The 140,944-nt window shown below is 46.5% G+C and overlaps 7 protein-coding genes across 11 annotated transcripts; 4 read left to right on the top strand and 3 right to left on the bottom strand.

Moving 5' to 3' along the window:
* Positions 1–23,676: 23,676 nt before the first annotated feature.
* ADORA3 (adenosine A3 receptor) lies at positions 23,677–29,572 on the top strand. The gene is made up of 2 exons (XM_006118822.5): positions 23,677–24,525; positions 28,142–29,572. The coding sequence occupies exons 1-2, from the start codon at positions 24,176–24,178 to the stop codon at positions 28,770–28,772; spliced, it is 981 nt and encodes a 326-aa protein (XP_006118884.2). The 5' UTR covers positions 23,677–24,175; the 3' UTR covers positions 28,773–29,572.
* Positions 29,573–37,806: 8,234 nt separating this feature from the next.
* On the bottom strand, positions 37,807–54,031 carry LOC102461537 (uncharacterized). The gene is made up of 6 exons (XM_006118768.5): positions 51,885–54,031; positions 48,280–48,331; positions 47,721–47,850; positions 40,237–40,331; positions 39,049–39,128; positions 37,807–38,054 (listed from the first exon to the last, which is right to left on the bottom strand). Exons 2-6 carry the CDS (start codon positions 48,314–48,316, stop codon positions 38,004–38,006), a joined length of 393 nt encoding a protein of 130 aa, XP_006118830.3. The 5' UTR covers positions 48,317–48,331; positions 51,885–54,031; the 3' UTR covers positions 37,807–38,003.
* A 152-nt stretch (positions 54,032–54,183) lies between these two features.
* ATP5PB (ATP synthase peripheral stalk-membrane subunit b) lies at positions 54,184–61,589 on the bottom strand. The gene is made up of 7 exons (XM_075910306.2): positions 61,450–61,589; positions 61,324–61,366; positions 59,607–59,752; positions 58,553–58,716; positions 56,742–56,867; positions 55,044–55,223; positions 54,184–54,356 (listed from the first exon to the last, which is right to left on the bottom strand). Exons 1-7 carry the CDS (start codon positions 61,475–61,477, stop codon positions 54,285–54,287), a joined length of 759 nt encoding a protein of 252 aa, XP_075766421.1. The 5' UTR covers positions 61,478–61,589; the 3' UTR covers positions 54,184–54,284.
* A 78-nt stretch (positions 61,590–61,667) lies between these two features.
* On the top strand, positions 61,668–68,314 carry WDR77 (WD repeat domain 77). Its single transcript, XM_075910305.2, has 10 exons — positions 61,668–61,914; positions 62,608–62,793; positions 63,941–64,082; positions 64,170–64,219; positions 64,902–64,972; positions 66,126–66,180; positions 66,427–66,498; positions 66,613–66,721; positions 67,278–67,346; positions 67,857–68,314. The coding sequence occupies exons 1-10, from the start codon at positions 61,806–61,808 to the stop codon at positions 68,008–68,010; spliced, it is 1,017 nt and encodes a 338-aa protein (XP_075766420.1). The 5' UTR covers positions 61,668–61,805; the 3' UTR covers positions 68,011–68,314.
* A 4,124-nt stretch (positions 68,315–72,438) lies between these two features.
* C27H6orf132 (chromosome 27 C6orf132 homolog) lies at positions 72,439–100,352 on the bottom strand. 2 transcript variants are annotated; one of them, XM_014571377.4, is made up of 6 exons: positions 100,062–100,352; positions 91,970–92,085; positions 81,478–81,553; positions 77,366–80,534; positions 75,844–75,935; positions 72,439–75,720 (listed from the first exon to the last, which is right to left on the bottom strand). In XM_014571377.4, the coding sequence occupies exons 1-6, from the start codon at positions 100,195–100,197 to the stop codon at positions 75,710–75,712; spliced, it is 3,600 nt and encodes a 1,199-aa protein (XP_014426863.3). In that variant the 5' UTR covers positions 100,198–100,352; the 3' UTR covers positions 72,439–75,709. The 2 variants fall into 2 exon arrangements, with proteins under 2 accessions (XP_014426863.3, XP_014426862.3); XM_014571376.4 differs by having other exon boundaries at positions 72,439–75,935.
* A 6,894-nt stretch (positions 100,353–107,246) lies between these two features.
* Positions 107,247–117,873, top strand: CIMIP3 (ciliary microtubule inner protein 3). The gene is made up of 2 exons (XM_075910058.2): positions 107,247–107,419; positions 117,452–117,873. The coding sequence occupies exons 1-2, from the start codon at positions 107,378–107,380 to the stop codon at positions 117,866–117,868; spliced, it is 459 nt and encodes a 152-aa protein (XP_075766173.2). The 5' UTR covers positions 107,247–107,377; the 3' UTR covers positions 117,869–117,873.
* A 154-nt stretch (positions 117,874–118,027) lies between these two features.
* GUCA1A (guanylate cyclase activator 1A) lies at positions 118,028–133,365 on the top strand. 4 transcript variants are annotated; one of them, XM_025182451.3, is made up of 5 exons: positions 118,028–118,214; positions 122,788–123,335; positions 128,300–128,449; positions 129,131–129,221; positions 129,780–133,365. In XM_025182451.3, the coding sequence occupies exons 2-5, from the start codon at positions 123,138–123,140 to the stop codon at positions 129,938–129,940; spliced, it is 600 nt and encodes a 199-aa protein (XP_025038236.1). In that variant the 5' UTR covers positions 118,028–118,214; positions 122,788–123,137; the 3' UTR covers positions 129,941–133,365. The 4 variants fall into 4 exon arrangements, with proteins under 4 accessions (XP_025038236.1, XP_025038237.1, XP_075766172.1 ...); XM_025182452.3 differs by having other exon boundaries at positions 122,982–123,335; XM_075910057.2 differs by having other exon boundaries at positions 123,021–123,335.
* The last annotated feature ends 7,579 nt before the right edge of the window (positions 133,366–140,944 follow it).

Raw genomic sequence — 140,944 nt, forward strand, 5'->3', positions numbered from 1 at the left:
GGGGTTTCCCTCTGGTTCTCCCCCTTTGCATCTGAAGAGGGGTGGGGGTGGAGGCTTGTGTCCTCCTGCGGCCGACTCAGCAGACAGCTCTGACTCAGGTCCTGTGGACGGCAGAAACAGCTCCTGCCTCTTCACCGGTCAGCCCCAAACTGAGCCAGGTTCCCTCCTTTTATTCTCTCTCCAAGCCTGGCATTGGCTGCAGGTAAAACGGGTGGGGATAATTGGGCAAAAAGGCCTTGTTTAGTCCCTGAACTGCCAGGCGCTCCTCTCACGCCCTCACAGACACACACACACACAAAGAACAATGAATAAAGTACAATCTATATGTCAGGAGTGCAGAAAACTTCAGTCATCAGCTCGCCGTCACAAACAATGCCATGCACGGTGCTCGTTTACTTCTGCCAGCAGAAGGTGCTAATCAGAGAATAAAGAATCCAGGCTGAGACAATCCTTTAGCTTTTCCAGTCAACAATGGACTGGTTTTGGATTTGTAACTTGTGCTGGGATGCCTGGATAAATGCCCCTTTTTACTATAATGGTAGAACTCTGTCGTGGCTGTCACCAGAATGATCCTAGCAGCCACAGTCATGAGTATCAGACTCACCTCAGTGCCGGCAACTAATGAGTGAATAGACAAGTGCAAAGGGAAAGATACCTTTCTGTAAATAATTGCTATTATTCATAGGCATGATGCAACCAGCTGCAGAGTAAATGTGTCTTTCTAACATCAGTTGCCACGTCCAGCCTTCCCACTAAATGATTTATTCAGAAGGCTGGAAATGTCACAAGCCCATCCGGTCAGCGGTGAAAAAAGGTCTAAGAAATGAAAGTGCATATTGAAGAGAGGAAGCCGGGGAGGGGAAGGACACCACGGTGGGAGATCAAGTCCTGCAGACCGAATGCACTCTAAATGTTTTCAGAGAAAATTATAGAAGATGACATGCCCCTACTAGCTTTATTTTATTTTTATGCACTGGGAATCATTGCCCTTATGACATTGCTTGAAATATTCTCTCGTTTCCTTTTAATTGTTTACAACACTTTATGACCACACTGGTTGTGTTTCTCTACGGGCTGATGGGCTGGCAAGGTCTCATGAGGGTTTCTCTTTTATTTTACTACTTTGTTGATTAACTTAAATAGCACCGGTAGCCTGGTTAGGAATTGTGGTGGAATTTAGGTGGGTAAGGCTCGCCAGTCTGATCAGAGATTTTAAGTTCATCCTCCCTGACCCAAATTAATTACAAAAAAAGCAAAGAAGCATCAGAAATGGTAAACATCCTCTATTTTTTTAAAATGGGGGAAGGGCAGGACAGCATGTGTAGGGCAGTTTAGGTGTGTCCATACAAGGAGGGTTTCACCCTGTTCAGAGCAAAACCTGTGTCTTTGGCAAATTGTCTCTGACAACGCATCCCTGTTGTTTCAATGACATTCCCTCCCAAGAGGGAGGGAAATAAATATCATGGCCCATATTTCACAGGGGGTTCAGCAAAAACAAAATCAAATGATTTCCCCCAACATCTTAAAGGATTCCGGGTCAAGAACTCAGTCTTCAGAAAGCAGAGCCCCAGAGCAGTCGTCAGATCCTATTTTCTCTCCCTGAGGGAAGTGATCTTCTCTCTGAGGTTTTCTCCAGAAGGAGATGCATGTTTCAATCAGCAGCGATTTTGTGCCGCTTGGTTGGTGTTGCCGGGGCGTGCCGTATGAATGGGAGCGCCGATGACAAGACCTCACTAAACAGTGTGGAAGCACTGAACAAAACCCCAAGGAAACACTGTGCTGTCCACTGGCCTTCCCCATAGGATGGGATGCCATGTGACAAGGACTCATTTGTCTATGTGCGAGATGTCACAATGCAAAAGCACAGGACAAGGAAAACTCTGGCCTGAGAAATCGGAGAGGGTGTGTCAAGGCTGATTCCCCACTCTGGCACGATGAATGCAGCAGTGGGGGCCTGCAAACGTACCCCAAAACCTTCTCTTTCCAGGCTTTGGTATAAAACTCCCCCCCAGAATCCTAAACCCCTAGATTTTGGGGATAAAAATCTGCTGCCGCCATCAAATGCTTTTGACCCCACAAACAGGGGTGGGCACTTGAAACTAACCTCATGGTACCCCAATCTCTTTTCCCCAAAGAGCTTGAAAAAGAAAAGAGAAAATGCAAACTGCGGTCTGTGGCTGCTCTCCCCTAGTCAGAGGCAGGCAGATCCCACAGACAGATTTTCCAGGACACAGAACTCAACCAATACCAGGTTAATAAAAAAGAAAGAACTTTTATTATCAAAACAATACTCTTGTAACAAGCATAGTTGGATTGGGTAGATGGTAAGAGCCACCAATTAATGAACTCATGGGGAATTTTTCCATGGGAACAAAACTTAGTTCCAAAGGAGAGGAAACCCCATTTCTAAATGCACAGACATCAGATTCCTATTCCATAAAACAATAAACTGGATTTATCTAGACTTTGCCCTACTTACAGATGGTGAAGAGTCTTTTCTTGGAGAGGGACATGTTGTCTGTCCCCGTCAGTATCTGGAGAGTCAACTGCCTCAGAGACAAAGGAGGGAAAAACCCCAAATTCCTTTGTCTCAGTTTGAAATCCCTATCTGCATTTCTATTGGCTGACTGCTACCTGGCTAGGTACAGTTAACCCCTTAGTCCCAAGGCTGCTGCCCATCCCTCATGACCATGACAGGGTGTTAGATCCACGAAGAAATGGGAGTTAATTGCTTGCAATGACACCTGAGTCTTTTCAGCAAGTAACCATTGGGTCAGTAGGAAAACACAGCATAACTCGCCCCTCTGGGAGCCCAAGATGATTCAAGGGCATCAACTCCAGCTGAACAGAGAGAGATTGTCCCGGGGAGTCACCGACCAGCAGTCCCAGTGAGGTGCCCCTTCTCCTCCCTGCCCTTTAACATGGCCTGAATGGAAAACACCCCAGGCCAGGTTCCTGGGGGCTTATAATCGAGAACAGAAAGGCGCACCCAGGGAGAATGGGGGGAGGGGAGGGTGCATCGACCCCCCCCCCCCAGCCACTCAAGAAGCCCCTTGTGCACAGGGGTGGCAGGATGACAGGGATGCTGGCGGTGCCTGCACCCTACCCCTCCCCAAGCTCTCTCCCCGGCCCCCCCTGCCTAGGGCTCTGGGAGGGTGTTTGGCTGGGGGGAGAGGTGCAGGCTCCAGGAGGGAGTCTGGGTGCCGGGTGGAGGCTCTGGGCTGGACAGAGGGTGGGGATGCTGGAGGGGGTGCAGGCTCTGGGAGGGAGTTTGGGGACTGGAAGGGGCCTGGGTGATGGGAGTGCAGGGGCAGGTTGGGGGCAGAAGGAGGTTCAGACTCTGGGAGGAAGTGGGGTGCACAAGGGAGGCTGGGGGGGTGACTCTGCGAGCTGCTGCCTGCAGACAACACCCTCACTGCTTCCCATTGGCTGAAGGGAGGCTCGGTGTGGGGGCAGCACACAGACCCCCCTCCCCCAGGGCCGCCGAAATGTGCACACAGTGGCGCTGAGCTAGCTGACAGAAGCCACTGCAGGGCTGGTGGAGGCAGCAGCCACCCCGGGCAACTCGAATTGCCTAGAGTGCTGGGGGATGCACAGGAGGGTGTGGAGCATGTGGGCCAGCAATTGGACCGGGGGATACACCGGGGGAGAGCGTGCATGAGGGCACTAGGCAGGGTCAAAGGAGAGGGGCCGTGGGCCAGAAATATACCTGGTGCCCGGGTTCCACATCCTAACTCCGCATCCTAGATCCCTAACTCACCTCCTACGCTTCTGGAAACATTTTGCTTTTGGGTCAGTGGCTCCCTCGTCCCCAGTGTTGCAGCATTCCGCTCCCAAAGACATGCTGACTTGGGGCCAGCCCCCTCCATCAACAGCATGGTTTGGTGTCCCCCCCTCCCCCCCAACAGACCAGGGCTCTCGGTTTAGCGGAGCCCTCAGAGAGCTGTCTGAGCAGCCAGCCCTGGAACGGATGCTTCTCCTGGGCTTGAAAGGATGCCATCTCCATAAATGGAAGTGGCCATTACAGTGTGAGTTCCCCCAGGTCTTCTGGACTTAAAAGGAGTTAAGTTCTCTTTGCAGCCAGCATGGGGGCTGGCCCTGGCAGCCTGCTCTCTGGAGGTCCCAGTTCAAACTCACTTGTTATGAAACTTCAGTTCCAACCAGCCTCTTTCTGTGCACACCACAGAACTGCCAACAGCACGAAAGGTTGGGGCCTTTCTGAGGGTTGTCAAGTTGTCAAGCAATTAATCCAGCCTGGGGCGTCTCGTGAAGTCCCCGGGAGTGAGGCCGGAGGCTTTACCACTGTTTACATTGTCAAATTTTCCAGGGAGGAAGAGGCGATGCCAAGTTTGTGAACATTGTGTCTACGAACAAGTGGAGGGATCCCTTCAAGTTAAAGAAATAACCCAGAAGTGTCACCAGATCTGAGCTCACTAGGGCAAAGAGCCAGGCCCCAGGAGGGGGGAATCCTTTGCCACATACCTAACCAGGATCTTGCCTGAGGGAAACGGGGGAAGGATTTATTAGTAAATTGCTACTGAACCATCCCCAAAGAGATAGCTTTGACTGGATGGCATTTCCTGCTTCTGTCTGAGACTTTACCCACCATTGTTCACTGAACTGATTTGGATTGTGAGTGCTCTGAAAATTGGGTACCTTTCTGTCTCTGCAAATGTGGGATGAAGGTTGCTAGATCAGTTATGGGACTTAAGCCCCAATAAACTACTCCCCCTCCCCCCCCCCCCGCAGGACTTTTACATCCTTGGCAAATTCACAGATCAACTCCCACTTATCAGCTAAGTCATTTGCTGGCTGCTATGATATTTTTGGAATACATTATTTGTCTGCTAATATTTTTTCATTACTCACCTGGTTCAGTTCAGGTGTCCCTCTACATTCCCTCTGATGAATGAGTCACATCGTCTGTTTTCACTTGTTCCCCCGGTCCCAGTTCAGCAAGGCATTTAAGCACATGCTTAAGTTATACATGCAGCTTACAAGGGCAGTCAAAACATTTTTTCATGAAGGATTCTAACTACCCTACAAGCTGATTGAGAAACAGGCACAATACTCCTTGAAAAGTTTTGGGGGGAAAATGTGCCAAAAGTTTCAACCAGCTCCTCTGCTGAAGTGTTTTGCTAGGCAGGCCTTACACGTCTTCTAAGCTTTCACCTGCCACCTTCACTTCCTGGCATACGTGTCCTGGATCAGGCCTGGAACTTACTCAGAAGTTTAGGAGGCAAGTTCCTTAGGAAGCCAAATAATGACCAAAATAGAGGTATTTGAGAACCCCTTTTCTCAGTACTCCTGTTTGCTTTTCACGAGCTTGCTTTAATGCCCCAGGAAGTCAGTTAGGACAGTGTTTCTCAAACTTTTTTGTATAAAGTACCCCCTTTAAAAAAAATTATAAATACCCCCTTTTTAAAATATATATATTTTATAATATATATACAAGTACCTTCAGTATCTAGTTTTCAGACACACAATTTTTTTCTACCATTGCAACACATTTGTTTAAACAACTTAATCGTAGCCAGGCGGGCGATGACATTTTTGGGTGTAAAGAGTACAAAAATAATAAAGTGCTGTAAAACTTACAACAAAAATTCCATTTTCTTCAAATTTCAGTTGTGCTGACGTACTCCCCAGACTTCTCTCGAGTACCCCGAGGGTACTTGTAACCACTGGTAGAGAAACACTGCATTAGGACACAGGTCTTCTCTTGCCACAATCTCTCCAGCTCCCAGGATCTGACCTATTAAGAGAGAGCTAGAGATCACAGTAGTTCTGCCCTCTAATTGGACCCTTGAGGCATGAAGAGACCCATGAAAATGGGAGCACAATGAAGACAGGCACATTATTACCGTGATCACTGCTAGGCCTCAGTTTTGTTTATTTTTGATGTTTTTATGATTGTTTAGTTATCATTGTGCTTTAATTGCCTGTTGGGCATTCTGCTATACAGCAGGTTGTGAATAAAATGATTGATTCTATTCCTCTTTATTATTATTCCGATCTGTGCTTTGGTGAAATCCCAGGCTGTTAGCATATGCAAATGAAGCACAACAGACGATCCTATTATTCTGTAGTAGGGGTAGCTGAGGTGTGCCATGTAATTTAAAGAGACCAGGCCGGCCTTTCAGTAAGTGTAAACCCATATCGCTTCATCAAAGTCAGTGAAGGGAAAAAGAATTTACCCGATGGTGGATGACAGTAAGCTAGAGGGAGAGGTAGATACACTGGTGGACAGGGATAGGGTCCAGAGTGACCTACACAAATTGGAGGATTGGACCCAAAGAAATCTGATGCTGTTCAATAAGGACAAGTACAGAGTCCTGCACTTGGGACAGAAAACCCCCAAACACTGGTACAGGCTGGGGACCGACTGGCTAAGCAGCAGTTTGGCAGAAAAGGACCTGGGGATTGCAGTGGATGAGAAGCTGGATATGAGTCAACAGTGTGTCCTTGTAGCCAAGAAGGCTAATGGTATTTAAGGGTGCATTAGGAGGAACATGGCCAGCAGATCTAGGAAAGCGATTATTCCCTTTTATTCGGCACTGATGATGCCACATCTGGAGTATTGCATCCAGTTCTGGGCCCCCCGTTACAGAAAGGGTGTGGACGCATGGGAGAGGGTCCAATGGAGGACAACAAAAAAGATGAGGGAGCTGCAGCACATGACCTATGAGGCGAGGCTGATGGATTTGGGCTTAGTTAGTCTGCAGAAGAGAAGAGTAAAGGGAGATTTGATCACAGCCTTCAACTACCTGAAGGCGGGTTCCAAAGAGGCTGGAGAGAGGCTGTTCACAGTAGTGACAGATGGCAGAACAAGGAGCAGTGGTCTCAAGTTACAGTGGGGGAGGTCTAGGTTGGATATTAGGAAAAACTATTTCCCAAGGAGGGTGGGGAAGCGTTGGGATGGGTTCCCGAGGAAGGGGGTGGAATCTCCATCCCTAGAGGTGTTTAAGTCCCAGCTTGACAAAGCCCTGGCTGGGATGATTGAGTTGGGGTGGGTCCTGCGTTGGGCAGGGAGCTGGACTGAATGACTCGTGAGGTCTCTTCCAGCCCTAGGATTCTATGGAGTTAGTCAAGCTACAGCAATTAAAACCAGCTGAAGAGCCTTCCCTAAATATTCAAACAAAGCCCTTCTCTGCAGTGTATCGACTACCATGCAAAAATTACAAGCTGTCCCATTAAACGCTAAGGAGCTGCCCTGCCCAGTTTGCCAGCTAGTGTGCTGTGTAGGAAAATGCATGATCTGTGTCCTCAGCAGTCAGTCTGCAAAAAGCGCCATCCTATAGTAAGGAGGGGTGCGTTGTGGCTGTTTCAGGGCGAAGCTCTTTTGCACGTTATTGTTCCAGATTCTAAGAAATAAAGTAGTTCCATTGCAACATCCCTGCAAGAGCATTTTATGGGTTTATCTCACTGTTCTGGGTGGAGGCCAGGCCCATAACATTTTCTAACACTGAACAGGTCTCTGAGGTGGAAGTTACCTTCCCTCAGCCAACATATCTTATCGTCTTTCCTGTTAGTGTAGCTGACAGGGTGGATGTAAAACTACACGCCAGATGAAAAACCAACAGTTCATTTCTCACATTCGCCCAGCTGATGCTCCCCAGAGTCCAGAGAGGCTCTTGGCCTGACTCCGTTTTTTATTTTCATGACTGTTTTTCCATTGCGATTCAGCAAACTCGTGTAACCCCAACCAGTCTGTGCTCTAATAAAGTGCTCAGACAGACACGGAATGTTTAAAAGCAAAGTACAAAAGAAACAGGGAGTCCAGTCCTCACCAGGTTCAAATGAGTTCAGTTTTGTGGCCGTCTCAAGCTCTCTTTCTTCCTTCGCTTCCGTGGACATTCCGCTTCGCAGATGGACAGACGGACTGACGCGCATTTCTAACATATATAGAGCAAGAAGAGGATCAGGCCAGCGGAACTTAATGTCGGTGCAGGAACGAGATGGGAGAGCTGCGTAATTCTGGAACTCTTTGAAGCTAACGGAGCTCATTTCTGGCTCCAGGTCGGCAGGTTACAAGTGAGATTCCTCTCTCCTGTTGTTCCCCCTTGCCCGGTGGGAGCAGGTGTTGGGAGCTTTGCAGATTGTCTTCCTGCTGGAGGAAAAATCAGAGACGTGGAGCCTCCAATTCTGCCCTCATATTTGTGACAAGCCATCTTCTTCTTACTGTATAGTTTAGAAATGTGTGTCTGTCCGTCGGTCCAGCTATGAGTCCGTTTGTTGAGGAACTCCTAAATGGTAAGAACTGGGACCACATTTGGCATGCAGCTTCCTTAGAGCAAGGTCAGGGTTTGGCTGTGCCAGGACAATGGGATGTGCCTGGAATGGGATTGGTTCTCAGCCCACGGAAAGGTCGGGGTGTGATAGCAGGGACACTTATACTCACAAATGGCCACAGGGGAGCAGCAAGTGCCCCAGCCCTGAAGAGCAGGTGCTGGCCAGCAACACAGGCCCCGCCATCCAGGCCTGCGCAGGGGAGAAGATGCAGGCTGCTGTGCCACCCACACTGTCCTGGGCTGGTCCCAGGGAGCAGCCAGTGGGTGGCTGGCACAGCCTGCCCTCACCGTCCTGGGCCAGCCCCGGGGAGAAGTTGGTGAGCAGCTTGCACGTCCTGCCCCTACCGCCCACCAAGGCTGGCCTCAGGGAGTGTCCAGTGGGCAGGATGTGCAGCCCATCCCCTAATCCAGGCTGGCCCTGAGCAATGCTAGGTAGGTCTTCTAGTTTTCTGTATCATGAGCAAACATTTTCTATTGAGAGCGGTTCATTGCAAGGATCTGTGTGTGCGTGAATACCTGTGAATGTGTGGCACTGTGCATGTGAGCTGGTGTGATTGCAGGAAACTCGGCCTGTTTGCTTTGCAGCAAGGACTCGGTGAGATGCTCTGGAGAGATGAAAGGGGCCCAAAGTGTAGTCCAGTTGTCACTCTGGCCCTCGTGCTTTGCTGGGCTCGGTTCCTAAAGCAGACAGGAAATGCTCCAGAGAGTAGTTTCCTTTCCCACTGACCCTGAATGCTTTCCTGGCTGCACCTGCAGCATCCACTCTTCTCATTGCAAAGGCTCACCTTTAACCAGAGGTGACTCTTTTTCACTTCAGTGAGTGCAGGTCGCACGCAGGCCTGATGACTGGGGGCAGAGTATGAGGAAAGAGGGTGGTTCCCCGAGAGCCCGGCAATTCAAAGGAGACTGGGGCTCCGGCCACTGCCACAAAGCTTTATAAACACCTCACTAGACTAGAATGGGACACATACTGAACCATGGCAACAGGGTGCCCTTGTAGCCAACAAGGCTAACGGCATATTGGGATGCATTAGGAGGAGCATTGCCAACAGATCTAGAGAAGTGATTATTCCCCTTTATTCAGCTCTGGTGAGGCCACATCTGGAGTATTGTGTCCAATTTTGGGGCCCCCATTACAGAAAGGATGTGGACGCACTGGAGAGAGTCGAGCCGAGAGCAACCAAAATGATTAGGGGGCTGGAGCATATGACCAACGAGGAGCGGCTGAGGGATTTGAGTTTGTCTAGTCTGCAGAAGAGACGAGTGAGGGGGGATTTGAGAGCAGCCTTCAACTTCTTGAAGGGAGGTTCCGAAGAGGCTGGAGAAAGGCTGTTCACAGTGGTGGCAGATGACAGAACAAGGAGCAATGGTCTCAAATTGCAGTGGGGGAGGTCTAGGCTGGATATTAGGAAAAACTATTTCCCTAGGCGGGTAGGGAAGCGCTGGGATGGGTTCCCTAGGGAGGGGGTGGAATCTCCATCCATAGAGGTTGTTCGGTCCTGGCTTGACAAGCCCTGGCTGAGATGATTGAGTTGGGGCTGGTCCTGCTTTGGGCAGGGGGTTGGACTGGATGATTCCTGAGGGCTCTGCCAGCCCTGGGATTCTATGAGTCTATGAAAATCACCTGTTGTTGGGTGCCCAATGTGAGACATTTAAAATGGGCCTGAAGGTGAGAGGCTGGGAGTACTCAGTCTCCAGAAGGGACCGCGAGGACTCCGTATCCTAAGCCGCCTTTGGGGGAGATAACAGGTCTGTCTGGAAGAATGCCGTTTTCTTTCCCATGCAAGCGTGGAGTATCCTTGCCAGAACAAAGCGGGGGGAGGGGGGAGAAGGGGGTGTTGTGGCCATTCTTAAGTCACATGATCGCATCATTGTTACCGCAGGGTTTTTTGTTTTCATATCAGAGTGTGTCACTTTCAGAGAAATATTTTCCCGGAGAGCCGCAGCTCAGATTTAAGACGTATTGTTCCTTTCCCGATCCTTATCTGACCAGGATGTAGGAGGACCCCCGGCATGCAAATTGGAGAGGGGACCATGGTAGCCTATTGTTGGATCAGTAGAGCTGCCCGGCAAACAGAGTGGAGCTGGAAAATGGCTTGTCCAGCAAGCCCCAGCCGTTCACCCCTCGGACTAGCATGCAGAGGTGTGCCAGCCTAGCCTGCCCTCTAACTAGTCTAAGGAGCACATTCGAAGCAGCAGGCAAGGGCCAAGTTAAAGCCCTCAGGTGCCCCCTGTGCTTTCCCTCAGCCAGGCTGGCACACTGGAAAGCACAGCTTGCCTTGTCTGCATGGCAGTTTTGGAAGGTATGAAGGCGATTCCACTCGCTAACGTGATCTAAAAACGCCTCCAGGCAAGGCAAGACTTTTGTGGCAGGGCTAGTACGGCAGCGTAGATGCCCCTGGGCTCTGAAACCTGACTAGGAGGGGACAATCTCCCAGCCTTGAGCACGCAGGAACACCCAGCTGTTTATAGCACCATAGCCAGGCCTGCCCACAGGGAGTGCAAAGGGAGCAGTTGATTCAAAGGGGCCTGGGCATCCCAGTTACGGATGCTGCTTCTGCAGCAGCAGCCCCAGCTCTGGTCCCTTTAAATCTCCGCCAGAGCACTGCGCCACACACTCCCTGTGGCTCTGAGGGCTGGCTCACAGCATGCTGAGCGGCACACAGGGCTGGCTGCCCTTGCCCCACCCCTTCCACCCTAGGACCCGCTCCTTCCTAGGGCAAGAAGCCCTCCCCCTCCCTCTCGCCCAAGGCCTGTGCAGGCTGTCCACTCCCCTGACTGCAGCACACACCCCAAGAGCCCAAATCAGTTGATCCGGGCTCTGAGTGGGTTTGTTTTGGTTTTCGCTCAGTAGCCACCCTCCTACTCTGTGGCAATTAGGCCTCCTTGAAAGCTGCAGTGCTCCAGAGCCTTAAATTTGTGCCATGTACCCTTCTGGAAGCTGGACCACATACCAGGATAATAGCCTGATACTGCTGCTAGCTAATGGAGCAAGTCTTTTAGCTCAATCAGTAGAGATTTGCACATTGGCCCTGAGTTAGGCCTTGGGGATGACCCCCTCTCAGGGGTGGGAGTCATTGAATGATCCCTTACAAAAAAAGAAAAACAACCCCACAGTAATAATCTGTTAATTACACCACTGTGGGTGGGGGTGTTGACATCTTAGCTCCCAAAACTGATAATGCTTTGCACAAGGGTATCTGTGGCTTGAATGATGGACTCTAGAACTTGTCCAAAAAAGTTTCAAAGTTCTTTAAGGCTCATCCAGAGGTGATGAGTGCTCTCCACTTGCGCTGAAGTCCCTGGCCACTGAGCATGTCAGGCACGCTGTGTACCAGGGAGCATGGAGACGGTCAATTAGTGTTCCACAAGATCTCCTTTTGCCTGCTCGTCACAGCCGGCTCTGTGTGGTGCCAACAGCAGCTGCAGCCTGTGAGGCGGGGCTGTGGCTGTCGGGGCAGTTTTCCCACATTGGCTTGTGTTTCGTGAGCGGTTGCATAAGAGGAAGGAAGGAAATGCGCACTCCGTCCCATTCCCTGTGGATGGAGCCGCCAGCCCGGCCGCTTTCAGGAGCACGAGGCAGTCGGTGCTCCTGGCCCGTGTGCCAACTGCACAGCACTGCTGGGAGAGTGACAGGAAAAGTCACAGCGGCGCCGCCAGGTTAGTCTGTCACTTTAAAAACAAGGAGTGGTCCCGTGGCAGCTTAGAGACTAACAGCATGGCGCCTTCTAGTCAGGGGAGGAGCAAGAGCCGCAGTGAGAGCTGAGATCAGAGGCAAACCGGTGGCCCGCAGCACGTCGCAGTGGGCCCCACCGGGCTGGATCAGGCTGGAGGGCTTCTCCGGCTGGGCCTGGTGCTAGTTAACTGTTTACCGGTAAGCGTCACCCAAGTAACCGGTTAACCAGTTGCCCGTTTAATCCCTATTGCAGAGGGCATCACATTTTTCTAAAAGTTGGATGGAAAATTTTCCCTTTGAAACTTTTTTGGACAAGTTCTAGAGTCCATCATTCAAGCCACAGATACCCTTGTGCAAAGCATTATCAGTTTTGGCAGCTATGATGTCAACACTCCCATCCACAGTGGTGTAATTAACAGATTATTACTGTGGGGTTGTTTTTCTTTTTTTGTAAAGGATTATTCAATGACTCCCACCCCTGAGAGGGGGTCATCCCCAAGGCCTAACTCAGGGCCAATGTGCAAATCTCTACTGATTGAGCTAAAAGACTCGCTGCATTAGCTAGCAGCGGTATCAGGCTATTATCCTGGTATGTGGTCCAGCGTCCAGAAGGGTACATGGCACAAACTTAAGGCTCCAAGTCTGAGTTTAATTTTACTGAGAACTAGTAAAAGAGAAGGCCCTTCCTCAGATGTCTGACTCCTTGGCCTCATCCCATCTATTAACAGTGAGAAGGAAAAATACATACAGCATAGCTGAATGCCACAAGGAGCCGTCTTGCTAATCTCAGCCTTCTGCTTTGCTGCACAGAGCCGGGGGATTTTTAATCACTTCACAAGTTGTAAAATCCCTGGCTCGCTGTTTCCTGGAGCCGGTTTTGAAGAAGCTGGGTGGGAAGGGGAGGTGGGAGCCCAGCAAAACAGGAAGCCTGCAAGAGGAGAAATGTGACCTCTATTCGCCGTGGTTTCACTCTGGTGCAGGAAGCTGTCATGCGGAGGCCGTGTGTGTGTGTGTGTGTGTGTGTGTGTATTTCACTCTGATTCAGGAAGTTCATATGTGGAGGCCGTGTATGAGTGTGTGTGTGTTTCACTCGTGCATGAAGCTGACATGCGGAGGCCGTGTGTGTGTGTGTGTGTGTGTGTGTGTGTGTGTGTGTGTGTGTGTTTCACTCTGGTGCATGAAGCGGACATGCGGAGGCCGTGTGTGTGTGTGTGTGGTGGGTAGGGAGCTCTGCAGAAAGGAGAGTCTTATTTGCTCTATGGCAAAGGAGTCAAAATGTCATGCAACCTGATTGTTTAAATGTAGGGCAGGAAACAGACGCTGCATGGCTGAGGAAGCATCTGAAGCGAATGTGCGTATTTTGCAGTCCCCGTGCCAGGCATAATGTGAGACTACTGGGCGTATGACACTGACGGTGCTTGGGCAGGTGCAGCGCAGTGGAGTTGCAACCACATATGCCAGTGGTGTGATTGGCCACACACATTAATTGATTTTATTTCTTCTATGAATTGCAGGGTGGCTGATGCATAATAACTAAAGAAGGGCCTCCTCCTTTCATAGTTCTCAGTAACATTAAATTCAGCCTTGGAGCCTTACGTTTGTGCCATGTACCCTTCTGGAAGCTGCACATGGAATAATCCCTCACAAAACAGAAAAAACAACCCCACAGTAATAATTTGCTTCTTTTCTGGTCCCACGTGTGCGACTGATGTGTAGATTTTGAATCTCCCATTTGCACTGCCCTTCTTACAGCTTGTATTCTGGGAGCAACATCACCAGGTAGGCACTGCTTATGTACACAGGAAGTGAAAGCTCTGGTCCCAATGGGCTTCCACTCTAAGAAACCCTGTAGCTCTATCAAAAGTCTATTGAATTCTACAGACTGGTTCAAATAAAACCCTATAGAAAGTTTATCAGTCACTGTTACATACAGTGGGGCTTTTCCTTATGAGTAGGCACCACTGCAGTAAGAAATGTGCAGTACAAATACACCTGCGAGGCATCCTTGTGTAATTCGGACCAGCTAAGCCTCGTCCCAGTGTAACCCCAGCTTTTGAGCTCAGCTGCTGGACACTCATCGGCCTCCTTATTGCCTTTTAAACTCTGAAATGAGAACTCCGATAGGGCCAGGGTTTGGCTTTTGTAACATTCTCGGGTACCTCCATGCGTAGCACGGACGTTCGCTCTTTGGCGAAAGACCAGGACAACTCTTTGTAGGTTTTGTAGCTTAACTGCCTGGAGGAGCAGTTGCTGTCAATAGAACTGAGAAGACAAAAGAGAGCACTCTCAAAAGGAGGAGTAGTTTGGAGGCAGGGGAGACAACAGGCACCCAGGCGAGGGGCTGGAGGGGAGTCTCAGCTGCATGCCCCCGGAAGGGGCGGGGCCTCGGCCAGAAGGGGCGGGGCAGAGCAGCCAGCCAGCCATCAGTGCACGGAGCACAGCCCACACCCTAGCCCTCAGCGCTGCACCCAACACGTGATGCTCCAGCGGCGATTTAAAGTGTGCAGGTGGCTGAAAGCCCCAAGCCCTTTTGAATTGCTTAGCCCTGCCTTCTTTGGCCTGCCCCATTGGCGGGACTGTTTAGAGGGGGAAATGGTCAAACCAGGACTTCTATGCAAACACAGAACAAAACCACCACCTCTTCCCTAAAACACTTACAATCTCAGGGCAAGACGAGAGGAGGGGAGTGCAACAGACAGGCACAAAGAGATAGCACTGGTCACAGCCCACCACCCATCTAACCGTTGTCCAGTTTTTTAGGCAACACCCAAAGAGAACCTTTGAAAATGTACTTGTCACTTTATATACTGAACACCCAGGAAAGGTGAGGGCTAACTGAACAAAGTTAGACTAGGCTGATTTAGACTAGTCAGCCTGCTTCACACCTGCCAGGTGTGAGCTATAAGACTGGCCCAGCCTGCACCTTTCCCCCTTTGTTTTAAGGACTGACCTAAAGCAGACTCCCTGAGGAGTCTTTTCTTTTGCTAGTCCAGTGAAAACTGGATTCATTTGGCAGTCCAGCTGGTGGCTAAAGAGTTGAAATCACTGAGCGCTGAAATCACTGGTTTGGCTGAGAGCCAGACCTATTGCAGCCAGTGAAGTGGTGGCGACTAGCAGCGTGGCGTGGAGTGGCGGCAGGCGAGGAGTGGCGACCAGAGGCGTGGCATGGAACGGCGGCAGGTGAGGAGTGGCGACCAGAGGCGTGGCATGGAACGGCGGCAGGTGAGGAGCGGCGACCAGTGGTGGCAGCAGACAAGGAGTGGCAGCAGGCGCTCAGCGGAGCATCCAGTGGCGAGGGACGAGACAGCTGGTGGAGCGTGGCGGAGTTTTGTATAAGGTGCCCGCTATCTATTCCCCCACCCCCATTTCTACCCAGGTTGGGAGGTGAAACCCTGCGGGTGAACTTTGGGACTCTGGATGGCACAGACCAGGGACAGAGACTTTTGGGGTGTCGGACTCTTTGGACTTCAGGCGACTCTTGGCTGGGGGGCAGGGCTTGGCTCATGTTTGGGTTATGAACGCTGTTTGTGGTGTTTTCCCCAAGTTAATGCCGTATGACTTCTCTCTCTGTTTCATTAAATGTTTCTTTCCTACACTCAGACTCAGTGCTTGCGAGTGGGGAAGCACTGCCTCTCAGAGGTGCCCAGGGGTGCGTGTAGACTAACACGACTACATTTCTATCACTAGTTATACTATAGCTCCCTCTGCTAGCCTCCCTGTTAATCAGTTCGTGAAACTTTCTTCAGGTTGGTTTATTTCAGGAAAGTGCTGACATCTTGTGGCTATTTGTCAGAAAGATTCCCCATAGCTTTCTTTTGGTTTTGGTTTTAATTTTTAACTACAGATTAAACCTCTCTAGTCCAGTATCCTCGGGACCTGACCGGTGCCGAACCAGAGAATTTCCTGAACCATGGGAGGTCAGTATTCTCTAGCAGCATCACCAACACTTCCACTGCTTCTTGGGCTCTTAGAAGTCATGTAGGGGTACTTTAGAGCTAAATCACAGCACAGAACACTGGGAGCCAGGACTGGTGGCTGTAAACAGACTTTAGGGGATTATGGGAAACTTGGCCACAGCCATGATCAGTGAACATCCGGCTCACTAAAATCATGCCAGATCACAGATGTTACTGGGCCAGAGAGGTTCAACCTGTAGGGTTTTTTTTTTCCATCCCTTGATCAGCCATGACATTTGCAGCGTCATTGGATAGACTGGTATAAAGTAGCCTCATGCTGAGAGTTCATGTCTGAGATTTTTCAAAACTACCTAAGGGAGCTGGATGCCCAGTTCTGATTAAGTGTCCAAATCCTCTAAAAGCTCTGAAAACCTCAGCTCAGGTTAGCCGTGTAGAGTCATTCTGTGCTGGTCATGGATTAGCAAGTCTAAGCAATACAAAAGGTCTGGGATCTGGGACCAAACTTCCCGAAGTGCTGTCTACATTTTGAAGGACCAACTTGTGATAGCCAAGGACTGGCTAATAAGCTCTTGACAATAACTGAACTTTGGAATGTTTGGCTGTTTTCCAAATGGATCCTATCCTGGTGCTTTAGTGTCCAGTCACCAAAAAACAGAGGCACCCAAATCAGTGACTGCTTGTGAAAATGTAACCCTTAATGTAGCGAGCACGTGGTAAGAACTGGGGCTGAGCATTCAGACATGCCATCTTAGACCTTGCTCCTTCCGACACCTCCATCTGTCTGTGGTACTGGTGGAGGGCACAGGGCTTTTGGTAGGTGAGCACTGAACTGGATACAGGGTTTATAAATATGATGATTAAAAATAAAGAAACAATCTTTACTGTCTTGCAAACATTTTATATCAACCACACTGCCCATTATATTGAAACAAGGTGGATCAAAGTGAGTTACAGAATTAAAATTTTAAAAGAGCACACAGTTAAAACTTTCCCTAAAACTGTTCTTATTCCAGGCAAACCTTCCAGCCAGAGAAGATCTTTTACTCTGACTCAGGTTATTATTCTGTGTGTGTCATGCCAGCCAAAGACAAAGAGACTGAAGGCTTTCCATCTTAAATAGACTTCCTTCTTGGGCGGGAATCCTTTGGTCTACACCCTCACTTCCATGGAAAATTACCTGGTTAAACTGGTAGACCAGTATAAGTTGGTCTGATCACATGCTTTTCCAGAACCAACCACTGCTCAAATTTAGGAGACAAAACCAGGCTGTTTACAGGCCAATTAAATTGATTGTCCAGTTGTTAAGATTGCCAGATAATTGGAAACACCCTTCATGGCTTTCATTGGCACCTTTAAACCCACAAACCATTTCCTACCCCGTATTTCTAACTTTACATACAAGAAAGATACATACAAAATAAAATATAGAGATCCAGCATATTCTGACATTAAAATTGATAGGGCACATGATGTATTTTGTCCAAAGCATCTTCGAGTTAGGCATATTTCTATCCATCAGTCAATATCATACAGCACGGGGGGCAGGGAATTGTCACAGGCTGGAATTAGCACCGGCTTACACATGAGTTATGGTGTCAGCAAAAATAAATGAGTTTGAGGAAGCTTTGAAACTCCAGACGGAAAGTGAATGAGATTTATTCTTGTAGCTCATAAATCAACATTGCTTCAATTCAGGCATGGCTACGTGATAGCTCCTCCACTCAAAGACTAAACCTGACTCCAATCCACCAACCAGGCCCACTGAGGGTGGGTGGAGGGAGGGGCAGGGAAAGGGGGCAACTGCCCCGGGGCTGAAAGATTCAAAAAGGCCTGGGGTTCCTGGCAGCTGCCACTACTGCAGCAAGGCAGTAGCCGGAGCCTCGGGTCCTTTAAATTGCCGCTGGAGCCCCAGGCAGCTTGCTCCTGCTGGTGCTAAGGGCTGGCGGAGAGAAGGGCGTGGTGCAGTCCAGGCAGCGCTGAGGGCTGGCTGCCCCATCTCCGCCCCTTCTGCCTGAGGTCCCTCCCTTTCTGGGAGCAATGAAATGGGCCCTTCCCACCTTGCCCAGGGACCTGGCAATTCCGTCTGCCCTCTCTGCCCAACCTTCATTATCCATCGGAGTCTAAAATGCTTCTCTCTGCATCACAGCGAGATGCGTGTGAAAGTGACTTCCTTCCAGGTATCTGCTAGATTTGTAAGCACTCACAGGCCATCTGATAACATTATCTTGTAACCCCATCTAGCCGCAGAGCAGCTTCAGATGGGCTCGCACGATGGCATGGCCTCTCACTGATTGAATCTTGACACAGAAATGCCATGTTCCCACAAGATCCCAGAATGCCATCCGGGTTGGGCTGAGCTTGCGGGGAGCAAAGGAATTGGCTGACCGTGTCTATATGTTGTGCACATAACCTCCTACATACTCCCCACTAATGTCCCCTCTAATTTTTTCCATCCATGTGCAGAGTACATTTTGTGATGTGCGCTGAGGCATGTGCAGATGTGCACCACCAGTAAAAACACAGCTGCTAGCTGCTGCTGGCTGCGGGCGCTCTGCTAATCAGCTGGGCAGCATCTGACTCTCTCCAGGATGGCGGGGTAGCTAATGTGAAGAAACTGTGAGGCCTGGAGCAAACAGCCATTCAGCAGAGGGGAGAGAAAATGATGTCAGAACTGTAAATAGTTCTCTTGAGTGGCCAAAGGCTTTGGCTTGGCTAATTTTGCTGGAATCAGGATGGGGCTTCTCTCTGCAGTTCCTCTCTTCCCCTGACCCCATGGCAGAGAATAGGGGAGATGCCTCCTTGGTCCTAGTAGCCCCAGATTGAGGGTGGGGGCTTCCCTGAACAGTTCTGGATTCAGGAGGGTGTCTAAAGGATGGGGTGTCCCTAGCCCCTCTCTACTAATGCAGCAGTCCTTGTGGTTCTGCTCAGTGGGTGGGGGACTGTGGTCTGAGTGACATATGCTGGTGCGGGAGGGGTGTGTCATGCTCCAGTACTAAAACATCCTCACTGTTTCTAAACATTATCAATGGCAATGACTCAGGGAAGAATTGCACCCAGCATGGAGAAATTCTAGGCTAGATCTCATCTGGAGAGATAAAGAGGAGCTACACATTCCCAGGGATTGCTTGTGACTTGACCACATCTGTTGATTGCAAACAGAAATAAAGCCCATACAAGTAAGCAAATACTGGGTGCTTAAAAAGTTTCACAAAGCTGAAAACAGTTATGGGCCAAATCAACAGGGAGAGGGACTTGAACAAAAAAAAGTGAATGATAATTGGGAAATGTTTAAGAATATTTTACTAGATAACCCAAAGTACACAATCCCACAATAGAGAAAGGATGTAGGTTAATCAACCAACACCTCAAACACGACACACAACAAATTAAAAAAGGAGACGCTGATGCTCATGAATATAAACCAATTTGCACATATTAGAAGGTTGGAATGATAGAACATAGACAAGACAAACAGAAGGACACAGGGAGAAATCTAGGACTGCAGAGTAAAAGGCAATGAGGAGTCTTTCAAGTATACTAGGACACAAAGAATCCTAATAATGGGATTGGGCTGTTACCTGATAGAAATGCGAGAACTGTCAATAATAATGGGGAAACTGCAGAAGTGTTCAGTACATTTTCTGTTCCGTATTCAGGAAAAAGCTTGATAATGTATTCGTATCAGATGAGAATGGTGATGACAATACACTTTCCAGACCAACAGTAACTCGAGAGGATGTTACACAGCAGCTGCTATAAGCTTAGACTGATAGAAAATCAGTTGGTCTGGCTAACTTGTATCTGAGGAAAAGTCTCAGAGGGGTAGGCGTGTTAGTTTGCAACTTAAAAAACACTGAGTAGTCCTGTGGCATCTTAGGGTGTGTCTAAACTAGAGGGTTTTTTCGACAAAAGTTGGCTTTGGTCGAAAAAAACTATACCTGTGTCTACACTATCGCCGTGTTCTGGTGACAGTAAGTGGACAGAACGTGGCAGTTTTGTCAATGGCGGTAACCTCATTCTATGAGGAATAACACCTTTTTTCAAAAGTCATCTATTGCATGAAAACAGGGCTTTTTCAAAAGAGAGCGTCTACACTCTCTTTCGAAAAAGCAAGACACTTTTTTGAAAAATGTTCTTGTTGTCTAGACGCTCTTTTTCGACAGAGGCTTTTTCTAAAGATATTGTTGAAAAAGCCTCTGTCGAAAAAGGCATGCGGTGTAGACATAGCCTTAGAGACATAGATAGATAGATAGATAGAGAGAGAGAGAGAGAGAGAGAGAGAGAGAGAGAGAGAGAGAGAGAGAGAGATAGATAGATAGAATCATGAGCTCTCATGGGCAAAACCCACTTCTTTGTATCTGAGAGTTTTCAAAGAGCGGAGGGCACTGGACCATTAATGCTGATTTTCAATGAATCTTGAAAGACTGGGGCAGCTCCAGGAGACTAGAAGGAAGCTGATGTTGAGCAAATATTTAAAATATTTAAACGGGATGAATCAGGAAATTATTGGCCTGTCGGCTTCATTTCAGTCCTGGGCAAATTAATGGAACAGCTGCTACAGTGTTTGATTAATAAAAATTAAAGGAGGATTATATAATTAATGCCAATCAATGTGGGTTTATGGAGAATACATCCTGTTGGACTAACCTGATATATTTTTGGGTTGATGAGGGTAGTAGTGGAGCTTTAATAGATTCAGAGTTGCATGATGTTTTGATTAAAAAAAAAAACCTAGAAAGGTAAAAAATGAATGTGCCACTAATTAAATGGGTTAAAATTTGGCCAACGGACAGCTCTTGAAATGTAAATGGAATCATCATTGAATGGGTGTGGCTCTCATGGGGTCCTGTGCAGATCACTTCTTGACCCTATGACATTTCATTATTTTTAGCAGTGACCCGGAAGGAAATCAACAACCATCATTAGTAAAGCTTGCGGATGACGCAAATATTAATCATCGTTAGTCCTTTGGGCTCCTAATGGAGCATCGGGCCTCCACTGTCATTCTTCATCTCTTGCGATCCTTAGCGATAGTCTTGATTTGATCCCATGTTAAGCCAGCTGCTTTTACTTCGTCCAGGCAGCTTTGTCGCCATGTTCGTTTGGGACGTCCCCTTTTCCTCTTTCCCTTTGGATTCCATTCTAATGCTTGTCCCACGATACATTCCTCGCAGTCCATTCCACAGGATGTGTCCTGCCCATCACCAATTTCTCTTCTTAATCTGGACGCAAAGATTGGGGGCTTGGTAAATAATGAAGAGGGCAATTCATACAGATGCAGAACTGTCTGGATCACTCGTGCAAGCAAGCAGCATGCCTGTATATTAGGCCAGGTGAAAAGTAACACAGTTCAGTTGCCGGATGCACATATAGGTGAGAAGGCTATTTTAGGAAATAGTTCTTTGGAAAAGGATGTAAGGGGTCAGAGTGATGATAGTGGTCACAAGGGTGGTGTGGGGCTGTGCCGAAGGCAGGATGTGGTGATTACTCTTTTATTGTCGCAGGTGGTAGGAAAAGAAGACGATGTCGAATTGGAGGGTTTCCTCCCTCAGCTATGTTTTCAATCAAACTGCTCTAATTAATAGCACTAGCCCCGCTAGGGCCACACCTAGCTCAATTCAGCATGGCCAGGAAATGAATGTAGCAAATAACAAACAAGTATGGGTTTTACAGTCTCCGTCATGTACCCAACATGTGTCCACACCGCATGCCTTCAGGCACACCCTTCCGTCACCACCCTGGTTGGCTCACCACCTGTCCTATGTGTGCACACACACGCTTATCCATCTCTACCTGCTGCATGCCGCATCCGGCCACATAAAATAACATGAGATGAGGAGATGAGGTCATGCTTAGCAGGCAAAGAGGAGCGAGGGTTTGCCCAGACTTAGTTTTACCTATGGCTGGACAGGTGAGTGAAACCTAGATCTATGCTTGGGCTGGGGGGGAACTGTTCTATGGCTGAAATTGCTGCTTGTTCTGCAGACAGCTGGCCATGGGCATTTCTGCTGAATTGAATGCTTGTGGTGCTTACTTATTAGCTAATTCCTAGCATGCGCCCCTTGCCCTCGGCTTTCTCGTTGCCCATGCTCTAGGAGCACATGGGTGTAAGTGAATGGCATGTGCCTTGACTTCTTCTGCGTGCTCATTGCAAGTCAGAACTGAGTCTTTGACTAAGGCTTATTCTCTGCATCAGTAGCCTCGGCTATGGCACCACCATCTACAAAGGCCTCCTATCCCGATTGATGTCAATGGATTAGATATAACTGAGGTTCCCTAAGGATCTGCTCCCTTGGCTTTGGTGGACATTGGACCTAGCCCCTAAAGAACCTCAATCCCAGCCCAATGCAGCCAGATTAATGCCTATTCACTAGGCAGTTCTGCTCGGCATTACACCGGAGCGACACCACTGATTTCAGTGCATCTACACACAGGATGAAGGTGGCGCAGTATCTGTATTTCCTAAGCAGAAGTGTCTTGGCTTTTTCAGTGTATGTTTTCACCAGTTGTCTTACCACGGAAGAGGCTGGGTTGATTTCACTTCCACAGCACTGTTGCTGCTGTCAGGAACAATGTCAGCTCAGAGACAATGGATGCTTAAGAAAGTGACTGTTGGATGCATTGCCTTCCAATGATTATATCCCGGTCCGTTGTGTTTATCATAACATGGCTTGTTATTTACATTCGGAAGAGGAAAGCACTCCCCAGAGAAGCTAGCAATATAGACCATTACAAAGCTGGCAGTTAAAGGCCAGACATGTTACTGGGAGCAGACACCATTAGAAAGGACCTTGAAATATCAGTATCACTCAGGCTGGATTTCTGTGTTTTTACAAGACACTCTTGGGACCTGGATAAAAGTTTGGGATCAACAATAGTTTTCATCCCACCATTCCACTGTGGGTTATATTTGCCATCCCTAGGGTACCATGTGTCTATCTGTAGGTCTAAATGAAATGCAAATTTAAGGGTCATAGAAACGCTTTTCCCTAACAAACTCACATGCTTTCAGCTTTGTTTAGTTATTCTTACCAACATATCACTCTGTCTCTCCTAGTTCCCTGCTGCCTTCTTCTGTTACTTCTTTCCTTTTTCTTTCCTCTAGCCATGAACTCATTCTTTGCCAGTTTCATGGCAAGGAGACCTTTGTATCTGTCATCATATTATGTAGATGCAGAGACTAAGGCCAGATCTACACTAGACCTTGAAGATTGTATTAAGGTATGCAATCCTGGCTACATAAAACATGTAGCTGAAGTTGTCTTACCTTAAGACGAGCTTGGCACCATCTGCACAGAGGGAAGCTGAGGGGAGCAAACACTCCTGTTGGCTTCTCTTACTCTTCGCAACTGCCAGGAGTACCAGCATCAACTGAAGCTACCCTCAGTGTTTAATTTAGCGGGTCTTAACTAGACCCACTAAATCGAACACCAGAAGATCGATTCCCAGTGCGGCAAGTGGAGATGTGGCCTAAGAACGTGAAGAACCGACTAGAACCATGTGTTGCTCTCTGAACATGATTAGGGTTGAACTGATTCTGATGTCTAGTGCTAATAATTTCCACAGCCTAGGCTCTTCCACTGAGAAGGCCTTGCCTCTGCATTATGACAGGACCACCCTAGTCACAGCAGTGTCCCCTGGTGCATAGCTGTCTCAGAAGGTCATCACAAAGATAACTAGGCACCCCGCCTCTTCAGACTCTTAGTTGATGGTTAACACAGCAGGAGCTGAAAATGCATTCAAAGCCAAGTGGGAGGCTGAAATCAAACAGAATATCCTCATGACTTCCTCTTAACTACTTCACTTCCTAAGAAGAGTAGAAGTTGCTTATCTACAGTCAGATGTGGTTGACTGACATGGGTAATTCTTAAAATAAAAAAAAAAAACCTGCTTGCAGCTCTGAAATAGAGTAACTGAAAAGTGACAGCGCTAGACCAAGTGAAGAAGGCAGGTGGATTTTTGGCCAGGTCCCGACAAGATTTCTGACCCTCCCGAAGCACATTTCCCGAGTGCGTGAAGGATACTGACGGGGCTACAGAGAAGTCCTGGCACTGACCAAACGGATTGCACATCATGGAGATCTGGGTGCAATTTACTCCTGTGCGATGCTAAGGAGGGGTAACAGCCAGCTAGCTGCCTCATTCCATGGGGACATAAAGTTCTGCACAGGAAGTTATTGTAAAGGAAGTCACTGGGAGAGCTGAGGTTTGGTTTCATTTGGAGGGAAATCCCACTGGGGCTTGTTCCTCTTGGTTTCTTGAGCCAGCAAAGGAGACAGCTTGCTCTCCGCCATGACAAACAGCAGCGTGTCTCACAGCAGCCTGACTGCTGTTTACATCACCGTTGAGTGCATTATTGCGCTATCCGCCACCGTGGGCAATATCCTGGTGATCTGGGTGGTGAAGCTGAACCCAGCGTTTCAGACCAACACCTTCTACTTCATCGTCTCGCTGGCGCTGGCTGATATAGCTGTGGGGATCCTCGTCATGCCGCTGGCCATTGTGGTGAGCCTGGGAGTGGTCATCCACTTCTATTCCTGCCTCTTCATGTGCTGCCTGATGGTGGTTTTCACGAATGCCTCCATCCTGTCTCTCCTGGCTATTGCCATCGACAGGTACCTGCGAGTGAAGCTGCCCACCAGGTGAGTCACTCAGGTGATCGTACTAAATGGGGGTTCAATTAATGCTTCTCCTGGTCCCTGCACCCCAGCTCAGACCTGCCCTTCAATACCTAGGTTCTACTCCGTCCTGCCTCAGGGTTGGGAGGTGGAATAGGCAACCTCTTGCAAGCCCTTCTGGCCCGACATTTCGATGATTCTGCGATTACAGATGCTCTTTGCTTCTGCCCCCCCCCCCATCTATTTGAGGTGGCTTCAGATTGGGCAAGTTGCTCAAGCAGCAAACTCGCTTTGAACATCTGTTCCCAAAAGAGAAAGAGAATCTCTTTGTAAAAGCAGTTTAAAAGCAGATCAGTGGGGGAGAGAGACTGTGTCGTAGCTCAGTGCTAGCCCAGTAGCAAGCACAATGGAATCCTGGTACACATCTGAGGCCCCTAGATGCTACCTCAATATATATATAAAATAGCAATCATTTCAGAATTGCCTATAGGAATCAGACTGCTGCTGGAAAATCAGGGGCACCTGGTATTGGCCATTGTCGGAAGACTGGGCTACATGGACCTCTGATCTGACCCAGTCTGGCTGTTCTTATATTCATGGTTTCATCTGTTAGTCATTTTGTTGGGTGTATAGCCTGATTTTTATATTATCTGTGTCTTTATTTATTTTGGGGGTGGTCACGCAAACTCAACCAGCAATGCCAGCCCAGGGTCAAAATGAAACAGGGGCATAAAGTGAACAGCAACATCTAATAATAGTCATTTAGACAAATCTGCCTTTTTTTCTATAACTTACATGGGCCAAGCGCATGCATGAAAAATACCAAGATGGCACAAAGGCAGACAGTACTGAGTTCTGGTGGAGTAACTGGGCTTACACATTTCTTTGAATTGTGAGGTCAGCGGTAAGATGTGAGTGAACGCTCATAAAATACAAACCATCCCCTATCCTACAACAACATATTGGTGGGTAAAGGTGCAAAAGGGCCACAGAAAGACTGTGTTAGTCTAAGCAAAAGGCCTACCTATATAATTCAAGCACCATGTTAAGATTATGCACGGTTAACAAGAGAAGCGTGGGACCCATTCTCAAATCAAAACTGGTGGGCCAGAAATTCGGTGTAACTGATGGACAAAATAATGAGGGGATGGGGCTATTCCAGCCATGAGATCTTTAAAAGAAGAGATATCAGGGAGCAATCTGGCTGACTAAACAATAAAAGAAGGGTTAGAATGAGCTTCCTTATGATGACTGCGTGCGCTACCCTGTGGTCCCCAGACATCCTTCCTCCTCCTCCTTACAGATGTGATGACCAGATTGGGCCGAGAGAGAGGGATCCAGTAATGTCTTTATTTCCATTGTCACTGACTAAACCCCAAATGTCATCATGGATGTGGGACTGTGTCACCCCTTCCAACTCTCCAAGATGCCCGTCTCCTTCCACACTATATTTCTGCTCTTTCCCAGGTTTTTTCTTTTGTAATATGAGTCAAGCCTATTTTGCCACACTGAGACAAAGTTTCCAGGTCTCAGAGTGGCTGGTCAGACTATGTGCCGGGCCTGTGTTTTTCCAGCAGTATGACTGTCAGTGAGGGTATGTCTAGACTACACTGTTTTTTTCGAAAAAACTGCCCTTTTTTCGAAAAAAAGGTCACCTATCCACACTGCAATCATGTTTTTTTCAAAATTAAATCGAAAGAACATAGCGGTTTTCCTGACATTGGTAAATCTCAAATGATGAGGAAGAACACCTTTTCCAAAAGAGCTCTTTCGAAAAAAAGGTGCATGTGGATGCAGAACTGGGACATTTTTCAAAAGAAGAGCAATCGAAAAAAGCACAGGTGCCCTGGTGGCCATTCTGTGAAAAGCAATCAGGGCTTTTGAGAGCATGTCCATGCAGTCTGGATGCTCTCTTTTGAAAAATCAGATCACTTTTTCGATCTGGTTTTGAGATGTGGACGCTCCTTTTGAAAGAAGCTTGCAGTCTAAACGTACCCTGAGAGTCAGCACTAGAGACAGAAGCTGTGTTTTCTATCTTTGGCATTCTTCTCTTTCCCGCTTTGTCTAAGCTTGTCCTCTCGGAAGCAGGACGGATCTTTAACACCAACAGCATCCATGACAGTTCCAGCCCATCCTAGCTCACCTCTTCTATTTTCCTGAAAGGACCGTCTAAATACTGTCAAACCAGGAAATGGTGGAGGGTTTTTTTGACAACCAGCGAAAGGGGAAGGGAACAAGAGAGGAAGGCAAAATGAAAGCCTGACTTACCACTTTACTTTTCAAAGGCGTTCGCTGGTCTTGAGTTCTTTCCTGTATCTTTAATAAGAAGGTCTAAAAGAAGTTCAATGGTATGATTGTTGTGGTATTAAGCAGATGTGGGGAGGGAGGGGTCTACATGTTCCAAACCCAGACCCTTGTTTAACACGGTTTCATGTTGAGCAGGGCCTGGGTGAGTTGAACACCTTTAACTGTTGGAGTTCATTTTTCCCCCTATCTAAATTGAAACATCAGACCAGATTTCTGTGAGCAAATGCCCTGCAGCCAAACATGCCCAGGGCAGAGGAGCAGTGTGGTCTAGCGCAGCAGTTTTCAACCTTTTTTTTTCCTCACCACCCAGTTGAAGATGCCCGTGACCCAGCATAACTATATCTGCTGAGTACAGTGCAGGCTTCTGGGTGGGGCTGTGGGGTTTGAGGTGTGGGAGGGTGCGGAGGGGGAAGGCATTGCCTGGGGCCAGAGTTGAGGGATTCGGGGTACAGGCTGAGGTGTGGGGCAAATGGGTTTAGTATGTGGATAGAGACCCTGGCTGGGGCATGGGGGTGGGGTACATGGGGTGCAGGCTATGGGATGGGGCTGAAGTGTTTAGGGTGCAGGAGGGGTTTGGGGTGCTCAGGACTGGGACAGGAAATTGTTGGGGTTACCTCTGGAAGCTCCCGGTCCGTGATGCAGTGAAATGGTGAGGCTGGCTTCCTGCCTGTCCCAGCACAGGGCACCACACTGCACCCTGGAAGTGGCCAGCAGCAGGTCCAGCTCCACAGGCTGCTCTTGCCCCACACTCTGGCTCCACATCCCTGTTGGAGGGTTCCTGGTTTGTCACCAGGCACGTTGGGCTTGGTTTGCAACGGGACTGGCTTCATTTCAGGGCTTGTGTTGCTTTTTTATCTCGTGAGTTGGCACCTCGCTTCCACCTAGAAGCTGACCAGCTGCCGGCTGCTTCCTGAGGGCAATGCGGTCCGCAGTGCCAGGACAGGCAGGAAGCTGCCTTAGCCCCCCTGCTGGTCACCTGGTCCCCCTACCTGGTGACCCAGGGCCTGACTTTCCACAACCCAGTACAGGGCTGTGATCCAGCCTTTGAAACTCACTGGTCTAGAGGAATAGAGTAACGAATGGAGAGGTCGTTAAAGGAAAGTATCAGCTCTGCACCAGCCCAGAGAAAGCAGGCCCAATGGTAAGAGTGAGACTTGGTTACAACCAGGCAATCGTGACACATATGGCAAAAGCACCCGAGATATGATACCTCGCCCAAAAGAGAGCTGAGTGCTCACGTCAGCCACCAGGGAGCCTGCAGCCCTTGAAGGCGTCAGTTCTTGGCTGCTGATTCTTTCCATCTAACTGGGTTGGTGGTTTCTGCCCCCAACAGGTACAGGATAATCACCACGAAAAGAAGGATTTGGGTGGCCCTCGGCATTTGCTGGCTGCTGTCCTTGCTGACAGGGTTTATCCCCATGTTCGGATGGAACCAGAGGAGCACACAAAAAGACCCAGAGAGCCTCAATGAACTTCAGTGTCACTTCCCTTCTGTGATGAGAATGGACTACATGGTCTACTTCTCCTTCTTCGGCCTGATCCTCATCCCGCTGCTCCTCATGTGCGTTCTGTACATCGAGATCTTCCACATTATCCGGACAAAGCTGAGTCAAAATGCAACCCACGCGAAAGCCACGGGCGTGTTTTATGGGAAGGAGTTTAAGACAGCCAAATCTCTGGCCCTCGTCCTCTTCTTGTTCGCCGTCAGTTGGCTGCCTTTGGCCATTCTAAACAGTATCAAGCATTTCTGTGCCGAATGCCGAGTCCCGCAGATGCTGATGTATGTGAGCATTCTGTTGTCTCACTCCAATTCGGCCATGAACCCCATTGTCTATGCTTGTAAGATAAAGAAGTTCAAAGACACGTACACTCTTATTTTAAGAACCTATGTCCTGTGCATGGCTCCAAACCCAGATAGTCCTAATATGGAGCCTACATCCGAGTGTGAGCCCGAGACACCTTGATGTCACCTGGCAGAGGGCCCAGAGGACACCTAGGGTGGGTTTTACGGGGATTTGCTGGGTCACATATGTGCATAATAATTCATCAAAGGATGGCAAAACATTTCTCTACCGAGAGCCAGTGGCCTGCTAGTTGGGTCTCTTGCAATGTGTATGGATAGATAATATTTAAGGACTTATGTACAGGTTGGACCTCCCTGGTCTGGCACCCTTGGGACCAGACTGGTCCAGGATGAGGGATTTTGCTGGACATGGGGAAGTCATTTCTGGCCCCTCTGCCACCAGCCCCTCCAGCCCTGGCCCGGCCCAGCCCACTGGCATCCCAGCTGGCTCCCCACGTGCTGCCAGCTCCACCACCCTGCCGACCCCTCTGGGCAGCCGCTGCTGCTGAGGCTCCCAGCAATGTGTGTCTTGTAACGGGTACCGCACAATGGAGCCTATTTGCCTATTGAACCAGGTGCTAAATGAGAGACTGAAAATCGACACGGGAGGAAATCTACAGGAGGGAAGAAAGAGCAGGCTTGTGTTGGGTCTGTCGTGGTGTACAAAGGCACACAGTGAAGCCTTCACCAAGGAGGCAAACTAACCACACGCATCTCTCCTGCTGGGAGTGCAGCCCGGCAGGACAGTGCGGCAAGTCTAGATGAGAAATACTGTGCTAGCCAGGAGAGCGTTGTGTTAGCTAAGTCTGAGCTGTAGAATGCCATGCCCTGATTGCATTTTGTATGGAACCGTTTGTTTGCGGTGCTGCGACTTGCTTCTACTCACGTTGTTATGCTTTGTTAAATAAATTTGCATTTGATTTAAACAACGAAAAATTTCATTGCTTGCGTCCAATGGAGCGGGGCTCAGAAATAGATCCAGTAAGCTGGGCTGGACCTTTTCTTTGGCCACAGTAAACCTGAGAATACCAGGAGTGTCCAGTGCACGAGGGCTGGCCACCCCAGGAAGGCAGCACTCCGTTACTCCTTCTCTAGAGGGAGTGATTATGTTGCCCAGGGACAGCAGAGTTGGGGAGCTGACCCCAGCAGGCAGAGACAGGTTTATTCACGCTAAGGGCAGGGGGTAACAAGGTGCCCCACAGTCCTGCATACACCAGGAAGCACCACACAAAAGAGCTGTCCTAAATCAAGGACGGCTGCTGAAATATCAGGGCAAGTTATACCCCAATAACCTCAACAGAGTGATAACCCTGGTGCATTTACGGGAAAAATACATGCTCTCGGTGTTCTGTTCACTCATTCCACACGTGCTGGCGAGAAAGGCCTCACCAGAAATACAGAGGTAGCGGGATTAATAGACTCTCGTCCAAACTTGGCCATGTTTTTCTAAAGCACGTAGTCTGCAACAGCGATTATCTTACTTTTAAGGCCAAAGGAATGAGTATCTCGTCTGGCCTCCTGCATAACACAGACCACAGACTCTCACCCGGCGATTCCTGTATGTGCCTGTAACTTGTGGGTGAGCCAGAGTGTTTACTTGTTTTGTTTGTTCTTTAGAAAGATCTCCCATCTTGATTCAAAGAACGGAACGTTTCGTGGTGGGGTCATAGCTCTCACTGCAGACAAATGAGATAGAGATCTTTCACTCTAGTTCATTAGCTGAGATCTGTCCCAGGGTGATAATGAGAAGTAGTTGTGTTATTATTAACTGATGCTCACGGCTAGCCTGGGACAGATTTGAGCTGGTCAGCTCCATTGATTAGCTTCTGATCCTCAGGCCAAACACAGAGGGGTCGCCAGTGGAACACCCTTCCCACCCGGCTTTCTGCTATCCTCCTGGTTTCCCACCCAGCTCAGCTGCAGGTCTAGTGCTTTTCCCCAGCCTCACCTTCCAACTTTTTGCCGCCGTTACATCCATGCCTCCGATGACTTTTCAATGCCTCGTGAGAACTGAGTGCCAGCACGTTCACTAGAAGACAGGTGTCTGTATCGCAAAACCTCACTCACCTCTGGGCCCCTTGGTGGCAGGCAGCCTCCGCAGAAGACCAAAGGCTGAAGGGGCTATGGAGCTCCCTTAGCCCTACGAGGAGTGCCTGCCCAGGGTGGCTTTAATCAACAAGGAATTCACTTAACCCCACAGCCGTGGACATGTCCTGCTGAGTCGTATCACAGGCAGCACTGCGGGGGACAACCAAATAGGCCACGGGAGCACAATATCCCAGCTCTTTCCGGGGAATACCAGCGAGCTGGCATACCTGGAAGCGCAGCTTTTATCATTTCAGAAGCCAGCAAAGAGAGTCCAGGGGCATTTTGTCTTTGGCGTTTTCTCCTAGGGGTTGTTGATCAGGGTTAGTTGGAGAAAATGCAGCACAGTGGAACCTCATTGGTGTGGGACTCTCTGGATGTTGCTGGACCAGAGAACCCCAGCGGCAGAGGTGGCTGGGAGTGGGGTCAGTCAGCAGGACCCTAATGCCCTAAGAACTTAAATTCACACCTGGCTGTCTCTTCACACTGGAATCCATGTTACCACATGTGGTTGGAACAGACCGCTGACTGTCCCTCTCTCTCTCCTTTTCTGAAACAACACTGTGAAGCATCGTAAGTGTTTGTGGTAAATAGGATAAACTAGAGCAGAGAGGGTCGATCAGGGTGCGTCTACACTGCGGCACTATTTCTGGATATCCGGTATCCAGAAATAGCTATTCTGCGTCTTTTCAGCAAGACCACTATTTTGAAATGTAACAGGCATGCTATTCCAACGCCCCTGTAAACCTCGTTCCACAAGGAGTAAGGGAAATTTCGGAACAGCACCAAATTTCAAAATAAGCTATTTCGAAATTAACTCGAAATAAGCTTTGCAATTTGCATAGCTCAAATTTGCTGTGTAGACATACCCTTATTGTTTGTCAAAGCCCAGATTTCTTGGTTAAGTTATAGTCAAGGTTCAGATGCCAGAGAAAAGAAAAAAAAACAATAATCATATTAACAGGTAAATAAAATCATTTCAGGGTTTGGTGGTTTGGCCCATGGTCAGCCCATTGACTACTTCTGTACTGGAGAGAAGACAAAGGAATAGAGACCTGCAAATCAGCTGCACACACAGAAACCAGAGAGCTCACTAAAAAAATCTTGGACTAACCCCTGAGAAAGTGGAAGTCAGGGCAGTGACAAAAGAATGAGACTCACACTTCCTCTTATCTGAGCAGCAGATGGACAAGAAGCTTTAAGCATGAACTGAACTACACTGCTGCAGTTCAAACTAAAAAAAAGCAAGGAAAGCTCATTTTGTAAAAAAGCAAGGTGGCATGTGGTTAAAACACAAGTCTGGGAACTAGGTTCAATCCCTGCCTCTACTATCGATTCCTTGTGTAGCTAAGTTCCCCTTTTGAAAAACGGAAAATTTCCCCTCGTCTTTTTGGGCTGCAAACACATTCGAGCCCTGATCTCAGCTGGTGTCTGCAGGCGCTACTGTAATGCATAAAAGAACAATTCTTTTACACTGATCATTGGAGCAGGGAGCTTGTAGAATGATGAGCCAGCCGTGGCGAGGGTCTTTTCATTTTTCTAATGTCCTTTAGGAAAAAACCCAAGTGAAATGTATCAGGAGCAAAGAGTGTGTTCCATGCTGCGCTGTGGTGGTGCAGGAGAGGGTGACACGGCACACGCTGAAAGTTTCTGACCTCAGTTTGGAAGTCTTGCTACAGCTTCCACTGCTTTACAAACAAGAGGCTGTGCTGAGTCACTGCAGGCTGATGGGGTTCATGCCATTGTTAGAAAAGGATGTAGCGCTGGTGGGTAGAAATGTCACAGCGAATCACAACTTATCAGAGCAGCATCTACCTCGCGAGGTGCCCACATGCACATGCAGCATCCTCCCTATATCACGCTACCCTTCTCCAGAGGTCTGGCATTTACAGTAACATAAACTACACCCACTGTCCTACCCCACGGGGTCGGAGAAAGCAGCCTGAGCAGATTGCCAGTTCTTTGGGCTTTTTTTGTCCTGTCTCTGGGCAACACCTAGTACCACACGGTCCTGCTGCAGGAATACAAACACGAACAACAATAGTTTTGGGACCCTTTCATGCCACCTCTTGAATAGGAACAAGTGTCAGTTGATAAGACACGTTACATAGCAGGACAGATAGAACCTCTCTAGTCTGGCACCCTCGAGACCTGACCGGTGCAAGCCAGAGCATTTTCCAGACCATGGGAGGTGACTATTGTCTATCTCAGGGGTCTTCACACTTTTTAAGCATGCGATCACTTTTTGAATTTTAAGTGCAACCCAGGATCTACCTCAAACGCAAACACTCTTGCTGGGCCTTCTTTGTGCCCCTTCTCCAAGGCCCTGCCCCTGCTCACCCTACTCACTCCATCCTCCCCCATTCTCACTCCCTTTCCTCAGGCAGGGGCAGAGAGTTGGGACACAGGCTCTGCTCTGGGGCTATGGGATTTGCAGTGATGGTGGGGCTCTGAGCTGAGCCTGGGGCAGGGAGTTGGGGTGCAAAGGTGGGTTCAGGGTATAGGCTCTGAGAGTGAGTTTGAGTACAGGGGGCGCAGGGCTACGGCAGGGACTTGGGGTGCAACAGGGGGTTCATGACTGGGGCAGGGGGTTGGGATTCTGGCTCCAGCAGGGCACTGCTTACCTCAGGTGGCTCCTGGGTGGTGGTGCAGTGGGGCTAAGGCAGGCACCCCCTTGCCCTGGCCCTGCACCACTCCCAAAAGCAGCCAGCAAACTCCATCTCAAGCCCTGTTGTGCCCCCACCCCCATTCTGTGGAGTTAGGATACAGAGCAGAAGAGTGGGCATCCTGACATCAACCCCCGCTCCTTTCCCTTCCCTGCCCTGCACAGCAAGCAGGAGGCTCATGGGTGAGGGGGAGAGGTACACCTGCAAGTCAAAGGACAGGAGATGCATAACAGTTGGGTGGAGGGGCAGCTGAAGTTCTGGCAGTTGATAGCCTCTTGGCCAAACCCTTGGGATCCCCTGTCAGAGACTCCAAGATCTACCAGTAGATCCCGATCGACTGGTTGGTGACCATTGGTCTAGCAGCATCACCCACACTTCCACTGCCTGGTGGGCTCTTAGAAGACTTTTAGCGGTGAATTCGAGCTAAATCACAGCACAGAACAATGGGAGCCAGGGCTGGTGGCTGCAAACAGACTTTATGGGCCTGTGGGAAACTTGGCCACACCCATGATACGTGGACAGCCAGCTCACTAAAATGCTGGACAACAGAAGTTGCCACATCAAAGAGTGCCAGACTAGAGAGGTTCAGCCTATAGTTGATTGGTAGCATCTGTACTTTCTAATAAACACGTCTGAGAGAAGATAGAATGTAGGAACCAAGGTTTTTTCCCTGGTGAAGGCTGTTATAGGAAAGTTTAAAGGGAGCAGTTCGGTCCTGTTTGTCCAAGGAAATTACTGATAAAAACACTCTATTCCTTGGCCTGATGAAGTACAGAACCAGTAATTCCTGTCACAGCCTCTGACAGATGATTAAGTCTTCCCTGGTGTGCAGGTGAATGCAGTACATCAGTGGTCACTAACCAGTCAATCGGGATCGATGGGTAGATCTTGGAGCCTCTGACAGGTGATCCTGACTGGTTTGGCCAAGAGGCCTCAGGCTCCAACTGGGCCTTGCTTACCTCAATGGAGCTAAGGCGGGCTCACGCCTGCGTTGGCCCTGCACCACTCCCGAAAGCAGCCAGAAAACTCCCTCCATCCCAAGCCCTGTTGTGCCCCCTGCCCTACTGTGTGGAGATAGAAAACAGGGTGGGAGGGGGCACCTTGACATCAGCGGAAAAAGACTTGTGCCCGAACGGGAGCAGCATAGTATTTCCGGAAAATCACTGACGATCTTACATGAGATCATCAGTGCTTTTCCAGAAATTCAAGCAGCCAGTGTAGACAGCTGGCAAGTTTTTCCGGAAAAACGGCTCATTTTCCGGAAAAACTTGCTAGTCTAGACACAGCATAGGTTTCAGATTTTCAGGCCTTCCTGTTTATCTGTTGTTTAAACTGTCAGCTGCTGTCAGGCACCAAACGCCATTAATTATTATTAATTCTCAAACCAAGTGGTCAAGGGAATGTGTGTTTGAGAAACAAACAAACAAAAGTAAACTAATCAGAACCCACTGAGCAATTGGATAGTCTGAGAATCAATGTAGCCTGTTCCTTAGCTAGGAGGGGAAGCTATGGTTTTTCCGCTGTGTATGGGCAGGGCAACCAAAAGACAATGATTCAATTCTGAATTCTGTTTGTAATAAGCTATGGGACCTCCATGGTAAGTCACTTAAGGGTACGTCTACACAACAACATTATTTCAAAATAGTGTGAAAATACTGGCAAGCTGGAGGACTTCTTACTCCGACTCCTGTAGCCCTCATTGGACGAGGAGGAAGGGAAGTCAGAGGAAGAGTGCTCTATTTCAAAATAAGTGCTGTGGAGATGCTCCCAATTTCAAAATACGCTACGCAATTGACATAGACCAATTTGCGTAACATATTTCAAGTTAAGCCCTGCTTAGATGCACCCTAACAGCCTAGTTTTCAGAAATGGTCACTACGGGTGTGTCGAGACTACAGGTTTTTTTTTTTTAAAAAAAAACTTCCCCTGCGTCTAGAGTGCCACCTCCTTCTTTCAAAATTAAATTGAAAGAATGTGGCAGTTTTTTCGACTGCGGTAAACCTCATTTTACAAGGAAAAACGCCTTCTTTCGAAAGTGCTTTTTCGAAAAAAGGCGTTCTTGAATGCAAACTGCTTTTTCGAAAGAGAGCATCCAGACTGCCTGGGTGCTCTTTTGAAATAGTGGCTCGCTTTTTCTAAAGTACTGGTTGTGGTCTAGACGCTCTCTTTCGAAAGAGGCTTGTAGTCTAGACGTACCCTACGGGTACATCTACAAAGCAGTGTCAGTTATGCTACGCAATGACCACAAGGGGGCAGAGAGCACAGTTATACTGCAGAGTGACGGGGGGGGGGGGGGGCTGGGGCCCTGGCTCCCTTGCCCCAAAGCCTCAGCACAAACCACTCCCTGCCCCAGCCCTCGGCCCCTGCACCAGAGGCAGGAGCCCCGCTGACCAGCGGAACCCAGGAAGAGCATCCGGGGAACACCGCTGGCAGGGCCAGCCAGCAATGGGAACAGCCACCTCAGGGCAGCACAGTCCCAGTGACCTTCAGGCCTCCTCTGTGCACCCCCTGCCTTGACCTTCCACAGCCACGTCACTAAAAGCTGTGTAGCGCAGATGTACCCTCAGGCTCACAGGCAGGTGCAGGCAAAGGGGTCAAATGCTCCAGGGGCTGGTGAGAGCGGCAGCAGTTGGAACCCTGGGCCCTCTAAATTGCTGATGGAGCATGGCGTGGCATGCTCTGGGCGGCTCTGAGGGCTGGCTGCAGGGCTGGGGGTGCCACAGTGTGCTCTGGACAGTACCTTGGGCTGCCCAGTCCTGCCCCTTCCACCTGAAGCCCTGCCCCTTCCAGGAGCATGGAGCCAGCTCCCCCCATTTTGCCCAGGGGGCTGGCCAGTCTATTAGCCCCTCTGCGTCCCGATTGAGTGGATCTCAGGCTCGGTCATTCCGAAGCACAGCTGCTCATCCCTTATCGTTTGCTGTCATCCTGTGGCTGTTTAATCTCACTTCTCTCAACGCAGAGCAATGGGTGAGAATTTCCAGACACTTCAAAATCTGGCCTTATCTCCTGACCAAAGTACAGAAGGGTTCAGTGCCAGAGCCACAGGGCACAAGACCGGGTGTCAGGCCGCGTCATTTCCACTCCCCGCTCTACTGCTGCCACGTCCTGTGGCCTCTGGCGAGTCATTTCAGCCCTGAGCAGAGCAATTTGTATGTGCCTGACTCCGGGTCTGCCCACGGGGCAAGGGGGGTAGCTGCCCCGGATCCCAGTCATTCAAAAGGGCCCAGGGCTCCTAGTAGCCCCTTTAAATCACCTCTGGGCAGTGCTAAGGGCTGGCTGGGGATAGGGGGGGCACAGCGTGGTGTGACATGTGCGTCTGCTCCTTCTGCCTATGGCGCCGCCACTCGCGGAAGCATGGAAGCTGCCACCCCCCTCCCGCCCTGGCCCAGGGACCCAGCAATTCTGTTGCTCCCCCCTCCCCATCTGACTCCCATGGATTGTGGAACTGAAATGCCTTTCAAAATCAGGCAGTGGGGGAGAGGGGGAACTTCCTTGTAACTTTGCTGCTGTTCCCTCAGCCGTAAAATGGAGAGAACCATTCTTACCCGCTTTTGTAAAGTTCTTGAAAAGTTATGGATCAAAGTGCCATTATAATCTTTGGTGTTCCCCCACTTTGTGATGTGCCTTTGCTATTTATTTAATGGTCCGTTTTTTTTTAATGTCTCCACCGTGTTCAGGAATTTCATAAGCATAACAGCATTTCTTTGAATCTAAAATTTTACAGAGGACATGAACTCCAAAAAAACAATTCTAAAATACTCCTCTCAAGATCAACAGGAAGCATAGTTTTGTGTATTAAATCTACTACAGGTTGAACCTCTCTAGTCTGGCACTCTCTAGTCTGGCACCATCTGTGGTCCGGCATGATTTTAGTTAGCTGGCTGTCCACTTTCCCTGGGTGTGGCCAAGTTTCCCATGGTCCCATAAAGTTTGTTTACAGCCATCAGCCCTGGCTCCCAGTGTTCTGTGCTGTTCTTTAGCTCTAATTTACCCCTAAATAGTCCTCTAGGAGCCCAGCAAGCAGTGGAAGTGCTGGTAATGCTGCTAAACAATATTGACCTCCCATGGTTCGGCAAATTCTCTGGTTCTGCACCACCCAAATGCTGAGGGTGCTGGACTAAAGCGATTCAACCTGTATTGATCATTATTTCAGTTCACCAAAGCAAGAGACAATTCGAAAACGAGGTACAATGAAATTGACTCTTCTCGTAAATACATGTAAAACATGTGAGAAAGGGATGGAGACCATCTGACAGGATGGATCTGCAGAGATAAGAGAATTATTTCCTGCCCTTACTGTGTCACTTATCAACCCATGCAAAGACATTTCAGAAGCAGTCTGAAGGTCACCCAGCAGAATGAAAGGCGAGAAGGGCATCACAAGCAGTGTTGTTTGACGAATGAGGAAATGGAGACATAAAAGACGAGTGTTTTTTCTTCAAGGCCGCACCAGTAGGCAGTTGATGTTCTACACGGGACATTCGGCAACGTGAGTCCAAACAGAACTGAGGGCTCGTGACGGAACTTCCATCTGCATTTAAACTGCAGCACAAGAGGTCTTCATGTGACTGTAACTAGCACAAACTACAGAGCAGTTCCAATTATTTGAAAATCAGACTGGCGTAGGTGATCTCTTCAGGACACGTAGAAACCTGTAAACGTTATTGGAGAGTAAGGAACTGCTGGGAGTTCTGCCTGGATTTCCTACTCTTCCTTTTCACTTCTAGGATGCTCTCAAATGTAGTCTAGTGCAAGTAGCTCGTCCCTGTGCATGGGGAACACAGAGCTTGCCGTGTGACCCTAGTCGATACTACAGACTTCAGAGGAATCAGAATCATAAGAACAATTATGGAATAACTTATCTATAGGAAAAAGCTTCTTCCTAGTTTCTCAGGGTACATCTACACTGCAACACTATTTCAAAATAACTAGCGCTATTCCGAAATAACTTAGTTCCCGTCTGCACAGCAGGCAGTTATTTCAAAACAGTGTCAAAATACTGTCAAGCTGGAGGCCTTCTTACTCCGACTCCTGTAACCCTCATTGGATGAGGAGGAAGGGAAGTCGGAGGAAGAGTGTTCTATTTCAAAATAAGTGCTTTGTAGACGCTCCAAATTTCAAAATAAGCTATGCAATTGGCGTAACTCAATTTGCGTAGATTATTTCAAGTTAGGCCCTGCAATGTAGATGCACTCTCAGTGACTGGTTTATACTCTGAATCTTGAGGGCTTATATCTGTTACACAATTTCATCCTATTTAACATAGCTGGAGTCACATATCATCCAGGGCAGGATATCCCATTGCTAAGGAACTGCAGAGAGGACAGACTGAGTCCTGAGGGTAGTGGGGGCGTGCAGCATTAGAATCAGAGCAGATACCTCTTTCAGTCTCTGGCCTTCCTGCAAGCTATTAGGGACTGAGGATGCTGCAGAGATTGGAAAATGAGAACTTCGGTGGCATAGCAGGAGTGTTTCTAGCTTGCAAGGGAAAGCACTGGCTACAATTTAAGGCAAAAGGAACTTCTGAGTAATTATTGCATTCATATGAAAAAAAAACCAACCTTTTTTCAGTCCCAAATTCACATTTATAATAATGTAGCATTTTCGTACCATGAGACCCGCCAAGAAAACAGTTCCGACTTTTACCTGAGGGTTAACAGCAGGGGCCTGATGCACAGTATCTGTGACACGCTGCTCTTGAGACATCTTTAGGGGTCTATTGTGATCTGTAGTGGAGACAGAGGGATAGGTGCCAGTCACAGCAAAACTCCAGAAGAAATCCCTGCCCACTAGGGACATTCTAAGGCCAGGACGAACTGATCCAGATGATGGGGGGAGGGGAAGGGCAGAGGGCAGAGGAAAATTTGGAGCAAACTCTTCTAGCCTCCCCTGTGAATTAAAAACACAGCAAAGGGCTTGCAGCTCCCAGTCCTGTCGCTACCGCATTGCCTGGCAATTGCCCAGGGTTGCTGCAGCTATTTAAAAGGGCTCGTAGCTCTGGCTCCTGCCACGGTAGCACTGCGACTGGCAACCGTGAGCCATTTAAATAAGCTCCTGCTCCCTGAGCCACTGCCTGGAAATTCAGTGGCACAAGCAGCAGGGTTTAACTAGAAAGCAGCCAGATGCAGAGTCCACGGATCAGATCAAAGTGTTAGATGGACCGCATCTTGCCCAGCCCTGCTACAAACAGATAATTTTGACTCGTATATATTCTATATCAGTTTTTAGCATTGATAGACATGTGTGTCTGATTAAATTTGCATAATCACCATTTTCTCTCAATTTAATCCAGTCACTAGAAATGACACGTCATAGGCAGTATAAAGATGCTCACTCTGCAATACGGCAGCACCATGTCAGCAGAGAGATCTGATGATTTGCTAACCCAACGCCTCTTTTAACAAACGTTCACGGTTGTCATGATGTTTTTGTTTCATGCAGCCAGGGGGCGCAATCCGATGAACACTCCCCAAATACATAATTAGTAAAAAAGAAAAGTCCTTGCTGTTAATGTGGCATTCAAGGAGAGATCGTGTAACCATGCTTCTGAATGCGGTGTAAATGTAACATTCCCAACATTATGCTTCAAAAGAAAAGTGAGCACTCCTTGAAAAACCTGCACCCCTAGCAACATCATTTGAATGTGGAATACCTGAGGCACTCAGTCCCATGTCCTATGGTAGTTAGGCCTCTAAATCCAGTTCCTCTCCATGTGAATCAGGTGCCTACCTACCTTTTAGGACCTGCCCCTTGAGAACCAACTCTTTTCTGCCACAAGCTATGGCCGTCCAATATCCTGCAGTGAATCATCAGTCTCCATTGTGCACCCCTTACCTTTTCTTTTCCTGATCAAGTAGATGACGGTAAACACCAGCATGGTCAGCAGGACAGCAAGAATACAGGCCACCAGGATGTAGATGAACTTTGGGCTGTCAGTGCACAGAATGAAGCATGTCAGAAACAAACAGGTCCTTCTGTCCAGCTGTCTGTCTTGGCTACCACAGGGGCCAGGATTATCTCAGCATCTCGTGAATTTCTGCTGAGTCCCACGCTACCGTTACCAAGACTTCAAGAATAGCAGGTGCACTTCAATTGAATTAATTGAGACTGATGTTACTGGACACCAAAATCACAAGTCTCCAGTGGGCTGCTATTTAATGGGCCAAAATTCCAATCATGAGGGAAGAAGAAAGACTCTAAACAAAACCCCGTGTGATATGATGAGATGATTTCAACTAGTGTGTCATTGTTACTAGCATTACAAACCATTATCACAGGTGATGTAAGCTGTGATATGGACCCTCACGTTCCGTTGCCCAATGTTTAGATTGTGTATTAATTTTACAGATTACTTAGGAATTCCCAGTTATCACATTGAGGGTTGGTAGGTTCTTGTCCCATGACAGCAAACCATTGATCTCATCTTAATATCACATTCATCAGTTTGCTACCATGACCCTTTTGTGGTCAGTTCTCACATTTATTACTTCTGTCGTTTTTCCGATTTTTCCAAGTTGTGGTGTATCTATTAAGTTTAGAAGTGTATGAACTTAGGAAAATCCCAGTCTGCTTAAACATGTCATATGTGGACCCTATCTTTTAGCTCATCAACATCTATCTAAGAAAAGGACCCGAAAATATACGAGCTAACTTTACTATCTAGGGGTATGTCTACACTACAGCACTAATTCGAACTAACTTAGTTCGAATTAGTTAATTCGAACTAAACTAATTCAAACTAACGCATCCAGACTAAAAAACTAGTTCGAATTAGCGTTTTGCTAATTCGAACTAGCTTGTCCACACAGAGTGGACCCTGAACCGGGGTTAAGGATGGCTGGAAGCAGTGCCGGCAGGGCATCAGATGAGGACTTAGAGCATGGAGCTGCTGTCTCAGGCTAGCCGAGGGCTGTGCTTAAAGGGACCCGACCCCCACCCCAGACAGACAGTTCTCAGGGGTGCCCTGCTTGCAAAGCAGTCCTGGCTTGGATTGCCCGGAGTACCCACACGGGCACATCACTGCACTCGTCCATCAGACCGGCTGCACTTGCCGCAGGCTGCCATCTGGGGAGAGGGGGCAATTGGGGGGCTGCAGGAGAGGTTCCACCCCCAGAAGCCCGCAGAGCCAGCCCAGTCCTCCCCATCGGGGGATCGTACCCCAGTCCTCCCTCACCTCCTTCCACTTACCCCTCCCTAGCCCCCCTTCCTGATGTACAAAATAAAGGACAATTGTGTTCAAAAATAGAAACTCTCTTTATTGAGCAAAACTGGGGGAGACTGGGAAAAGGAGGGTGGGAGAGGAGAGGGCAACTACAATGATGAGGGGTTTGGAACAGGTCCCATATGAAGAGAGGCTAAAGAGACTGGGACTTTTCAGCTTAGAAAAGAGGAGACGGAGGGGGGATATGATAGAGGTCTATAAAAGCATAAATGAGGTGGAGAGGGTTCATACAGAAAAGTTCTTCATTAGTTCCCATAATAGAAGGACTAGAGGACACCAAAGGAAAGGAGTGGGTAGCAGGCTTCAAACTAATAACAGAAAGTTCTTCTCCACAAAGCAAATAGTCAACCTGTGGAACTCCATGCTGCAGGAGGCTGTGAAGGCTAGAACTAGAACAGAGTTTAAAGAGAAGTGAGATAAATTCATGGAGGCTGGGTCCATGGAGTGCTATTAGCCAGGGGGAAGAAATGGTGTCTCTGGCCTCTGTTTGTGGAAGGCTGGAGATGGATGGCACGAGACAAATCGCTTGGTCATTGTTTTGGTCCATCCCCTCCAGGGTCCCTAGTGTTGGCCGCTGTCGACAGAGAGGCTACTGGGCTAGATGGACCTTTGGTCTGACCCAGTACGGCCATTCTAAGCTCAGGGCTCAGGGTCGGGGGTCTCAGTGGACCACCTTGATTTTCATGCAAACCTGCTCCTGGGTGGCCAGGCTGGCAGCTCTCCTGCCCTAGACGGCCGCTTTCCTGAGCCTAGTGCGGAGGTTGTGGACGAGGTACACGATGTCTGGACTTGACCAGGCGGGTGCCCGCCTCTTGCGGTCCCGGGCAAGCTCCCGGGAGCCTCCAGGCTGGTCCCGGGAAGAGGGGGAGGGCTGGGGGGCATCGGGTGGCTGGCTCGAGCCGTGCCAGGTGCAGGGTCTGCTGGCTGGGTGCTGGCAGGCTTGCACCTGGCACGGGCACCATAGCCAGCCCGTGCTCCTTTAAGGGCTCCGGGGCCGGGAGGGGGGCAATAGAGTTTCCCTGGTGTTGGCCAGAGTGGCCACCAGGGAAAGCTGGGGAGGGCTAGCCTCCCACTAGTTTGAATTAAGGGGCTACATAGCCCTTAATTCGAACTAGTAAATTCGAACTAGGCTTAGTCCTCGTGGAATGAGGTTTACCTAGTTCGAACTAAGCGCTCTGCTAGTTCAAATTAAGTTCGAACTAGCGGAGCGCTAGTGTAGCGCCTATCAAAGTTAATTCGAACTAACGTCCGTTAGTTTGAATTAACTTTGTAGTGTAGACATACCCTAGGAAGGCCCCAGATATATATATATATATATATGCTAACTTTGGCTTAGCACAACATATAGGAGGTGACTTGTAAGTCCCTTGTGTTACAGCCAAGCTACTTCAAGATAAAACGTATTGTAACCTATTACAATAAACATATAAACAAGGCCATAAGGAAATACGAAAACTATCTATATTTTCTCTAGAATCTATATTCATGATTCTAAGGAATGGTAGAAGGAATAACAGCAAACTAAAGACGATGGATTTCAAGAAGGCAAACCTTAATAAACTCAGGTAACTGGTAGGTACGGTCCCATAGGAAACAAGATTAAGAAGTAAAAACAAATGAAGACATTTGGCAGTTTTTCAAAGGGGCATTATTAAGGGCACAAGACTAAATTATTCTACTGTGTAGAAAAGACAGGAAGTATGACAAGAGACCACCTTGGCTTAACCAGGAGATCTTGAATGATCTAAACATCAAAAAAGAGACCTATAAAAAGTAGAATCTAAGTCAAAATAGAAAGAATGAATATAAACAAAATGACATAAGTATGTAGGGGCAAAATTAGGAAAGTGAAGGCACAATACAAGCTCAAACTAGCTGGAGACATAAAGAGTAGCCAAAAAAAAAAATCTACAAATATATGAGAAGGAAGAGGAAGGACAGGATAGGTCCATTGCTCAATGAAGAGGAAAAACAACAGCAGAAAATGTGAAAATGTCAGAGTTGCTTAACAACTTCTTTGAGTCAGTTTTCACCAAGAAGGCTGGGATGCCTACACTAGCAAATGCTGGAGAAAAAGGAGGTAAATTAATTCAGAAGTTAAAATAGGAAAAGAACAAATTAAAAATTACTTTGAAAAGTTAGACTTCTTCATGTCACCAGGGCCTCATGAAATGCATTCTAGATAACACAAGGAGCAGACTGAGAAGGTATCTGAGCCATTAGCTATCATCTTTGAAAAGTCATGGAAGTCCAGAAAACTGGAAGGCTAATATAGTGCCCATCCATAAAAGGGAAATAAGGACAAACCAGAAAACTACAAGCTAGTCAGTTTAACTTCTGTGCCAGAGAAGATACTGGAGCAAATAACTAAGGAATCCATTTGCAAATATCCATTTGGAAGAAAATAAGGTGATAAATAACAGCCAGTATGGATTTGTACAGAACAAATCATGTCAAACCATGTCAATCTGACAGTGTTCTTTGATAGAATAACAAGCCTTACAGATAGGGGGCAAGCAGTAGACGTGGTATACCTAGACTTGAGTAAGCATTTGAGATAGGAAGGTCATGACCTTCCTATCAATAAATTAGGGAAATACAACCTAATATAAAGTGGGTGCAGGGGTGAAAATAACTTAAATTTCTTACTGTCCTATCGCAACCCGTCCCCCCTTTGGGAGGGGCATGAATATTCTTAGGAGGCTTTTTCCCCCACTTACTTTCTACTGCAAATTACGCACCTAACATGACAGACTCACCTAAAAAGGTTGAGGGAGGTTGTCCCAATCTCTGTTTAAACACTGAACATAAAACTGCTTCACTTCCGCAAGGAGAGCCACTTTTACCATCTATCTGAGTGAGGCCCAGACAGTACGGTGACATCACATCAGACCAGAAATGAACTTACGACACTTGACAAGAAGTCAAAGAAGTAAAAACTGAAACGTGAAGGGGATTTGTAAAGTAAAATATTGTGAATGTAAAATAGATGTAATTAAAGCAATATCTCTGATTTTCTGTTAATTAATGCAGTTTTATTCCTATTGGAGTGTGCGTGGGTATGGAGAGGCTCAGGGCAGGCGTCTTATGTCTATTCAACCTGAGCATCATCCAGGCACTATGGAATCAAGCCTGACTGGGAGGAGAAACCTGAAATAAAAAGGCAAGTTCTTACTGCCTGCCTGTGCAAAAGGGGTTTTGTATTGGGGAGAAATGTAATCTGCGTACAGCAGAATATTCAGAAAGCCCTACAACCATTTTTGAAAATAAAATAAAAATGGCACATGCAAACACTTGCTGGGAGTGAAGTGGAAGTTAGGGAACAGAGGAACATGTATGGGAGGGGTTAAGGCTGCAGTGAGGGAAGGAGGATAAATGGGGAGGAGACAGAAGGGAAGGGAGAACAGTTGTGGACGTAGGTTGGGGAAGGGAAACATGGAGGTCAGACGGGGGAAACATAGGATCAGATGGATTTGTCAGCCTCACATCCTACCTAGCTGGTGTCCCCTGGGGAGGAGAGCATGGGACGGGCCTTATCTGGCCACAAGGGGGTTAAAGGCTGTCTGTGTGGGGGCACTGCTAAAGGGAAAACAGTAGCAGTGAGACAGACCCTCTGTAAATAGCTCCCCGGCTCTTTAAATAGCACCCCAGCTGGCTCTTGCTGGAGGGGCATACCCCCTTATTTTCACCTCTGGATGGGTGCATAATGGGGATGTAATAGTATAACCACTTATATGGTAACCTGGTCTTATCAGTTACCATGAACGGTTACATGAAGGCTTCCGCCCCACTCCCAGGGAGCCAGCTGCAGCCCTGTGCTGCTGTCTCTGGTACTGAGGCAGCAGAGTGGGGGGGGGGGGGCATTAGGCGCATTACACAGTTACATGGTTACCCAATTATTCGCTTTTTAACATCCCTAGTGCATAACTAGTGGGATAACCATGCTCAGAGAGTAGCTAGCAATGGTTCACAGTCATGCTGGAAGCGCATAACAAGTGGGATTCTACAGGGATCAGTTTTGGGACTGGTTCTGTTTAATTAATCTTCATCAACAACTTAGATAATGGCTGAGAGAACATGCTTATAAAGTCTGAGAGGGGTTGTGAGTACTTTGGAGGATAGGGTCATAATTCAAAATGATCTGGATAAACTGGAGAAATGGTCTGAGGTAAATAGGGTAAAGTTCAATAGTCATGAATAGACATTATGCCACTTAAAGAGGAACAGCCAGTTTCACATATTCAAAACGAGAAGTGACTGCCTAGAAAAGAGTACTGCAGAAAGGAATCTAGGAGTCAGAGTGGAACACAAATTATATGTGAGTCAACAGTGTGATGCTGTTGCAAAAAAGCAAACATGATTCTGCATTGCATTAACACGAGTGCTGTAAGCGAGAAACGAGGAGTAATTCTTCCACTCTACTCAGTGCTGATTAGGCCTTAGCTGTAGTACTGTATCCAGTCCTGGGCACCACATTTCAGAAAAGATGTGGACAAATTGGAGAAGATCTGGAGAAGAACAACAAAACTGATTAAAAGTCTAGAAAACATGACCTATGAGGAAAGACTGAAAGAACTGATTGCTTCAGTCTGGAAAAGAGAAGACTGAGAGAGGGGATATGATAGCAGCTTGCAAGTACCTAAAAGGATGTTACAAGGAGGAGGCAGAAAAATTATTCTCCTTAACCTCTGATGATAGGACAAGAAGCAATGGTCTTAAGTTGCAGCAAGGGAGGTTTAGGTTGGACATTAGGGAAAACTTTCTACCTGTCAGGGTGGTTAAACACTGGAATAAATTGCCTAGGGAGGTTGTGGAATCTCCATCTCTGGAGATATTTAAGAGTAGGTTAGATAAATGCCTGTCAAGGATGATAGATGGTGCTTGGTTCTGCCATGGGAGCAGGGGACTGGACCTGATATCCTCTCAATGTCTCTTCCAGTTCTAGTATTCTATGATTTATAGGTAAGCAAGCAGGTTAGTCCTATGGGCTATAGTTCACAGGAATACATATTGGTAACAAGAACAGCAACTTAATTAATTCTAAGTAATGGTAAAAGACTTGATCTAAACACCCCAGATTCAGCCCTGCTATAACTTCACAGACTGCAGTGGAATTGCACCTGCTTACACCAGGGATGAGCCTGACCTAGCAATTGGAAAGCACTGTACTGGAGACCATGGAAGTTGATGTCTTGAAGGGGAACAGGATGAAGTGTTTTAAAACATTTTGGCTTTTCACAACTATTATGGAGCCTGAGTTTCAAAGACATAAAAACGGTGTATTTCAGGGAACCCCCCACCCCCATAAAACCTGACAACAAAGGCAAACCTGTGAGGGAAAACCCTTAAAACATATTCTCTCAGTTCAGATTTAAACTCAAATATATACAATCACCTGCCCATAGGGATATTTACTGAAGGGATTAATTTGGTGAAGGCAGATTATTCTATTCCGATGATGTAAGAAATGTATTGCAGGTTGCAACTTGCATCTTTTGTGGGTAGAGAATATCTCCGGGGGAGAAGACAACAATGGATGTTTTTATTCACAGTTTCTCTCTTTTACGAGGAGCCATGAGGTATATTTCTGCTCACTATACCTTTATAAATGACAAGATTTCACTCTCACTTGCTCCAGTGTAAATCAGGACTTATTCTGCTGTAGGCACTGGAGTTATTCCTGATTTACAACTGTGTCAATGAAAGTAGAATTTGGCTGAACATTTTCATTTCCATGAAACTTTGAAAAACTAAATAGCGTGAACATCACTACTGGGCACATCCCATCAGCCTATCAACATATATAGTATCTCATTTAAATTAAAATGTGGCACTGAATGTACACTTCTCTTGGAATCTGATGCAGCACTTAATTCTAAACTCTTTATAACTTATTGGTTACGTGGTTGCTATTAGAATTGTATTAAGGGCTGATATTCAAACAAAAGGTATCTAAATACACAGACTCTGTAGCTAATTCTGAGCAGGGCTTTACAATCAAGAGACATTAAATTCATTGCCTACAACTCCTCCTCTTCCAGCCTGTGAATCATCTCATGTCACCATGATAATTAAGCCTCAAAATATAGTTATTTACTTATCAAATATGTGTTTATCTTCTGTGATCATGGCTATATTAGTTGTGCTGGGACTTGTGCTGGCAGTGGTGCTGGGACTGGGGCTGGCAGTGGTGCTGGCAGTGGTCATGATGGGTGGTGGCGATGGTGCTAGAAGTGAATACAAAAAGTATTAATACGTGTTCTTTCTTAAAATAAGTTTTCCTTCTGTCACAGCGTTTTCAGTCTTGGGATCTGTTCTGCTCAGAGGCCCATGACCCACTAGGGAACTATGAATGCGGGAGAGTGAGAAAATGTTCTTAAAAAGATGTTAAAAGTTCCTTAATTGGAATTAGAATGAAATGGCCGTGGAGGAGAGCAGGGCTATGGTAACGCATGCTAGGAGATGTACACAGCAACTTTATTGCTGCTGCCCAATGGCGACTAAAAATGCCTCACAAAGGGGAGATGAGTCTAGTGGGCCCCATATTATCATTGGTTACACTAATGCAGCTCTGCCAGAATCTTAGGACCGCGCTAGACCAGTGTAACTGAGAACCGAGTTTGGTTCATTCGGCCCACCCCTCAAGATGTAGTTACCTGCTTGCTCATTGCTTTTTGAGCCCCAACTTCCCATTCTTTCTTCTGGTAACTAAGGACAAAAAAATACATATGGACTGTTCAGAAAACTCTTCGGTCTGGTCCAAGTCTCTGATTTCTAAGTTCTTTAGATTGTCTCAATGTATTCCAAAGTCTGATTCATGGAGACCAGGAGCGTGTAGGTTATTATTATAATGAATACAGTTTGAACCTCCTAAATCCAGGACTCTCCGGGCTGGTAACACAGATGTTGGTGAACCAAAGATTCCTGGTGCCTGGGAGCAGGAGATGGCCACAAGTCCCAGCAGCAGAGGGCCACATACTAGTCCCCAGAGGAGCCCCAGCCTGGTGAGCAGAAGCAGGGCTAACAGGAGTCCCAGCTCAAAGGACCCCTAGCTGGGTGGGGCAGGAGTGGCCATGGAACCTTGGCAAGGCTGATGATAGCAGGGGCGGCAGGCTGGGAGGCTGGTTGTAGGGACCCCCTCCGGTCTGGCAAATTCCCTCTCTCAGGACCCATCAGGTCCCAACAGTGCTAGACTAGGGCCATCCAACCTGTATGTTTACATTGGAAACTAAGAATCTGGGTTTAAACAGCCCCGCACTCTAGGTCCACTCTAATTTGTACTTCTCTTGAGACTCCAAAGAACTCAACATGCATGATCGATTAAGCCCCACACTATCCTTGTGAGTTTAAATATTATCTACATTTCAGTGTCTACATGAGGTATAGCAAACATGAGGGTGAAGAATCAGCTCCAATAACACTGGCAGCAAGCTGGGGCAGAGTGCAGAGCATAACTTGTAACTCACTTAAAATTGGTAGTTAAACTGGTTTTGGTCTTCAATCAAAATTAATTCAGTGTTGTGAATTGTTTGGGTAACTCCAGAGAGGAGCAACAGACAGCACAGGACTAGACAGTCGCGGAAAGGGATAGCTAGTACAGGACACAGGTTGAAGGAAAATCTGGGACTGAGAATTTGTCATCACCCTGAAAAAAAAAAAAAGTAACTAAGGCTGCTAGACAAGAGCATGGATTGTAGCTGCTGTCAAGTTGTTGCGGTCAAAACTACTGGACTAGTATAATGGCTTTACACCAGTGTTTCCAAATATTAATTTTATCGATTTACTTATTTGGCCACGGAACCCTTTTAAACTTGAAAGAATTTTACAGAATCCCTAAATAAGTCTTATATATGCAGCTGAAAAAGTAGACCACAAATAAGTAAGGAAAATAAACAAATGCTTGAATTACTTGCATTTTTCTTTAAAGTTTCTTCTTTTAGCCAATGATTGATGGGGAACTTTGGTATCAATTAAAATTCTAGGTGTAGAGACTATTAACTTATCATATTATCGACCTAAGTACTATATATTGTAGATGTAGATTAATTTATCAGTCAATGTATTTGTCAGTTACATTTTTAAAACAAGCAATCACACAAATATACTGAAGTATTCGCGAGAGCTCTGCCTGCACACTCCCACACAAGCAACTAGTTTGACAGCTGAAGCTTCAACTTTGCCTGACTTTGCTCGTATAGTCGTAGTCAGTGGCCCACACTTTGCAGAAGCCCAGGGCTCCACAGAACACCATTTGGGAAACACTGGGCTACATAGACACTCAGTGTGTGGCCTATATGCTGGCAGGCTCTTGTGAGGAATCGAAGCCGCAAGCAACAGCAGTGAAGCGTTATGAGCTCCTAAGGACGCAGGCCATACTCAGTATATTTTTCCATGCTTAACATGAACAGTATTTATAGCTAAAAGATGCTAACTAAAGTAAATCCTGTTTCAATAAAGGGAAACAGCTATCTTATAACACACGCTTCTGCATGAAAATTTGTATCAACTTTGCAGCTGCACTGAATACAACTCAGAGGTTAGGAAAAATATATATTTTTTTCTTCTTAGTTTTTGTCATGCATTTGACAGCACTTAATGTTTCCTCTGTCTAATCAGTTAGTCTTCTATTGTTTGCGTTAGTCTTCACACAATCAACAAAGGCAGAGGAAAAAGTATTCCTTTGAAATTTCAGAACGCATGAAAATGCCCAAAGATCTGAAAACACTGATTAATTGAAAAGAAAATTTTACTGTCCAGGTTTCTTAGAATAAATGTGACCCATTTCTTTTTTACCAGAAACAAAAACCAGGACTATGTAGCACTTTAAAGACTAACAAGATGGTTTATTAGGTGATGAGCTTTCGTGGGCCAGACCCACTTCCTCAGATCAAATTGTGGAAGAAAATAGGCATGACCATATATACCAAAGGGATACAATTAAAAAAAAAAAGCAAACATATGAAAAGGGCAAATCAAATTTCAGAAGGGGAGGGTGGGGGGGGGGGGGAGGTAAATGTCTGTGAGCTAATGATATTAGAGGTGATAATTGGGGAAGCTATCTTTGTAATGGGTAAGATAATTAGTGTCTTTGTTAAGACAATCACCTAAGCTCAAGGATAGCTTCCCCAATTATCACCTCTAATACCATTAGCTCACAGACATCTATCTTTCCCCACCTCTAATATCATTAACTCACAGACATTCACCTTCCTTCCCCCTTCTCCCCCCCCACATCCCCTTCTGTTCTGAAATGTGATTTGTCCTTTTCATATGTGTTCATTTTTTTTTAATTGTATCTTTTGGCATATATGCTTGTGACTATTTTCTTCCACTATTTGATCAGAGGAAGTGGGTCTGGCCCACGAAAGCTCATCATCTAATAAACCATCTTGTTAGTCTTTAAAGTGCTACATAGTCCTGTATTTTGTCTAAGCTCAAGATGATTCTTACCAACAACCACAGGACATACCACACTAATACCAACCCTGGAACTTTTCCTTGCAACAAACCCTGTTGCTAGCTTTGTCCACATATTTATTCTGCTGAAACCATTATTGGACCTAACCAATTCAGTTATATGATCAAGAACACATTCCTGCTCATCCAGAAATATAATTTGTCATCATGTGCCGACAGTGTCCGTCTGTTTTGTACATTGGACGAACGTCTCAGACACTTCGCCAAAGAATCAATGCACACAAAACGGATATCAGACAGTATCACAAAGAAAAAACAGTTTCTTGCCATTTCAACCAGAAAGGACATTGTTTCAACGACTTGATTACCTGCATACTGCTTCAAAGACATTTTAACACCAGACTTGAAAGAGAAACCTCTGAACTGTCATTCATGCTTAAATTTGACACTTTACACCAGGTCTTAAAGACACTAGTTATCTTACCTATTACAAAGATAGCTTCCCCAGTTATCACCTCTAATATCATTAGCTCACAGACATTTACCTTGCCCCCTCCATTCTGAAATTTGATTTGCCCTTTTTATGTGGGTTTGCTTTTTTTTAAATTGTATCCCTTTGTTATATATGGTCATAACTATTTTCTTCCACAATTTGATCTGAGGAAGTGGGTCTGGCCCACAAAAGCTCATCATCTAATACACCATCTTGTTAGTCTTTAAAGTGCTACACAGTTCTGTTTTTTGTTTTAGTTAGACTAGACTAACACAGCTACACCCCTATTACTATTCTTTTTTTACCAGTAATGTATCAAAATTTAAATACAATTAAGTAACTACATCTTACCTCCCTCAATAAAATTGTTACCCACTGGATGCAAGGAAAATGTTCCAAAGCTTTAGTAGGTACAGGTATTCTTTTTCTTTTTTCAAAGCAGATCAGTCACAGAGGTATTTTTGTATCTTTACAACGGTTCAGATGTTGAAACAAAGAGAGGCAGCTGCTGTCCTGGGAGGAGTAGTCTTTTGCCACGTGCATGAGGAAGTTTAGTCATTCAAATTTCATAATACAAGAAACCACTGTGCTAAAAAGTATTCCTTTTCTTTTACGTAAACAAGACGGATTATTAAGCAAACAGGTTTTAAATCAAGTGTCATCTACCTAACTCACAGTATTTGTTCAAACAAAAAAGCATTTTAAATTCTGATTTACTTTTTATTATGAGCGAGTTGAACAGAAGAGAATGGTTTGGTTTTGCAAATCTTACAAATTTCTCTCTCAAGTTTTTTTAAATACATGGTGATTCAATTTTTACAGAACCTGTCTTAAGTTTTCAGAAATTGAAAACGTGAACTAAAATTTTTTACTGGCTCCATTTCCCTTCAGATCTCATCCCTTTCCAGCACAGCATTTAAAAAGGATAGTCCTTACTGCTTCAAAAGGAAGTAACTTGTGAATTACTTCCCAAAGTAATGTGAATTGCTGAGTACGAATGAGATTTCTCAAGAGTTTTGCTCAGCTGGGACTGGCTTTAGGGCTAAGCCTTTACCCTGGAAAAGATCAGTCAACGGAATGCGCTGTATGTTCAGTTTTAAATGAGAATGCTCCTTCTACTTGCTCCTTTCAAATTTCCAATCAGTGAAACATTCAAATCAACAAATGGATCACAGAGTGTATTCAAACAGAGGCCAAGTGATTTACCTAGCGATATTCAACGTTTATACCAGCGGTTTAACTTTCAACTTGGCATGCAGCTGTTGTGCTTGGATTCTCAATATTTAGGGTCCATTTATATCCCCATAAAACTATTTTCATATTGCAGAAATTTAAAAAATAGTCAAAGTTGGGCTTATGTCATCACGACTCATTATTTGTGCACATATTGCTTTAGCACAACTGGTGGAATGGAGAGAAAGTAGGGTAGAACATGGAATGAGAGCAGTCGTTTCCATTTGTTTGGAAGTATAAGCTATTTCACTCCTGTTTGCAAAGCGCTTTTTGCCTTACAAAACTATATCCAGACATTCTAGTCAGTTCTGTAGTAAAAGCTGACTGACGGAGGAAAACAAGTGTCAGGACAGTGTGTAGTAAGTGTCATCTCTATTACAGAATGTATTCAGGAAATAAACATTATAATTCAGCTTGGAACTGCAGAGAGAAGTAAATTGCATTTCCTTGAGTTTTAAAGAAAGGGAACAATCACATCCCTGTTTCTATAAGAGAACCATCTGTTAATCTAGAAAACAGGGCTATGGTGTTAGAAATGCACAACTGAGAGCATCAGTCTCCCTCAAGATCCACAGGAAAACTCAGAGTTTGAACCTGCACTTGAAAAGCAACACAAGCATTCACTTAATTCATAGACTGGACGAACCGTTTCCATTTAAGGGAATAAGTTGCTCCATAACAAAAATCTGCCATTTCGTGCTTTGAAATGTGGTCTATGGTCTAAGAGCAGGACTTGACCATGGGAACTTAAGCTTACGAGGCAAGCCATGTGATGACTGATGACCATGTACTTAAGTACTGTTCATGGTTGGAAGGCAGAGAGCAGAATGTGATGTGCCAAAATACCCGGAAGTTTTCTGTTTAGTTTCCCCCGGAAACTGAGGACAGTGTTAGAAATACAGAATAGCTCATAAAAAGGTGGGAGGGAAGAACTCTCTTCCCCAGTTCTCTGCCTCCAGAACAAGAGGAACATAACATACCATGCATGGTATGTCTCCCTTCTCTCTTCCCACCAGAACCAAATAAACCAACAACACTCATTTGGATTGCTGTCTGTGTCCATGTACTTATTGTTAACTGTTCTTTGTTCATATTACTCAATGATATCCAACTGGTTTACTACCCATGCCTCACTTCCCCCGTTCCCCATATACTTATTTTATAGAAGAGGAAACTAAGGCAGACAGAAGAAGCGTCTTGCCTAAATATACAGCATGTCAGTAGCAAAGCCAATCAAAAATATATGGAATGTTTGGCTTTAACAAAGGAAGAGTTGTGTTTTTATTCATTGGCAGAATCCTAATTCCTGCTTAAAAACAAACTGGTACAAATACATAGGTACCTGGTCACACATCAGAATTCACTGTCATAAACACAGCCTGGACGGCTGCTAGTTTAGTGCTACTTCTGAGACAAGGAGAGTACAGAAGTGATTTTAATTGAGAGTTACAGATGTACAGTTTCCAACAGCAGATCACAGAAGCCACACAAAGCTGACTGAAATTCAATGCTGCAGTGTTATGCTGCCATCTGTGTGCTCTTCGATAACATCTTCAAATCTGAGATGCACTTGGCAATGCTCTCCTTCTCCTGCAAAAGGAAATGAAGAGACTTTTCATTCACAGACTTGAAACAATTCTGGGAAAAGAATCATTCACATGAACCATTTGTGCACACCAGCCATCTTTAGACTCGAGTGGGTAAAAACTAAAGCCAGGGGTTGAATGGGTGCAGTTCCAACTTACAGATGGCTTTGCAAATTATAAATCATACAAGAAAGCAAGGGAGATGGAAATCCCCAAATATTAGCCTATCTTCAAGCATTAGCAAGTAATGATCTAGATGACTAAGATCTGATCTTACAAAAAAAACTAGTGTCATGTCTAAGTGTCGGGTCAACCAATCTCAAGGAACAGTAAGCTCAGGGAAAAGTAGCTCCTTTGAAGGGCACAAGACAGGTTCATGTAAGTGACCCCCCCCCCCCCCCCCATCTTAATTAGGTCTATAAACTGTTTTCACCTCCCCATAAGAGACAGCCCATTGAAACATCATGTGCTGAATTGGAGTTACCGGGCCTGATTTTTAGAGGAAATCAGCAACCACAACTTCAAACCAAATTGGGAAAGGGATTTCATTGGTTTTGCTCAGAGAAGAAGGAACGTGCCTAAGGTGCAGTCAGAGGAGTGTCATCCAAAGAAATACTCATTGAGGAAAGCCATCTTCTGTATTAGGGCACTGGGGTTCAGCGAACTTCTGGGGCTCAGAAGCTAGAAGTACCTGTTGGGGAGTGATGCTCTGGACAACATTCTTCTCTATCCAGCTGATCATGTGCTCTTGTTCCTTACGACGTGTCAGTTGCTGTACAGCGATCTGATAGTCCAGCCGCTTCTTCACTTCATTGTATACAGTGAGCAGCCTCTCTCGGTAGCTAGTCTCTAGCACCATAGCAACGTTATTCTAGTTAGAGAAAAGATACACTTCAGTTTTCCATTCTGACTGTTCTGATATACTTCACTGGTAATCTTGTATTTCATAATATACCCACACGTTGCCTTATGAAGGAATCTAAAATATTTCACAGATAAAAGGCACAGAGAAGTTAAATGACACCCCAAGGACTCAGACAGAAACTGAACCCAAGAATCCAAACTCAGTCCCCTGCTCTTATGAGAGAAGAGTGCCTCTAAAAAGTGAAAGTCCCCTTAAATGTCTTTTGTCCATTCGCCTTCTCCAGGCAGTCCCAGTCCATACCATGGCCATCAGTCCACTCTCCCTCTGCCCTTCAGCCCATTTCAGTATCCCATTACCCCCAGCTTCTTGTCCTAATTGTTCCTCTGTACTGTAGCACCCCATCTGATCTGTCACCACACCCTCTTCGCCAACCACCACTCCACTCAATATATACCCCTTCAGGTCTGGCTTGTCTCTTCTTTATTCAAATCAAGCACCTTCCTCTTCCACGATTCCTGGGCCCAGAAGGACAGTACAAGATAGTCTCCCTAATTTCAGCTTAGGAGTTCAGACCCAACCCTGCCACAGCTGTCCAAAACTAATTGCCAGGGAAGTTCTGCTCAGCTAGCTCTGCGCTACAGCATGAATGGAGCCTCTGAGAAATTTAGTAGCTAAGCGAAGAAGTCTCTGTTGGCCATGTATCATAGTATGGACAAATCTGGGCAGGGTCACAGACTGCAAAAGGAACATCCTCAAGACAGAAGCTTCCCACTATGGATGAAAGGTTAACCGATAAGCATTGCCCTTAACAGGTGATGCTTACGGGTTCTGGTTAACTGGAGGGGGCTGGAGCAGCTCTCTACCCACTGTGGGCAGGGATTGGCTGCTTCAACTCCACCTGGCCTGCTGAGGACAGAGGTTACCATAGCCCACCCCTTCAAAAAAAACACTCCACCTTTAATTGGTTAGCTGGTTAAACTACTCTCCAGCCTGCGGGTTCCAGAAATTCTGAAATGAAAGGTCACCAGAATGTTTTAACCAGGGAGGTAAAATTCCATTTAATGAGTTAATCTGTAACTGAATAAAAGGCAGCAGGCAGAGACTGCTCCAGCTTTACAGAGCTGCTGGCTCCCAGCCCATGTGGGCAATTACCCATTGAGGGTGATGTATGCCTAGTTTTAACAATATCTTTTTCTTAGCTTCCTTCCCAGAGAAATGGCTAAATCATTTTCAGGGAAGCGTCTTCCAAAACCAAAATAAAACCAAACCAAACAGCCTACAGCAGCCACCAAAAATGGAAAAATAAAAGCCTGAATAATTTTGGTAAAGTTATATGCAACTGAAAATTGGGTCTTACAATGGGAACGGTCATACAACTTAATACCCTATTATGTGCCTCACCTAATGTACAGATGATTAATGTTTCTGCTTTTTAAGTACGGAGACATACTGATTCTGTCGTCATGAGAGCTACATATACGTAAAAAGATACATCTGTACACAGCTTTATTAATAATAATGTACCCGCTTGGCATCAAAGAGATAACCACGGCCTTCAACCCTCCATTGCTCCTTCTTTTCCTGTTCAATTATTGACTCCAGTTGGTTGATTGAATTATTTTTCGCAGCTAAAGCTTTGGCAACTTTCTCCTGAAATAAAAAGGAACTTTAAAATCCAGACTAAGAAGAGAGAAAAGGAAAAGTCAACTGTTCATTTGATTGTTCAAACCTGCATCCTCTCCTTAAACTGTAACTTACCAGGTCTGATGCTGACAAGGGGCAGGCAAGAACAGTAACTGCCATTCAAATTGCTAGATTTAAAGCTTAAGCTTGGTCTACACTAGGGATATAAGCAACTAGTCAAGTGACTACTGCTCCCCGTCCCGAGGGGGGAGGGGGAAGCAAGAACCAGTGCTGGGGGAGAGCTAGCTTAAAAGCTGGTTCCCCTCAACTCCACTTCCACAGTGAAGAGGAGAGGGAGGGCAGAGGAGGCAGAGCTGCAGCAGTCCCAGAGCCAGCTTGAGCCAGGACTGCTCAGTGTTGGTTTGCACTGGCCCAAGGAGCTAACTCTGCTGTGTCTCCGCACTTTATACATAGTAAGAGCCCAGCAGCTCTTACTACATTTAACATGCAGAGCTGCAAAAGTGCAAGCGAACACCCCCACCTTGTCGGGGCCACAGCTTAAGTGAGGTTGCATAAATATGCAAATATCTTTTCACACTGACCGGCATGAATACAAAGATTCAGCCTTCAGCCACGGCGCCCAACCCACATGTGGGCAGTGGGAGCCAATCAGCACCTCTCAGGCTCTGCCCACAAGGCTAAGCAGCCAGCACTTCCCACAATACCCTGGTGCTCCCAGCACCTCCTCCATGGGGGCTAGAAACGCTGATACCCTGAACCCGTCTGTTCCAGACAGCCCATCCTCTTGCGTCTTTCAATGCTCACCCTGCCTGGGAGACACCTTGCCATTGTGGAGCGTGTTCCCAGTGGTGGCCATGTTCAAAGGATCCCACCCATGGGCCGCGTGTTGAGTAGCCCTGGTGTATACCATGTTACTAAATACGCTTTATAAAAATCTTGTACCAGTATAAGTCAAGTCTAAAATTGCCTTTCACTTAGACAAAGACTTGGTCGAGATACCAGCAAAACCTTTCTAGCATAAAAGGCCTTTGCAGAAAAGAGCCAAGGAACACACAAGAGTACAGATCTAACAAAGCATGCCCCCAAAATAGGAAAAATAAGTCAATGAGGTTTCTAAATTCAGACTAAATGTCTCTTTTTCATTCTGAAATAGTTGTAACAAAGCCACAAATGCCTTGGCTTCACACTGCACCCACATGGCATTGTTATTTCTAAAATCCCACATCAACCAAGAAGCATACACATTTCAAAGTTGGAGGCTTATGCTCCCAAGCATCCAAGTCACTGCTGCAAATGAGACCTAAGATACTTTTGAAAAATTTTACTCAAATTCTACATATATCCTTTTCTTCAGGGTTAATAGCCTAGAAGTCAAAAGATCAGAGCACTCAGTTACAAGCGAGTCACTATTGTACAACAATTCTACATTAAACCTATCCATGAGTTCAGGTTAAGTTGTCTTCCCTAAGGTTTATTTGGCACACATCACCTATTGTTAAAAGCCTACATGGCAGTTCACACAGTATAAAGGGAACTAGCAATGAAAAAGCCATTACTTTTCTTCAATATTAGAAGAACTGATGAACTTTTTAAAAAAAGTGCCCTTAAACTTTTTATTTACAGATGGATTTGAACACCTGGAACTGTTGCGCTGACAGTCAGCATAAAGTCAGATTATGTTCTTTTCTTACCTCATTGAGCTTATCAGCAAAAGCTGCTACATCAGCCCCATATTTTTTAACTGCATAGATGAGGATTCCCACTATGAAGGCACCAGCAACTGTTTCATGGTTGACTACATAGATTTCCTTGGAGAGAAGGTAGAACAGGAGCCCAGTCCCCAACATATAGGGTCCTAAATTACATAAAAAGATACAGTTTTAAAAATACCGCTTGAAGACAGTACCCTATAGACTAACTGAATAGTCTGTTAGTCAATACTTAACATCCTTATCTCACACCATTCCCTAGAAATACAATGCCATATGAAGACTTCTATCACCAGATGTGGAAGTGACTGTGGAACACTTAATATGCAATCTGTAACCTCTGGTATCCTCTCAGAATAGGGCATTAACCTCCAAATTTAGTGGTTACTGTAAACCAACAGCTGCAAAAACTGTTCCAATGACAAACACTTAAGACTTATCTTTTATCAAAAGCTGAAATCTAAGATACTTTGCTATTTACTTCCCAAATTTCAAAGGTGTTGGCAGGTCTCTATCCCACAGGGAAACTTAGCACCATGCTGGGGATGTTAAATTTCAATTAATCAACTAATCAAGTAGCTGATGGAATTTCCATCCACTACTTGGTTAGTCAATAAGGAGAGCACTCTCTATCCTGTTGTGCCTCTCCCTTGGAAATGTACAGGATTTGCAGGTGGTTCTTGCACATTTCAAAGGGAGAGGAGCAGAAGTGAGGACCAGTTTCACTCCCTGCTTGCGCTGTTTCCCCTGCTTCCTGTGGAGAAAATGCTGTTCCCCCCTTGCTGCCTTTCTCTGACATCCCTACCTCATGCGGCATCAAATTAGTACAATATTTTAGTACAATATGTATTTTACATAATGATTTTACGTAATGGTATAATATTTTAAATATGGTATGTTCTTTCCCATCACAAAAGCAAATTCAATACCTAAATGAATGTTACACTACTGGCACCAGTAAAACCTAAACATTTCAGACACTTTGCCTTAGCAAGTGTGCAGCACCACGGAATCACAATCAAATCCACAACGATACCTGTAACTCCAGTTTTAGGATAAAGGAACTGGAAAAATTCTTCCGGGATCAACCCATGACGAACTTGCCCTCCTTTCTCAGGGAGAGGTGGTAAAGGAGCCAAACAGTGCTGACCTGTGTGGAACGGTCTAGATGCATGCAATACACTGCAAGGAAAAAAGGACTCTGTGAAATGTTTTCCTTTCCAAAAACAGCAACCACCACCACCACCAAAAAAAGTCTCTAATTAAATTAAGACAGTTGTTCTTAGATGAGGTCCCCAAACATCTTCTCAGTGATATAGAAATCAAAACTGTATACTAATGATAGATTCTAAATGTTTAAAAAACAGAATTAGATAAACTCATGGAAGATAGGTCTATCACAGAAATGGGCAAAGCAGATGCCTCACTTGTTTACCTGTTCTGTGCATTCCTTCTGAGGTACCTGGCACTGGCCACTGTCTTTAGATGGACCTTTGGTCTGATCTAGTCACATCCATTCTTATATCAAACATTCAAAATGGACTTTGGTTAATGCACATCCAAATGTGTCCTCGGTAAACACACTTATTTATTTGTATAGATTGGGTAAAATATACCCAGTTTCAGATAAGCAAATAGGCACACATTTAGATTGTGCACACATAGAAAAAAGGAGACCTTCACAATCTTGTCTGAAGATTAACAGCAGAGATTCCTTACAATGAAAAGTGTAGCAAATCAATATTTCTACAAAGAACACTTTTCATTTCTTTAATTTTCAAGTGAAGGATCCCAAAACTCTTTACAAACACATTATAGATGCACAAATGAAAAAAAAGCACCCACCTTTTACCTCAATGTAAGAGGTAAAAAGACAGAGAAATTAAATATCTTGGCCAAGATCAAACACATGCATCCGAACCTCTAGAACCCCATTAAAAAGGGTAATAGGATACTAACTGAGTATTGCCAAAGTAGGAAGGATAACAACACTCAAATAGCTGTGCAGAAGTAGCACAAAATAGTAAGACCTGATTAATACAAAGTTGCATCACTGAAACTCATTCTGTCATTGTATACCAATTAAGCTAACCTAACTCCATTGAGCATTATGAAATGAAATAACTGTATTAACGTATACTGTACTGGTTACTTAGATAGCCACAAGCTATCTAAACCAACGTAACCAGGTTGCAAATGACCTCTTCTATAAAGAGGTCTGAAGATTGACAGACATGCCTGTATTTGAACAGCTAGAAGAGTGTATACACACATCCCTTTATTCAAGTTGGCACAGCAGTTAAACCAGCACAACCTCAGTGCGGAAGGAAAAGCACAAGAATTCACCGGAAGCGACTGTCGTGGAGTTGCAAGGCTCCGGAGCACAGGTCACTTCCAGCCTAGCCAGACACTCTCATGCCCACCCCCAGAGCCAAGAACAGGACCCCAGCGTCTTCATTCCTAGACCCCCAACCCCCCCCCCAGCGCCAGGGACCCCAGGAGCGCCCCCCCCCCAGCGCCAGGGACCCCAGGAGCGCCCCCCCCCCCAGCCCCAGCCCCCCCCCCAGCGCCAGGGACCCCAGGAGCGCCCCCCCCCCCAGCGCCAGGGACCCCAGGAGCGCCCCCCCCCCCAGCGCCAGGGACCCCAGGAGCCCCCCCCCCCCAGCGCCAGGGACCCCAGGAGCCCCCCCCCCCAGCGCCAGGGACCCCAGGAGCCCGGCCCCACAGGCCCCGAGCCCGGCCGCCGCACTTACCCCACGGAGAGGGCGGGAGCCAGGCCCCTCAGCGCAGCGGGAGCTGGGGGAGGAGAGGGACACAGAGCGGTCAGTGGCCCGCAACGCCCGGCCCGGCCTCCCTCCGCCCCGCCCGGCCCCACTCACCGGCGCGCAGGCCCAGGCGGGACAGCATCGTCGGCGGAGCTGCGGCGCTGCCCTCTCCGTCCCGGTGACCCCGCCGGCAGCGACGGCAAGATGGCGGTGGGGGAGACAATCTCGCGAGAGGAATTTAAGGAACGCTCCCCCCCCAAATCTCGCGCGCCGTGGTCAGAATCTCGCGAGAGGAACCGCAAACTCCTCTCGCAGAAGGTGTTGGGGAAGAGCGTTGCGGCCAGTCTCGCGAGAGGAGAGACGGAGCCGGCAGGGGGCGGGGCCGAGCCGGGGTTCCCGGGAGCAGCAGCAGCACGTGGGCGCTTCCCGCTGTCTGTCCGCGCGGGCCGGGGGAGTCGCGCGCTGCCGCCATGCAGGAGCCGGAGCAGCCCGACGGGGGGGCCGGGCCCGAGTGGAACATCCCGCCCAACGCGCCCGCCTGCATGGAGCGCCACCTGGACGGGGCCCATTACCGGCCAGGTACCCCCCCCCCCGCAGCATTGCACCCTCCCATCATCAGTCCCCCCCGCCTGCAGCATTGCACCCCCCCATCATTGCACCTTCCATCATTACACCCCCCCTCCCTCCCAGCATTGCACCCCCCATCATTGCACCTTCCATCATTACACTCCCCCCCCCGCAGCATTGCACCCTCCCATCATCAGTCCCCCCCGCCTGCAGCATTGCACCCCCCCATCATTGCACCTTCCATCATTACACCCCCCCCGCAGCATTGCACCCTCCCATCATCACCCCCCCGCCTGCAGCATTGCACCCCCTCCCCATCAGCATTGCACCCCCCCATCATTTCCCAAATTGATTTCCAAGAACGCTCCTATCTGTGCTGGTACTCCACCAAGTTGAGAAAGATAGCCAGCACTGAGGTGAGAGCAGCCCCTGCCAAACTTACCGCAGCATTTTGCGTGCAGAATGTCAACTTCAGGTACATTCTTTGAGTAGCTGAAGTAGATCGCGGGTGCATGTAAGTGTATACAAGGCCTTACAGTGGATAAGCTTAGTTAACACGCCTTATCTGAGGCAAACTCTTCCTATTCGAGATGAAACTTTGGTTTGGATAACCTGAGTTCCATATTAGGCTTTATGTATCGGATCACTATGTGCGGAATTGCAGGATTTGTGACTCTCTTTCATCTTGATCATCTTCTTTTCCAGATGGAGCTCTTCTCCTGGGGGCGTCAAGCTTGAGTGGGCGTTGCTGGGTGGGTTCCATTTGGGTATTCAAGGATCCAAAACGGGCCCCAAATGAAGGCTTTTGCTCTGCTGGAGTTCAGACAGAAGCAGGTGTGGCAGATCTGAAATGGATAGCGGATAAAGGAATACTGGTGGCCTCAGATTCTGGTAAGTTAAAGCTGATTGACTTTTTATAGCGCCGTAGTCTGTGACATTAATGCAGGGGTATGATCAGTAGTTAGCCTAGTGCAGATAAAGGGAGCTGTGTGAGATGCCATGTGGAAGGCATTAAGGGGACTGCCTCAATGGTCCCTTTTGGCCAGAAGTGGGAGTGTGTTTGGGATTAAAAACTCCTCAGAATTATACATTTTTAAAAAAAAAGCAAACCTGCAGATTAGTCCACAAGAATTTGCTCACGTTTGAATGTATGCATACAGACTGATAATGCAAAATCAGTTGTATTGGTGGATTCCTACCCCTTGCCCTTGACTCTCAGCTGAGACCATTGCAATTCTGAACCCTTTAAACAAAGCCTGAGCATAGATTTGGAGTTAAGACGTCTGAATTGTGTTCCTGACGCCACTGTAAATCCATGGGCAAGCGATGTCACTGCTCTGTGCCAGCATCCCCATCTGTAACAACAGGGACTGTTTTGTTTGTTCTGTTTGTACTACACCTAGTATTGTGGGGCCCTGAGCTATGTATGGGTCACCTAGCTGCCATAATAAATAATAATTTATCTCAGAGGGATGTTCCAGATCCTGTAGGTTGGTGTCTTCTATGACACTCATAACTGTAATAATGAAGCATTGTTAAGGTTTTTGATTGCATGTGTTGGGATGTGCTTCCAAAATAAAGACCGCTGTGTAACTGCTACCTAATACTTGTCATACGATCATGGTAGCATTTTTTAAAACTTTCTTTCAGTTTGTGTGTCTGTTCATTGATTTGTTTATGGCGTTGTTTACATTTAGATCACATCCAATTTGCCCCAAGATCCTTCTGGGTAATGAGCTCTTGATTATACAGCATCTGTAGAGCCCCATCTGTATCCACAAAAATGAGCCATGGATATACACATCTATGGGTGTGGATATAAAGCAGATATCCACAAATCTGTAGTGTTCTAAATACAATATTTGTATCTTCATCCATATCCACAGAAATGAGCTGCGGATAACCGCATCCACATCCGCACATATAAAATGGATATTCGTGAATTTTCAGGGCTCTAAGCATGCTCTCTCAGGCTTTGCTTTTGGTTCTTGGTTGAACCTACTTGGTAAAATTGTTGGCTTTCCCTGTTCTCTTTTAGGGGCTGTGGAGCTCTGGGAGTTGGATGAGAATGAAACTCTGATAGTGAACAAGTTTTGTAAATACGAGCATGATGACATCGTGACCACAGTCAGCGTTTTCACTAACACCACTCAGGCCGTTAGTGGCAGCAAAGACTTCTGGTTAGTTTCCTATTCATTCAAGAACGTGCTTCTCTCTTGTTTTGAGTGAATCATTGCTGTTCCTAACTAGTGCATTCTTACTCCTAGCGTGAAGGTTTGGGACATCCCACAGCAAACAGTGCTGCACTCTTACAGAGGTGAGTGCCAAACTGACTTGGGCATTTTGCTTACATTTATTTCTAAGCACTCCTTTGGGAGTCTGAACTTGAAATCTAATAAAATAGACACAGCTCTGCAGAGTGCATTTATGCAGTATCCTAGCTGGTGACTGCATGACAATTGTTGACCCAAAACTATTTACTTGGGATTGCTTGCTGCAACCCAATTATACTTATCCTGATTATAATGTGTGATACTTGGTTTTCAAGGAAAAAGGAGGGTACGTCATTGTATATGGACAGTATGTATGATTTAACCGTTTACAAAGTCTGTTTTGTGGGATTATCCTTAGGTTTGCAGGCTTGCTAGAATGTTTTTAGCCCACGTGTTTCCAGGAATGTGTGTCACTCGCTTGGCTTTCATTTCTTCCCAAACATCATACTAACAAGTGACTGTTTTCCTGCCCCCTCTCTGTGGAGCCATTGTATGATAAGTATGTTGGGCTGAAAATATTTCTCCCCTAGAATTGTAGCTGTATTACTTGATAGTACAAGTTTGTGTGAATTCAGTGCTGATGGAGGAGTTACATCCCTATGAGCCAAAGTCCAGGCAGTTGCAGTGTAAAGGAGCCAAATGACACCCCTCGTTAGCTAGGCCTCTCATCTAGCCTTGATCCACATTCCCGACCTTTTGGTAGCTTCATTCTTTTTTTCTTCATAGCTCATTCTAGCCCAGTGACTTGTGTGGCCACTTGTCCCGGTAAGGATACCGTGTTCCTGTCTTGTGCTGAGGTAAAGCTAACTATGTTTCCAAATTTCTATAGCATAAATCTAATTTGGACCATCTACTCTGTAGTTAAAACATGAATTTGCATAGTCAATAAGTAGCACTTTGTGGATTATCTTGAAGCATTCCAGCTTGGCTCAGTCATTGGTCCATAACTTACTGTAATAATTTGTATTGACCACAGTGAAATTTGCTCTTGGCTTGCTCTGTAGTTTTTAAGGCTTACTCTGTACTGAAGATATATCTACCCCAGTTTAAATGTTCTGGTACAAGAGAGTAATACAGAAATTGCACTGGTATGAATTCAGGGTAGTCTGCATCGATGCATTGCATCTGTACTGAGTGTGTACAGTTATTTAGTTTAGAAAGACCTTAAACGTAGGGCATGGGAGGGAAAAGGTAGTCTTGTAATTAATTGTACAACTGTGCAATATTGTTATAAAATTTTACATAAGCTCTGCTTTTAGCCATTGTCACAATTTGAAAAAAAATCTTGAATGAAATAACCTGAAAAAAAATCTGTGCTCTGCTCATTTATGAATTTGAATGAGATTTGTTTCATGTTACAGGAATATTCTGATTCAAACACATAACATTGTCTTTGATAGGCATGTAACAGGATAGCTGTTTACACAGTTAACCAATAAGCCTGGGCTTTTTGGTTACCGTGAATGATTACATGAAGGCGGTATTCTATGTCCCGCTCCCGGGGAGCTTGCTAACACCCCGCATTGCTGGCTCTTTATCAGCTGGCTCCCAGTGTGCACCAGCTCCTAGGAAGCTGCCTGCCACCACACTGCAGGTGGATATAACTGCTGAAATTTTCGGCAATTACACAGTTACCCAATTACTTGCTTTTCAACATCCCTACTAACTGATGATACTGAGCAGTTACACAGTGGTGCTTGCCTTTTGAAATACTGTACAAAAACTGATCCCCACTCTGGGGATGTAGGTAAGCTTGATTGTTCCCTTTTTAGAGAGGGGGAACTGAAAACAGTGCTCTGCCCACGACCATGCAGAGAGCAAGTGGCAGAGCAAAGATTACTACTCATGACTCCCAGTCTAAGGCTTAATGCATTGATGTGATCTGTGGGGGCAAAGAATGTATAAAACCTCTCTCTTTTTCTCCTCTCCCAATTAACTTTGGATTTGTAGGATGACAGAATTTTACTGTGGGATACCAGGTGCCCCAAACCAGCTACTCGAATGTGTAAGTCTGTGGATGCACAATACATAGCATCTTTCAGTGGGAGGGGAGGGAGAGGGGGCCAAATTTGCAAAGGTTTATTATGTTTGCATTGTTCTATCCCGTAAAATTTATCTCAGCCAATTGCTGAGAAATAGAAATACATAAGTACAACAAGTTAGTGAATCAGCAACGGAAGGTGCAGAAATAACATGGGACTATCTGAGCTCTCAGTTCTCTTTACACTCACCACGGTTTCTTTACTGACAGTTTGCAGTGCCTCTGCTCACCTCCCTACCTCAGTTATATGGCATCCACAGCAAAATGACACGTTTGTTTTGGGTAAGCCGCTCTCTTACTGATTGCCATGATCCAGATCACAGATTCTGATTGAATGTACTTGGTTTTCACCCATTCATTTTCCTAATAATCCTGTTCTCCTTTGTTCTTTTAAAGGTGATGAAAATGGGACAGTTGCCCTTGTAGACACAAAGAACCCAGATGCTGCTCTAAGTTCAGCTGTGCACTCCCAAACTATCACCGGGTTTGCATTTTCTACACACAGGTGCTGTTCTTCATGTTACTGTGCAGTGAGGGAGCTTAGACGCTAATAGATAGATCCCGTTGACTGTGAGAACTAAAGCAATTGGCAGTATTTGTGGCCACAGCCTTTTGTAGTAGGCTACGTGTCAAGCTGATTTGGCATGCACAGGAAATAATGTCATATATGTAAAGTCCACATCGAAATGTGTGTTAGTAATACTTAAACCCCTTTGAATAATCCTGTAACTTCATTGCTTGTCCTCATGTTTATGTGGAAACTGAATGTTGCCCATTAATGCTGATTAAAATATAGAAAATACTAATAGAATATTTAAATATTGCTAAAAGAAACTTGTGCAGATATAGGTTACGATATTGCCTGGTGGTCTGTTCACTCCAGCAAGAAGCATTTGTTTCATATGTTGTTTATATATGAGTTTTCAGGTGTATGTATCTAAGGCATCTGGCCTGTGCCACCATGCCTACACTACTTCATTTAGCCCGCTAGCTCAGATGAGAGCTAACATGAATGTGTCTACAGGAGCAGTTTTAACTTTGGTCTTTCTTTTACCCTATAGTACACCCCTCCTAGCTTCAATTAGTGAAGACTGCTCAGTAGCTGTTCTTGACTCCAGCCTTTCAGAGCTGTAAGTACTAACTGGATGTAATACTTAGTTCATTTTGAACCTTTAGCCTCATATTAACTGAAATTAAATGATCACTAAGTGTGCTTTATATGTGGGAAAAATAGTAGCCCTTTGGGAGGAACATATTAAACTTCTGTTCTACTATTGTAAAGAGAGATTAGGTGTTTTAGTTTGTTTTTGTTTTGTGGTAGCACTGCAGAAATGGATCAAATGCACCCTCTGATGTTTATGGTCATGGACTTGGCTGGAGGCAAAAAACAAAATTAGATTCTTGCAGTTCCCTTTTTTAACCAAATGTCTGTTTGGCGGGCAAGAACGGGGGGTTGATAAAGCAGCTGATAACTTATCAATCAGCAGTTGTTGATCACAGAACATTGCCTGGCCACATGCATGCTGGAATTTCCCAGTATTGACAGTGCAGCTAAGTGGTTGGTAATGTAAAGAGAATGAGGCCTGAAAGTATGGTTGCCATAAAACTGTATCTGTAATGCCATCTTCTGCTTTCCTCAGTTTCAGAAACCGCTCTCATCGGGACTTTGTGAGAGGCCTGGCATGGTCTCCTGTGAACAAGACCTTGCTCTCCACCGTGGGATGGGACCATCAAGTTCTACACCACACAGTTCCAACTCAGACTAGCGAAGCTGCTGCAAGTAACAGTGTATAGGACTAATTTTTTTATAAACTTGCTGGTCCAGATAGATCTCTGGTATACCTCCACGTGGTATGCATCAGGGAGCTATCTGGCTACATCCCCTGTCTCTGAACTTATGGCTTGCAACCAAGAAGACAGGTCCTGTAGCAACTTTGTGTTAGGCACGAGCTAATAACAAAAACTGCCCCATGATGTAGAGACCAGATTCACCTGTGATAAAAAATTTTAACGTGTTGCACCAGAGAATTTAGATTTTTTTTCCAGGAATTGCAGGGAAACTGACAATTAGGTAAAAATAAATAAATAAAACCACAAAGGATTTGGCTTTTATTCTTCTTCACTTACCAAACCACTTACAGAAGAAGACAGACAAAATTCTCCTACTAGTTAAAAAGTCTGTCAGGTCTTGTGTGGCACCTTGTTTGAGTTGCGATGAGTGGAACAGTAAGAGTAGTGTAAATTAATCCTGACAAAGGACTAGGAAGCCGTGGTTCAGTATTTATAAGACAGAAGGACTACACTGTGACTAATACAACCTCCAGCGCAGTTGAGGAGGCGGCCTCTTCCCTATATTCGAGTCCCTACACAGACACAGAATTTGCTAGTCATTTCTGCTGCCTTGTGAATAGAGAGCTGAATGTTCAGATAATCAATAAGAGAAAAGATGGAGACCTGTGCTATGCGGATCACAGGGTTCTCCAGCCCAGCCTTTCAGTGTCTTTGTGGTGAAATATCGTCTAGGCTATGGAGAAATGTGTCTGTATCAAAGATGGTGGTAGTTCAGTTGGCTGCATTATAGTTGACGTGAACGGAGGCCCGAAAACCAAGACAAGTTACCACTGTGGCTTCCCAAGGTCAAAACTTCAGCCTCCCTGTTTGGCAGATACTTCACTTAAAGCTCAAATTTACTCATTCCTCTTGTGAAAGTAACTATGGCTTTTTGTGCTGGGGAGGGAACTGTACTCCCCAAATTCCTAACTTGTGTAATGCCTTCAAAACTGTTCCCGTACACTACGGTGTGGCTTTGTAAATCTGCCATGCTTGGGCTTGTTCCATACTGCAGTCAGGGTATTTTGTTCTCCATGCAGGGTTCTTGCCCACTTCTCTAGCCTCCAAAATTTAAGTAGGTCACATACTATGAGGCAAAGATACAGAAAGTTAGATTAGAAGCCACTTCTCCTCTTAATGTGTAACATTATGCCCTAATAAATCTGTTAGTCTCTAAGGTGCCATGGGACTCCTTATTGTTTATGCTGTTCTGTATGAGCTAAGAAATCAAAATGAAGGATAATATTAACTTCACCAGATCTACACGTTAGATTATAGCAGACCCAAATGGTGCAGTACCCATAGGTAATGTTCAGGCAGGTAGACAGATTTCCTAGTTTAATTTTTTTTTCCATTTAGTCATTTAAAGCCGAGTTGGCTCTCTTATGAATTCCGACACAAAGAAATGTTTCACTGATCTAGTTTGGTGTAGCATATTCAAAAGAGAAAGAGTTATAAAAGCAAATGCCTTTAATTTTAAAATAAAGGAAGAGGAAAAACCTCATACTTACTGTCATGGACCTCTGTGATACTGTAGTGAGAACTGAAACAAGACTTGTGCTGTTTACATGTAAAATGGATGGATGTCTTTGAAAACGGAAGGCAAGTTTTTAATAAAGCATAGTTTTAATTTCTAAATGGGCACAGATTCACTGGGGCACTTAGCTCATCGATGTGCATTGTTTATCTTGTTTTCACTCCACAGAGTAATCCTAGAACATATGACTTGCATTGAGGGATAGGAAATACATTTGTCTTCATGTTCCAGATGTGAATTGTAGAACCTTTTTCTTGATAAAGGCCCTCCTGCAGTAAAGTATGCCTACTTAGGAAAGCATATAAAACTGTGGAAGCTACCATTGAAGCTTTTTATTCCCAGTAAAGATAAAATTCATCCTTGTGCAAAGGTCTTATGCATCACTAACACCCGACTACATTTAACCTCAAGGTGAGAGCTTGTTTACTGCAAGGATACAGTTGTTGCCTTTACTTCCCCTCTTCCCAGAATCCATGACAAGCTGTTATGAGACTATGGTGTTTAAGAGCCTCTATTTCTGCTTCTCTCTAATTTTGCAAGTACAGTTGGCTCAGCTGCTCACGATCACATTTTGCTGGGCAATAATTAAAGGCCTGCGCAGATTAAAAAAAAAAAACTTCATCTGCATTTGCAGCTATAAAAATGAGCAGCGGATAATCTGTGTGTGAAGATACTTGCTGGTATAAAATGGAAATCCACAAGTTTGCAGGGTTCTCTGTGCCAATTTTGTATCTGTATTGGTACCTGCAAAAATAAGCTGCAGCTATCCACAGGTTTGCAAGGCCCTGATCATTATCTCCAAAATCCATAGAAATTTTAAAACCAAATGCTGAAACTAATAGTCTTTCACCGCCCATAGCATAAGTGAAATTTCACTTGCTATGAAAAGGTGATGCTGGACTGTGTGTGTGTAAACCCTGACGGCTGTATTATAAAATTGTGCACTATCTGATGAGTACTCAGCTGCCTCTGTTAATGCACCAACAGTGCCCAAATGCTTTGTTTCCCTTTAAACATTTAATAGCTTAATTCAATGTTAAGCTTCCCTCTATGCCACCGCATGGGGGCAGCATCCGTTTGATTGGGTTACCTCATGAGCTTTCATTGCACAGCCAAGAGAGCCATAAAGGATCTTTCTTTGAAAATTGAGCCTTTTTCATAAGTGCATATTGGGCCGGATAATTATGTATTAAATTGATAGTCTTCTCCATCAGGATAGATCAGCCAACTGGGAAATAATTGCAGTTGGAACTAGGTCTTCTATACCCAGTACGGCTGTGCTTTCCTTTTAAGACTTTTAATTGACTATAAACCCTATCTCATTTTTCAGCCTCACCCTTATTTTTATTGTACAGTGGAAATACCTACATGCCTCAGTTAAGATCTAATCCTCATTGTGCTGATGGAGGAATGTATACTTTCCATCCCCAAGCGATTACATTCTATGGGCGAAGGATGCACTTGTGGCATGTAATAGTCTATCTGCTTATTGAGAACTTGAACCAGTAACTTAACTGGTCAGCAGAAATCTTATTGTTTTGTGTTTTATAGCACCAAGCTTTATATAGTGCTGAAAGATAGTGTACTTTAAAAGAAACATACAGAATTTATCCAGAGCTTTAGAGAACTAGTTGCTTAACTAAATGTAATGAAAAAAATGTGTTTGTTTAATTTAGAGAAGTCAAGAGAGGGAGCCACTGTTTAAAACAAGCCTGTCTTTTCTCATTGTAACGTGAGTAATGCAAGCATTTTCCATTTTAAAAGACACTCGTGTTAGGACTTGCAAATGCATATGGGAGTTTCGGTACTGCTGAAAAGCTGGACGGACAGCTCTGAAGCCTAGAGTCCTAGTAACCCTAAGGTTCCTGAGAACAAGGGTGGAATAGTGAGTGGAAGCTTCTCTGTCCAGGTGCCCTAACCAGAATGGGGGAGATGGCCTCTAAGGCCATGTCTACACTGCAGCTCTGAAGGTATTTTGAAATTGTTATTCCAAAATGTAACAGGCTCCTATTCGGACATCCCTGTAAACCTCATTCCACAAAGAGTAAGGGACATTTCAGAATAGCTAGACAGTGCCAAATTTGAAATAAGCTACGCCATTTGCATAGCTCAAATAGCGTAGCTTATTTCGAGTTATGGGTGCAGTGTGGACACACCCTAACAGGGCACAAACAGTTCACTGCTTATACCCTTTCAGTCCTTGGATGGTGTAGCATGTCTGCCACAGGAGAAACAGGCTGCTGTGGTGTTTTGCTATAGGCAGTCTGCTGGACTAATCCACAAAGAGCGAGAGTGGTAATGATAGAGGCGGAAAAGAAAAGATTCTGTCTTTTACCAAGGACAGGAGACAAGCAATCCCCACGCTGCTCCTTTTTTCCTCCCCTTTAAATTTTAAAATTGAAGGACTCCCTGTTTTGCACCAGACATAGTAGGAGCAGATTTCTGTCTCTTTCTAAATTCTTTGGGCCAGGTTTACACTAGAAGAGCTGGAAAGTTGGCTTCTGGTATGCAACTCCAGTTACACAGAATACAAAGCTGGGGCTGGCTTACCTTAAGCTGAGCTTGGCAGCATCCACACAGCAGGAGGCTGATGGGAGCGAACGCTGTCATCCGCTTCCCTTACACCTCATGACTGCCAGGAGTACAGACACCAACTGGAGCTATCCTCTGCGTTTGATTTATGGATCTCAACTGCACCTGCTAAATTGAATGCCAAAATGTCGAACTCCAGCATGGCGGGTGCAGACATGCCCTTGGAGAGCTGAATACAACCTTCATTGAGTTAAACAACCAGCCATAATCCACCCCTTTCAAGCTAAATATAAAAGTGAAACATTTAAATGAGAGAGGCAGAGTGGGTGTGACATTTTAATACAGTGTATAAATAAAAGCTTGGTATACATTTTACAAGTAAAAATTTCAGTTATACTACTGCTAGTGTAGCTTATGTGTAAAATAGTCATTTGCTAGAAACAACTGCAGTTGTGATGAATGAATGACCAAGGTTTCATTGATAAAGCAAGTAGTTTAAAAATATTAGGTTTTAAACTTCAGCATAATACAGACTACAGTCCATTTAATTCATTTTGGAAGCAACCTTGCTGCAGTGATAAAACAGTTGACCAAATAAAACAATTAATAATTCATCTGAGTAGTTTGTATATTAAAAAAAGCAAAAAGTGAACACCCCACTGCTGAATTAAGAGCTGCTGAAAACGGCCAGTTTAGAGCCCGGGAAGAGAGAGTCCTGTCTAGATCTACTACACCGTGTAAGCTGCACATTCTGTCTTAAAGTGCTTACACCCTGATCTGGAGGCGGCCAAGTCTTTTCCCCTAAAAGTCTCTCTTCATTGCCCATTGGGTTTTGGCCCCTCTGCTTGGGTTGCCAATAACTCATGCTGACTTTTTTGCAACATAGACAGCTGTCCACTGGGACCTAGTCTGAACAAACTAAGACTCTCCTTGTAGGCCACAGCGTTTTCCTCTTGAAGTCAGTGGGCACAGACATGGCCAGAGCAGGCATTCAGGAAGGAGAGCATGCTTTAGCTGTAATTCATACTATCCATGAACACAGAATCCACCACCACTTTATTGTTCTTGTAACTATTGAGTGCTGTTGACAATACCCTTCCCTCCATCCCTCGTGGGTTTCTGTTCCTCTCCCAGTGTAAGGATAAGAGCTTTTTTCAACAGTCATACTGGAAGGCCTGTAGCCACACTGTTTTTGTAACTATTACATCTATTTGCAAGGATGGGTACCCATATTCAATTAAAAGGAAAGTCATTTTTCCTTTAACAATATGAACAATGCGAGTACTTAACTTTAACAAGATTTTTGAGGGAAGTAAAAGAGCAATACAGATTGGTGGATGTAGTGGGACTCTGAAATAAAAGCAAACAAAATTCAAATTTGGGAAGAAAAAAAAGCCTGTTTCAGACCCTTTTCATAGAAGCCAGGCTAATTTTATAAAGATTTTGTGCAAAACAAAAATAAATCCACTAAAACAACCCAGGACCGTTCCTTGGTGAAAATAGATTTGAGCAAAGCCTCAATTTCCCAAATTTACTTTTGATTAGTTTTGATAGGAAAGCTGACATTCACAATTCTAGGTTGTCAGGTGTCAATGCCAAAATATTAGTTTGCAACAAGTTATATTCCGAATCAAAATTATGCCTGTGTGAAACAAAAGGTTGGGGAAAAACAGTTTTAAATTAAAAAAGGCCCTTGAAATTCATCTGTATGTTAACATGGGAACTATATTTAATAGTCTAAATTCAGGCCCTAATTCTGTAAGACAGTATGAAGTATCTTGCTTTATTCTCACACGTAATCCCATTAAGTGCTAGGTACAATGTTAAACTTGCACGTGTTCTTAAAAATTCATTGTAGCAAAGTAAGAGTCCTGAATACTTAAATGTATGTCCAATATATGGGGCCACTCTAGAGTAAGGCCAGAAGCCAGGCAATTGGTATAATGAATTACAAATAAACATACACACATCAATTTACAAGAATAATATTCATACAAAATTTTGTTTTGAAAGTTGCAGTGCAAGCTAAAGTTTTTCCTCTTAATATTGAAAGTCCAGTAGCAAAAATAACCTTTTACATACACACTACATGAGAAAGCTTCAGTGAACTAGGAAGGTATTGCATGGTAGTGAAGAAAGTGCTCTAAACAAAAATTGACTAATGTCTCAAAGTGCTTTTTGTTTGATGTCCATATCTGGAAAATATGCTCTACAAGTTTTTACATTTATTTTACATTTTGATGCATAGAAGATTTGTTTCATTTATATATTTTCTACCAACTGAATGAGTTAACCAAAGTTTGGTTATCTAAAATGAAATTATATCCCCCTACATGCACATATAGGCAGAGAGAGAGAGCAGCTCAAGTCTCCATTTAGCTCAAGTTACTTTCATGGCTCCCATCTCATTTGGATAATCTTCTTTTGACTGCAGTTCAGACAGGTATTTGAACTGGAAGAAAGCAGGCACAGTGCAGCATGCTTGCCCGCTGAGAAGATGGCATCCATACTATATAGAAACCACTAAAAACAGATACTATAAACCATTAATATTTACGACTGGTACATTAAAGACCACACGTCCGCTGTTTTAAGGACTACATTAAAAATTAGCTGACTCCCAAAGTAGGTTAAAATGAAAACCAAAATATACATTTATAGGAAACCAGTAGCTTAACTGTTTGGAATGGGGTTTAAATGGGCATTCTTCTGAGGGGCAAAAGATCTGTAAAAGTCTATATACAGTGAAGTCCAGTCGTAGAGACAGAATTTAAGGATAATTATCACTTACTGAGTGTCAATCTCCAAAGCATTTTACAAACCATAACCAGTTAATCTGCTCAGCACTGCTGAGGCAGGGGGTATGTAACATTAGCACCATTTACTATTGGACCAAATCAAGACAAGGCCCCAGTTCTCAATTGTGGCTTCTAAACTTGCACACCTCCCTGCTCCCTGAGAATGTGCAAAGGTGATTTTTTCCAGAAATGCTGAAGCACCCACCTGCAGCTCCCACGGATAGGAGGTGTTAAGCCTGGCCTCAAAAATCAAAAGCCATTTTTGAAAACGTGCAGCTAAGTGACTTGCGCAAGGCTAGCGAGGGGGTCTGTAGCAGAGCTAGGATTAAAGTTTCCGTGTTCCAGACCGTCCATCCTCTGCTCAGCACATACCTCTGTTATGATCAAACTCCCTATCCCGTTTTTAGCATATTTGCTTCTATTCACCTTCTCTGCATCATGCAGGTTCCCAGGGGAGCGCCCCTCCCAAACACAAGTAGTGGGAAGAAAAGAAAAAAAAAAAAGTAGTTTTAGATCACATGGATTGAAACAGCATTCAGGTCACGTTCTTTTACAATTTAAAATCCCTGACAAGGCTAGAGCATTCTCAATGCTCCTGTGCAGGGGGAATAGGGTGTGACTCCCAAGACAACAACTGGTCCTTTCCAGTAACTATTCTCCATATCAGTTTTTTGAGAAGGGTTTTAGTCCCAGCCTCACCCCCAATATTTTACATGCAGTGCACTTACAGGATACTCTGGGTGCCACGGCAGATCCTTTTGCCTACTCCTGGATGAGCCTTGTCTTTCATGACAGGTCAAGTCCATCCTGCATCACACCAAGTTTGATCAGGCTGGGAGGGAAGCGGCGGGGCGGAGGGGGGGCAGGGAGGTTAATAGAACTGGAAGCAGCAGGCAAAGCAGCCTTCTGAACCCACTTATCGATGGCTACCTTGGTACGTGTAGGAGATGGGCTGGCGGGCCCCAGGCCTGACAGTGAAGGTGTTCACAGGAGCGCTGTGCAGTGAGTTGCCCGGGACAGGCCTGAGGGAGGAAACACAGAGGAAGTCATCCAACGCCATGGGAACCGTGTATAAAAACAAAAGCAGTGAGGCCTCAAAGATGGAGGGAGGCGAGTGGCCTGGAGTTCCTGTAGCTCTGTTTCAGCCTTGCAGCCAGGGAGAACAAGCTGTAGGTCTCTCTAGGGCCTCTTGTCGCCATAGCATTTGAGACTGGCTAGCAGGGACAGACTGGCTAGAGGCAGCTTCAGCCAGAACCATCCTAGGAATGTAAAATCCCAGTGAATCCGTTAACTGGTTAAACCTGCTGCCAGCTTCCTGTCCCCCCCCCCCCCCCCCCCCACCCAGTTGGCTGGTAGCCCTGTGCGCAGATGGCTGGCTCCCAACACCTGGGGGCCTGGAGCAGCTCTTCTCCCACAGCAGGCCCTGGGCAACTCCTGGATACCAGTTAGCCAGTACCTGGTAAGCATCAACCGGTTACTCAGTTACCAGTTCCCTGTTCACATCCCTGAATCACCACTGCATCTGCACCGCCTGTACTATCAAGTGAACTGTTTTAAACAGGCACCGTTCTGTTGTGTGAGGTGGGTAGGACCAGGTGTACCCTACAGCTATCCCAAGGCATTGGAATCCCCTTGCTCCCTTTTAAATCGGCTTCAGAACAGGCTCCGGATTAAGGAGCATGCTCCTTGGGAAGAAGGGGACTCCTCTCCCAGCTGGGCCAGCAGAAGGGCCTCCGGATTCTGGGAAGAAGCTAGGACACCACTTTTCCCCAGTGCTTTTTTTGGCTTGTATCTATAATGCTGTAGTTTCCCCTCCCCCACAATACCCCAAATCAAAATTAAGACCCTGTTACTATTAGGCATGGCGCAAACGTGGAGAAAGATGTGGTCCTGTTCCCTGCCCATCCGGATTTTCCAATGCTTGACTTTGGAGATATTTCCCTCCTAGGCAAACCCTCACACCCCCCGAACAATTTACAGTTTGAGGGGGGCTGAGGAAGCTGGGTGTGGAACCAGTCGATGCGTGGGTCTGAGGGAAAACCAACTGAAAGTCCGGCCTAGGCCTGAGGAATCAGGTCGGGGTTAGAGAGCACCAAAGATGTTCTCAAAAGTGATCAGCTCACCATGGACAGGACTGGGAAAAAGCCTCTTCCTTCATCTGATCCAGAATGAGAAGCATTGGTTCAGACCAATGTTCTCTCTAATCTTTCCCATCTGTGTGTGGAATAAATTGTGTACTGAGGAATATGCACCACCAGGAGATACACAAACCTAGCTGTGGGCGTTCAGCTAATCAGCTGGGCATGCACTGGAATCTCTCTTGAGGGGCCGCACAAGTGCACAGCATTCAGGATCAGACCTCAAGATTCAAATCAAACACTTTTCCCACCAAGGGGTTCTGATTAGTGGTGACAGCATCAGCTCACCGGTCCTCGCAGCAAGGGGAACCTACCTGCTGGTTGTCACCGCTGCGCTGGCTGCAGATGAGTCCCCATTCTGCCCTTGATATTTGGCATTGTTCACGGTGTTGGCATAGGGCAGAGTGTTCCCGGGGGGTTCCAGTGACATCCGCCTGCCCTGCGTGCTGCTGGGGCCATTTCTGTGGGTGGAGCCAACCCGGCGCATCCCCTCCGCAGCCTGGGAGCCGTACCCCGCCACGTTTTGGCTGTAGGTCCCGGGGGTGCCAACGTTCCGGGAGGATGTGGACGTTCTTGTGTAGGAACTATCGGGTTCAGACACATAGAGGCGCTTCTTGATCAGCGGGCGGCTGCCTGGGCTGGAGACTGGAAAGCCAACGGAGGGCCTGCCCCCTGGGTAATGTTGACGGAAGCCACTATTCCTCGTGCTGCCGTCTGGGGGCGTTTTGGGGGGCAGGGCGTAACTGTTGCCATAGCCGTAGCTTGGAGGTCGGATGTTCTGCTGCTTTTCCCAGGGTTGGCTGCCCTCCGGGAGGCCACGGCTCTCTGCCACGGTTGAATCAGCATCCTTGACCCCATCGGCGTCATTGCTGAACTCTGGTGGCGGGGGAATGATCTCGTAATCCAAATTATCTCCAGTCTCTTCCTTCTCCTTGGGCAAGGAGCTAGGAGGTGAAGAGAGCGGGTACAGGGGGTGCTCAGGTTTGGGGCACAGGTCTTGCAGCCTCGAGTAACTGGACTCTCGGAGGCCTTGAACTAAACTGGAAGTGCCAAACCTCTCCGGCTTGGCAAGGCTCGGGGACTCTGCAGTGCTAATTTTGTGTGCGCTCCGGGACTGCTCAGACGTGCTGGAGAAGTCCAGTGGTCTGTAGCTCCTCTGCTCTGGTTCCGAGAAGCCCAGTGGCTTGCCTTCCGCTGTGACCATCCCATCATGCGGCTTTCCCTCTGATAGGCTGGGGGGATCCTTCTGTGGGGTCTTTGGCACCACCACGAAGGAGTAAGGCTTCGACTCACGGTAGAAGAAGTTGGTCGAGCCAGATTCTGACTGGCTACTGCTGCCCCGTTTGTCGGAGAGCTTTTTGGATAAGTAGCTGTTCTGGCGGGAGGCAGTTGGCCTGCTTCTTTGGGCCCGCTGTTTCGCAGCCAGGAGAAGAGCCATTGGAGAGCCTTTTTCCACCTTTTCTCCTGTGACCGGGTGGATCAGGATATCCTCCTCCTGGCCTGCATTCGTGGAGGCAGAGGCTGGCTCTGTTGGCACCTGAGGCTTCTCAGAAGAGCCCAAGATAGTGCCTCTTTCTGACTCATGTTTGTTGGCACTCGCTGGCCCCTCCTCCACAGTTTGAGAGGGGGTCTGAGAGGTGAGACTGTCTGTGGATCTGGTCTTGGTCCGATGAGTTTTGTATTGGATGAGAGAAAAGTCTGTCTGTGGCCCAGAGGCTGGTTGTGGAGAGGCAGGCTCTACGGAGGAGGGTGAAGTAGAGGCTGGAACAGAGAGTTGGTCCTTTGGTTTCTGAGGCAGGTCTGGAGATTTCTGCACATGGCCAGGCTGCCGGTATCCGGGAACAGGCTTTAAGTTTTCAAACGTCTTATTACTAGTGAGGGCACTGGGAGTTTTACGTGCCTCCTGCGACTTCTCAACTTCCACGGAGGCTGCTGGGGGTGGGAGCGGATTGGCTATAGGTGTTGGCAACGTGGAGTCCCCGGAATTTGTCTGGCTGCTCCCAAAATTCAGTGCAACTTTGTTTGTGCCTGGACTGTGCCTGTGATTTGTAAGTCCGGTGGGTGGTTTACTTTCCTTTCCTGGGGAGAGTAGGGCTTCCAGCTCGTTCCTGAATTTCATAACACTGTTTGCTTGCATGTTGGGGGGTTTATTGTCTGGAGCAGAGAAGACTGTGCCTGCGGAGTTCTCTTTAGCAGAGAGTGAATTAGTAGGTACCTTGTCTGTCTTATCACTCTCCCCTCCTACTGGAAACTGTGGCACTTTCCAGGTAGGTTTAGGTTTCGACCCAGCAGCGCTGATCTGGTCATTGCTAGCATGATCGGTAATACTGTGTGTAGGTTTGGGAGTTACAGGTTTATCCACCTGTCTCTCCTCCCTTTTTGAAGAGGAGGACAGCAGGGCTGACAGTTCTTGCTTCAGCTTGTTTAGATTACTGGGCTCTTTCCAGTCATCATCAGACGAGGAGTAGTCTGGGGAGGGCACAGCGAATTTCTCCTCTGCAGCAGGAGGCTCACATTTTGGACCCACATCCTTTTCAGACTCTGGTTTTGGACTCGTGGGTTCTGTGATTTGTCTCATGGGTTGTGTTACCATCTGCCTGTCCAAGGTAGATTTCTGCTCCGCTTCTTCAGCTAAGTGTGCCTTTGCTGCTGGTCGTATGGTAAAACTTGGTGGAAGGGGAGGGCGGCTGTGAGGCTGTCTGGAAATTGGTCCGTTGTCCTCGCAGGAATCTTTTTCTTCCATGGCAATGGATGAACTTCTGACAGGGGTAGCGGGAGGTATTTTAACGGATCTGGGGAAAGTTAGGTGAGGTTCTGGAGTAGACTTGGTCAGCGACTCTTCCTTCTGGTTAGAGGCTGGTGGAGTGGTGATATACAAAGAGGCAGTGCTGGCGTTTCCCCGGGCGTCTGTCTGCCTTGTGTTCAGGACTATTTCTGATCTCCATTTGGAGATGACATTTGAGATGGGAGAAGGAGACAGAGGAGGTGCCGGAGGTGGTAAGGGAGGAGCCGGAGGCAGCAGGGGAGATGCCGGAGGTGGTAAGGGAGGAGCCGGAGGCAGCAGGGGAGGTGCAGGAGGTGGCATGGGAGGCGCTGGAGGCAGCAGGGGAGGTGCCGGAGGTGGCATGGGAGGTGCCGGAGGTACTACAAATGTGAGTGGAGGGGCTGGAGGAACAAAATCTGGAGGGGACAGCCGGCTGGGAGAGGATAACGTGGACGACGAATGCACAGGTAGAGCCATGGATTGCGGAGATGCTGCTGTTGGAGGTAGCGGTGATGGCGGTAGTGGTGCCATGCATGGTGGAGGCAGTGGTATTTCCGTGGGTGGAGGTGGGGGTGCCATGGAGGGTGGAGGTGGGGGTGGGGCCATTGCAGGCGGTGGAGGAATATCATCATCCAGATATTCGCTTTTGAAAAACTTTGAGCGCAGGTCTCCAACTGAACTGTACATTCTGTAGTTTCCATTGATTTGCGACCCAAGGCCTATGGAGAAGAGCACTGGTGTTAAAACACATTGTACATGGGTAAGACCTATTCAGAGACCATCTCCAGAAATGTTCTCACACCTAGCCAGAAACAATTCATTTCCAACAACGTTATTACGAATAATTTAATCAGCAACCGTTCAACTGCTGCGATGTATTTTGTGCTCCTTTGGTTATGAAAATTAGGGAGGAATTATTTTTAAATACACTTCTATCAAATGCTTCTATAACTTATGGAATTGTGATTGGGAATCATGAGTTTTAAGCTAGCCACTGATACCAACTTATTTTTTTTATTGGATCCTGCACTGGTGTAGCTCTTGGTCTTTTCTGATGCACGGATTTTTATGTAAATTGATCAAGCCAGATAAACGGGGACCACAAAGGAAACGACTAGAGTTAGGTGGTTGCAGGTCTCATAAGATCTTATGTAATACTTGGCAGAAAAGTATATTCCGTCTCCTGGGTTCTTAATGATCATAATCACGATCTACTATCAAGACAAAATTCAGTTAGGAGCTTGCCGCTGAATAAGGGAACAAATTAAGAAACCAAATTTCTGTGTCAGTGGAATTACTTTATATATTAAAAAAACCCAAAAAACAAAAAAAAACCAACACAACTTTTGATAGTTGCCATGGTCTCATCACAGAAGAAACTAGGTCAACATGCTTTGCCGGTGTTGGCTCCATCGTATGACAGCATCTGGTAACTGGATTTCAGTCGCTTCCCTAAGGACACTTGGAATCCTCCTTAAGTCAGCCTGCCTGAAAGTTTGCTCAGTTGGCATGAACACACAGGCCGCCAAATCCTGACCCCTCAGAACATCATCTTCAGCCAAACAAATTACATGATTAAGGAAAAGTGATGGTAGCAAAAGCAGATCTGTGCATTACAGTCATTTTAAGGGCTTGAATGCCTCCACAGAGAGGACACCTTACCTAGAGTTGCTTTTTCTTCAAAGCCGTCTGGCACAGATGGGGTTGGCACTGCCACTCCATGGGTGTCTTGGGCATTCTGAAATGGAGCGTAAGAAAACGCATAACAGTTTCCACAGCACCTAACATGACTGGGCCTCCAAGGTGCTCCCACAATTGCCATAACAACAACAACCACCACCACCAACCACAGTAATTAATACCTAAAATATTACAGGTATAAAGAGCCGAGCATGAGTTTACCCATGTTGTATCGTCCCATTCTCAGCTTTCATTCCTATATTTTCCTAGCCCTGCTGGTTGCTAATAACATGCCTGTAACATAGGGTTGCCAGATGATTTCAACAAAAATACCGGACACGCTTGACATTACATCACAATCTGTATGACATCTGATTTAGAAAATACCAGACATTTCTCTTTTCTCAGTTTGTTTCCCAAGCAGAAAGCTTAAATACTGGACTCTCCGGTTCAAAACCAGACACCTGGCAACCCTAGTAACCAAAGCAGTCATGTTTGTCTGCATGTGTGGACAGTTTCTTGCAAGCAAAGGAACATCCATTATTGCCAGAGAGCAATCACCCTGGCACTTGGGAACTGCACCTATTGGGATTGTAACTAGCACTCCAGGTTGCCTTATTCCAGCTCTCCAGAATAGGTGGGGGTGAAGATAGGCTGCTCATGCGACACTGGTCCTGAGGATACAAGGATTTGGGCAGGAGTGGCCCTAGATGTGCTGCCGGCAACTGGCACCCTACGTGAAATGCGCAATCGGCACGCGATTGGCGCCCCCACCTCCAAAGCCCTCAATGGCCATTTATCTTGGTGCCCTAGGCGACCGCCTAGTTTGCCTATATTGGCAGGCTGCCACTGGACTTGGGTCTCCACCAAGAATTGATAGCTGTTCACTGAAGTTCGCACACAGCACACATTCATGGAAGAAATGGCATGAATTCCAGCCGCTGTTGAGGTCAGCAGAGCCTAACAAATTAAGTGCCATTGGCAGTACCCTTCCCTCATGGGTTTGTATTCCTCTCCCGGTGTATGGACACAATCAGCCATATTGGAAGGATGAAGGTGTAACCTTTAGGCTACAGTCAGACTGAAAGAGCAGCAGCTATTAGTAGAAAGGCAGGCAATCAGACTCACAGTCCATCTCAGTTGCATTACAACAATATCATGCCAGGCTGTTAAGAAGGTGTCCCAATGGCACCCAATGCCACTAGATAAACAATCAGATCTCAAGATGGTTAAAGAAAACTTAAGAACATCTTGTCTTGCAAGAAACTACTATCTATAGAGCCCTGCAAATCTACAGAGACCCACTTTATATCCACGGATGTCAGTGTGGATATCTGCCACTCATTTCTGCATCTCAAGTTAGGGTTGTGAAATCTTTAATCAGTTACTATGGTCCCCGCTCTCCTATTGTTTGTATGATCTCCGTCATTTTTAATTTTTGCTGTCTGTGGTGTAATTAATTTTTTCTCGATGTAAATGAACTAAGGTGGTGGGGTACAGTTGGTGAGAAAATTCTATTACAGTATGTTAGGATTGGTTAGTACAATATTAGTAAAATAATCGGTTAAGGTCTAGCTAATCAGGACTCGAGTTTCACTATATAAATGGAGGTCCAAGATGACCAGCAAGAAAGGAAAAGGAGGAACAGAAAGAAGGAAAGACCTGGAAGAGGAACTCGCCTCCAAAACACAGCCGAAAACTAGAGCTGCCAAGAATCCTCTGATGACTGTGACGTGCAGCAGCTAGAATGCAGAGGAGACTGACCTTGCCTGGCCAACAGGAGACGTTCACCTGCTTTGATCAGGATTGGTGAGCAAGGCACTGTGTGCTTAGCATGTTTATTGTGCTTGTCTGATAATTGTTAATAGAGAGTAAGGCTCTTCCACTGCTAAAAGGACCTGCAAACTCACAGGATTACACCCTGAATTGGCTACGGGTGGGTATTTAAATTAACAAGGTTACTCCATGAGCGCTAGGAACTGGGTGAAGGTGTGAGCATATAGGAGTGTGGGAGGAACAGAGAATTGTGTGTCTAACACCTGCATAGCACAGAGGACTCAACAGGAAGCCCAGCTGAAGTTGCTGAGTGGCCCCTATTTTTGCAAGTTTGGAAGCATTTTGGTACAACAGCAAAATGGGAGCTGGCCCAGGCACCTGGATCTTAGTTTCACAAGACTGAAGCTCAGCAAGTCATTTGGGGGAGCACAAGTTTTGCTCAGTTTCAGGTCATGCCATTTTTCTGAGAGGCCGCCTCATTCAGGGCACTTTCATCTTGCTGAAACGCTGAGCGAGGGCTTCCGATGCCTCCCAAACACAGACAGCCCAACCTGCCCCTCCGTGACTCACTGGGACAATCACTCTGCAAAAGCCTTCAATGTTTCTGCTGCGCACCAAGCAGACAGTAATGCGGCAAAATTACAGCCCAAGCCCTGCCCGGACTGGAATACAGTAATTCCTACGAGACTGACGCTTTACTCAGCAGTGTTGAGACCCAGCTGTACCCTCTCGAGACTTCATTATAGACCTTTCACAGGCTCGGTGCATCCTTGCCAGGCATCATGCCTGTCGTTTATGCCCTGCGGCAAGAGCTACCAACTCAGAACAGTGCTGGACAAGGCTGAATGGGGTTATTCTACAGCACTGTAGGGAGGATTTTACAGCAGTCAGACAGACCCTGTTACAGGAGTGCTCTTTATCTATAGACACACACCTTGCTCACAGAGAGCCAGCAACTAGAGCCCAGGAATAGACAGCCCCATCCCTGGCTTTGTAGGGCCCATAAAACGAGGAGGATGTGCACTGCCAGTGGCTCCTTCTCGGTAGCTCTGTACACCAGCTCGCAACAGTCCTTTGTGCAGAGAGAACGCTGCCCGATGAGTTTCCACCATTGCAGTCACACACACACACACACACACACACACACACACACACCCCACCCCCACCCCAGGTAATGATGCAGCCAATGCCCTTTGCCTTCCTATTGGCAATCCTGTTGCTTTAGCAAGCGATTGCTGTAGGGACCTTTGGCCTGTTGGGGCCTTGGGCCCATCTTAGCTCACACACACACATAAACTGCACCATAAAACTGCAGGCGCGGGGTGGGAACAAGAAACCAGGGTGGGATAGTTTAGGATCCAGGTATTTGCTGAGTAGCGGCACACAGAGCCAGCCTCCTGTCTCTGATGGCAGGCAGCACCAGCTGCTTCAGAGAATGGGGCAAGAACCTCATGGTAGGCAGTTATGGAATAACCTGCCCATAGGGAAAGCTTCCCCCAGACCTCTAATTGTTAGAGGTTGGCTTGCGTCCTGCAGCATGAGGGCTTGTGTTTCTCAGGCTATGGGGATTTTACTGCTGCTACAAACAGCCTCCTGGGCTGAGATGGCGGGTGGCAAAGCAGCACCCCCTCTCTCTTGCACCCAGCTGTTGCTCCTAGCAGTCTTGGTATTTGCTGGCATGCAGGGAATCAGTACCCTACCCATGCAGCCTCCTGGGGTCGCCAGCCAGTGCCTCTGCAGACACGGGGGGGGGGGGGGGGATCAGCCTGTGTGCTCCGTGGGCTTTGGGGTTCAACCCCTAGGCTTGGAGCTTCAACCCAGGGCGGCGGGGTTTGGCTTTGGAAGATTGCCCAAGTGACCACCAGCAAGCGTGCATGGCCGCACTCTAAGGTCACCCAAATATTGTTCTAAGAACCACACACCCTACTGCAGTCAAAGGAAACATTGCAATGGTTCAGGCTGTGTTCTCAGTACCGCCTGATAATTACATCATGCATGTATGTTACTAAAAATACCTGCCTTCCTGGACTGTACCCAGATCCAGAACATTGCTGGCTGTAGGTTGAAATGTGACCATCGACCCTGCGGTTTCACACACCCCTTCAGCCACTTGAATGCTTCGGATTCTCAGCCCCACCCACTGGGAGAATTGCTACTATTGATCAAGGAAGGGGTGTTTTTGCAAGAGCTGCCCTGGCCTGCATTCATTCCCATTTATATGAATTCTGCCAGGAAGGGAGGGCCGCTGAAGTCTATAGTGTTGCCCAACTCACTAGAGTGCTATTAAGCTCGCTCACTCCAGGGTGGAAGTTCATATTCCTCAGAGATGACATTCGGCACAGATAGGAGGGAGGAGAGGAAGACGCTGTTAACGCACTCCCTTTAGTCTGTGTTTGGATCACCAAGGCGAAGTAGCAATCAGAATCACAAAACTGGAAGGAACCTCAACACATCACCAAGTCCAGTCTCCTGCACAGAAACCCAAGGACCTCCCAGACAGAAGAGACTATAAATGAACAGGACAAATAACTTCCCTACCCCCACTCTCACCCGGCATTTCCTTCTGATTCTTGACAAAATGGAACATGCTAATGCTCCCTCACTGCGTGCATTACTTAGGCCAGCTCTACATTACATGGAAAAAGAGAAAAAAAAAAATCAACCTAAGATATGCAACTCCAGCTATGAGACTAGCATAGCTGGAATCAGTGTACCTTAAGTCAAATTTCTATGGTGTCCCCGCTGTGAGAGGTTGATGGGAGAAACTCTCATGAACCTCCCTTACTCCTCATGACCCCATGGAGTTGTGAGGTTCACAGGGGTAACAGACCCGCTAAATCAGACCCTGGAAGACTGATCTCCAGAGCATCAGTCTCGGGGGACATGTAGACCAGCTTAAATCCCAGCCACAGCCTTCAGTGCCTAAACTGATCACACCACAATCAGGAGACCAGCCCCCAAAACGTGTCATTATGTAGTTGGCCAGGCACATTAATAGTGGTGAACTGATTGGCTGCTTTTAAGGCCTTTGGGTATCAACCTGTGTCAATGGTAGAATTCAAGGCTCCATAGACTTCTTATGGTCTGGGGTTCCTGGATGTACAATAGAATGTGAGGGAACTTTTTGGGCAAGAACCTTTGCTTTTGTTAAAGGGCTAAGGAGAACAGAAGCTTTTCAGGATTTCTCCCCCTTTGCCTTTTCCCAGTGGCATCAAGCACTCCTCTCCAGCTGAAGAGGTCAGCTGGTCATGACTTTGGTTGGATTTCCTTGAGGCCTGCAGCTTTGCCAACAAAAGCCAAACAAAGAGGCATCTAAAGTCATTTCATACAAGCTAGCATGGCCATCTGTGGTACCGTCACGAAAATATAACCAAGGCCACAAATAGAAAACCAGCAATCCTTAGCTATTACACATTGCTTTGAATCTCAGGAGTGCAATTAGGGCTGGCCTTACCATGAGGCGAACTGAAGCGGCCACCTGAGGTGCCAGACTGTGTGTGAGCGTTTGTGGGGGGGCGCCCCAGGACCAGAGTGTAGAAAATTGTGTCTGCTGCTGGTGCATATGTATTTTCTCTGCTCTAGATGTACAGTACTAGGAGAGGAGTAGAACAGGAAGAAGGCAGAATTGAGACCTTTCAAAGTTTTGGCCCAAGCAAGGGGGCGTTATTTGAGCTCCCCGCCTCAGGTGCCAAAATGTTGTGGGCTGGCCCTGAGTGCAATGCAAATAGTAGCTTGTTGACAAGGAAACAGAGTGATTTCTAAGCATTTGTTTGCCCCTGTATTCTGAGGGGTGCATGCGTCACATGTTCGATTACGGGGACACGCCCCTATGGAAACGAACAAGATGACCTGTATTTTCAACTGTCCACTAATTGTAGGGGGTCTAATTTTTTTGAGGTGTTAAAAATGAGCTACATAAAGGTCCTGGCTGAGCATCTGCCGCCTCCAGGGAATTCTTCTGGAGTTGTAGGTGCTCTGTGCCACTCTCAAAACTGGCCCCCACAATGGCACAAGCTTGCCTTTCAAAAGCGGAGGAAGACAGTGGCCTGTCATGACGAGGCCGGCCATAGCAACTGTATGGTGTTTGCTACACACATGATGAGCCTGACTCAGCCTCCCTCTGACTCACGGTGAGGCGCTTCCACTTTCTCGGATGATGTGTTGAGAACCAGCATTTCAGGTTTGTGGAAGGAGGTTTTCCGGGCACGGAGCACCTTGCTTGGAATGAGCATTCATTGTCACGTGAAAACACACCTCTCTGATGGAATCAGATACAGCCTATCGCCCTCCGCATGCTATTGAGAGCCCTGCCTGACTTGATTTTGCCTGTCCACACAATCTCCTATCACAAGGATCTACAAGTTCCTTCATTTGGAATGAGGTTGGTTTTGGTGCCCAGTGGCAAGCGTCCACAGCAAAAGACCACCGAACATCTCAGAGAGGCTGAGGGCTGACTGGACCCAGGAAAATAAACTCTCCCTTAATCCCTCAAGGTGCCTTCTCTGAGTCAGGGGGAGGCACAGCCAGGAAAGCTTGCCCTTCCCATTCCACTGCTGCTCCTGCTTGCTGGTTAGCTAGTGGGCTTTGTCTCAGGGCTGCTTCCAGGTGGCACCTTGCACCGGCACTGAGAAGGGAGGCAGTTCTGCAAAGCGTAGGCGGCCGAACACTGAAAAGAGGGGCACTGCTCCCAAGAGTACAACAGTTGCAAGTGCCCTCTCATTAATGTATCTCCTGGAAAACATTGCGCCTGGTAGCAAGGCCACTGCTCAATGCCATACAGGTTTATGTGGGCAGGAAGTTAGTCTTGGGGTGGCGGGGGGAGAAGGGGAGGAAAAAAAACCCGTCAAGCCAAAAAACATTGACGAGAGCTGGGCACAAGTCCAGGGCAAGGTGTACACAAACCCTAGGCCACTTTCAATGTTGACTCAAGATTGTATATACGTCAGCCAATCAAAGCAGAAAGGTGGCCATGTTCAAAGAGGGGGCTGTAAACTAGTAAATTGCTTTTGTGAGGCGTGTCAAAGCAAGGCCTCAGGGGAAGAAGAGTGGGTCTCAGCTCTGTTCATTTTATGTCACAGCTGGGCATGGGGGAGAAGAAAGGCAAGGTTATTATGCAAAGAAAAAACTTAACACCCACTTAAAATGTAAGTTTAAACTACATTTTTCATTTAAAAATTATGCAACAATTTTTCTCTACATTAGAGGGGAAACCCCTTACTCTCCCTCTTATTTTAAATCTCCCCAGTGCTCCGACTGGAAAAGAACAGGAAAAAAAGAGAGAGACATTTTCCCTCGCAATACCAAAAACCCAAGTTCTTCTGCAAAAATGTCAGTCACTAAACCCCCCATTTTTGGAGGATAATTTCATTAACCTCCATCCCCCCCGAGTGCACCCACAAGGCCTCCCAGCTGTAGAAACACTTGGGCCAGAAAGTACCTCCATCCTGTTTTGCCAGGTGTGTGCGTAGGGGGAATGTAGGCAAGTGTAGCAGCTGATATTCAATAAGCAGGAAAGCTTGCATTTCTCTCATGTCAGGGAGGGAGGGACGCTACTTGAAGGGCTTACAGGGCAGGTTTTCACCGCCTACAAAGGCAAATTGGGCTGTATGTCTTTTTAGCCTTCTCAGTGACTCAGTCCTTTGGCTTCTCTCTTTAGAGTTAGCCTTTTATTATTAAGAAGGGAAATCTGAGAGCGCAGAGAAGTCAGGAATCACTATGGGGGAGGAAGGGAGAAAGGGCAGCAACAAACAACATTTGCTGGAGGATGAGGGGCAATGTAAGCTTGGAGTCAGAGGGCTCCCATCCTGTAGCCCAACAGTGCACCAGAAAGGTCAGCCTGAGGAGCGGGCGAGAAGGTGTCATTGCTGAAGCAGAGGAGACTGGTTCTGCATGTTTATTCCAAAGGACATCTGTGCTGCAGGGACCTATTTATTCCCTCTGGCCTGGTTTTCTTCCCCTAGTGGCCCATTTCAAACAAAAGCAGAAGGCCAGCTATACCACAAGCAGGTATCTCCTCTGTAAAATTATCTGCACATGGTTCTTTTGCTTTTTCCTTCTCTTTGATTCCATTGAAGATTCAATTTGTAACTAAAAGCCAGCCCTGCAAACTCCAGCTGAGCTCTGCCAGTCAAGCAAGGTTCTCTCTGGTGCTGTCAGCCTCAAGGAAAGCTCTGCGGCTCCCCACGCCCTCAGTGACACCTGTGCAGCTCCTTTGCCTCCTCATTATGCCTGCAACACTGCCTGTGTAATCCCACAGTCTACTAATTGTTCCTTTAATGACGCCTCTGTAGCTCCATTGTCTCACTCTCCAGAACAGCATCTGTGCAACCCCACTAACGTTTGTGCAACCGAGTCTATGCACAGGGGTAATAACCGACTTAAAATGCAGTCAACTGCTGTGCGGATGATGCACAAGGAGCAACCGAATCTGGATCATTCTCTCTCTCTGTATGTCACTCTTTAGGACTAAGAACACTGGATTTGCATGACCAGACCAGTATCTGGTAAAGACAATAGCCTAACCTCTAGCCATGACCAGTGTCTGGCATGTTACATGCAGTTCAGCCATCTCCATAATACACCCCATCTCCATAGTTCACCCCATCTCCATAATACACCTCCAGGGATGGGCAATGGTACATTGGTCATTCACCATGGTTAGCCCCTGGTAGGCCACTGCCACTTTATTTATCTGCAGGTACGGGCAATAGCAGCTCCCATTGGCTGCGGACTGCCACTCCCAGGGGTATTTACCCACCCCTGACCTAGGCAGTTGTGCCCCACTGTATACTCCTAATGAAACTGGGGCCTGGGGAAGGCTCGCCATGTGGTGAAAAATATATTCAATGTTCAGTACAAATGGAGAGGTTTTTCTGAATTAGCCAGGAGAGCTCTCCCGCTTCAGATTCTGGAGGTAGAGAGATTCTTCGGGGAATCCCGCTAGCTAGCCCTGATAACTGTACCTCCAAACCTCCAGCGCCCGTGTCCAGTTGCTATGCACGTGCTGATAATCCTGTCTGAGAAGCCAGGAGCTCGTAGAAAGGGCCCCCTGTCTGGTGATTATGTCAAGGCATGTGAGAACCGCCTAGTAGTGCAGACAAGCAAAACTGATGCACCGAGAGCAGACAGCACAAGAGCTCCCAGGGAAAAGCGCTCAGCCGCGCCCATGGTGGAAAAGCTCCAAGACGCCAGCATAACAGCAGCAGCCTCTCCTTTGTTTTTGGTGCCCTCCCTATCTTTGATGTTAAGCAGCTGTGGCAGAGTTGAGAGCAGGTATGTCGCTTGCTCCACGGGGAAATAAAACAAATACACAAGCTATTTCCATGGGGTTAATTCAACCTGACGCAGACGTGTAAACCGACCTTTCTTCCCTCTCGGCTTTGTGAGCTACATGCTCACCTTGAAGAAGGAGGAGGGCCAAAAGCAATGTGACCATCTGAATGCGGCCCGTGATAAGTAGGCAAGGAGGGGGCTCTGCATCATCTCCTTCTCAAGTGGCATTTGCTGAATTTGGGCTGATTTAAATGCACCACTCAAGCTTTTCATCAGGGTGGGAGTTGCGTGTGCACCTCCTGTCCTGGGCATGGCGTGCAGGAATCAACTCTCCTAGGAACTAACAGCTTTCTGCTCCAACTGCCATATGTATTTCTTTGACCTGCCTTCTCCAATATAAGCACATACCAACTGGTATATTTAAATAATAGCAACAAAATTCACCCTCCAACTACTAGAATGCAGCACTCCACTCACTGCTCCTCCTGGAAAGAGGACGGGAGGAAAAACACCACCACCTGACCGACCTGTAGTCACGTTGCTTAATGCACTGCTGGAAGGTACTCAGATAAAAACCTACATCGGATAGATTAGTGCAGTGACCATTTTTATTTGGCGTCATTTAGAACCATCCTCCAGGGACATAATCTGCAGAAAGGGTCTGATTCTCTAGGGATTTTACAATTCATTTCTGCAGAACCCAACTAATTTAATCCCTATGAATTACAGAGAGTTCTCCCATCAGACACCCAGAGGAGAATTTGCTTTTGGGACTGACAGACACCGATATCCACACACAGACCCATAAATACCAATTTGTTGCAAAGTTCGTCAGTCCCACGTCACCACGGACACGCCAGCATTAGGACATTGACTGCTCCTTTGTTCCATTCAGCTCAAGGGGGTTTTGCTCATTTATACATCCCTGCTTAGAGCTCTGCCCATTTCTCTTTCCCCACTACTGCTTCATGACTTCGCCTCACTAAGGAGGATCTCCTCACTGAGCCAAGGAGAAGGTGTGATGCGTACCAGTCAAATCAGAACACTGCACTCGCAAACTGATCCAGTTTTACTACCAACGCTCTCAGCTTCCTATTTGCACCAGAAATGCCAATGTTTATCAAGACCAATGTAACTTACCTCACCTCACCCCTTCTTGCCTGCAGAGTTTGCATATGCCCATGACAAAGGATAGGCTCAGATCATATCTCAGTCCCTCCCTGTACCGATCATTAAAAGTGGTTTTGCTTCCCATCTGACTTTTTCTGCACAGAGAGGATGAGAAATAGACCAGGGACCGCACCCATCTAGCTGGCTCTAAACACCGTTTGCTGGTCTGGCAAAGCAAACTCTTTTGACTTTGTAATGCCTGTGCAGTTAGACCCCTACATTCAGGAAAATAATTAGGAGCATGAAAAATACTCACGAGAGGTAGGAAGGTCAGTAGCGGTCGGACTCTTGGGCGAGGTTTAAGCGTTGCTGTTCCAGAGTCAGTCGCTCTAGTAAGGGGATTATCCTCATAATAGAGTTCCACAACATCACCTAGAAATAAGGAGAAGAGAACCTGTGAGACAGGAATAAATGTCACTGCTGTCAAAACCAAACACCACTGTCTAAGAAGCAGGGTGGTGAATCTTGGGTGGTCTCCGCCTGGCAACGGGTTGGATTCCATCTGTTTGGGTAAGAAACCCAAAGTCTGATGTTTCGCCCGATCTCATGGCATCTTCAGCTCAGTTTTGCTGACCCACGAGAACAGGCTTGTCGATGCTTTCAGGTGTTTGGGGAAATCAAGGTCCTTGGTTCTGATACTTACTGTGGTCCATTAGAATCCCTTCATGGTGCAAGTCAGCTTCTGTCTGACTTTTCCTTAACAGCAGAGGTGTCAGTCTGCTGGTCAGTGTAGAATTAGGTTCTCACTTGCTTAGGGGCCATGTTTCCAGTGTTGATTAGCTTTGGGGCACCTTAGGGAAAGGCGCCTAAAGAATGACCATAATTAAGGTAAATGGAAATCATCAACAAATTAAACGTGGAGGAAGGAGCCAGAATGAAGCTGACTGCAAGACTTGGTTTGCATTTTTCTCACCAGCTCCTCTTGCAATAAATATGCAGTCATTAGGCCCCTGATCCTGCAAACACACAGTTGTTTGTACAGTTGGCCCATTGAACAGAGTGGAGCTGCCCCACGTCACCACTTGTAAAACACCATGGCACAGCATGTTATCTTGCAGCTCTCGTTGTAGGAAGAAAACATTTCTTAATAAGAAAAGGCGAGAAGAGAGCATGTGAGCCTAAAGAACACAGATAAACAGAACAGGCGTGGTCTAGTCTGAGTGGGTTATTTTTACTGCTATTCAGCGTTAAACATCCATGGGGGCTAGGGAGGGGCAGACTTATAAAGCTGGCATCCAAGTTACTCTTTGGGAGGGAGGAGATTCAGAAACCACTAGGAAAAAACAGCCGCTTGTGCAGTGACACTTTCTCTGACATTCCCCCCTGCTTATGTAAAGTCACTTGGCTGGTTCCACAGCTGGATCATTGACTGGCCTTAGCACCCAGATTGTAGGCAAAGCTGAGAGACAGCGTCTGGCTTTTTCTGTGCTGGATGGATGGATTCTGGAGGTGACTGAGATCCACTGACAGCCTCTCTCTAACCCTGCCAAGGAATCCCTCCTCAATCCTGAGCTATTACCCTGCACTCCTGCCCCCATCCTGACAGCTGCAAATCCATATGAGTAGGGGGGGGGGGGTGTCCAACATGCGACCTTTACTGCTGGTATTGTAGGCTGCCCTATCTCTACAATGGAGTCCTGTCTTTTAATCGTGCCCCAGAGAGAGCCCTTCATGTTGTTCAGCAGTATCCCAGCTCCCCGGGTGTGGCCACCTTCACCAGCCGCTGCTTTTCTCAAGCCCTTTGCCATGAACACCAACCAAAGCAAAGGGTGAGCAACCATCAGCCTCTCCCCCACAAGGATTTGTAGGGGCACAGCCTGCAGAAAGAAGGGGGACACGCCAGGGTTTTGCCAGCAGCTACAGGGCTTTCCTTCTTGCACTTCGCTTTGCTGCCCAGGCCATTCTAAAAGGCAGCCTAGAGCGGGCTTTGGATGAGTTCAGAGATCACAATGCCCCAGGTGGGGTCAAGAGCAGGGACTGAACTGGCATTTCTAGACCTGAAACCATCAGACTTTTCTGGGGGAACCATCATCAATTTAGGGCCAGTTTTAGAAGTAACTTACTCGAATGTTTTACTACACAGGAAAAAAAAAAAAAAACCACAAAAGCAAAAGACAACCCAGCAAACCCATGGAAGCGTGTCTCCGAGCCTGCAGACAAGATTTGCAGGGGTCGTGCTATGGTGTTAAAAATAGCAATACAGATGTTCCAGCTTCAAAACCCACCCCATCTTGCTTGGCTTCATAGCCAAAGTAGAAGCAGCTACATAAAAGTTTTTAGTGCTACAACGCGAGCCCCGGTCACCTGAGACAAATTCTGAAACTTATCACAGATTTTTAAGTTTAACCCAAAGATGCTCTTCACAGTGTTTAATAAACATACCAATGACATTGATATTGATGAGGTAGGGTGAGGGGCGAAGTTAAATTTCTGGCCAACAGTATCTAGTCAATGCATGCAGCACTAGATTGAACCTGTTCTGGTTGGGCACTTGGAGACATGCAGCCAAATTCTGCCCCCACCAACTCCAGTTTTACAACGGGGCTGTCTCCAGTGAATTTGCAATTGTAGCAAATCAAAGTACAAATGCACCTCCACACATCTCTCTTCTAAATAAAACATCATGCACTGGAGGGACAAAGTGAGAAAATACCTTGGCCATGTTTTGGTTGTTCGCTATAGAGAACCTAGTCAAATAACGAACACCACAAGTGGAACACAAACCCAGATATCGATATTCAACAAAAGTGCTTCTTTAGTCCCTGAAAAAAAAAAAAAAATCTTTGTTGCTGTTGCCATCAAATCCAGAATTGGTCCAGTGCTTCCTTCCAGTACATATTATAGCAACATAATGGGTGATAAATAACACAAACAAAAGGAAGCCTAAACACACCCTCTGAGTGAAATAGCATTATCCCCATTTTACAGATGTGTGTGGCATAGTTAACGTGACTTGGCCGTGACCTCTGAAGGTGTTGGAACAGAACTGGCAAATAACCAGTCCTCTGCTTTTAACACTGGATCACACCTCTCTCCCAATTGTGCTGTCTGATGGTAAAAAGAACCCATAATTTATTTTAATGAAGTTGTGTGGCTAATTAATAGCATGAATTAAAAGGCAAAGGCACCACTGGGTGTAAACCCCACCTTTGCCAGAAGGACAGCTACTGAATAACTTGCTATCAAGAAAATTAAAGCAAAGCAGGCAGGTTTCAAAGGAAAGGGGGAGGGGGAGGGAAAGGTATATAAAATAGGTACAGAGATAAACATGGAATCGAGTCCACTCCCATTGAAATCAATGAGATTGTTATACATTTCCATGGGAGAGAGGGCATTAGGGTATTATGTAAATAGCTTTTTAAGTTGGGGAGCATGATGCTCACATCTAGAATCCTGGGATTGGAAGAGACCTCAGGAGGTCATCGAGTCCAGCCCTCTGCCCAAAGCAGGAACAACCCGAACTAAATCAACCCAGCTAGGGCTTTTGTCAAGCTGGGACTTAAAAACCTCTAGGGATGGAGATTCCACCCCCTCCCTAGGGAACCCATCCCAGTGCTTCCCCACCCTACTAGGGAAATAGATTTTCCAAATATCCAATATTCCACCTCACCACAGAGGAATCGAAGGTTCAAATCCTACACATGGGAGGACCATCTAATGATCCCATTTCGTTTCTGTGGGTTATATGGCTAGAAAATTAGGGTTGTGTAATCTGCACAAACAAGTGAAAGGGATGGGCTGCATTTTTTTTTGCCTGAAAAGCTCATTGTGGTTTTCATTCAAGCAAGAATCTCTTTCTATAAAAGGAGACACCTATTTGTGTTTTGTCTTGCCAGCCAGTTTGCATCTGAGATTATTGGACTAGCTGGTTGCCCTTGTAGCCCTGCAAACCGGTGGGAAAAAAAACACCCATTCTCTAAAACTCAGTTGTATCTTCACAGCCTAGTTTTCCCCCTCAATGACCAAATCAATCACCATGAAGCAACAGACTCCCTCCCGCTAGAAGGTCCTGCAAATCTGTGGCTCTCCACTGTATATCTGCAGGAATCTGACATCTAGGATGCAGATTCCTGCAATGCTGATATCCACAGCTCCTTTTGCAGATACAAATTTTGTATCTGCCTAGGGTTCCATCTGTCAATGCTAACAGTCTGACACATGCCCCAGACGGTTAGCTGAAGAAAACGCAATCCAAAGGATTGTTCGTGTTCTCAGGTGTCTGTCATGGAGCGTGCTTTGCATGCAATTGCAACATCCTCCAAAGCCTATATAAGCAGAAAGCAAAACACACTTCTCTTTGGAGAAAAACAGAAGCAAGGAGATTCTGGGTTTGAAACCAGAAATATCTGGAAAAAAGTTAATTTTCATCAAAGATTTGTCAATTTTATTTATTTAGTAAATGGGGGGGGGGGGGGAGAAGGGGAAGAATCATTTCCTGACCAGTCCTATTATCAGTGCACCTCTGCCAAGCTTGGATTTTGTATTCACACACACACACCCACACACACACACACCCACACACACACACACACACCCCCCCCCTCCCCAGGTAGCTGAGGATGAAAAAGGAGATTATGGATGCTTCTAGATGTTCAGAGAGCTTGCAGGAATGCCACGTTATTCTTCGTTTCAACATCTGCATGGGCGAGCCTGGGTGCAGTGAGTCAGCCACAAATGCCATCCCAATTAATAAGATAAAACTCAGCAAGCTTGGCTGATTGCATTTCTCACACCATGTCCAGCACCGTCACCATGTTGGCAGAGCTTGCTGAGAGCAGCCTAATGTGCTCTAGAGGCATGCAGTCTTCAAGCTGATCCTCAGAGTAGGAGACAACCCTCCCTGGGTAGAGGGAAAAGTTGTTCCCAAAAATGGTGGTGTCTCCATCCACTATACCACATCACCCACATGCCAGGCACTAACAGAGCAGGTCGCACAGTGGTGTTATGCTTCCAGCTTCAACAAGGACCATGGAAGGGAACACACACACGAGGTCCTTAAAAGCAGAACTTCCCCTGCAGGTCAATGTTCAGGCCCAAGAGACTGCGACAGCGGTTTCCTTTTATAAACGGTTCAAGGTGTGACTCTCACTCAAATCTAAAGCAACTTCACAGAGCTCTTGACTCAAACAGTTCAATTAGTTTAGTAGAGACTGAATGGTCCAGGGGCTCCAAAAATTATTTGAGCCTTAAACTAAACAAGACACTAATTGAAGTCAGTAAGAGGCTGGATTGCAGACCACAAACTGAGCAACAAAGTTATTAAGAATTTGCAGACTTTTAAGAATCTTTAGGAAATGTGCCTGAATGCTTCTGATGGGGGGGGGAGGGGGGGGGAAAAGAGAGGAAAAAAAAGCCATGGAAAGGAAAATGCTTGTACTCAAATGAAATTAATAGGTAGCAAGTTTTAAAAAACAAACAAACAAAAAAGTATTTCTTCACACAATGCAGTGTCAACTTGTGGAACTCCTTGCCAGAGGATGTCATGAAGTCTATATGACTATAACGAGGTTCGGAAAAGAGCTAAATAAATTCATGGAGGTTAGGTCCATCCATGGCTATTAGCCAGAATGGGCAGGAATGATGTCCCTAGCCTCTGTTTTTCTGGAAGTGGGAAACAGGGGAGGGATCACATGAGGATTACCTGTTGTGTTCCCTCCCTCTGGGACATCTATTTGTCAGAAGCTGGGAATGGGCAACAGGGGATGGATCACTTGATTCTCTGTTCTGTCCGTTCCCTCTGGGGGCACCTAGTATTGGCCACTGTTGGCAGACAGGGCACTGGGATAGATGGACTTTTGGTCTGACCCAGCCTGGCCGTTCTTATGTTTCTTGCCAGATAAACAGGATTTTCCTGTTTAAAGACTACCAGCCATAAAAGTTGTAATGGCTCAGTGTTCCCCCCGACCTTCCTCTCCAACTACATGCATATGAGCTGTATTTTAACACTCCCATTGGAAGCAGTTGCTCCTTGGATTGTACTTTGGGCACCTTTGGCTACAGAATGTATTCCGGAGACATTTGCAGATGTAACACTGCCTTGCTTTAGAAGTATCCTGGGTTTGAACAGATGCCCTTCCCCAAAGGCAGAACTGCCTCAAAGAGTCAGTTATGTGACTTGACAGAGGCTACTCACAATCTGTAATATTGTAATTACAATGGTTGCATCATGGATGGTAGGTGTAGCTGGAAGCTAGCGTAGACATAACTGAGGAAGGGGGTGGCACTAGGGACTAAATTCAGGAATCTCTGAGTCAGATGCACGCAAAACCTACACCCTTTTCTTGTTGCTTAACTGGTGTTTACTTTGCAATATATCTGATGCAAAACTAGGGTGGGGATTAGCATAAGCAGTGGAGCACCTTGTAGCCTATGAAACTATGCAGTAAATGTGCTAAGAAAGGGGCAAAGATACAAGGCAGGGCTTTGATCAGGAGGAACACAACGATTTATAAACCCAAACTTCAACTAAATCTGTGCCTAGGCTGTTCTTCAGTGTGGCAACAACAGGCCTAGGATAAATACACCAAGAAGTCTTAACATGCTGGCTTGGAGAGAAAAATAAAATCCAAAAAACCCACACACCACCCTCTATTTAGTACATAGAATGCCTTAGATAAAGTATTACAGTGCTAGAGCTACTAATGGCCAGATCATGCAACTCTTATTTATGAGAGAGGTATTTCAAAACTCACAGCTCTGAGTGTGAGCCAGAGTCCCTTGTGCTTCTAGTCCTATTGACTTTGAAAGATACAGGCACAGGGCTGAGGCCTGCTTTGATAGTTAACCAAAAGCACTGCCACTTTAAAACAAAACCCATTGACAGGAAAAATGAGCAAGTCCCTCTTTGGATTTATAGTGACAATTAGAAGGGAACAGTTGCAAATAAAGTCTCATCACACTTAAAATAGTACCTATTATCAGCTCATCTGAATTTCACCAGTGTAAAGTCTGGGGCTGTGTCTAGACTGCAAGCCTCTTTTGAAAGAGGCCCTTTTCGAAAGATTCTTTTGAAAAAGCGGCTCGCTTCTTCGAAAGTACTGATTGTAGTCTGGATGCTCTCTTTCAAAAGAGGCTTTTTCTCAAGTGAGAGTACCCAGGCAGTCTGGATGCTCTCTTTCAAAAAAGCACGGTTTGCATTACATAGCGCCTTTTTTCGAAAGAGCACTTCTGAAAAAAGGCGTTCGTCCTTGTAAAATGAAGTTTTCCACGGTCGAAAAAACTGGCGTGTTCTTTTGATTTACTTGCAAAAGAACGCGGCAGCAGTCTAGACACGAGAAGTTTTTTTTTAAAAAAAAGGCCACTTAAAAAAAAACAAGACCCTGTAGTCTAGACACACCCTGGATGTAAGCTCCAGCCCCCCCATGGCTAGAGCACACAGAAACTACTAGTCTGGGCCTCCCTAGGCTCTGCTGTGTGAGGGTTATGTGGGGAGTGTCTTTGCTTCTTGGGGGTAGGAGGGCACACATTAGTGAGGGTTTTTTTCCTTTTTGCTTCTCATCTGTGTGCAGCCCCGAACTGTTTTTCCTGTGAGTCTGAGGTCCCCAACCCAAAAAAGGTTCCCCACCCCTGACATAAAGCCTCTATCTTTAGCTAACACACTAAGAAAAGTTACAGAGCTAGATAAACAATACGTCCACCTCTGAGTTTACAATTTTGTATTGGAATCTAAAAATGAAATCCACATTCTGTTCTCAGTACTTTGTTTCAGCTCTAATAAATATTTTATCTGGCACTATCCCACCTAAGCCTCCAGGATGTGAAATCTACAATGAGATACAAATAAAATCCACACAACAAACAAACTTCAAGTTTCTCAAAAACAAGGCACACTGGCTACCAATACATGTCCAGAAGTTCATTTAATACCTAGGGAAGAGCAGATCAAATGGGTTAGCAAAGACTAGAACAAAGCAAGCCACAGACCACTTTCTTCAGAGCTCTGAGAATCTCCCACATATTAAGCCAGGGTCTTCATGCCTCTTGGGAAGAATTTCCCAAGATTGGTTAGCTATTTAACTTGTTCAGAAGCCTTTGGCATTTCTTTACTGAGTTTATCACCACCCATTCTGAGGATCACAGGTTCCAACATGTCTTCTATGAAGCTGCTTAGCTCTAACAAATACTTCCCATGCTCTCCCAAACTGCTTGAATGATTCAAAGTGCTCTGTCTAGCAGCATTCATACTGTCCACACTACAGCTCCCTAACAAGTCCATCACAGTTGTCTGCTCCATACCAGGATTAGCCAGCCACTGCTTGGATTCAAATCAGGAGGCTAGAGAGGCCAGAGGATGATCCGATTTCTTTATTGCCTTTCTCCTGAACACCCAAATAAAGAGAGATACTCACCGGGACCACCTTGGCCATTAGAGGTGATTTCTTGAGAGAAGACCCAGGCTGGATTTGTGGTATAGAGGGAAGTGTTGTTGGTGTTGGCATGTTTCTTCCCAAAGAGTTTGCTAAACGTGCCCTGGCTCTTCTTCATCTTTGTTCAAATCACCTGCCGTGCTCTGCTCAAGTCTCTAATGTTTCCTTTAGCAAGACATGTTTTCACTTTGCTCTATCACTATCCAGCTGAAGCTACGCCAGGTGCTGATCTGCGGAGCTACCTTTTCAGCTGCTTTAAGGGTAAACACCTGAGTAGGTAGGGCTGGCTGTTCTTACCTGGCCACACCCCTCAGCAGCTCCAGGCTGGGTCACGTTTCTGTCTTCCTGCTACAAGGAGCCATTGTTAAACTCTCCAGCTCCTGCTGCTCAGGGATGTTTCCCAGAGCTCTCGGAAACACTTGGATACCCAGGAGAGGATCCCACAGGGCTGTAAAACTGCCCATCTGCTCTTCTTTGGTCATGATAAGATCATGTTCACTTCCCCTTCTCCCTGCTGCTTTTCAGAAACAAACTAGCAGCAAAAAGTGTTAGTCAACTTGTGACTTTGTTTCCCGGTTCATCGACCCATTTATCTGTCTCTTCGGGGGCACTGAAAAATAAATCCTAATGCAGAGTCAGTCACACCTGTGTGGTGCTACAGTTGATTAAGCATCTTGGTCAGGCTAGTACATTCACTGAGTCAGGGTAGCAGAAGCAGGTAAGTCTGTGATTTTTCTCTTTTTATGATTCCTTCCTTCTCCTCACTTGTTGCTGCTTTGCTCACCTCTTGTCTGTTTATTCCTCTGTTGCATGAAGTCTACATCTGAGGGGCATGCTCTTATGACCCAGGACTGTATTTGCTCTCTTGCTTGTAGGGTGCCTCTTGTAATGGGGCCCTAATCCTACTTTGAGATCCTAAGGAGCTACTGCAATAGAAATAATTAACAGCTGTCTTAGGACAACTGATTAACCTCTTTGCACCATCATGTATTTTCCACAGCTAGATTTTAATTTAGATAGTGTGCTAATAGTAAGAGCCTGATCCTGCAAGCTGAACCATACTGAAGGGCAAGCCCCCGCTCCCTGTGCAAATTCCTGATGCTTTCCTTCAGTGGAACTGTGTCTAGGTAGAAGAGCCTGCCTGTGCGGCTGATTCCATAGGACTGGCCTAAATCACAGTCTGAGAACTAGTTAAAGTTTATGGCATTTGACCCCAACTATAAGAACATTTAGCCCAGTATCCTGTGCCCCGACAGTGGTTAGTACCGTAGTGTCAAGATATAGAAGTATACAGAACAGGGCAGTTGGAATGATCGACTGCTGTCTTCTCCTTCTGGCTCCAAGCATCTTGCTGCTTCTCTACCCATGCTAGCTAATAGCCATTGATGGATATATCATTCAGGAACTTATCTAGTTCCTTTTTTTTACCCAGTTATACCTTTGGCCACCACAATATCCCATGGCAAGGAGTTCCACAGATGACTTGTACAGTGTGTGGAAAAAGTACTTCCTCTTGCTTATATTAAACCTGCTGCTCATTGATTTCCTCATGTGACCCCATTTTTTTGTATTTTGGAAAAGGGTAAATAACACTATATACCTGATTTTTGTCTTAAGTACAAAAAATAGGTATAATTCTTTGAATTAATCTCCAACATTGAAAGCTGTTATATGTAGGACAAATAAATATTGCAAGTTAATGAATAATAACGTCAGTTAATTATAAATCTTGGGAATTCCATGCCATTTTATGCCTTCAAAAAGTCATTCAAACATTAACTCTGAAAACACTGCTGTAAAGCGATGAAGAACGTATTAGCATCATTTATACATCCAAGTCAGCTACTAGGATCAAAATATATGTAGGTTTTCATTATTATAGTAAGCAAGACAATTTACCCGGCATTGCTTGGCTCCCTAACTCGATTTTTAGTTTTTGGAAAATAAAATGGAAATGTTCACACGTCATTGAAATCATTGCTCTGGGCTGTGGAGGAGGGGTTCAGGATGGAGGCTGCCCCAGGGAGAGAGGACAACCCCAGCCCTTTCTTACCGCAGCAGCTTGGGGCCAGCTGAGAAGTGCCTCTCCATGGCCGCTGCAGCTCCAGTGGGCATAGCCGGGGAAGGGGAACATCTCCCTCTGCTGAAGTAGGTCCAGGTTCATCTGCCCTCCTACACTCCCCAGCCAGAGTGAGGAATGCAGCAAACTGTGCACTTTCCCCTCACTCCCTGATGAAGGGGAACAGCCGGCAATGTTTCCATATGAACTGGGGGGAGGGGGGAAAAGGGCTTCTTCAGTCCTCCCTCCCTAAATGGCATGTGTGTCCCTGAGGCTGGGACAGTCCTGGGGTGGAGGGCAGGCCTCCAGTCAATTCCTTTCACCTGTCTGATGATTCTGTCTCTTTTCTTTGTGGGATCTGAGGCTCCGTCTACACTGCAGCTCTTTTCCAGGTTACAGGCAGTCCCCGGGTTACGTACAAGATAGGGACTGTAGGTTTGTTCTTAAGTTGAATTTGTATGTAAGTCGGAACTGGCATCAGCCGCTGCTGAAACTGATCAGTTTCAACAGCGGCTGAATCTGGACACCAGTTCCGACTTACATACAGATTCAACTTAAGAACCCCAGGCGTCCCCAAGTCAGCTGCTGCTGAAACTGATCAGCAGCTGATTCCAGGAAGCCCGGGGCAGAGCAACTCTGCCTCGGGCTTTCTGTAGTCAGCCGCTGGTCAGTTTCAGCAGCGGCTGACTTGGGGACGCCTGGGGCAGAGCAGCTCGGGTGCTGCTGGGTTGGTCCAGTAGCGCGGCCGCTCCTTGGCACTACTGGACCAACCCAGCAGCACCCCAGCTGCTCTGCCCCAAGCGTCCTGATCCAGCCACTGCTGAAACTGATCAGCAGCGGCTGAATCAGGACTCCTGGGGCAGAGCAGCTGGGGTGCTGCCGGGTTGGTCCAGTAGCGCCAAGGAGCGGTGCTGCGGGACCAACCGGCAGCGCCCCACCTGCTCTACCACAGGCCCCGGGCTTTGCTCCACATCTCCCTGATCTGCTGCGTCCCCTCCCAGCAGACCAGGGAGACACTGAGCAAAGCCGCGGAGGACCCGGGGCCGGACCCGTGGCCACTTCCAGATCAGCTGGAAGCGCCGCGGGTCCGGCCGGGTCCTCCGCAGCTTTGCTCAGCGTCTCCCTGGTCTGCTGGCTCCCCCAGCAGACCAGGGAGACGGGGAGCAGCTTTTCTCGCCCCGGAGGAGGCGGGCGGCGGGACCAGGCGTCCCGCAGCTCCAGTCCTCCGGGGTGAGAAAATCCCGGTTTGTAACTGCTAGGTCCATAAAAGGCTATTAGCCAGGGGGTAATGAATGGTGCCCCTGGCCTCTGTTTGTCAGAGGCTGGAGAAGGATGGCAGGAGACAATTTGCTTGATCATTGTCTTCGGTCCACCCTTTCTGGGGCACCTGGTACTGGCCACTGTTGGCAGACAGGACACTGGGCTGGGTGGGCCTTTGGTCTGACCCAGGATGGCCGTTCTTTTTTTGATTGAGGAAATAAAATCTATTCTTAACTCTGTTCTGTTTTACCACTGTACTTGTGTGTGTGTTCCCCCTGCATTTCTTCTCTGTTTTTATTGCATAAAAGTAAACACATGTGACCTATGAACTAAGTAAATACTAAGCAGAGGGCATGTTAGACGCAGATCATGAAGAAAAGCACAAGGCTGAGGAGGGAAAACTCTGGTTCTCTGGAAACTCCTCTCAGCTGAGAACCTGTCCATCAAGTTTTCTCTGAGCTTCTCAGGGGCTGGGGAGAGGCATCTGCATTCTCTTGCTATGGAGCTGTATACTTTCTGTCTGCAATTATTTTTCTTTGTCCAGCCGTTAAATGTTTTTCCCTGTCTCCACGAGCAGCCCTGATGGCAATTCTGTGCCTAAGAATGCCCATTATCGACTGTAGGAATGGCTTCTTTTGTGCTTTACTAAAATTCAGCAGCAGAAATGTGGGTTGTGATGTGATTTGAGGGAGCAGTTCCACTAACTCAGGCAATAAAGGGACCAGCGGACAACGGCCTGGAACATTTTCTCCAGTGGAGGGCAGTGCATTCCACAAACATATGCAAATGCTTAAAATTAGGCACCTATCTAAAAATAGTCTGATTTTAACATAGGAGCTTCAGAGACATAGCATTTCCTTCGGAGCGGCTGACCATTTGTATTTAGGTGCCTGTCTGGAGGAACCCCTGTATTGCCTCCACGTATCCATCCCATAATTGCATATCACCAGTCACACCTATACTTTCACAATGACACCGTCCATGAAAAGCTGGTCTATTTATGAGCACCTCAGCTATCAATAGAGAGATGTTTAGAATTCCAACAGAGACAGCTCAAACATTCCACATGTGCAGAACCCCACCGACTTCCTGATGGTTAGTCAGAAATAATAAATGCTGCTAGGAAACAAACCCTGCAGGCTGCCAGAGAGAACACAACAGGCATGGAATGTATGGGGTTTCATTTGACATTCTAGTAACCTGTGACGTCGCTACAGGTGAAACCTCTCAACTCTGGCCCCCTCTGGATCAGTGCCAAAGCAGACAATTTGCTGAACAATGGCAGGTCAATATCGTCTAGCAACATTACCAACACTTCCACTGCTTCCTGGGCTCTTAGAAAATATTGAGGGTGGCTGTAAACAAAGTTTATGGGACTGCAGGAAACTTGGTCACACCCATGATAAGTGGATATCAGGCTAACGAAAATCATGCCAGTCCATGGAGGTTGGCGAACCAAAGAATGCCAGGCTAGGGAGGTTCCATCTATAGTGTTCCCAATTTCCCAAACACCTCTGCCATGACAGGAGCAATGCCATACAGAAAGTTTGATATATTTCCTCAGTGAGTTATTTTAGGAAAGGCAGGTGCATGTTTGCTTCATGGCTTAAAACACAATACCTGTGGCAGCTTCCATAACTCAGGATCACAAAGAATAGTAATAGAGATGTCGGAGATAGCTGGGAGTGTTGGTTGTGTAGGGTTTGAGAAGAGAGTCTACATAAAGCTCATCACCTAATAAACCATCTTGTTAGTCTTTAAAGTGCTACATAGTCCTGTTTTTTGTTTCAGGAACACAAGACTTCTGTGGAATACCTCTGATTGCATGAAGTGTGTTATTCAGGCAACAGTGACAAGAAACTTTGTTATCTGTCCAGGAACTTGTGTAAATATATTATGCAATCTGCCCCTGCAGAGGTGTAGTCTCTCTCTTCTCAGAGTTAGCTGTAAGAAATTGATGCTATAGCTCCTAGACAGCCAAGGAACAAAGCAATCATTGTGGCTTTGACAGCATTATCAATGTTATATTTCATAGGTGTGGCATTGCATCTATAAATGAGTACCAAGCAAAATATCTGAAATTTTCAATGGATTATAAAACCCAAGGAAAATGTCTCAAATGCTTTAAAAAAAAATTCAAGTGAACAGTAGAGTTACTAAATAGGAATGTACAGATTACTTGATATACATACAAGTAGACAGACTTGTTAATGGGGTTAGATAACATAGGGCTTTGGAGATGTGAACACATCCAAATGGAATGCTAAGTGTTAACATCTGCATTCTTAATATGCATGAATTTTGAATAATGCATGAGAACATCCATGAAAATACTGGAAATGAACATAATCTGGCACTGGGCAAAAGTGTATCCACATTTGGAAAAACAGCTTGTATTCACAGCCAATTTTTCAAACAAAGAAGATTTTCACTTTCAGGCAGTTAGTGATTATTAACTAGTCAGGCATAAAACTTGCAAAGTACTTTTTTACCACAGAATGAATTAGTCCTTTAATAATATGTTCCCGATATGTATATTCTTGAGTGATTTTGCTGAATTATCTATTCTTATGAAAGTAAATAGCTGGCGAGAGGCTGAGACGATAACATTTGGTCCATTTGTCACGGTAAGCCAATTCTGAATGTGCAATTCTTGAGCTGAAGAACTTTTACTTTAGTGTAAATCTGGTTCATCACTGATAACATGCGAAAGAGGCTTTTTCTTAGGCTAGACTACAAGCTTCTTTCGAAAGAGAGCATCTAGACTACAAGCAGATTTATCAAAACAGAGTCTAGACGCTTTCTTTTGAAAAAGCACAGTTTGCATTTACTAGCACCTTTTTGTGAAAGAGTACTTTCGAAAAAAGGTGTTATTCCTCGTAAATTGAGGTTTACCGCGATCAAAAAACTGCTATGTTCTTTTGATTTACTTTTGAAAGAACACGGGTGCAGTCTAGATGCAGGTGAAGTTTTTTTTGAAAAAAGGCTACTTTTTTTTAAAAAAAACCTGTAGTCTAGACACACGCTTAGAGATGCTTAAAAAAAAAGATCCATATGGGGATGGGGGTGGATCATTTACCCCAGAATTATTCACTCAGTAAAAAAAAAAATGAATTAAAAAAAGTCTATAATCAGAATGGCAGCTGCGCATGGGAACAAAGTAGAGTTTTGCACTGAGCAGTCCCTGCTATTCCTGCCAGTGGTTCACTAGACAAACTATCCTTATGGGATTGTAACGCTCAGAAAGGCAGAGCTGCTGGGCATCACATACTGGAAGCAAGTGAACTCTTTTAGCTTTGTGAACATTCTCAGAGGGGTGGCCCTGTTAGTCTGTATCTGCAAAAACACCAAGGAGTCCTGTGGCATCTTACAAACAGATTTGCTAGGGGCATAAACTCTCCGGGTAAAACCGCTTCAGCGTTTGCCCTGCCAAATCTGTTGGTCTGTAAGGTGCCGCAGGGCTCCTTGTAGCCTTGCCGTTTGGAAGGGGAGCCCCGGGTCCTTTCATTAGCTGTTCGAGTCTCTTCTTTCCTGCTAGGTTATACGTGGGACCGACGGTCGCTCGACTCGTTCCCGTCCCTGTGCGGAATGCTTTTTGTCATGTGCACCGAGGGTGTGCACCACCCGGAGAAGCGAAGCCTGCGGGCGCGCGGCTCAGCGGCAGGGCGGGAGGTGAGTCGCCCCTGAGCGCGGCACAAGCCGGCAGCCCACGGGGGACGCTGCTTGCCAGAGGTAGGCAGGGTCCCTCCTCCCCTCCAGCCACCAGCACACTCAGCAGCTCGTCTCGCCCTCCCCAGCGCTGCCTCCCTCCCGGCCCCCCAGCTGACGCCTGGCCCGAGTCACAATGGCCCGGCCCCGCAGCGCCGGGCTGCGCGCAGAGCGACCGGCCACCATGCGCGCTGCCGCGCCGGGCTCCCCCGGCAGCTCCCGGGCGGCTTAGAGCGGCTGCAGCCCACGGGCGGGGCTGCCCGGCGGCGGGATGACGCAGCCGGGGATCCCCGCAGGGGGGGGTCCCTCGCAGGTAGGAGCCCGCCGGGCCGATGGGCTCGGCAGAATCCCCCGGCCTGGCCCCGCTGGGCAGAGAGCGCCTGGCCCAGGGGTCCCCCACGTGTGTGCGCGGCAGGGCAGGTGCAGCAGCAGGGTTCATCCTGGGGGGATGGTCAGAGCAGGGGCCACCCGCAATTCGGGGATAGAGGAGAGCAGGGGGGGGGTCACCGCTGACACACAGACCAGTCACTTGGGGGCCTCGCACAAATAAGAAGCAAAAACAAACAACCCCCCCAAACAAACCAAAAAAGCCCCTCACTGACATGCCCGGACTGAGAAGGAGACAGACAGCCCCACATTCCCCTCCCACACCAGAGCCCGGAGGGGACCAGCCTAGTAGATTTTGTAAGCTCCAGCCCCATGGGAGGATGGCAAGAGGGTGGGCTGGAGCACCAGCTGGGGCTCCCCACTGCTGGGATGGGGGAAAGCTCCAAGCCTCAGGGGCTAGATTCAGGCAAGACAGGGGCCAGATCCAGCTCCTCCTAGGGCCTTAGGTTCCCCACTCCTAGAATAGAGAATTCGACAGAAAGTTCCATTTTCAGAAGTGACTCTGACCTTGTCTACACACGGTTTTAACGCCAATGGTTTCACTTGTCACGTGGATGCAGTTATAGCTGTCAATATGTGGCTGTTGGCCTAGTTTATCCTTTTATGGGACAGGAATATAAGATACTAGTATAATCACCTTAGTGCTGGTCTAACTCAACCCACACCAGGGCTTGGACCGGCGTAACTCCCCCTAGTACACTCCTAGCCGAAATGGCTCTTCTGGCACACAATCTACATGGAGATTAGGCCGTAGGCATAGACACCACAATTTTTAAAGGTATTTTGTCATTGCTGCACTCAGCGTTGCAAAGCCAAACTGATTTAGGAGCCTGTTAGGCTCCTACGTGTCTAAATCTCTATTGACAATGGGACATGGGATGATTTTGAGAATTTTGTCCTGGGTGCTTTCCTGATGAGTATGTGGAAAGGTCCCAGCCTTGAAGAGGTTGTCAATCCACAGAAACCCTGCAGTGTGCTCCTTGCATACCTATCTCTACTCCTCATCTTCTTTGAGTTCCTTCCACAGCCCTAACACCAAATATTCAACCTGCTGCTGCAGCATCCCTACCATTCTGGCAGTAGGGATTGGGTGAATGGTACTTTATGTGTGTATTATCTAGGGATGTAACTGGTTAACCAGTTAACTGGGTAAGCATCACCCAGTAAGGTTACTGGTTAACTGGTGGCCCGGCCAGAGCAGCCCCTCACTCGTGATGCAGTGGTCCCAGCCTGCACAGCCCCCACCTGCGGCAGGCTTGGCCTGGCCTGGTTGAAGTAGCTCGTGGCATTGCAGGTCCAGCTGGGCTGGAGTAGCCTCTGCCTGTGGAATCCCAGTTAAGTGGTTAACTGGTTAAACATATTGTAACATTTAACTGGTTAACCAGGTTTTAAATCCCTAATGTTATTTTTCCCTATGAATTGTGAGAGGAGCCATTTTTTAAACCTGGATTGCAGCAAACCATGATACGTCTGGGCTGCCAGGGACACTGCTAACGTGCTGCACAGCTGGCACATGTAAGCTGGCTTTTGTCCCTTGAAGGCTTTCTCATTCATAGCAATATTTGTTTATGTAACGGCCTTCTCCTGAAGTACCTGGTGCTACCTGCTGTTAGGCTAATGCAATTCCTGTTATTCCTTAACCTCATCTCAAAAGTGCATGTGCATGGTTACTTAGGTGTATGTCACCTGCTGTGGTCAGCTATCAAAAGGGTCTTTGGAAACCAGCTGGATAACATAGAAAATACATTGAATTTGGAACACCTACTGTTTTGCTGCTCTGGAAAGAGCTGTGATGTTTGTGGAAATGCAAAGTGCCTCATGTCTTCTGGTTTAGTCACCGACCAATGCTTGAGAACAGATGAACCCAAGCAAGGTGACTCTGGTACTTCCTGTGTTGTCTTTCCCTATGAATTGAGAGGAGTCTTTTTTCCCCCTTTCTGTTTTAGTTTTAACCCATGTTGCCAAGCCTCACAATTTTATCTCCATTCTCATGATAGCTGGCGTTTTTCTTGAAATCCCGGTTCCTTAAGGGTATGTCTACACTGCACAGCTATTTCGGGTAGCTACCCCGTGTCTACACAAGCTGCCTGTTATTTGTAAATATTTTTTGAAATAATGGGTGTGCTATTTCACCATCCTGGTAAACCTCATTGAGGGTTAAGGGATGGCTCAAAATAGTGTGTTATTTCAAAATTTGGCACTATGTAGATACACCAAATTTAAAATAAGCTACTTCGAAATAGATTTGAAATAAGATACGCAATTTGCGTAGCACAAATTGTATATCTTATTTCGAGTTTAGGGTGCTGTGTAGATGCAACCCTGATGTCACAAGAATCTCAGCTTTCCTTAAAAAAAGTTTCTAGCTGTCAGGGTTACAGAGAAAAGCTTGAAAGTAAGATCCAAATGCATCTTAAAAGTTCAAAAACCAGAAAGCACATAAAAAGTACCCAACCTCCATTTTTTTAAAATGTGTGATTTTAAAGTCACTCTCATACTTTTCAGAATCTGACTCATGATTTTTGAATATGCTAGGTGGCTGGTACTGGGAAGCAAAAGATCTCCTTTATAGTCACCACTTATTGCTTCAGTTTTTTCCCCTTGTATTTCATTTTTCTCCACAATCATGTCTTTTAGATCAGGAATATAATAGATGTTGAAATTTTATTATCTGATGTGGTTGATTTAGAGGGTGTGGTAGTTGCCTGCAGCATCTTTGATATTTACTAATCTCAGGCCTCCATCTCCATGCACGGACTTTAGCAAGAGGTGAAAACTACAGGGGAGATGAGCAAGAAAATAAGGTCTATCTGGGGCCAGATTTTCAGAAGAGCTCAGCACCCAACATGTATTCACTGTCTTAGTACCCAAGGTGGACATTTTAAAGAGTGTTGGTGTGATGATGTGTCGGGGTTCCTCCGACGCGGCACCCCCATAGCAGCAAGAACAGACTCCACCAGCAAGTAGAATAGAGGAGGTTTATTGCTTCTTCGGGATACAGCACAGAGTAGACGTGATGTGTCTACAGGCGTCTGGGCCAGGATGCCTCAGACCCCTTGAGATGGGGTCCCTGAGCCCCTAGATTCTAGCCCCTCCTTAGTCTGTCCCCTTCATGGTTCCAGCCCAAGCCTGACACTACATCACAGTTGGTAGTAAAGTACTAGAACAATTCCCTAGAGTTGTGGTAGATTCTCCATATCTAGCATCTTTAAATCAAGATTGGATTTCTTTTAAAAGCTAGCTCCCCTAGAAGTTACGGGCTTGATGCAGAAAGCATAGGGCAGACTAGGGACTGTGGTCCCTTTTGGCAGTAAGATCTGGGCTAAGATGACTCTGGGATTTGCACTTCCAGGAAGTTTAGAAACAATGAGTAGTCTTGTGGCACAGGTGGTGCGGCATGACCCCCGGCCTGCCTGCCCCTGTCTCCGGCATCACACGAGCAGGCTGGGGGATGGGTCTGGGGGACTCCTCTGCCTTCCCCTGCCTATGATCTCCCTTGCATGGGCAGTGGGTGTTTGTTGTTACCGCCGGTGCCTGTCACCCGCCCAGCACTCGGGACACTGCCCACTTGGAGACTGTCGTTCCCGGAGGAAATGCCATCCCCCCACAAAGTCAAGACACTTCAGAGTGGGGAAGAAGGGTCCCCAAATCATGTGTCAAGCCTGTGGGTCCATAAGTCTGGAACATGCTAACCTCTCACTTGCAAACTGCAGCTAGGTCAGATCCAAGGTCCAGCCAAGAGTCTTCATCGTGATTTCAATGCATTCGGGATTAGGCTCTTAGGAAGCGGATACGCTTCTGAATTTTAGTGGCATTCTGGGAATATATTAGAAGGGAAGATTTTTCTCTCTCCCCACTAGCCACCACTGAATGGAAGCCGAATGGAAGCACTAACCATTGGGAGACACAGCTGAATCTGAGCATCTTTCAGGCTATGTCTTCACTGTGATCTTCTGGAAAAAGATACGCAAATTGTGAACTGCAATTTGCATAACCTTTTCCGCTTTTTTTTTTTGGAAAAGGCTTTTCCGACATTTGGCTCATCTACACTGGCCAACTGTGGGGAAAACCTCCTCTTTCGGAAGAGCCTTTATTCTTCACAAAAGGAGGAATACAAGACTTCTGAAAGAACGTGCTCGCTTTTTTGGAAACTGTTCCGAAAATGCGGACGTGCTCCCTGGACGTGGCAGAGTTTTTCTGGGATACCAAAAAACTCTGTAGTGTAGGCATAGCCTCAGAAACAGACCCTTTAAGAAAAGGGACGAGGAGTCCTGTGGCACCTTATAGACTAACTGAAGTGTAGGAGCATAAGCTTTCGTGGGCAAAGACCCACTTCGTCAGACGCATGTACTACATGCGTCTGACGAAGTGGGTCTTTGCCCACGAAAGCTTATGCTCCTACACTTCAGTTAGTCTATAAGGTGCCACAGGACTCCTCGTCGCTTTTGCAGATTCAGACTAACACGGCTACCCCTCTGATACTTTAAGAAAAGGGTCATGCTGTGAGGGTATCCAGGCCTCTGGCAGCCGGCTGTTTGGGGAGTGGGTGATAGGAACTGGGGGTAACTTTATGGGGTGCCTCCCTCTTCCCTCATAGACAGTGGGCAATTTAATTTATGTAACCATTTTACTGATCTCCCTGTTAGGTGAGTAATAGGTTTATGTCCCAGTAGTCAGAGGCAGATAGGCCAAAAATAAATCCGTTGAATAAGCCACAGCGTCATGGAAACCTCTTTACATGGTTAAAAATAAAGCGAGGCGCCACAGACTTTTTTTTAGGATGTACAAGTAATAATTGTGCCAGGGAAACGTGGTTCCCATTTGACCTTTCTAGGGATCACAAGCCTCCTCTGAGAAAAGTGGCCTATCCCAAGCCGCTCTAAGTCATGGTTAAGTAGCAAAGGCAAAAAACATCATGTCCCTGCCAAGAAAGTTTCAGGTTCCCAGGTGCAACAAAGTCAGAGCTGGGGTGAGTGCCGGGGCAGTTTGGGAGGAACAGAATTGCTGGGAGATGTAGAGCCACTCAGTACGCTCAGTATGTCTACACTGGCAGCTTCTTGTGCAATACTGTTTTGCGGAAGAGTTCTTGCGCCAAAAGTCTTCCACAAGAGCATGTCTACACTGGCATGTGCTTTTGCGCAAGAGCATCTATGGCAGTGTAGATGTTCTCTTGCGCTAGAAAGCGCTGATGGCCATTTTAGCCATGGTGGTTTCTTGCACAAGAAATTCATGTTGCCTGTCTACACTGCCTTCTTGTGCAAGAGCTCTTGCGCAAGAGGGCTTCTTCCTCATGGGAGGAGGAATAACTTCTGGAAGAAGCCCTATTTTCCAACGCTGCACTGTAAATTTACTTGCGCAAGAACATGCATGAAGTGTAGACACCCAGCAAGTTTTTGCGCAAGAAGGGCTGTTCTTGCGCAAGAAGCCGCCAGTGTAGACGTAGCCTCAGGGTTTTAGCTCTGTACTAGAAGACTGACCCGGCCTCGCTCAGGTCTTTCTCCCCCGTAATTTTTGTTTTTTGGATAATAGAATGAAAATGTCCAGGCTTCATTTCAATCGTTGCTCTGGGCTGGGGCGGGGAGGAGGGGTGCAGTGTGCAGGCTGCCCCAGGCAGAGAGGACAGCCCCAGCCTTCTCTCACCACAGCAGCTTGGGGACAGCTGAGAAGCTCCTCTCCGTGGCTGCTGCAGCTCCATTGAGCACTGCTGGGGGAGAGGTGAATGTCCCTCAGCTGGGTCAGGTCCAGGTTCATCTGCCCCTCTACGCTCTCCAGCCAGAGTGAGGTATGGAGCAAACTGTGCACTTTCCCTGCATTCTTTGATGAAGCTGGCTATGTTCCCATGTGAATCAGGGGAGGGGGAGCTTCAGCCCTGCTGCCAACCCTAAAGGGCACCTAGGGAGTGGGAGACTTGGCGGTCCTGGAAGGTTGGGTACCCCCAGCCAGCCCCTTTCACCTGCCTAGTGGTTCTATTTTCCGTAGGGTTTCTGAGAACCAATCCCATTCCAGGCACATCCCATTATCCTGGCACACCCAAACCCTGACCTTGCTCTAAGTTAGGATAAGAGGAAGCTGTATGTCAGATTTGGTGGTCGTATCTCTTACCGTTTAGGAGGAGTTCTTGAATAGACAGTCAGTCAGACAGATAGGTTCTCTCAAATATATAGTAGATGTGCCAGGCATATTTTACTTCTGAGGGATGTTTGTACCTTCCCCAGGCAACCTGCGTTTCTGACCCCTACGTGCATTTAAACCCTCGTTCTATTTTCCTTCTTTCAGAGAATTTCACACTAGCACAAGGTGTGGCATTGGCAGCCCCACACAGGGCTGGCCCACAACATTTTGGTACCTGAGGCGGGGAGTTCAAATGAAGCCCCCATGGCCCCTTTTCTCTTGCCTTCCTGTTATGTCTCTTGGGCCCTCCCTCCTCCAGCATCTCTGGGCATCTGGAGCAGAGAGAATACCTATTCACCAGCAGCAGACACAATTTCCTACACTCTGGGTCCTAGTGGTGCCCCCCCCAGTTCACCTCATGGTAAGGCCAGCCCTGGCCACACAGAACACACACAGCCAGGCAAGCATTCCCCGTGCCACCACGTGGGTACGCCTCAGCGGAGAGGGATCCCCTCCGGAGCTGAGAGAGGCATTTATGGCTTGCTTGGTCCCTGACATGCCAGCATGGGTTCTAGCTGGTTGCAGTTCTGATGTTAGGGAAGCAATCTGATGTCAGTGGGTATCTGATCCATTAGGAACTAGGGATGTTAGTGTGTTGTCATTTACATGATTAGCTGGTAAACCTGGATTTATTGGTTAATCCCAACGATTGCACACACATCCTCCCCTCCCACTGCCTCTGTATCAGAGGCAGGAAGGGGGGGGGCAAGAGGGAGCTGGTGTTCGGGGGAGAGCCAGCTTAAAAGTTGGCTTCCTGTGGGCACTGGCTCCTGCCTGCCTCCCCTGCTTGCAGGTAAACGTGTAACCACTACAAAATCCAGTGGTTGCACAGTTACACACATACACTTTAACATCCCTGTTAGGAACTGGGACCACCATCTGGTTGGTCATTAGCCTCTGAGAAATGAGTTTGAGGGTACAGGTTGACCCTTGCTTGTCTGGCACCATCAGGACCTGGCCAGTGCCAAAGCAGAGAATTTGCCAGACCATGGGAGGTCAATATTGTCTAGCACAGGGCTACTCAACTTTGGAAACCCCGGGAGCCACAGTGATACTCCCAGCACATGCCGAGGGCCGCAACTTAAGTGTGGTTCTATATACATGCAAATATATATGCAAATAGTTTCTTTCACACTGACAGGCATGAATACAAAGCACTTCCCTGCGCTCCCGGCACCTCTTCCCTGGAGGCTAGAAACGCTGATACCCCGTACTCGTCTGTTCCACTGCTCACCCTGCCTGGGAGATGCCTTGCCGTTGTGGAGCATTTTCCCAGTGGAGGCCACATTCAAAGGATTCCACCCGTGGGCCGCATGTTGAGGCCTGCGTAAACCCAAACCTCATCATGGGCCGTAGGTCGCATGTGGCCTATGGGCCGCATGTCGAGTAGCCCTGGTTTAGCAGCATCACCAACACTTCCACTGCTTCCTGGGCTTTAAGAAGACATTTAGGGGTAAATTAGAGCAAAATCACAGCACAGAACACTGAGCGATAGTAGTGGGGGGCTGTAAACAAACTTTCTGGGACCGCAGGAAACTTGGCCACACCCATGATACGTGGACAGCCAGCTCACTAACATCATGCCGGACCACGGATGTTGCTGGACCAGAGAGTGCCAGAGAAGAAAAGTTCAACCTGTAGCAACATCTGGTCCTGGCTGAATTCAAACCTAGAAGTAAAGGGTTGAGCATTCCCATTTCCAGTCACATGAGCTATCTTGCTACCCGTGCGCTGCCCCCTGTGCAGTAGTATCCCAGCCCGGATGTGTGTGTCATAAAGTTGGTAATAAATGATTTCTGACAAGAGAATGAATTGCTTTGGGAGGAAACGAAAGTCTAAATTCTGCGAGCGGAGGAACATGTTTGCATGCTATGTTTTAGCCCGATGATAACGTGGCACACTTAGGCTACGTCTACACTGCACCTCTCTTGTGCAAAAGCCTATGCAAATGAAGCACGGATTAGCATATTGCTGAATGTCATTTGCATAATTAATTAGGGGCCGTTTTCATGCAAGAGGCTTTTGCACAAAAAGGAGCTGTGTAAATGGCTCCTTTTTGCACAAAATCCCCTCTTGTGCAGGAGCCGTTCCTGAAAAAAATGAGGAAAAACAGCTCTTGCACAAGAGGGGTTTTTGTGTAAAAGGGAGCCATCTACACAGCTCCTTTTTGTGCAAAAGCCTCTTGTGCAAAATGCCCCCAATTAATTATGCAAATGAAGTGTGGCAATATGCTAATCCGTGCTTCATTTGCATAGGCTTTTGCGCAAGAGAGGTGCCGTGTAGATGTAGCCTTAAATGTGAATCTGTTCACACTGTTTGCAGTAAGAATCCCATGGCTTCATAAACCATCCCTGGGTATAGAACTGAGACTCATCTATGCCAGAGAATTATCCTCTGGCCCTTTATTCCTGCATGCTAGGGATAGTTCAAAATACATGAGCACAAGTAGTATGTGTGATCAGGCCTGCCCCACCTTCTGCAAAGAGATCACTGAGAGCAAATTTGGAAGCTGGAGGTTTCCAAATATGTGCGGCTGGAATAAGAGGGTGAGCTAGGCAGCATATTTTGGGTGTGGGCTCATTGTTGGCTGAAGACACAAGGAACACATAGATCTGTATAGATTGCTGATAAGATTTATGGATTCACATTTTCCTCTTTTGAATATTTGTGTGCAAAATAAAAATAGGCCCACTGAAGCATGTGCCAAGGTTGTGGCTTGGCTCTGCAAACCCACATACAAGTGGCACAAAAATGCATTGCATGGTGAGGCATCAGGGAGACAAAGAGCAGGCACAACAGTGTGATTAAGGAGTTGCAAATAACTTAACTGATAGGGATGTGAAGGAGTAACCGGTTAACCAGTAATCATTACCTTACCGGCGTAATGAGGCAGGAAAACGTTGGCTTCAAATGAAGCATTTCATGTTGGTCATTTTTAACGCTGTAACATTCATAAAAGGGAGGTGCCGTGCCCCTCTTGTAACTTGTTAAAGTGCTCAGTTGGAACCTAGGAGACCCAGTTTTGAATCTTTGCTCTGGACCTGGAATTTGAATGCCCGTTGCCCACATCCTATGTGAGTGCCGTAAACAGTGGGGTATGTGCTATCCTGGAGTGGGGGGCCTCTACATTTGTTTTGTTAAAGTTGTTCTATCTACTAAGTAGTTTAGAGAGTTTGTGCATCTGTGGGCACATCTGGAACCCTCAAAGACCCTTTTCCTCAAAGAATTTACAGCGGTTTTGAAAGAACCGCGTCTAGATTGCTTGCTTTTTTGAAAAAAAAACCCCTCTTTCGAAAAAGCAATCAGAAGATATGCAAATTTGCACCAAATTTGCATATCTTCTTTCAAAAGAAAAACGTAGTCTAGACGTGCCCTGACTGTCTGTCTGTCTGTCCATCTGTGAGCCTGTTTGTTCAAGAACTCCTCCTCCTAAACAGTAAGAGCTAAGACCACCAAATTTGCTATTTAACTTTCTCTTATCCTAACTTAAAGCAAGGTCAGGGATTGGTTGTGCCAGGAGAATGGGATGTGCCTGGAATGGAATTGTTTCTCATAAAATGGAAAGGGAGGGGTCTGGTAGGCAGGCGTTATACTGCAGAATGACCACAAGGGGGCACCAAGGGGACTGGAACAGCTATAATGCCATTGGGTTGACAGGGGGCAAGGGTGGAGGAAGGGACTATTATTTTTGGGTAGATGGTAAAGAGAAAGAACATGAAATTGCTAGAATTCTGTGCAAGAAAAAAAAAAAGGATTGCAATGTCTCTTTTTGCATGACTTTTCACAGATCAACAGGGCTCTGAAACCTGGCCCACCCATCAATCCCTGCAAGAGATCAAAAGGAAGAGAAACAGCCAAAGCATTACAAGATTTTTCTTGCCCGCTGCGCACATCCAAGGAGCAGTCCTCTCCAATAGGCTATCGTAAGGACCAATCTTTAGCCGCTATGTTTGTTCCTTTCGTCGTACACCCTGGGAGCCATAACCCCGATTCACTCAAGTTTGTCTTCTATAAATCGAATTACTCTAATTCGTATGCTCCGTTTTACACTGCACAGAAGCCAACCTGCGGGTACCGGTATTGCCAGGACACTGATCACACCAGGAAGGTGATAGACGTAGAGTGCGCAAACATCGTCAAGTGGAGACCCATTGTTGGGACAAAGCCACAGTTGGTTGCAATAAACCCAAAGCAAGGAAAGTGACCATGTGCCTGGCCCGAGCCTCTCGTTTGTGCAGATTTTTCTAGTGCAGTGCGTAGGTTGATCGGGTAAGGTGCAACTTACCTGGATGGCTCCAGGACACCGGGGGAGATACTGCAGGAGCTAAGCTTTCACAGCTGCATAGCAAATGACTATCATAATCGCTGCACAGCTCCTCCCAGAATGCCGTGTAACAGTGTAATCCTACCGCTGCAGTTAAGTTACCCAAACTAGCCACGAGAGGGCACATTTAATGGCGCATATTAAAATTACAGCTGGTGCCTATGAGAGCAATGGAGTGCAGACGGGCGTTAGAGAAGATGCCATTAGCTTGGGTGAACTGATCCAGGTGATGAATGTGCTGTTCTCTGAGAAATATGTTGCCTAGAGCAGCGTTTTTCAAACTAGGGGTTGTGGCCCAGTACCGGATGGTGGAATGCCAGGCGCTGGGTCTTGTTGCTGCAGGGGGATCAGGTGACCAGTGAGGGGGCTAAGGCAGCTCCCTGCCTGTCCTGTCACTGCAGATTGTGCTGTGCCCCAGAAGCGGCCGGCAGCAGACCCGGCTCCTAGATGTGTGTGGGAGGGAGAGCACACAGGGCTCCCCACTCTGCCACTGCCCTGAGCACCAGCTTCACTCTCCCATTGGCTGGGAACCTGCTGCTGGCTGCTTCTGGGCCACAGCATGGTCTGTGGTGCCAGGAGAGGCAGGAAGCTGCCTTAGTACCCCCGCTGCACCGCTGCCTGGGAGCCATTCAAGGCAAGCCCCTTCTACCCCAGCCCTGACCCTCCAAAGCAGGAGCCCCCTCCTATATCCCAAAGCTCCCATCCTCAGCCCCACCCCGGAGCCCACACTGCAGTCACATTATGTTGGGTCATGGGCATGACCCTTTAAATTGAAGCACTGACACTCAAGAGTGAGGTACATGAAATAGGAATTCTCCTGGAGCCACAACAGACTAAACTCCAGAAGTCTCGCCCCAGAGCGAGCTGGCTCGGTGTACAACCGAGGACGTATGGAATTGGTCTCTTGGTTTGGTTTCCCTAAGTCTTTGTCTGACTCTGGGGACCATAAGAACCCCTTCATTGCTAGGCCTGGCAGACATGGTCTGGCATTGTGCTCAGGGAGGCAGAAAGCTCGTTTGTGTTTAGTGCTGTAACAGCTTAGCTTCCAAGGGCTGTCAAGACTGCACAGGGGAGCAGTTGCCTCCGTTTGCTTCATACGTTGCCCCTTTAGCGCCGAATATGAGTGTGAAGGCTGTTTCCCAGGGGACCTGAGTCTCTCCAGGGGACGCTCATACAAAGCATTGGTATTTCATATACTGTTAGCACGCCGGTGTCTCTTGCGGTACAAGCCCTCACTTCCTTTTGTTAGTAGCTTATTTTTGGCTGTCTGTGTATCTCTCAGGTCCAGCCTCTGCCTTCCATTCATCATTGGGGACTGGGGTTTGCCAGCGTGATGAGTACCCTCATGCCGAGCAGACAGCTTACAGGCCGAGGCCACGCTAGGACACAGCAGTGGGGAATGGTAAATTCCCCGCTCCCCGTCCTCCCTTGTAAGTCCAGTCAGGAGCCAAGACCTCTTTTGCTTTTTAGAGGGCAGTCCCCTAGCACTGTGAACCCGAGGCCCAATCTGTTCCCTCTTTGCAAACCCGGAGTAATTCCATTGAACCTGGATTTGAGTAAGTGGATGTTGTAGGTGTAACCCACGGCAGAAATTTGACCCTAAATGGTGCTTGTAGCAGCCCATCTGTACGGGTTGCCCTTGATTCCCAAAGCCAAAAGTAATTCGTCCAGCAGCATGAGGTGTTTCCTTGCCCTGGATATTAATCCCTCTTGCATAAGTCACCCAGTTCTGTCACTCATGGCGCAGGAAGTGCTTTGTAGTGCCCTGCAGACAGAGTGGGCCCTTCCCAAGGTGCATCCTACTGCCCATGAGTAGGAAGAGGTGTAGGCAACTAGGGAATTCCACAGGTGGCATGCAGAGGAAGGTCACTCTATTACCTTTCTGGGAGTGCTGTTGGCTCTTCCATCGGGCCGGTGTTTCCTCCTGGCAAAGGCAGAAGGAACCCTTGGCCCTACATCTTCTTCCCCCTCTCGGGGTATTGCCCCCCTCTGGGGTTGTTGTGCAGAGAATGCATTCGTTCCAGGCCCTGACATTGGTTGCACAAGGGAGGAACGTGTCTTGTGCATTCCTTCTCCCTGGAAGGGCCGGGAACCATCTGTGCCATAAATAGCTCAGGGAAGAAAGTGGAGGGAGGTGTTCGGCAGAGCCATGCTGCTTCCATCACCGGCAGACAAGGCAGGTATGCAGTGTAGGAGGTGGTCAGGGCTTCTGGTCCCATTGCAAGTGTGAGGAACATGTGCAGTCCAATGGTTAAAGTTGCTGATGGAGAATCAGACCCTGGGTCCTATGGCTGATGGTGCCTCTGAATCACTTTTGCGTAGCTTGGTTTCTTCCATATGTAAAAACTGGAAAAATACTACCACTCTGTCTTGGGAGGGACTGGGAGGTTTAACGGACTAATGTTTGCAAAGCCCTGTAAGGCACGCGGACGAGAAGAGCTCTCCGCACCCTCTTCCTGGTTAGCACAGTTTGCTTTGTAGCTGACTGGGAAAAGTTTTGCGGCTGCACGTTCCCATATCAAGCCTCCTAATATTTCTGTCCACCCTCTACCCCTGTGTTCAGCCTTATTTTATTCTTCCAGATTTTTCACTGATGTTTGCCCCGCTGGGCGTTTCTGCTGCCCATTGTCACGCTTCTGGAAAATGTCCTTGACAAAGAGTTGGTGAAGGGTAACCAATCTGTACACCTTTAATTCGGAGCCTTTCTTTTATTATTCATAACTGCATAAATGCAAGGAAAGAAGCATGAGGCCATGTGCAGAAATTGCTGTGTGTAGAAGAGAAAAATATTTGAGTACAGGCCGTCCTCACTGTTGGGGTACATCTACACTACATGCCTCTGGCGACAGAGGCATGTAGGTTAGACTACCTGGCATAGGAAAAGGAAGCGGCGATTTAAATAATCGCTGCTTCATTTAAATTTAAATGGCTGCCGTGCTGAGCCAATCAGCTGTTTGTTGGCTCAGCGCGGTAGTCTGGACGCTCCATGGTCGACATCAAAGGCATTTGTCGACCTCCCTCCAGGAGGGACAAACAGCTGATTGGCTCAGCGTGGCAGCCATTTAAATTTAAATGAAGCGGCGGTTATTTAAATTGCCGCTTCATTTTCCTATGCCGGGCAGTCTAACCTACATGCCTCTGTCGCCAGAGGCATGTAGTCTAGATGTACCCTAAGTCTAAGATACGGTCCAAGTACACTTGGACTTATAGCAAAAAATCTTAAAGTGGGGAATTTTTTTCCTGCACCTGACTTTCATTTGTGCCAGTTGGGTTGTGTTTTTTTGGTGTGACTTAAGAGCAGGGAATGGGAGATGACACTAAACTAAGGGGAGAGGTAGATACGCTGGAGGGCAGGAATAGGGTCCAGAGAGACCTGGATAGATTAGCGGACTGGGCCAAAAGAAATCTGATGAGGTTCAACAAGGACAAGTGCAGAGTCCTGCATTTGGGACGCAAGAATCCCAAGCATTGTGACAGACTGGGGGACTGACTGGCTAAGTAGCTGTTCTGCAGAAAAGGACCTGGGGATTCCAGTGGATGAGTAGCTGGATATGAGTCAACAGGGGGCCCTTGTAGCCAAGAAGGCTAATAGCATATTAGGGTACATTAGGAGGAGCATTGCCAGCAGATCCAGAGAAGTGATTATTCCCCTTTATTCGGCACTGCTGAGGCCACATCTGGAGTATTGCGTCCAATTCTGGGCCCCCCACTATAGAAAGGATGTGGACACATTGGAGAGGGTCCAGCGGAGGGCGACCAAAATGATGAGGGGGCTGGAGCGCATGACCTATGAGGAGAGCCTGAGGGATTTGGGTTTGTTTAATCTGCAGAAGAGAAGAGTGAGGGGGATTTGAGAGCAGCCTTCAACTTCCTGAAGGGAGGTTCCAAAGAGGATGGAGAGAGGCTGTTCACAGTAGTGATGGATGGCAGAACAAGGAGAGGCGGTCTCAAGTTACGGTGCGAGAGGTCTAGGCTGGATATTAGGAAAAACTATTTCACTAGGAGGGTGGTGAAGATATGGAATGGGTTCCCTAGGGAAGTGGTTGATTTAGTTGGGATTGGTCCTGCCTTGGGCAGGGGGCTGGACTTGATGACCTCCTGAGGTCTCTGCCAGCTCTGTGATTCTATGAACTTATAACGCATCAGTTCCTACAAGCATTAGTGACTTTAGTGCAGAACAGATGTATACGGGGGCACCTTATAGCCCCGTACTGCAGAGCAGACCTTTGCCTGTTGTAAATCTAGGTAGCTCTACTTATTTTTACTCTAGTGGTGGCAGACCCTTAGCTGGTGATGTAAAGGGTGGTAGTGCCTTTGAAATCAGCAGAGCTATGACAATTTATCTATTGGAGATTTGCCTCCTGGACTTAATCTCTGCTAGCAGGGCTGTTTAGTGTGTAGAATGATTCTCTTTCCTTGGTGTTGTCCTACCTAGACCATGAAAATCAACCCACAGAAAGACATGTGACAAGCTCTGGAGAGTTCTTCTCCCCAGCCTGTCTTTTCAGGATCCGTTTGCTGGCCGCTTTTGGAAACCTCCTGGCTATAATGAGTTCGAGGGGAGAAGTGAAAGGACAGTCTAACAAAGGGCCTCCGGTGTCCTTTGTCTGTTCTGATGTTAGTGTCAGAGTCATCACTGACGTGGGCTGACACAAAATCAGAAATGAAGTGGATTAGGAGATTACACTTGGAGCAAATCCTGCCATGATAATCTTACCTGTAATCTGCAAGAGTTTCTTATTTTTCCTCCTTTCTATTTTAACCCTGAACTCTGGCTGCCATCTGGGATCCCATCTCAGGCTGTTCTTCATTGGCTGGAATAGGATTTGCCACATACTTAAATATCAGGTCCTGGTTTGAAGAGGGTTTTGCAATTTTAATTTTGCTTTGGGGAGTGTGAAACTCACTCTGGAGAAGGGCCTTTGGCAGCTCTGTAACCCATGACAGTGAACTAGACAAATCTTGTGCATGGGTATTTTGTTCCTCTAATTAGTGTTGCTCTTGGGACATCAACTGCTTTTGAAACCGAAAGGTAAAAAGTAGAATTGAAAAAAGCAAACAAACCAAACCGAACTCCCCACAACCGAGAAGGAGAAGCCTACAAAACTTCCATTGTTCCTGAAAAACGTGACCGTCTCTTTGTGTGGCAATGGGGAACATGGATGGGAAAGCCGTGGAAGAACTGAGTGCCACCGAGTGCCACCAATGGTACAAGAAGTTCATGACGGAGTGTCCCTCGGGCCAGCTCACCCTGCATGAGTTCAAGCAGTTTTTCGGCTTGAAAAACCTGAGTCCAGCATCAAACAAATACATTGAGCAAATGTTTGAGACATTTGACTTTAATAAGGTAAATATTACCGTCTCTGTCTAATATGTATGTACCTATGCGTATGTATGTTTTGATAGACAGACAGACAGACAGACAGACAGATAGATAGATAGATAGATAGATAGATAGATAGATAGATAGATAGATTCTTCTGCTTTAAAGCTCTAGTTCATGATTAGTGGTTCCTAAGGTACTATGATAATACAAATGAAAATCATCATCATAATGTATAAATATGCCCTGTGTTTCCATTGCCTTATGTGTTCTGTAGTCATTTGCATCTGGGTCAAGGGGGTTAAAAACCACTACCAAATCCAAATTTTCCACTCACCAAAACCAGTTTTGGTGGCATTTTGCACAGCATTGTCAATGTCTGCACAATTTGCAAGGTGGCAGATAATCAAGTTCATAGAAATATATTTATGTGAAATAGAGATGTTAAATATTGGTTAATTGAATAGTCAATTAACCTCATGAATTCTTATTGGTTACTCGACTATTCTGTAATCCCTGGGGGCAGGACCAGCAGCCAGTGCGCTCCAGCCCCACTCCCAAGGAGCCCCCTCTTACTCCACACTGCTGCCTCTGTATCAGAGGCAGCAGTGCAGGGTGCCAGGCAGGAGCTGGTTCGTGAGGGGAGCCAGTTTAAAAACCAGCTTCCCTCATGGATGGGGCTGCCTGTCACCCCATGCTGCTGCCTCTGATACAGAGGTAACAGTGCGGGGTGGCAGCAGCCCCTGTCCGGGGGGGGGGCGTCTGGCATGAGCCGATCTGCTGGCCAGCCTGCTAAAAAATGTACTGGCGGAAGAGGGGGAATGTTTGTAGCCTATAGCATTAATCTATGAGCTTTTGCTTATCCATTAATTGGTTAATCGACTACACTATTACATCCCTAATGTGAAAATATTTGACATGAATGTCCCATATGAGTCTGTTATATGAATGTAGCTGAAAGACAAGGGGATCTTTCCAAAAGGAATATTCAATTTTTCAAAGTTTAAATTATTTGAATTGTAGGTACAGATTGAACCTCTCTAGTCCAGAGCTCTCTGGTGCAGCATCATACATGCTCTGGCATGACATTAGTTTGCTGGGTGTCCACTTATTATGGGTATGGCCAAGTTTCACGCAGTCTCATAAAGTTTGTTTACAGCCCCCAGTCCTGGCTCCCAGTGTTCTGTGCTGTTCTTTAGCTCTGATTTACCCCTAAATGACTTCTAAGAGCCCAGTAAACAGTGGAAGCGTTGGTGATGCTGCCAGACAATATTGACCTCCTGTGGTCCAGTAAATTCTCTGGTTCGGCACCAGCCAGGTCCCGAGGGTGCCGGACTAGAAAGGTTCATCTGTACTTAAAAGACTTGAAAATGTTACTGAAAGTCTTTACGTCAGTATTTACATTGATTGACTAAGGCATCCCATGTTTGAATGTACACCTCATTAATGAATCAGTGGACAGGAAATACAGGTTGGTAATTAGGCTGAGCAGCTGTTTATACCTAATCAGGATTTTGTGACTGTGGAATAAAGCAGATGATCTGTTCTTTAACTGGGACCTCAGAGGCAATGGGTTGACTCCATGACAATAGATGGTCCGTAATTCCTGAGTATTTTGTACAATGTGCCATTTTTCATGTGAAGTATGTGTGGGACTATGTGGCAAATTAAGAAGTTGTGAATGCTGGAGATCACTACTTAGAGCCAAGACACCTCCTGCACAGCTGCTATGCAAATACATCTCAGTCCTGACCTATAACCTCCTCAGGACTAAGGACTCTCCAGCTGAATGCACCTAACTATAGGGGATGATTTAGTAAGGGGCAAATGTAACTAAGCAGAAAAATGAGGCTAAAAGTAGCCAGACCCAGGTTTCTAGAGGGGAAAGATTACAGTACAGAACTCCATGGTACATGCTCTTTGTGAATTCTCTTCTTCCCTTGACGTCTGCATGCAAATCCCATTAGCAGTGAAAAGAATTACTTAGACACATGGCTGGGAGAGCGTTGGGTAACCCATCGGATTTAATCTGGATAAGCCTGTTCTTCTTTGCTCCCTGAGATAGCATTGTATTGCGTAAAGAGATTCCCATAGCACAGACTAGCTCTCTAGGTTTAATTCGCTTCTAAGCTGGTCAGATGTTTAAATTAAGGAAATAAATATTTTGCCAACCTACACACAGCTAGGTTTCCCATCACTGCTATTGGCCAGAAATCACTGCAGTCCATTGTATAATATTATTTATTATTATTATTTATTAATAAAATAATTCATCTGAACTTGCTTATGTTTTTTCACTAAATGATTTGGGTAAAGAAGAAGGATGGTCTAGTGGTTAGGGTCCTCTCCATAGAGATCTGAGTTCAATTCTCGACTTCACTCCAAACTTGTGTAAATTACTTTGTCTATGGTCAGTTTTCTCATCTGTACAATGGGGATAATAACACCACCATCCCTCAAAGAGGTGATGTGAAGATAAATACACAAAAGATTGTGAGGAGCTCCATTTACTACAGTGATGGGGGCCAGATAAATATTATCAATACCAAAAATAATTCTACAAATGCATTAGAAGCAAAAGGAAGACCACGGACAGGATAGGACCGTTACTCAATAAAGTGGGAAAATTAATAACAGAAAATGAAGGAATGGCGTGCTTAATGACTTCTCTGTTTTGGTTTTCACCGACAAGGTTAAATGTGACTCGACACCTAACACAGTGAATGCCAGTGAAATGGGGGAGGTTCAGAACTGAAAATAGGGAAAGAACAAGTTAAAAACTACTTAGGCAAGTTAGATGTCTTCAAGTCTCCAGCGCCTGATTAAATGTAGCCTAGAATACTCAAGGAGGTGACTGAGGCGATATCGGAGTCATTAGCGATTATCTTTGAAAAATCATAGAATATGGGAGAGATGCCCGAAGACTGAAAAGGGGCAAATATAGTGTCCATATATAAATAAGGAAATAAGGACAACCCAGGAAATTATAGACTAGTTGTATTAACTTCTGTACCAGGAAAGAAATGGAGCAAGTAATTAAGGAATCCATTTGCAAACATATGAAAAATAATAAGGTGATATTATGGAAGAAAATAAGGTGATCTTGACAAATCCAGCATGGACTTGTCAAGAACAAATCATGTCAAACCAATCTGATAGCTTTCTATGGTGGGGTAACAAGCCTTGTAGATGGGGGGAAGTGGTAGATGTCATAATATGTAGACTTTCGATACGGTCTTGCATGCCCTTCTCATTAACAAACTAGGGCAATACAACCTAGATAGAGCTACTATAAGGGTGGCTGCATAACTGGTTGGATAATCGTTTACAGAGCGTAGTAATTAATGGTTCAATCATGCTGGGAAGGCATAACCAGTGGGGTTCCCCAGGGATTAGTTCTGGGTCTGCTTCTGCTCAATATCTTTATTAATGATTTAGATAATAGCAGAGAGTACACTTACAAGGTTTATGGGTGATATCAAGTTGGGAGTGGTTGCAAGTGCTTTAGAGGACATGATTATAATTCAAAATTATCTGGACAAACTGAGGGAATGGTCTGAGGTGAATAGGATGAAATTCAATAAGGACAAATACAAAGTACTCCACTTAGGCAGGACTGATTGGTTGCACACACACAAAATGGGAAGTGACTATCTAGGAAGGAGCTCTGATAGCGAACCACAAGCTAAATATGAGTCAACAGTGCCACATTGTCACAAACAAAGCAAACAGCATTCTGGGATGTATTAGTATGAGTGTTGTAAGCAAAACATGAGGGCTACGTCTACACTGGCGGCTTCTTGTGCAAGAACTCTTTTGTGGAAGAGTTCTTGTGCAGAAAATCTTCCACAAGAGTGTGTCCACACTGGCATGTGCTTTTGCGCAAGAGCATCCATGGCAGTGTGGACGCTCTCTTGCGCAAGAAAGCTCTGATGGCCATTTTAGCCATAGGGGTTTCTTGCGCAAGAAATTCATGTTGCCTGTCTACACTGCTCTCTTGTGGAAGAGCTCTTGTGCAAGAGGGCTTATTCCTCATGAGGAGAAGAATAACTCTTCCAGAAGAAGCCCTGTTTTACAACGCTAGACTGTAAATTTACTTGCGCAAGAACACTCTTGCAGTGTACACAGCAGGCACGTTTTTGCTCAAGAAGGGCTGTTCTTGCACAAGAAGCTGCCAGTGTAGACATAGCCGAGGAGTAATTCTTCTGCTTTACTCTGCATGGATTAGGCCTTAACTGTAATATTGTGTCCGGTTCTGGATGCCATGTTTCAGGAAAGATGTGGAGAAATTGGAGGTCGAGAGAAGAGCAACAAAAGTGATTAAAGGTCTAAACAACATGACCTATGAGGGAAGACTGAAAGAATTGGGTTTGTTTAGTCTGAAAAAGAGATGACTTAGAGGGGACATTATAGCAGTTTTCGAGTACCTAAAAAGTTGTTATAAGGAGGAGGGAGAAAAATTACTCTCCTAAACCTCTGGTGATAGGACAAAAAGCAATAGGCTTAAATTGCAGCAAGCGAAGCTTAAGTTGGACATTAGAAAGCTTCCTAACTGTCAGGGTGGGTAAGCACTGGGATAAATTGCCTAGGGAGGTTGTGGAATCTCCATCACTGGAGATTTAAAAGTAGACTAAATACCTGCTTTCAGGGAGTGTCTAGATGGTGCTTAGTCCTGCCATGAGCGAGGGGACTGGACTTGATGACCTCTTGAGCTTCCTTCCAGTCTTATGATTCTATTTGAAAGTGCTTCTACACTTACTGGGCCAGATCCTCAGCATGTATAAATTACATCGTTTATTGACTTTGCAGGAACTACAGCCAATATACACCAGCTTAGGATTTGTTCCAGTAGTTAGAGAAAGGTAAGTAATATCCCAGTTTTATTACACACATGCAGTCAGCTGTTCCAATGCCAGGCAGAACCTTTAAAGCCATGACTCTCTGACTCCTCCTGGCCTCTGAGATAGCCCTGTTCTTTTGTTTTTTAGGATGGCTACATTGATTTCATGGAGTACGTGGCAGCTCTGAGCCTGGTCCTGAAGGGAAAAGTGGAACAGAAGCTGAGATGGTATTTCAAGCTGTATGACGTGGATGGGAATGGTTGCATTGACCGAGGAGAATTACTGAATATCATCAAGGTGAGAAAAATTTCCGCTCAGCCCGTAACTGTATTGTCCTAGCGCCTTGGAGATCAGCCATTAGACAAATATTCAAAGAAAGGCCACAAGGACGCATGCCCAGAGGAAGGACATTCCAAGCCAGCGAGGTAATTGCGTTCAGTCAACTGGCAAATTAGCAAGGATTGGCCAACTCTGTAGTCCACTCACAATGCTAGGGAAAAGGACCTGCAGGCTCAATTGGGTGTGACCTGGGACGTTGTGCAGTGGCTCGTGCCAAGCCAGGTGTTGTCCCGGCGGCTGTTCTGATGGACTGGAATCCCCTGGGCCTCTACAAATCTCCCGGTGAACTTCCAGGTGTCACCTACAGCAGTCCAGGCCAGCCTGTTTAAATACATTCATTTAAGACGAGGCTGAGACTGGCCCTTTAATTGAAGCTAAGGATTTGAGGCAGGATTTCCAGAGGTCAAATGTCTGTGAATTATCCCAGTGCGCCTCTGTAACTACTTAATCTTTTAATGGACTTAATGTAGGTTAAATTGATTTGAATCTTTTTCTGAATGTACTTGGTAGAGGACCCATCCCCCACTGGATGAAAATTTGGTAATTTATACTACACCCCTTCGTTACTCACTGTCCAGGGATTTATCAATCTACACAACATGCTCGATACATGTTCTTTCTGTCCTTCTCTGCCTCCAGGCTATTCGAGCCATTAACCGATGTAATGAAACAATGACAGCGGAGGAATTCACAGACATGGTGTTCAATAAAATCGATATCAACGGAGACGGTAGGGATGGAGAGAGCACTGCTCTGACTAGAAACCCCCTAACTATAATTCTTCCTGCCAAATTACTACAAACTCCTGGCGAGCCCAAAAAAGAGAGCTGAAGATCTGGCCCATAAGCTTTAGGATGGGAGGGGAAATCTAGCCTTCAGTCCTTCTAAATTTTGTTCAGTGTCTCAACAAACAAGAAACTGGCACTGGGTAACCTGTCCGTTTCCTTCTCTCCCATTCCCCTTCCCTGAACTCTAAGTGTTCACACATTGCCTACTTTTAATCGTAGGTTAGAAGGTCCTTTGTCCACTAACCATCTGGGCATGCAGCAAGCTGTCTCTATTCGGAGTGGCTGGGGAGAAGGTGGGATTTAGCAAGCGACTGGATCTGTGGAGAGGATGTTGCACAGATAGTTGAACTTTATTTGGCAGGGGGCTGAGAACCTTGGCTCACCCTTTCTTATGTTGTGTCCACGTAGTTCCTCTGGGTCTTGCTCTGAAGGTAGGTGGAGTCAGCGGAAGCGGGTGAAGGATTTAACAGACCCCTCTTTGCCTGTGTCCCTGCCCACAGGCGAGCTCTCCTTGGAGGAGTTTATGGAGGGAGTCCAGAAGGACGAGGTGCTCCTTGAAATCCTCACCCGAAGCTTGGACCTGACGCACATTGTCCGGATGATCCAGAACGACGGGAAGAACCCGCAGGCCGCGGAGGAGACGGACAAGGCAGCGAAATAGACAGTTCTTTAAAAAAAAAACCTTTCATGTTATTGTCCAACAGTATTAAAAAACGGGGGTGCGGGTGGGGAAATTGGCAAGCTGTGCTACTGCCCCCATGACAAGAGCATCCTATGTGAGAATATCACCCTCGCCGGGGAGGCAGGAGCGCCTCCAAACACGTGACACCAATTGCCATGCAGTCCAGCAGTGACAGGAGCTATTCGGCATTGGGGGAAGGCTGCCCTGGCAGCCGTGGCCACCACTGCTGCCTCCGTAAAAGGGAGAGATCAGCATTTAAAGAGCACTAGCTGCCGAGCCGGCTCATTGCTCTGGAATCAAATGATGCCGGGGATTTCCCGAATGGTGCCTCCCGGGCCTTGTGCCAGCTGGGTGCCTCTGGATGGGGCTGCTCTTGTTCCGGGAGAGAAGAGAAGAATGTGTTCCAGGAAGGCGAGAGCAGTGTCGCAACACTTTCAGAAGGCGCGTTGCTGCGGAGTAGAAATTCAGCCCCGTGCAAGGGGCCCCACAAGGTGTTCACTTAACTCTTAGACCTGCCTTCTTTAACACCAAGGCTCTATGAAATAAGGCATAAGGGATCTTTCGGAAAAGGCTTTATTTTCTGCAAGATCAGCATCTAGACTGGCGCTTTTTTCCGACAAAGCTCCGTGCGGAAAAAAAGCGGTAGCCATTTTTATGCGAATGAAGTGGGGATTTAAATCTCCCCCACTTCATTAGCATAAAAATTGTGATACGTCTAATTTACATCCCTTTTTACGAAAAAGGGACGTAGTCTAGATGTAGACTCAGAGTAAAATAAAACACACACATGCGCACAGAGCAGTATCCCGGGTCACATACGTGACAAGGAAAACAAACCCAATCTTTTTGACAGGATAATTTGTCTCCTTATTATGCCTTTGAAAGGAATAAAAGGGAGCTGGTCACCTAAGCAAATTATATGTAGTGAAGTGGCAGGAGAGCCCGATGTTGCTTCAACAAGTTGCTTCAGCAAATCACTTCACAACTCAAACGAGAGGGTGAAATTCAGGGCTCTTAGGCAGAGCTTGACTCTAGCGGAATAGTGGGGCATGGGTTTTGTGTTAACGTTCCTCTTGAAGTGTATTTTAACCTGGGTGAAATCTGCCCAGAGGGATAATGGGCTGTGGAGCAAAAATTGACTCTTGAGAGTGGCCAGTCTAATCTCTTTTGCTTTGACCCTGTCACAGGGCTAACTTTCCTGCTCCCTCCAGTGGGCAGGGGTAGTGCCTTGAGACTCTATATAAACTTCCTTTAACACAAGGCCCCTGGCCCAGGTCTTTACGCAAAGTCACCGGGTGGCCCTTTAAGGCAGGGCCCGCTGGCCGGAGTCTCTGGAGTCACCGGTTGGCCCTTTAAGGCAGGGCTGAAAGGTCTGCGATGGCAAGTCGCTGGGGAGAGAGGGGGAAGAACGACACCCCTAGTAGGGGGACCCAGGCCCACCCTATTCCACCGAGTCCTGGCCCAGGTCCCTGTGAGTGACAGGATGGCCCACCATTCCCTTGGCGGGGAATCCGGCCGAAATGCGCCAAGGTCTGCTCCTGCACCCTCCCAGCCACTTCCTACGTGGTCTGACAAGTTCTCCTCCCACATTCTTTCTGGGTCCTCTAATACCCCAGGGGCTGTTCCTTCCCCGTAGACACCAGTGGAGTCGTCCCAACGCGCATGAGTGGCTCGGCTGTCTCCCCTCCGGGCGGTTGGCTGATGCTGGGCAGGAGCTCCCCTCTGAGGTCCTTCTCCTCCAGCAGTCAGCTGAGATTGACCTTCTTCACAGGCTTTTATAGCTGGGCTACAAGCTGAGCATGCCCAGCAGGGTCATGGGGCCAGAGCTCCTTTAGACAGGGTAACCTGACTAAACCCTGTGGCTATGACTACACTAGCCGGTTCTTGTGCAAGAACTCCTGTGCAAGAATACGTCTACATTGCCATGTGCTTTTGCACAAGAGCATCCATGGCAGTGTGGATGCTGTCTTGTGCAAGAAAGCGCTGATGGACATTTTAGCCATAGGGCCTTCTTGCGCAAGAAACCCCTGCTGCACATCCACACTGCCCTCTTGCGCAAGAGCTTGTTAGAAAAGAGCATAGCTCTTGCGCAAGAAGTCCTCTCTTCCCACACTTTACTGTCAATTTTCTTGCGCAAGAGCGGGCGGGCAGTGTGGATCCTCTGTGGAAGAACGGCCGTTCTTGCGCAAGAACCCGCCAGTGTAGACATAGCCAATGTGAGTTCAGTGCGGGGCTGGCTTACCCCATCACAGACCCACCGTAACTCCCTAATAGAGGGGATTCCACAACCCCTGGGGAAATTATCTGGGTCCTCTCCTTCCATAGGTACGTTGAGACAACTGCCCTTTGGTAGTAGTAGCCCTGATGCTTGCCATGTAAACAGATGAGCCCAATGAGGTTATGTCCCTCATCCTTTGGTTTGAGGCTGTCTTTAAACTAAAGACAATGCACAGTTAATAAACCCCTACAGCATGAGCTGGAAAAATAAGTGTTGACAGTAGGGACTTTTTTTCTTCCTTTTAAAATGTAAAAAACCAAAAACCAAACATAAATGTGCCTTTTTGCTAGTGTCTGAATACTTGCATGGCCCTGTTTGTCCAGAAAGGAATTTGAAAAGGCAGCCATGACAGTGACTTCTTGTGCCCGTAGAAACACCTGTGTATGTCTCCTCTGTACAGAAAGGGCAATGAAATAGTGTCTACTCTTTGGTCTTGCAGAATACTTTCCTAGTTGACTATTGATCCCAATGAGCCAAATTTTGTTCTCTGTTATTCTGGATTTACACCAGTGTAACTCTACTAATTGGCCCAATTTTATAGGCAGGGGGAAGAGCTTTTTCACAGAAGATTTCAACCTCATTAATGATTCTTACAAAAAATTTGGAAGGGGAAAAATCCAGAGGCATACAACCTCTCTAGCTAAGCCAACTACAGTATAACATAATGTTTGGCAAATACCTTTAGAAAAGGTTGTTGGCGCGCGCACACACACACACACACACACACACACACACACGATTTGTGAAGACTAACAATCTGGTCTCCAGTTTCCAGCTGCTGTGGGGATGTTTACATGTGTGATCTGGCCACTGCTTCTTGAATATAGACATTTGTGAGTGAGAATCATAGAATCCTAGAACACTAGAACAGGAAGGGACCTTGAGAGGTCATCAAGTCCAGTCCCCTGCCCTCAAGACAGGACCAAGCACTGTCTAGATCAGAGGGTGACACCCTCTGGTTTATTTTTTTGCATGCTGGTAGCCAGAATGCCCTCCAACTTCACAAGGCAGGTGCCTGAGCTCTGGGAATAACAAATGGGGTTTAGAGTGCTTTGAAACCAGTGGGTGTCCACTTCTAAGGTCTTGCCTCTGTTACAAAGAGGATCGATGCTGCAGTGATTGGTCCACCGGGGTCGATTTATCTTGGCTGCTTAGATGCAACAAATCAATCTCCGAGCACTCGCCCATCAACAACTTTGGTACTCCACTGTGACAGGGCGCCTGCCCTGCACTGGCCCTTTAACACCAGGACGCAGGCCCGGAGCCGGAGCTAGCAGAAAAGAGGCCAGCTGGAGCTAGTTGGGACTAGAGAGATAGTCCAGCTGGCAAACAACTAGGGCAGCACAACTGGCTTGTAGAAGCCAGCTGTAATTATTAGGGCGAGTGTGAGCCCAGCTGGGACGTATATATAGAGAAGCCCAGGTTGCTCAGGGGGGAAGCCAGTAGAGAGCTAACTGCAGAGGAGGCAAGAGCTCCTTGAAGGGAGATGAGCTGGGGATAGCTGAAGGAGGGCCAGCCAAGGCTCCCCTGGCTAGGGGCTGGAGGCAAAGCCCTGGATTGGAGGCGGACCTTGATGCAGCCTAGGTAAGCAGGGCAGGTGAGACAACCCTGATGCCTATGATGAGCAACCCATACAGACTGTATTTTGCCCTGAGAGGGGCTATATGAGGACAGTCAGGGGGCACTGAGGCACACTGGGGTGTGAACCCCCTGACATCCACAAAGACAAGAAGAGTAGCCAGAGTCAAGGCATTTGCATAGCTAAAGTTGTGTAAGATTGATTGATGGAGGAGGGAGGGTTTAGTGTAGATATGGCTTGATAATCAGATGACACCTGTACTGTCACTTTGCAAGCTCCAGTTATGGAAGGCTTGGCAGTGGGACTGGCTCAGATCTTTGTCCCAAGACTTCTCACACTCCTGCTTCTTTAAAACACAGGAATGTTTACTTGTGTGATTGTTGATTTCTTTGCTGGCAAATCAGAATGGAGCAAAGTGTCTAATTTGTATGTGGAGCCCACTCTGCCAGATACCCATGTAGGCTTAGGTATCAAACACAAGATCCAATGGAAGGTGACCTAGTTTAATACTTCTAGAAGGATTTGCTTTTTCCAACCCAGAGGTCTGCATGGATAATTTTGTGCTGGAGGAATGCACGTTACTGACAAGCTGGTGGATACATGATTTAATTTTCTGTGCTACCTTTTAGTGATTGCCCATTTTTTGTACAATGGTAGTGAAATGTCCAGGTGCAGTTCAAAGGAATCCATGGTTAGAGACAGGCCAAATGCAACATGACATCTTTCCCCAGTAATATTCAATTCATGTCCTTCCTGGAAACCATTTCCCATCTCTGCAGAAAAAGACTTGGGTGTGCTAATTACCTAATGCAATAACCTCTCTCTGTCTAATGCCAGGATCTAGGCAACATTTTGGCTGCCCCCTGTAACCATACTACACACAGGAAAGGTTGGTAATTAATGGATAACCAGACCCTGCTCTGCAGTGGATGAGTGGGGATGGCTGTTCATCATTTGCTCATCTCTCTTATGTGCACACGGGATGGAGAGTTGCTTCATCCCACAGCAGCAACAAACACACATGTGACTAGGCAACACTGCACACTGGAAGCAATTATTTTTCCCACGTTCGGTGTTTTGTTATTTAGCACTAGCTGTTGGCCATGTCTGAGCAGTTTCTGATTTTTCTGGGGTTTATTTGTGCATCTGACTGCATTTTGCCTCTTAAGTTTTATACTTCTGATCCTATAGTGTAATTAAAGAAGAAGTAAAGATATAATTTTGTAAAATTATTTCACTTGGGGCTTTTTATTTTTTTAAATCAACATTTCTATTCCCAGCAGGATATATTAACTCCCTGGTATACATCAAGAGCAATTCTATTCAGGGGATTAAAGCGACAATACAGCTTAACATGGTCCCAGAGAAGAGAGGCCTGTGGTTTTTGGACTCAAGATGGGCCAGATTCTGCTCCTGCCTTCACTGAACCCCATGTGGCTTTGGGGCTAGCTGACTGTACTGATGTTATTCTGGCTTCAAAAGGGTTCAGTCAGTCTGGCTTCCGGTGCTCCAATTCCTCAGTTTCCCTTCTGCTACAGTTAATACAATAATTACCCTTCAGGCATCTTCCTAGTCACCCTGTTTCTGGAGTCTGGCTCATTAATAAAATTCAAGGCAGCCCAAATTTTCTACCTGCTGTCCCACTGCCTGTCAGCCTTTGGTACAGGGTTCCTAGACCTGTCTTTGTTGAGGCTTCCCCCTGGCTTTCAGAAATAGGCCTGCTCTTTGTAAGCCTTTTACCTTGGGAACTAAAGTGGGGCCACCCTGATTTCTCTGCATGAAACAGCTCAATGAACCTTACTACATTCTCCTTTAAATCTTCCCTCTGACTACCTGTAGGCTGCAATTATATGCCCCAGCAGGCCTGGCCCCTAATCACACACTCCAGTCACATGGCCATTGGACTGAGAGGGGAAGTAATCATAGGTGAGGCTGAACTCAGGTCAAAGAACAGATCACCAAGGACCACAGCTTTTGCCAATGCGAAACTGGGAGCAAAATTTTGCTTTACAGTAAGATCCTGAATGAGCTGCTTTTTGGGCATATACATTTCCATATGAGCTTTGTGGGTGGAATTTACTGTGGGGCAGGAGACTCATATAGGACCTAATGCATCACTTACACACTCAAAACAGAATTTATGCTGGATCTAAATGATGCATGGACCTTGTTCTGGCCAGCTGCATAAGGATGAAATTGAATTTCACTGTCTTATGCATTGGAAACATGGCCTTTATTTGCTCCATACCCTCAACTATGAAAGAAAGGACAGTGATTCCCATAAAAACCTGCATAGACAAAAGTTCTGTTTAACCAGCAACTTCTAAGGACTAACCTATCCTGATGCCAAATAAACCACTTGAGGGGGTGACTCTGAAGGTAGATGCTTGTGTGTCAAACTTTCCCCTCTGGCCTTAGGTGCTGCTTTCCAAAGTTTCTGACAGCAAACTAAAAAGAAAGAGAAACAACCCTGGGAATCATTTTGACCCAGCTCATGAGCAATTTAGTGAACAGCAAAATGGTAGCAACCACTGAAGGATTGTTCAACTGCCAGTGCTCTTTGTTCACTTATTATCAGCTGATGTAGTATTAGCATTGCTGGTAGATAAGCTGGCGTGGTTACCCAAGTGACTTAGGAGCACTAGAGAAGCTTCCTTCCAGCCACTAAGAGCAAATTAATAAAACACAAACTGGTCAGGGTGGTGGGCAAAACACAGGAGCCGAGGGAATGGGGCTCACTGGATCTCAGTTCACCAGGGCAAGTTCCTTAGGGCTAGATGTTTAACGATATTTAGGCACCTAAAGATGCAGAGAGTAGGATTTTCTATTGTGCCTAGCTGCTTATGTCAGTACAGGCCTTCTGTTCCACATCTATAAATTAGGGATAATAGCCACCATATGTCTGTCCTCACTTGTTAAGTTTATAAAGTTCATGGCAGTGGCTGTCTCTTACAATGTGTTTGTACATTATGGGCATAGATCTCCACTAGGACCTCTGTGTGCTGCTGCCATACAAATAATAAAGTGCTTACCATTTTCCCCATGGTCAGGGAATTTCTCTTGCAGCTGCAGATTGCTACAGTGGAGCAACCATGCCACCATCTGACCAAAGTCAGAATCACTTGCGTTGCCTGCTGCTGTAATCTTTCCAAAGCAATCCCCTGTCTCCTCCCCATGCTAGGAGATCATACTGATTATAAAATCCCACTGGAGTTATTGAGGAAATAGAACCACATGCAAAAGTGGGCTGATTGCAAACAATGCAGCTTTTAATCCTGCAAGAAATACGGTTATTTTAAATTTTAGGAGTATGCCTGTCATATAGGAGATTAGTTGTTTTGGCTCTTCAGTCATAAGAATAACTCTTTCTTAGCTGAACCCCCATCCTCTCCTCCAATTTTCACTCAGCCCTGTTAAAAATGACATGTTTGGTCCTCTAAAATTAAGACAATAATCTCACTCCCATTGAAAATTAACTTGGGTAATAGGGGACATCAGAATCTCCTCTCTGCCCTCTTCTAATTTACATCACTTGCATAATTCTGGCAAGGGGACTTGCATCAATTAGAAATCCCACCTAGCAGATCAGGAAGGAGATTAAGCAAGGACTCCTTGCTGCATTTGCTCTTTCCTGGTTTAGTGCTGCAGAAGAGTGAAGAACACTAGCAAAAGGAATCCAGAATAAATAAATAAAGATGTAATGTATCCAAGTTGCAAACATGCCTCCATTTACACCCTATTACTTTATGGTGTGAGGCTACAGAAAAGGACATAAAACAGATTAAATTAGGTCTCTACAAACACTTAGCTACGCACAGGCTCTTGATTGCATTATTGCCAATCCTACATGATCCAAAATCAAGAGTCAGGCTCTAAAATGTCATGAAATTGGCTTAATTTTTTTTTTTAAATAGCATATGTTGAGGGCTCTTTATGTCCATGCTGGATTCTGAAACTTTACGGTGAACCTGCTTCATAGTTTCCAGTTTTTCTCCACAGTCACGAGGGCTAGAAACTTAACATTCTTTTAAAAATGAAAACTGGGTTTCACGAAAAAGATGGAACATCCGGAGACTTACAAAAGTTGTTTGCAGTTGGCAGCAGATTGTGTGGATATTTACATGGGGCACAGCTGACTTGCATACTGGAATGGTCCTCCCTTCAGAGCAGGGCCCTGCTGTGCTCACTTCCTATCTTCCAAGGCTGTGGGTCTGGGGACAGATAACAGGCATGTCAGAGGAGACATACCTGTCCTTGCCCTGGTCACAGCCTGCTTTCTTCTCCAGTCTCACTCTTTCTTCCAGGCAGGGATGATCTTCTGCCCATCCAACTGTGTGTTCACTAATGCAAACCTGTGTCCTCTCATCTTGCCGCTGTGCATAGCAGTCTGCAATTGGAGGCAAGTCCTCAATGCGGGGTAAATTGCCATGGCTTCACTGGTTGTCCCTGATAGTTTACACTAGTGAAGGACTTGAACCTCTGCCCTGCGCAGGACCAACCCCCATACAGAGGAATTTGGGCTGCAGATGTGGATATGATCCTGAATCGAGAGTTATTTTGCGGGGTCATCTCTCATTTAAAGCAGAGACAGTTCCCGATCAAAGCTTAGCCACAGAATCCTAGAACACTAGAACTGGAAGGAACCTCGAGAGTTCATCAAGTCCAGTCCCCTGCCCTCATCACAGGACCAAGCACCATCTAGATCATCCCTGACATGTGTCTGTCTAATTTGCTCTTAAATATCCCCAGTGATGGAGATTCCACAACCTCCCTGGGCAATTTATCCCAGTGTTTGACCACCCTGATAGTTGGGAAGTTTTTCCTAAAGTCCAGCCTAAACTTCCCTGGTTGCAATTTAAACCCATTGCTTCTTGTCCTGTCATCAGAAGTTAAGGAGAACAATCCTTCTTCCTCCTCCTTGTGACACCCTTTACTTAAAGGTACTTGAAAGCCTCTGTCATGTCCCCTCTCAGTCTTCTTTCCAAACTAAACAAGCCCAATTCTTTCAGTCTTCCCTCCTAGCTCATGTTCTCTAGACCTTAAATCATTTTTGTTTCGCTTCCCTGGACCTTCGCCAATTTTTCCCCATCTTTCCTGAAATGAGGTTGTGACGGAGCGGGGATTGTGTTGCTTTGTGTGCTGTGTGGTTCCCACTGTCCTGGGCAGGGCAACACTGTCTGGAGGAAGGGGGATGACTCACTGCAGAAGTGGATTTGGCCTCTCACACCTGAGGGACAGACAGAGGAGATAACAACTCCTGTGCAGGAAGGGAGACAAAGGGTAGGCAGGGCTGACACCAGGCCTGGGGGATGAGTCAGTCTGGGCTGGGTGAGGAGGAGAGAAGGGGCTTAGAGCAGGAAAAGTGGGGAGAAGGGCCCAGCACCCCTTCTCCTCAAGAGGAATAAACCTGTACTTCTCTGGGTCCCAGTGTTAACATCCATCTTATGCGACACTGTGTCCCTGTGAGCCAATAAACCTTCTGTTCTACTCGTGGGCTGACAGTCACATCTCACTGCGGATGGGGTGCAGGGCCCGATGACTCTCCCACACCCCATGACAGAAGTGATGCTCAGTTCCTGGAGAATCTCTCTGCACAGAGCACGTCAGAGTACGATAACTCTTCCTGGCTCCTGTTCCCTGTCCCATCTTCTGCACAGCCTACCTCTGCACCAGCAAACACTGCAGCTTGCTAACCTCATGATTCCACCTTCAGGCCCGTCTAACTTCAGTGAACATCAAAAATGGGAGCAACAGATGATCAGCTCAACAAGTCAGGTGGTATTTGTCTCTAGCAAGCCTCAATGCCTACTCTCCAGTTTCCCAATTTAGGCCAATGAGAAATCGGATCAGGTAAATCCAATTTCAGCTCGGCAGTAAGTCTGGAAAATGGATTAATACTGTAGCTGACAGCAAGAGCTAACACAGAGGTCAAACTGAGGTTCAGAGGAGATCAAAGCATTTAGTGCCTATAGACTTAGCATGGGCACTACAGTTCCGGTGTCCAGTTTTGGACAAAAGAGGACAATGCCACTGATGACAGACAGCCTCAGAGGGGTAGCTGTGTTAGTCTGTAGCCTTAAATCAGTGGTCCTTTGACATCTTAGAGGCCAACAAAAATATCTGTAGTATCGTGAGTTTCGTGGGCAAACCTCACTTCCTCAGGTGAGCTGGAGAGGGATAACAGAAACCTGGAATTTATAACAGAAAAAAGAGGAGAGGAAGGAAGGGAAAAAGTACCTGTCAATTGTAGGACTGGTGCTAATGAGGCTAATTAAGTGGGCTGGAAGTGTCCCATACTTAGCTTTTGATGTAAAAATGAGGTGTTAAATGCAGGGAAGGCTGGTTTTACAATGCGACATCCAGTGAATGTCTTTGTTCAAGCCCAGTGAAACAGTGTCATATTTGCAGATGAATATCAATTCTGTGCTCTCTCTCTCTTTCTAATTGGCTGGTGAAATTCCTTTGTGGAAGAATGGCTACTTCTAAATCCATTAATGAGTGCCCAAGCAGGTTAAAATGCATCCTTACAGGTCTGTGTGTGTTACTGTTTCAGATGTCTGACGTGTGTGTGCATTTATCCTTTGTCGTAGAGACTGTCCAGTTTGGCCAATATACACAGCAGTGGGGCATTGATGGCACTTGATGACATAGATCACATTAGAGGATGTCGAGCTGTATAAGCCACAACCTCAGGGGCTCATGTGGTTATGGAGAGAGACAGAGATTGGGGCTGATTCTTCATTTCATTGTTTGATTTATTCCAATGTAACAGAGTGGCAAATTGGCTCCTTTATGTCTTCTTTTAGCCAGAATATGCATTTAGGGACTTTTTAAAAAGTTTAACCAGCTCTTGTCCTCCTTGTCCTGAGCTGCCATTCTTAGCAAGGTCCTTGCACTAGAATTTACAGAAGATAGCATGCTGTATTTTAGTAAGATGAGCCAGCTAATCAAAATAGCCCATCTAGACACACTAATGACTTTTCTAGCCTTTTTCTGTGCAAGAGAAAATAACAAGTGTCTCAATTTGAGCTGCCCTTTTGAGCCTGAGGTCCAGGCTAAATGGCTCCTCCTCTGATTAGCCCTGACAGTTGTATACGACCAAGTGCTATGGGCAGGCAGCAGGCAG

This window comes from Pelodiscus sinensis, chromosome 27 (genome assembly GCF_052426305.1).
Source record: "Pelodiscus sinensis isolate ZL-2025 chromosome 27, ASM5242630v1, whole genome shotgun sequence".
Taxonomy (NCBI): domain Eukaryota; kingdom Metazoa; phylum Chordata; order Testudines; family Trionychidae; genus Pelodiscus; species Pelodiscus sinensis.

What these genes read in the sequence shown, in the direction of transcription:
- ADORA3 (XM_006118822.5), top strand. Translation starts at nt 24,176, where the DNA reads ATGACAAACAGCAGCGTGTCTCACAGCAGCCTGACTGCTGTTTACATC. An exon ending in CGAGTGAAGCTGCCCACCAG is followed by an intron (nt 24,526 to 28,141) that starts GTGAGTCACTCA and finishes TGCCCCCAACAG; the next exon opens with GTACAGGATAATCACCACGA.
- LOC102461537 (XM_006118768.5), bottom strand. Translation starts at nt 48,316, where the DNA reads ATGGGAAGTTGGGGCTCAAAAAGCAATGAGCAAGCAG. An exon ending in GATAAACACATATTTGATAA is followed by an intron (nt 40,332 to 47,720) that starts GTAAATAACTAT and finishes GTGCACTGACAG; the next exon opens with CCCAAAGTTCATCTACATCC. An exon ending in CCCCTGCTGTTAACCCTCAG is followed by an intron (nt 38,055 to 39,048) that starts GTAAAAGTCGGA and finishes TAACGTTTACAG; the next exon opens with GTTTCTACGTGTCCTGAAGA.
- ATP5PB (XM_075910306.2), bottom strand. Translation starts at nt 61,477, where the DNA reads ATGCTGTCCCGCCTGGGCCTGCGCGCCG. An exon ending in GCTCCCGCCCTCTCCGTGGG is followed by an intron (nt 59,753 to 61,323) that starts GTAAGTGCGGCG and finishes TTTTCCTTGCAG; the next exon opens with TGTATTGCATGCATCTAGAC. An exon ending in TTGCTGATAAGCTCAATGAG is followed by an intron (nt 56,868 to 58,552) that starts GTAAGAAAAGAA and finishes TTTTTATTTCAG; the next exon opens with GAGAAAGTTGCCAAAGCTTT.
- WDR77 (XM_075910305.2), top strand. Translation starts at nt 61,806, where the DNA reads ATGCAGGAGCCGGAGCAGCCCGACGGGGGGGCCGGGCCCGAGTGGAAC. An exon ending in AGTGGCAGCAAAGACTTCTG is followed by an intron (nt 64,083 to 64,169) that starts GTTAGTTTCCTA and finishes TCTTACTCCTAG; the next exon opens with CGTGAAGGTTTGGGACATCC. An exon ending in CAAACCAGCTACTCGAATGT is followed by an intron (nt 66,181 to 66,426) that starts GTAAGTCTGTGG and finishes CTTTACTGACAG; the next exon opens with TTTGCAGTGCCTCTGCTCAC.
- C27H6orf132 (XM_014571376.4), bottom strand. Translation starts at nt 100,197, where the DNA reads ATGAAGAAGAGCCAGGGCACGTTTAGCAAACTCTTTGGGAAGAAACAT. An exon ending in TAATGGCCAAGGTGGTCCCG is followed by an intron (nt 92,086 to 100,061) that starts GTGAGTATCTCT and finishes CCTTATTTCTAG; the next exon opens with GTGATGTTGTGGAACTCTAT. An exon ending in TACTGACCTTCCTACCTCTC is followed by an intron (nt 81,554 to 91,969) that starts GTGAGTATTTTT and finishes GCTCCATTTCAG; the next exon opens with AATGCCCAAGACACCCATGG.
- CIMIP3 (XM_075910058.2), top strand. Translation starts at nt 107,378, where the DNA reads ATGACGCAGCCGGGGATCCCCGCAGGGGGGGGTCCCTCGCAG. An exon ending in CAGGGGGGGGTCCCTCGCAG is followed by an intron (nt 107,420 to 117,451) that starts GTAGGAGCCCGC and finishes GACTTTTCACAG; the next exon opens with ATCAACAGGGCTCTGAAACC.
- GUCA1A (XM_025182451.3), top strand. Translation starts at nt 123,138, where the DNA reads ATGGGGAACATGGATGGGAAAGCCGTGGAAGAACTGAGTGCCACCGAG. An exon ending in AGACATTTGACTTTAATAAG is followed by an intron (nt 123,336 to 128,299) that starts GTAAATATTACC and finishes TTTGTTTTTTAG; the next exon opens with GATGGCTACATTGATTTCAT. An exon ending in AATCGATATCAACGGAGACG is followed by an intron (nt 129,222 to 129,779) that starts GTAGGGATGGAG and finishes CCCTGCCCACAG; the next exon opens with GCGAGCTCTCCTTGGAGGAG.